At 34.7% G+C, this 144,179-nt stretch overlaps 1 protein-coding gene across 1 annotated transcript; it reads right to left on the reverse strand.

The window, feature by feature from the left end:
- Positions 1 to 60,789: 60,789 nt before the first annotated feature.
- On the reverse strand, positions 60,790 to 101,274 carry LOC145693039 (glucose dehydrogenase [FAD, quinone]). The gene is made up of 2 exons (XM_081768706.1): positions 101,042 to 101,274; positions 60,790 to 64,451 (listed from the first exon to the last, which is right to left on the reverse strand). The coding sequence occupies exon 2, from the start codon at positions 64,290 to 64,292 to the stop codon at positions 62,394 to 62,396; it is 1,899 nt and encodes a 632-aa protein (XP_081624832.1). The 5' UTR covers positions 64,293 to 64,451; positions 101,042 to 101,274; the 3' UTR covers positions 60,790 to 62,393.
- Between the last annotated feature and the right edge of the window lie 42,905 nt (positions 101,275 to 144,179).

Genomic DNA, 144,179 nt, shown 5'->3' on the forward strand with positions numbered 1-144,179 from the left:
TTTTCTTAAAGAAAGCTTTTTATTTCTTCTTTTTCTTCTTTAAATCATATGGGGAGTTTCTTCCTGTATAACTGGTTTGATTCCTATTATCAGATTTTAAGTTTAGCATTTAAATCTTCAGGGGTGTATAATACACTGTACGTGAAAGACTTTCTCCAATAGCTCAAGTGTTTTGTTTATGTAATTACGGACATAAGTGAAGGCCTTGTATGGTATCACGTTTCACCAGTTTACTTGCGAAAGGTCAAGTTCTTCAATATCATGGCAGTTACGTCGTGCGTTTCAGCTGTAGTCAGCATGCATTTCGGTTTACAGAGCTTTCTTTTAGCATATATCCTATAGAAAGTAAAATATCAACTTTTCTGACTGTTCGTGCACTTTTGGATATTTTTATCTTTTTCTGGTACCATCGCGTACATGCTTATAGAACAGCTAATGAGAAGAAATACTCTGACAACACAAAAGTACTGTTCTTATCAGGTAGCCCTCCCCGCTGGGCTTTAGTGCTCGGATTCTTGGATTAGATTCCCGGTGGGAGAGACTTGAAATATAAACACATTACAGTGGTTCGGATTCCACCTTAACGTGTAGCTTCACGTCTCTAGAGCCTCGGTGCTGACAGGGACGCAAAACACTAATCCAGCCAATCAATGATCTTGTGCGAAACAAAATATTTTTACTTTATAGTAAGCCTATATTAACTTTTATTGTTTTAACTGATTGATTATTTGGAATTTTACGTCCCTTCTCAGCACTGAGACTATTTGAGACAGGATCTACTGTTTTAAGAAGGATCCGAACCGTAGTTGGGGCTTATATCTGAGACTCACACCTGGAATCGCACCCAGAACCACGTAAAAGAAGACAATACCCAGTAGATAGTTGCTCACGAAGGGGTATATAGCCAGCAGTAAAACAAACTGAGATACAATTGCCCATTTTCCGTTCGAGCAGTTAAGGACGAAGGGAATTGACAAAATTAGACTGGTCAAAACAAAAGGGGCAAAGGAAATCGTTGTTCAGGGCAATCGGTTCAAAGTCTCTAACTTTGTCATTCTTTACTTGTAGAAATTACCGGAGAAAGTTGCCTGTATTGGAGATGCAACACCAGAAATCAATAGCCAGCTAAAGGAAAACAATATTTCAGGCGTATGGAATGGAATCATTTTGCGAACATGTGCTATTGTAGGCAGGGCCAAAATAAAATCGTGCAAACTCGAGTGATGTTAGTGGTCTACCCTCCAGAGCAAGGGAAACCTATTAATGTTATACAAAATACTGGATCTCTAAAATTTGTAGACATTTTGAAACTTGATACTATCGACGAATTGTCTACTGAAGGCGAAGGCAGCCTAATTCGTTAGAGAATTCTGAAAAGAAAAAAAAAAGTTATCCTGTTAAGATTATCTAGTTGTGCAAGAGGTTAAAGGAAATTCTATAGTTGAACGTGAGAAGGAATTCTCTAGTCTGGAAAGTACAGAAAGAAGTGCAGAGAGATGTTAAAAATGGTCAAAAAGGAATTTGGAGCCAGGTATAAGATTGGGAAATATTGTCAGAGGAGATTATCCAAGTGACAGAGCTCGTGTTAGTTCTTTCGAGAATGAATTAGAATTGCAGAAGAAAGACAATAATATCTACTCTGGAATAGAATCCATGTCTAATTTAAGCTATATTTGATCGTTATTTGGAAAATAGAAGTGTGAAGGGTGCACTGAGAAAATTGTTCGCTTGCTAAGCGAGGGTTAAATGAAAACTCGGTTCGTAGTAGCGGAATATTTGTTAAAACTACAATTTTCGAAGAAATCATTTGGGTTATTAGTAACCGAGCAGTATTCGGTTAGGACAAATTTTGCTCTTTTAACCTATTTCTGGGCTACTATATATATATTAACAAAGTAACTCAGTTACTAGCAACCAAATTTTGGCTAATTAATCCATCTAATTTTCTTAGTGTGCATTTTATTACAATGAAGTATATTCAATATATAGACAATATAACCAATGTTGCAGAAACTAAATAAGGCTTTTAAAATTGAGTCGATTGCTCGATTTGGAGTTTAATGTTTCTTTCAGCACCGAGACTGTGAGAGACATGGAACTACAGATAACCGTAGTAGCAAAACCACATTATCTCTCTCACACCGGTAATTAAACCCTAGTCTACTGTGATGAAGATTCTTGTGCTAACCATATTACTACGACGGAGCTCTTTAAAATTATTTTAATAATATTTAAATAATCATTATAGGAATAATTGATAATTTTCTTCGTATTATTCGGACAATTCTCACAACGCACCTTATATATTTGAAAAAATGATTTTAAAAATCAGAATGTCATCTTAAGGTGTTTATCAAATATTTGTACGAGTATATGAATAAATAACTATAGTATTGAAGAAAAGTTAATATAGTATCCAGACTATCTTGACACTATAAATTATTTCCATTCTGTAGATTTGAAAAGAAGAAAGACAAAAATAAAATAATTTGTCGTGCTCTGTAGTAATTATCTTTATTCGAATAATTATGTGAACAATTTCTCGTATACGTTTATGTTCCAGTCATGTTCAACTGCTCGGTACATTATGAAGGAGCATGCTCTTACAATGTGAGCAATAACAGAGAGAAACAGTAAAACAGAGAAGGAAGGAATAAACAAACGTTGATAGGAGAATGGATATAGGAGAGTGGGAGATAGGAGCAAAGGAGAATGAGAGAAACAGCAGAGCGATGGAAGAAGGAATAAATAAGTGTTGATAAGAGAACAGGAGATAGGAACAAAGAAGAGTGGGAGAATCAGCAGAGCAAAGTAGGAAGGAATAAACAAGCGTTGTTAGGAGAATCGGAGATAAGAGCAAAGGAGAATGGGAGAAACAGTAAAGCAAAGGAGGAAGGAATAAACAAGTATTGATAGGAGAATGAGAGAAACAATAGAGCAAAAGAGGAAGGAATAAACAAGGGTTGATAGAAGAATGAGAGAAACAGTAGAGCTAAGGAGGAATAAGTAAACAAGCATTGATAGGAGAATGGGAGAATAGGATAACGGAATGAAAAGCGATGGATAGTGTATGTATAATTATGGAACCACGAATAATATTCCTGCAAAACTATTACTGTTTGCCTCTCCATGTCGTTTACTTAGAAAGGCAGCAGCAGACTGTGATTCAACAAAGCATTCCCTCTGAAAAGACTGGTCTAATCGTATAGTACTCTATGTAACCCAATAGTTAGTCGCACGTGCTCTTGGTTTAATGTGGTCTTAAAATGATTTTTGTTTCACACATAATTTTTGGCACCATTGTGAGGCAATTCGAAAGCTCCCTGGATTTCGGTCTAGAAAGCTAGAAATGACGACGAAAAACCTGATATACTGACCACACATTATCCATTTAAAAAACCGCCCGACTTCTGATAATCCCTTAATTGGTTGTAAAGACAGCGAGTTTAGATTTTAGTTTTTTAGAGTTCTAATATTCGAACTGGGACTATGCAAATAGTACTAATTTCAATGGCAAATTAACTAATACCTAAAATTTTAAGCAAATTGTATAAGAAATATGAAATGAAAGTATGTAAAATGAAGACACCTAGGACGACAGAAAAAAACTGTAAATTGTAGAATTTGGGTCACGAAAAAGGAGAATACATGACGAGTTTTCAGTTCGTAGAAGTTGTTAGTAGTTACATGAAGTGTAAAATCAAGTAAGAATTGACATGGTAAAAGAAGCATTTAAGGAAGTAGAAAATGATGTTTTCTGTGCTTTTGAATAAAAAAACAAAGAAGAGGAAAAACTATTCAGATTTTCTTGTTGAGTGTTGTGCTGTACAGAGCAGAAACACCAACGCTATACAAATCATTGCAAAAAGATGGAAAAGCTTTCAAGGTCTGGAAAACAATGGATAAAGCATTGAGGTAATATTTAGTAGGATCGAGTAAGGAGGAGAGGGGAGAAGAAATATTGAGAATAATTGAAAAGATGTATTAATAAACTAGTTAGAAAACTGTTTAAAACAGCACTAAATTTTGAAAGATTGATACCAAATGCCGTCCAGAGGGTAGGGTTGACAGAAAAAGATAATGAAATTAGAGATAGATTTTGATTCAAGGAAGGACCGCAGTGGCTCAATGATAGAGCGTTCACCTCTAATACATAGGGTCCTTGGTTCGATCATAGCTTGTACCAAGTGAACTTTGTGGTGGACAAACACCGTGTGCGTGGGCTTTCTCAGGGTTTTCTCGTTTTCTCCCACTTTCTTTCATTTCTCATCATTACCGTCTCCTTTAGCCTAGCCGACATAAACGTGGGACGTAAAACTCAAATATTTTATTTCATTAGTGTTGCCACGAGACAAGACAGAACCCTTTGAGGTGAGACACGAGACGAGACAGACTACTTGTCCGTCTCGTGAAATGTCTCGTCTCGTGTCTCGAAAATGCAAACACAGTTACTGAATTATTTAAAAATTTATTAACTCGGAATAACTTATTTGCCTTCGAAATGTATACTAGCGTTTGTTATTTCAAATGAGGACTGTCCTACAAAGAACAAGGAATACCTAAAGTCATTTTTTTAATGATTCTTACATACAGCTTTCATTTCCATTTTTCAATCGATTCAAGTTTAACTATTTTGTGATAGTGTTCCAGATTCTAGCACAATGTTAAGGCATTCATCAAGATCAGTGTTTCAGATTTCAATCCGGGAGCTGGTGGGGATATATTTATGTAAAAATCCTCTTATAGAAGTACAAGCTCTCTTAATGGCAGGTTTATCAGTAACTAACCATTGTTTCATGGTTTTTCTCGTTCCGAACAAAGTCAGAGACATGACAACCTTTTTCGGTACTGAGTTCTGAAAGGATTCTGGTTCGACAATAAAACTGAGTTTTGTATTGTTTTATTATGTTATTCGAACCCAAACCATTTTTGAAATCGGAAAGTCACATAGGCCTCTTTATTTGTTGAAGTGGCGCCAGAGGTTCTGAAAGGATTTCAGAATGAAATGAAAATGAAATGAAATCTTTAAGTTTAACGTCTGACGGTTATGCCGGTTAGACTAAAGGAGACGGTGATAATGAGAAATGAGTGAAATGGTGGAATGATGAAAGTGGGAGGAAATGGAAGAACCCCGAGAAAACCCACAAGCACGGTGTTTGTCCACCACAAAGTCCACACGGCGCGAGCTGGGATCGAACCAGGGACCCCAAGCATCGGAGGTGAACGCTCTACCACTGAGCCACCGCGCCCCCCGGATTTCAGAATGAGTGGGGAAGACTTGCCTTTCGACTGTACTTACGATAGTGACAAATATTCCTGTCTAATTACTGGTTCAGTCGAAACTAAGCTGTCGTTGTTGGAAGATTGTAGTCGTGTTGTATGTTGTACTCGGTTAACCAAAACAAACTTTGTTAAAAGTTGTAATTTTAACCATGTGGTAAAACAGCTCTTTTATGTAGGCCTCAGCATTCCTCGTGTTGCCACGAAACGATACAGGACCATTCGAGACGAGACAAACACATCTTTTCGAGACGAGACACAAGACGACACATTTTTGCACGAGACGAAGCGAGACAACCTGAAATCTCGTCTCGTCTCGTCACAACACTACCTTTCATTTTGATTCAAGGAACTAAATGGTAGATCGCTTACCTCTAATGCATAGGATCCCTGATTCGATCCCCGGCCAAATAAGCTTGTGGTGGACAACATCGTGTCCATGTTTTTTCTTGGGGGTACTCCCATTTCCTCCCACATTCTCATTCCATAAATTCTTTCCTCATCATTCACTGCCTTAATCGTCTGTCTCCGTTAACCTAAAGGCCGTAATCATGGAACATTAAACTGAAAGATTTAATTTTGTTTCATTTTTTGATTAAAGGGAAAGTAGCTGATGGTCGTAGACCCCGCTGAAATTTCCTGACAAGTATCTTCGGTTGGTAAAAGATTTCCCATACTTTATTTATTATCTTTGATAGTAATGGTCTTTGATAGTAAATCATATAGTATAATCTGTAGTATTCAGCTGCTTTTAAACTATGGAGATATTATTTATAACGATAGATCAAAACATTAAAAGCTGAGACTAAAGGAACAGGATGGCTCAGTGGCAAGAGTGGCTCACCTCTAGAGTGAAGTTTGCCAGGCCATGTGAGTTTGAAGTTAACACCTTGTCCGTGAATTATTTTGATGTTCTATTTTCTCCAACACTGTCATTCCACTATTTTTCACTGTCATTAATTGTCTGTCTTCTTTAGCATAAAGAGCATAACCATGGAACATCAAATCAATTATTTTATCTTAAAAAATGTTAGTGTTGTGATTTAACGATTTCAAATAGATATGTGCGTAGTCGGACTATACAAAATACAGATGAGAATCAGAATTTGTACGTAATATTACGATGTACGCGTTGACCTTGGGCAAGTTAAATTAAAATTATGGTCACAACTTTCTTTCTATAGTGCAATAAATCTAAGCTTTGTCTTACGTAATTTCCATCTAAAGAATCGGTCAAGAGAATTCTTTATACTTAGTAACCTATAAACTGGATGCAAAATTTCTACCTTGTGGTGAGAATATAAGCAATTTTTGAATAATCCAAAGCACATAACACTCATCTTTATGGAACTTGCATAAAAAAAAAAAAGAAAAAATAACTTCAGTAACATTAATTGTATGATGAATAAGCAAAATATAAAAGATGTTGAACATCTGATCATTCTTTATTTTTTTAACCTGTTGATTTATGTAGGAAGTTACTTCTGTGTAATAAACTAAAATTTTAATGGCTGAATGCTGTAATGAGAGTGCCGTTTAATTTTACTGACTTCTTCAAATCTGTTTAAAACCTTACTACCTGAAAATTAATTTCTCTCATAATTACAGTTTAATATTTAGTCAAACTTAATTTATTACATAGGATACAAGTATTATAAATACACTGCAAATTCATTTTTAAAAAACAGGAGGTATTTAACTAGACTTGAATAAATCAATAAAATAATATTGCCTTCCTTACTAACCTAGTAGCTTGTGCGTGCGTTTGATACACGGGATCCTGGGTTTGATTCCCAGTGGCAGAACATTTGTACGCACCGTAGATGGTTTGGATTCCACCTTAAACTGTAATTCCATGTCTCATATAGATTCAGTACAGAATGGGAAGCTAATTTTCAAAAGAAAAACTAACAAATCATCATTAAAAGTCTACAGTTCATTTCAAAGAAAACATAAAAATAATTCTTCATGTAAATTAGTGAGCGAATAAATCTATATAATATATAAAAATGAAAGTAACTATATTTGTGACTTCATAACTCTTGAAGCACCCGACCGATCTCGATAAAATTTTCAACCTAGACGAGGTTCGGGCCTGGAATATTATTATTATTATTATTATTATTATTTCACTTTGATACTGCAACTTAGAGAAAGGGGAAGATTATATATATATATATATATATATATATATATATATATATATATATATATATATATATATATATATATATATATATATATATATATGGTCGAAAATAACCGATATTAGTGTCGAAGCCATACCTTTTGGGGTCGCTGAGATGAATAGTGACACTTCCGATGCCATTTAAGTCAAATTTCAGTCTTGCAACTTGGGGAAGGAGGAGGAAAATATATGAAAAATGATCGAAAATTACCGATATTAGTATCAAATCCATAGTTTCCGCTGTCGCTGAGACGAACAGTGACACTTCCGATGCCGTTTAAATCCAAATTCAACCCCCGTTCCATTTTAGTATTTTCCCCGAGTGAAGAATGGGCATTCTACTAGTAAAGAAATAAATAAAGATGACGTATGTACTCAGCTCCGTCAAACTTACTTTTCTAAGTTGTCAGAGAGCTGCTGAAAAAGAAATAATAATTATAATCAAGAAGTTGTATTTTCCATCGATAAAAATTTGTTTGCTTTTTGTGTAGGAATGTTGATAGAGACAAAAATGACAATTCTGAGAACTGTAACCTTATAACCTAATACATTGTTATGAATTTTATGCCTTTTCGCTGCTCCAAGGTGTCGTAAATTTAGATTGTAAAAGTTTTATCTTCAGCACCGTAATCATTGTCTACAAGAATCTTTCCTCGTAACAGTTTCCTGGTAGGTACATTCCCTTCGTGTCTTTCAACGAAGGCTATCCTTCCTTCTTTTCAGATAAATATAGTTATGATCAAAGCACTGCAGTTGAAAAATAAATAAACATTAAAATAATAATACAATGCTTTGTTCAGAATTCTACAAATAGCATGTATGTCAATATTAGAAGAATAAAAACTTCAGTAGATACAATATGTTACTACATATATGCAAGATGGCGCGTATTGTCAACTTCAAATGATAGCCCAGGAAAGATATGCTTCGATATCGGACTAATTAAATGAAAGCTGAATTTCTCAGTATTGGTATTTCAAACTAAACCTTGAAACATACTAAAAGTCCCCATCGATCCTACGCCGGCTTCACTCTCAAAATGGCGTCTAAAGATGGCGATACAAGAAGTCGTTACTCTCTCTCATTTGTTCCTATATCTTTAACAAATATACACGGATTTTCATCTTCTAAACGCTTTTTCACTTTCATTTTCATTTTCTTAATTTTAAAGTCTACGTTCTAACTATAAATAAAGATCTCACGTCAAGGGAGGATACGATTTATTGAATTTTTCGATTAACCCTTTTGAAACAGGGTAGCCAAAGTGTCACTAACAGGAGTGACACGTATATACTTAATCCTCTCGTGTGAACACCAATTAAGATATCGGGATAGTTTTTTCTATGTCAAATATGATTGAACCATAGTTTGTCCTGATGGTATTTTTTATTTGATTGTCGAATTTCCCTTTCATATTTGAGCCCAAAATAAAAAAAAAATCGAGATTATTCGAGTTTCGCATTTTCCTTTTAGTTTTTTTTTTTTTTCAGTGCAACTTCCTTCGGTTTAGAGAGACTACTTAGGACTTGTCAGGTATATACCTCATATAGGTACCTAATTTTTTGGACCAATGGGACCAACTAGGGAAGTGTTGCAACCTAGGGAAATTAAAATTTTCCTATTTTTCGGTCAAAAATTTCGAAATTTTCGAAATTTATGTTTAGAAATACGTATCTATAAGTACGAACGCAAGTCAACTTACACCAGTTAAACATCAGTTCTTACTAAACAAAAGGAAGTACAGATCGTTACAATTGGGTAATTAGGAGGCGTACGAAAAATTTGAATTTAAGTTCTAAACCTTGATTTTTTACTTTTCTTTTTACCACAATCTATTTTCTTTTTAATTACAAGGTTCGTTCCTTAGATATCGACACGAGACTTGTAGCCTATATAAATGTTGTACCAAAGTTATTTTAAAGATAGTTTGCGTCTGTCTGGTAGCAGTGTTGCCAGCCATAGAAGATTTTAATTCACTATTATAGGAGGAAAATTCGGAAAATATCTTATTTTTCCCTCCATAATTTCACTCTTGTTGGCTACATTGGAACAAACGTGTCAGTATCTAAAAGCCTCGTCTTACGCACCATAGAAGCTTTCAGTTGGATAATTAGGGTGAGTACAGTTGAGGTTTACAGTAGGTCTTGTTCTCTAAGTGGAAAGATAATTGTGATTCTTTTTAGGTAGATTTTTTAATGACATCAAGTTTATTAAATATCATTATGATATTTCTAGGCTATATTAGTAGGGTACCAACGTTTAAGATAGTTTGCGTTTGTCTGGTAGTAGTGTTTCCAGCCACAGAAAATTTTAATTCCCGAATACTTGAGTTTCAGAAAACTTTTATTGCGGGCGAAAAACCGGAGAGAACAGTGATGGACAAAAGGTAATCGAAAGTGTCATTAATCTTGTAGCAGCAAATGCCAAATATAATCGTAACTGTTAATATAGCTTCTTTGTTGGCTAGAAAATCAGCAAAGTTGGGAGACCTGTGGATGAAATTAGACTCCAAGCCTTCAATACACTCATTGAACATATTGATAGTAATGATGGATGTCTGGTTACTCTGACAAGCAGTCGAAGAAAAAGCTTATTCATTACTATGGAGAGGGATTGGTCATAACAGAAGCTCGGACTTCATATGATAAAGAAGTAATATTCACATTTAGAGACTATGCCAGTAAGTTGTTGCTTGTGTAATGATCCACCATTTGGTGTACGCATTACAATTCTGCACCTACATAAATGTGTTAATGTTTTGCTCATTGTTCGTTTATTATATTTGTTATTAGTTCTTTAAGATGACGTTATTCTTAATCTACACCAGGAGACTGTGTAAACATAACTTGGAATTTGGTCCGAATCTCTTGAAACTAAATAAGAAAAAGAAGAAAATAATATACTTAATTACACTGATACAAGACAATAGGCAGGATTTTGTGAAGTTTTAAAAATTAATCTTCTGAATAGCATGAACTTGTAAGTAATACATTTAGGGGCTTTGCCCCTTTTCTTCGAAACTCCAAGGACAAATATCAAATTCAAAATTCATGTAAAGGTAATTGCTTTAATACTACGTTGAAAATCTATAGGATAAAATTCAATTTTCTGAATTGTTCAAACCTGCAACCAAGCAAATCACGATCATAGATTTAGTTGTCATATAGGTTGCATCATTTAATACGTCTGTAGAAATACATATATTAAGGAATGTAAGATTGAACAAATAATCAATGAAACGAATATTATCATGCGCCGTTTATTAACATGATATATAACTATTATACAGAAGCTTTGCACTAAAATACCAGGATACTGGTTGCTAACGTCTCATGCCTGAAAGAAAGAACACTTGATTTTGTAACATAGGTAATAATAATCGCAGTACTACAATGATTATTATGAATATAAAATGATTTAAGAATATAAATGAAATACAAATATGAGTGATGGATGAATTAGAATTAGTGAATTATTACGATAATAATGTTTATTAAAAGAATTTTATGATTTTCTACGAAGTCGATTTAGCTTACCTGTGTTTATTCATGTAGTATATATCAAGGCTAGAAGACAGTTCATTCAACTAAATGTCCATGGTATTCTACTCATGAAGCAAGCTTATATTGATTACTGGTGCAAGACAAACTTTTATTTTCCAGTCTTACTAATTCTACAGATGACCGAACTAACCTAATCTAACCCATGGTTTATTCTTTCTTCATTGCTGCTCATTTGTTAATAAATCTTGTATATAATTACCTGTTCATGCTCTTTATTATCTTTGTATGATTATTGATTTATCACAATTTTGTTTAATACAATCCTACTATATCAGGAATTGATTTATTCGTATTGGAATAATCTTACTCAGAAAATTATATGTTAAATTGAATATTGAAATACATTCACTGATTATATACTCCTTGCTGCTGCTGTTTAACATTTCGCATCAATATATATATCCAAAATTAAACGCAATCTCCATCTATTACGTCACGGTAATATTCAGTTAACCGACCGGACGTTGTGATGATGTGGTTTCCATCATGCCAGCCTATTATTCAAGGACTTGGAATGCGTTATCTGTTTTGAGGACATACCTCAATGGCGACCATGGGCCTACAGTTCCACGACGCCTGCCATGTCGCGGGACTATAAAAAAAGAATTTGTTGCGCAATAAGAAAAATGAAACCTGCAAGAGCAAGGGCTGTTACAAAATGGCGACTTCCAGCGACAGGATTGGAAGTTGAAGTCAGGGAATACAGGTAAATTCTATCTAAAATGAAGTGGATTCAACTTCGGAATTTTAGAGTTGTGTGTGGTGGAAATCTTAATTATTGATTATAGTTGTGCAAGAGAAAACAGCGTTTGTGTGGAAAACAAAAAGAAACTTTAGAAGATATGTCCTGGAGTTAGAGAAGGGAAGGAAGTCCCTAACTGAACATTCGAAAACAAAGTGAAAATGACTGAAAAACGAAGTAATAATATGGACATTACCCATAAGGTGATGAATACAAATAAATATGGCTGCTGTAGCGATGAAATAATCTCCATGCAAAAGTCGAGGAGAATAGTAGCATCTATTATATGTCACAGGTGTAATTTATCGTACCATTGGAAGTGTGTTAATATCAATATGTACGATATTATAAGTATGTCTACTACTGCTTGGTACTGCGTAAAATGTTCAAGGAAACAAAATGGTAAAGGACTAAATGAATTAATTTATAATGATGAAGTGCAAAAGAACGTAAAACAAAATGACGAAGAGTACAATGACAAAAGAGAATCTAAAGAGAATAAAAAATATACTCTAGAAGATAAATTTGACAGAATACTGAGAGAACTTCGTCAAATACGGCATGACGTACAAAGTTCCACACAGGAAAGACAAAAATGTACAGAAGAAATTAAGAAAGAGACTCAAGAGTTCAACAAAGAAATGAGAGAAGAGTTTCAGAAGCTGCTTAAGGTTACAGAGGAAAAGTTAAATGATAATAAGTCTGACACTGGGAAAGGTAATAAAATCGAAATTAACAGAACTGATGAAGCAGCACAGGAATGCCAACTGTTAGAAAATGAGCATCTGTCACGAAAGTTCGAGACATCGAATTTAGATAAAGAACAGCAGCGTAAAGAAAGTACATTTCTTGTGGAAGAAAGTGTGGATGAACCTATGTTTAAAACAGATTTGATTCCGGAAATGGTGTCCATTGGAAATCGTGAAACCAAGAATGGAAAAGTGAAACAAACTTTCAGTCAAACGGGTGTGAATCTAGATTTGGAATCTGGTGAAACAGAGAACGACATGATCGTATGCAAGACCCGAAGTCAGAAGAGCCAGGGAGTTATAGAAGAAATTAATGAGCAATGCAATATCCATTATGAAGAACGTTGCACCAAAGTCGAAGAACGTGAAGTTAAGTTTGGAGAAAAAGGTAACACGAGTAACGAAGTTGAAATTGGTGTTGAAGAAGAGAATCGTAATGTGAAATCGCATTTTGACGAAAGACAAGACCACTTTAGAAAGAAAGAGGATCACATTCGAGTAGAAATGAAAAGAGACGAATTAGAAGAATCGAACTTGAAAGAAACAGATGAATGCAACAAGAATGAAATGGAAAAGGTTGAAATCGTGCAAGATGAGACAGTTAAGTTTGAACCAAGTGTCCGATATTTATCAAACGAAAGAGAAACTAATCGAGGACATAACAAGAATAAAGAAGTGAGATATAGAGTGAAACATCATCGGATAAGACGAAGAAGAGTACATAGAATGAAGAGAATGATGAAAAGGTATCTGAAAGGATATATGTGGATATACCTTTCGAAGAAAAGAAAGAAATGCCATCATGAAAGAAGAGTTATGACTTGGAGAAAGAAAAAGAAGAAAGTGAAAGTGAAGAAAATTTCTAAAGATGGCTACCAAATCATGAAGGGACAGCAATCACGTATTGAGTGCAAGAATGAGAATCTGAACAGTAAAGTGTGGAAAAGGAAAAGGAGGAAAGTAAAATTCAATAAATCGGTAATTGGGGATAACCAGAGGAATAAAAGTAAAATCCACCGAAAACTGACAAGAAAGAGTTTTTATCATTTCATTCGGAAACCCAGAAAAAGAAAACGGAAGAAAAAGAAAGATAGAAAAGAGAAGTCAATGGAAGAACAATACCGACCTGATGAGACAACGAAAGTTGCTTCGAACATAAGTGTGAAAACACACTTGATGCACCGTAAGAGAAGGAGAATGAAAAATATACTTACATTTGGAATGTTTGTAATTAGTACATTTCAACACAACATTCCGAATCCAATAAAAACTTGCATCATCTGGAAGAGAGAAAAAAGGAAACGAATTATATCGGAAAGTTCTAATGTAATGTATATGGAAAATGATACTCTTCTGAAGCGATTTCGGAACATGAAGAAATATGGCGAAATACATACGAAATTGGTATTGATAGACCCTATGAGCAGTGTAACCTTACGGTACTCCGAATGGAAAAAGAGGAAAAAGAATGTGATCGTCATATACAACGTGACATAAGTTCCAAATATAATCATACGGCGGATTGTCTCAGTTGTTTAAGATTCTGTTATGCATGAGTTAATTAATCTTTAAAATTTTATCTAACGTTAAAATTTTATTTGGCGAGGGGGAATATTGTAATGATCCACCATTTGGTGTACGCATTACAATCCTGCACCTACATAAATGTGTTAATGTTTTGCTCATTGTTCGTTTATTATATTTGTTATTAGTTCTTTAAGATGACGTTATTCTTAATCTACACCAGGAGACTGTGTAAACATAACTTGGAATTTGGTCCGAATCTCTTGAAACTAAATAAGAAAAAGAAGAAAATAATATACTTAATTACACTGATACAAGACAATAGGCAGGATTTTGTGAAGTTTTAAAAATTAATCTTCTGAATAGCATTAACTTGTAAGTAATGCATTTAGGGGCTTTGCCCCTTTTCTTCGAAACTCCAAGGACAAATATCAAATTCAAAATTCATGTAAAGGTAATTGCTTTAATACTACGTTGAAAATCTATAGGATAAAATTCAATTTTCTGAATTGTTCAAACCTGCAACCAAGCAAATCACGATCATAGATTTAGTTGTCATATAGGTTGCATCATTTAATACGTCTGTAGAAATACATATATTAAGGAATGTAAGATTGAACAAATAATCAATGAAACGAATATTATCATGCGCCGTTTATTAACATGATATATAACTATTATACAGAAGCTTTGCACTAAAATACCAGGATACTGGTTGCTAACGTCTCATGCCTGAAAGAAAGAACACTTGATTTTGTAACATAGGTAATAATAATCGCAGTACTACAATGATTATTATGAATATAAAATGATTTAAGAATATAAATGAAATACAAATATGAGTGATGGATGAATTAGAATTAGTGAATTATTACGATAATAATGTTTATTAAAAGAATTTTATGATTTTCTACGAAGTCGATTTAGCTTACCTGTGTTTATTCATGTAGTATATATCAAGGCTAGAAGACAGTTCATTCAACTAAATGTCCATGGTATTCTACTCATGAAGCAAGCTTATATTGATTACTGGTGCAAGACAAACTTTTATTTTCCAGTCTTACTAATTCTACAGATGACCGAACTAACCTAATCTAACCCATGGTTTATTCTTTCTTCATTGCTGCTCATTTGTTAATAAATCTTGTATATAATTACCTGTTCATGCTCTTTATTATCTTTGTATGATTATTGATTTATCACAATTTTGTTTAATACAATCCTACTATATCAGGAATTGATTTATTCGTATTGGAATAATCTTACTCAGAAAATTATATGTTAAATTGAATATTGAAATACATTCACTGATTATATACTCCTTGCTGCTGCTGTTTAACATTTCGCATCAATATATATATCCAAAATTAAACGCAATCTCCATCTATTACGTCACGGTAATATTCAGTTAACCGACCGGACGTTGTGATGATGTGGTTTCCATCATGCCAGCCTATTATTCAAGGACTTGGAATGCGTTATCTGTTTTGAGGACATACCTCAATGGCGACCATGGGCCTACAGTTCCACGACGCCTGCCATGTCGCGGGACTATAAAAAAAGAATTTGTTGCGCAATAAGAAAAATGAAACCTGCAAGAGCAAGGGCTGTTACAAAATGGCGACTTCCAGCGACAGGATTGGAAGTTGAAGTCAGGGAATACAGGTAAATTCTATCTAAAATGAAGTGGATTCAACTTCGGAATTTTAGAGTTGTGTGTGGTGGAAATCTTAATTATTGATTATAGTTGTGCAAGAGAAAACAGCGTTTGTGTGGAAAACAAAAAGAAACTTTAGAAGATATGTCCTGGAGTTAGAGAAGGGAAGGAAGTCCCTAACTGAACATTCGAAAACAAAGTGAAAATGACTGAAAAACGAAGTAATAATATGGACATTACCCATAAGGTGATGAATACAAATAAATATGGCTGCTGTAGCGATGAAATAATCTCCATGCAAAAGTCGAGGAGAATAGTAGCATCTATTATATGTCACAGGTGTAATTTATCGTACCATTGGAAGTGTGTTAATATCAATATGTACGATATTATAAGTATGTCTACTACTGCTTGGTACTGCGTAAAATGTTCAAGGAAACAAAATGGTAAAGGACTAAATGAATTAATTTATAATGATGAAGTGCAAAAGAACGTAAAACAAAATGACGAAGAGTACAATGACAAAAGAGAATCTAAAGAGAATAAAAAATATACTCTAGAAGATAAATTTGACAGAATACTGAGAGAACTTCGTCAAATACGGCATGACGTACAAAGTTCCACACAGGAAAGACAAAAATGTACAGAAGAAATTAAGAAAGAGACTCAAGAGTTCAACAAAGAAATGAGAGAAGAGTTTCAGAAGCTGCTTAAGGTTACAGAGGAAAAGTTAAATGATAATAAGTCTGACACTGGGAAAGGTAATAAAATCGAAATTAACAGAACTGATGAAGCAGCACAGGAATGCCAACTGTTAGAAAATGAGCATCTGTCACGAAAGTTCGAGACATCGAATTTAGATAAAGAACAGCAGCGTAAAGAAAGTACATTTCTTGTGGAAGAAAGTGTGGATGAACCTATGTTTAAAACAGATTTGATTCCGGAAATGGTGTCCATTGGAAATCGTGAAACCAAGAATGGAAAAGTGAAACAAACTTTCAGTCAAACGGGTGTGAATCTAGATTTGGAATCTGGTGAAACAGAGAACGACATGATCGTATGCAAGACCCGAAGTCAGAAGAGCCAGGGAGTTATAGAAGAAATTAATGAGCAATGCAATATCCATTATGAAGAACGTTGCACCAAAGTCGAAGAACGTGAAGTTAAGTTTGGAGAAAAAGGTAACACGAGTAACGAAGTTGAAATTGGTGTTGAAGAAGAGAATCGTAATGTGAAATCGCATTTTGACGAAAGACAAGACCACTTTAGAAAGAAAGAGGATCACATTCGAGTAGAAATGAAAAGAGACGAATTAGAAGAATCGAACTTGAAAGAAACAGATGAATGCAACAAGAATGAAATGGAAAAGGTTGAAATCGTGCAAGATGAGACAGTTAAGTTTGAACCAAGTGTCCGATATTTATCAAACGAAAGAGAAACTAATCGAGGACATAACAAGAATAAAGAAGTGAGATATAGAGTGAAACATCATCGGATAAGACGAAGAAGAGTACATAGAATGAAGAGAATGATGAAAAGGTATCTGAAAGGATATATGTGGATATACCTTTCGAAGAAAAGAAAGAAATGCCATCATGAAAGAAGAGTTATGACTTGGAGAAAGAAAAAGAAGAAAGTGAAAGTGAAGAAAATTTCTAAAGATGGCTACCAAATCATGAAGGGACAGCAATCACGTATTGAGTGCAAGAATGAGAATCTGAACAGTAAAGTGTGGAAAAGGAAAAGGAGGAAAGTAAAATTCAATAAATCGGTAATTGGGGATAACCAGAGGAATAAAAGTAAAATCCACCGAAAACTGACAAGAAAGAGTTTTTATCATTTCATTCGGAAACCCAGAAAAAGAAAACGGAAGAAAAAGAAAGATAGAAAAGAGAAGTCAATGGAAGAACAATACCGACCTGATGAGACAACGAAAGTTGCTTCGAACATAAGTGTGAAAACACACTTGATGCACCGTAAGAGAAGGAGAATGAAAAATATACTTACATTTGGAATGTTTGTAATTAGTACATTTCAACACAACATTCCGAATCCAATAAAAACTTGCATCATCTGGAAGAGAGAAAAAAGGAAACGAATTATATCGGAAAGTTCTAATGTAATGTATATGGAAAATGATACTCTTCTGAAGCGATTTCGGAACATGAAGAAATATGGCGAAATACATACGAAATTGGTATTGATAGACCCTATGAGCAGTGTAACCTTACGGTACTCCGAATGGAAAAAGAGGAAAAAGAATGTGATCGTCATATACAACGTGACATAAGTTCCAAATATAATCATACGGCGGATTGTCTCAGTTGTTTAAGATTCTGTTATGCATGAGTTAATTAATCTTTAAAATTTTATCTAACGTTAAAATTTTATTTGGCGAGGGGGAATATTGTAATGATCCACCATTTGGTGTACGCATTACAATCCTGCACCTACATAAATGTGTTAATGTTTTGCTCATTGTTCGTTTATTATATTTGTTATTAGTTCTTTAAGATGACGTTATTCTTAATCTACACCAGGAGACTGTGTAAACATAACTTGGAATTTGGTCCGAATCTCTTGAAACTAAATAAGAAAAAGAAGAAAATAATATACTTAATTACACTGATACAAGACAATAGGCAGGATTTTGTGAAGTTTTAAAAATTAATCTTCTGAATAGCATTAACTTGTAAGTAATGCATTTAGGGGCTTTGCCCCTTTTCTTCGAAACTCCAAGGACAAATATCAAATTCAAAATTCATGTAAAGGTAATTGCTTTAATACTACGTTGAAAATCTATAGGATAAAATTCAATTTTCTGAATTGTTCAAACCTGCAACCAAGCAAATCACGATCATAGATTTAGTTGTCATATAGGTTGCATCATTTAATACGTCTGTAGAAATACATATATTAAGGAATGTAAGATTGAACAAATAATCAATGAAACGAATATTATCATGCGCCGTTTATTAACATGATATATAACTATTATACAGAAGCTTTGCACTAAAATACCAGGATACTGGTTGCTAACGTCTCATGCCTGAAAGAAAGAACACTTGATTTTGTAACATAGGTAATAATAATCGCAGTACTACAATGATTATTATGAATATAAAATGATTTAAGAATATAAATGAAATACAAATATGAGTGATGGATGAATTAGAATTAGTGAATTATTACGATAATAATGTTTATTAAAAGAATTTTATGATTTTCTACGAAGTCGATTTAGCTTACCTGTGTTTATTCATGTAGTATATATCAAGGCTAGAAGACAGTTCATTCAACTAAATGTCCATGGTATTCTACTCATGAAGCAAGCTTATATTGATTACTGGTGCAAGACAAACTTTTATTTTCCAGTCTTACTAATTCTACAGATGACCGAACTAAACTAAATCTAACCCATGGTTTATTCTTTCTTCATTGCTGCTCATTTGTTAATAAATCTTGTATATAATTACCTGTTCATGCTCTTTATTATCTTTGTATGATTATTGATTTATCACAATTTTGTTTAATACAATCCTACTATATCAGGAATTGATTTATTCGTATTGGAATAATCTTACTCAGAAAATTATATGTTAAATTGAATATTGAAATACATTCACTGATTATATACTCCTTGCTGCTGCTGTTTAACATTTCGCATCAATATATATATCCAAAATTAAACGCAATCTCCATCTATTACGTCACGGTAATATTCAGTTAACCGACCGGACGTTGTGATGATGTGGTTTCCATCATGCCAGCCTATTATTCAAGGACTTGGAATGCGTTATCTGTTTTGAGTTAATGTGGGAATCAAGAGTTTGATAATGAAGGATGTATGATCAGGGGCATATGACAAACTTGATGTTAAGAAGCTAGAGTTTCTTGACAATATATGTTTAAGCACTCATTTCTTAATTATCTCCAACCACTCTAGGCAGTGGTTTTATGCACATCTTGACAGCAATTCACTGAATAGGACACGTCTCATTGAAAAAACTTACTTCACTGTTGGTGTCTCAGAACATTAACGTTTTGCTAGCGGAAGGAGATGCTGATGAAATGATCGTGTCGACAGCTATTGATATGTGTGCTACACAGCAGTCAGTACAGATACTGATTTGTTGGCAATTATGATAGGACGCTCAAAACCAGAAATTTGCCTGTACTTCGTAAAACCAAAATATACCACAAGTGAAATTACATGTAAGTGTTACGATTTGGGATGATTAGTAAGAAAATGGAGCCTCTTTCTGCTTTGATACCTGCATTACATGCATTAACAGGCTGTGACACAAGATCAGCTTTTTTCAAGAAGGGCAAAATGTCTGCTTTCAAACAGATAAAGAATTAGCTCAAACTCTAACTCTTTTTAATGGTAAAAGTCAAGACACTGAACTTATAACGGCTATAGGAGAAAAAATCTTGGTGAGACTGTACGGCGGTAATGAAGGTCAGAATCTTGATTCCCTTCGAAACAAATATACCCCCCCCCCCAAAAAAAAAAGAAAAAACTCGGGTGACCGTCGTTGTTATCCACTTTTGATCTTGTGAACCTACCTCCAAAGTCTGCAGCTCGCAGACAACATTCACTAAGACCACACCTTCAAGTCCAGTTTTGGTTTGGAAATAAGCTCGAACCAACAGAATGGGATTGGTACATGAAAAATGGAAAATTGGTTCCGGTACTAACAACTTCTCCACCAGTGCCTGATGAACTCTTGAATCAAATTAGTTGTCAATGTAAAATATCTCTTCGTAGTGAATGTTCCAGAAGATATGAATGTCGAAAAAATGGACTGTCCTGTACTAAATTCTGCAAAAGCTGCAGTGCAATGACCTGCATTAATGCTTAAGAAGTTATTTCTGATAAACCAAATGAAGTTGTCAATGATGTCTTATAAACTACATTTGTAGCTCTTTGCAATTATGAATCATTATCTTAAATAATTTCTAATGCATCCTGCATTATTGTAAATACATCTATTTATAATAACTACATCTACATCAAACTCTCTAAAAATGTGAAAACAAAATGTACTTGAAAGTACAATTTATTATCCACAATTTTGAGATGGCATTTATATTTACAAACAAAAAACGAGGAAAAATAAAAGTTTTTACTCAATACATTTTTTTTTTTTTTTTGAAAATTTACCTTAATTTAATAATTAACATCAAATAACCCATTTTACTTTGCGCAATTAAGAGTTTAGAAGATGAAAATCTATGTATATTTGTTCAAGTTACAGGAACAAATGTGAGAGAGTAACGAATTCTTGTGCCGCCATCTTTAGACGCCATTTTGGAAGTGAAGTCGGGGTGGGATCGATGGGGACTTTTAATATGTTTTAAGGTTTAGTTTGAAATACCAATCAGCTTTCATTTAATTAGTCTGATACGACCCCTGGGTCAATCCATCTTAAGTGGTCCAAAAATGGTGAAAATGGTTGCTCGACTATCTCCGAAAATTATAAAAAATTGAGTGTGACGAACCGTGTATATGAGGTCAATAACATCATTCACGTTTTCGTATGTACAAGTGTTCCTAAATGGCGACCTCTTTGTTGTCGGTGGAGTGCTAATTTTTGCATTTGCAAACGTTTACGAAAACTACAGTTGCTCAGGACGGGCCAATCAGACGAACACCAAACAAAAACGAATGTTTACAGGAGAGACTGTGGTACACGAAGAATATAAACTTTTGCGTCTAAATAAGTATCCAGGGTTGCAAACCAATACATGAAATCACCAGAAAAACTACAGAAGCTTACGCTTTTAAAGGGCTATATTTTGGAATGGCATGGTGGCATACTATGTGTGTGGGGGGGGGGGAGGGGATCGTAAGTTTTGTGCTGAATACTATTGCATGTAAAGAGTCTGCAGAAATATCCACAGCTATGATACTACTGACATCGTAGATTTATGGGGGTCCGAAAGTTGAAGTTTGTGATCTTGATCTCATTTTTGGGGCGTAATATCTCAGGAGGGCAAAGTGCTAAAAATTGCTGCTTAGGTCACAAAGTAATGATGTATATGAATAAAGTATTGCAAAAAAAAAAAAAAAAAAATCATGACTGAAATTACATGGATAAAAAAGTGAGGATGGTAAAAATGATAAGAAAGCGCTTCCGTGTCGATGGTTGTAGCACCGAAAAATGTAAATGATTGGATTATGTTTCAGGCTACATCTCAAAAAGTATGCATGGTGCAGCAATTAGGCCAGCTTGTGTTTGTGTTCAGTTGTGTAAAAGCTTGCGAGTGGTGTTCCATCTTTCTAGCTAAATGATCATTGCGACGTCCATGTGGTAAGGTTAGCTCTCCCTTGCACCCACGACACCCATCGTCGAACTGGAACGCGGTATCAAGGCGCTTAATGTATCAGCAAAATGACATTGAAATGTAGCATGAAACATATCCAAACATTTAATTTTTTCCGGGCTGCAACCATTGTGACGCACTTGATTTCTTCGCGTTTTTACCATGTCTTCACTTTTTTCTGCGTGTAATATAAGTCAGGATTTTTTACAATAGTTTATTCATATGCAGCCTAACTTTGTGGCATAAGCAGCAATTTTTAGCATTTTGCTCTCCTGAGATATTAAGCCCCAAAAACTGGCATCAAAATCACAAACTTTAGCTTTCGGACCCCCATAAATCTATGGTGTCAGTAGTGTTATAGCTGTAGATATTTCTGCAGACTCCTTACATGGAATAGTATTCAAACACAAAACTTATGAACCTCCCACTTTATGCCATTCCAAAATACAGCCCCTTTAAAAGTGTAATTTTCTGTAGTTTTTTCTGGTGATTTCATGTATTGGTTTGCAACCCTGTATATTTATTTAGAGGCAAATACCTTTAACTTGAACCAAAAGTTTATATTCTCCGCGTACCTCAGTCTCTCCTCTAAACATTGGTTTTTGTTTGGTGCTCGTCTAATTCGTACGTCCTAAGCAACTGTAGTTTTCGTAAACGCTTGCAAATGCAAAAATTGGCACCCTACCAACAACAAAGATGACTGCCATTTAGGAACACTTGTACACTCATGTCCAAAATGATTGTCGCATTCTTTAACTGTTTTCTTGTAAGAATATAATTCGATAATGATTTTGCAGGGTACTTTTAATACTGATACTGTGTGCATAATCGGGAAATGTATATTTGTGGTAAATTTCATAGAAAAATAATTATAAATACGAAAATTAGAATGAATAAATCAAAATGTTGCTAAATGAACAAGAAAGTTTTATTATCGTTTTATTGTCCTTATTTACTGCTCTTTTGACATTAAATTTACCATACATGTCTTTGCCGATTATACACATACTAACATTCTGAAGAAATACCGGGCGAATTCGTTATCAAATTATATTCCTACAACAACATATTTATAGACATGCGACAATAATTTTGGACATGAGTGCACATACGACATTGTGAATGATTTTATTGACCTCATACACAAGGTTCATCACACAATTTTATATATATATATATATATATATATATATATATATATATATATATATATATATATTCGGAGATGGTCGAGCAACCACCTCTGAACCACTTCGTATGGATTGACCCCTCTATATTTTGCTTATCTTTCCTGGAGTATGATGACAGAAACATGGTGAATGCAGGTAGTATTTTAATGCACTTATTAAATACAAGTACTTAAACTGCAATTACTACAGTAAGTAACACATGTCGACACACCTCACTACACCTCGAAAATAACTTTTCCAATGTCTCCCACTTGCCTGGATCCACAGCTGAAGGCGACGCGGGAAAGTTCCATAATACATCTTAAAATAACCTGCGGAATGGTGGTTATTTTACGACGTATGGCAGTCTTAAGTTCGTCAATTGCCTGCAAACGTTTGGCAAAAAGTATTTTCGTCACATAGCCTCAGATGAAGTAATCCGAAGCTGTTAATCTAGGGAACGGGATGACCACACGTCAAATCACCAAAGCGAGATATCGCGCGGTTTGGAAACATTTATCTTAGTACAACTATACTTCGGCGTGCTGTGTGTGCCGTTGCACAATCCTGCTGAAAGCAAATGCTATTCATCAACCCTCTTGCCTGCAATTCGGGAATGAGGAAATTCTGCAACATTTTGGAGTAGCAGTCGACATTCACAGTTGGTACACATCCAGCTTCGTCCTTAAAAAAAATAAATAAAATAAAAAATAAAAAAATAAAAAAAATCCCATACATGCCAACTGCTTACCATACCACATCTTTCGGACTCGCCTGGGCTTTTTATGTAAGCGTTTCCTGAGACCAATACCAGAAGTTTTGCTTATTAACTTATCCAATCATGAAAAAAGTTTGCTTCTTTGGACACCAGCAGTTGTTGGAGAAACGGTGGTTCTCGGTTAATTACTTCAAGAATGTCAGTGCAGTTGGCATTTGTTTTACCTGTCGATGTCTCTCAAATCTTGAACCATCTACAGTTTTTACGGATGGAACTTCAAATCATTCAGTTAGCGGCCCAATAAAAGTCGCGACAATTGTAATGTTTGTGCATGTCGCCGTGCTGGACGTCTGGGACTGCGTTTAAGTGATACTCTCACTCGTTCTAGGCTTTCAAACATTTTAACATTTCTTTCCCGGCCTCGTGACTACCAGTTCAAAATACTACCAGTGATCCTCCAGTGTCTGATTCACCTGAGAGTATTGTGCCTCTCGGGTACAGCCGCATGGCGATCATCACTGTTGCGTCGCAATACCCTTTGAGCCTCCATTACAAAACCAGTTCCTCAGGTACGGAGATTAACGAATTTTCAAAATCCAACCTGTATATATGTTGCATATATTTAACAGACAGTACCTTAGGGAAGGAAACTTCAGGTAAATAAATGATATGAACAAAAATGCATGTTTGCAGGTACTAGCAAGGCACACAGCTGATTATCGACTGCAGTCCCATCAAAATATAAACGACGGTTCCAGAAAACAATGGTGCCCTAACGCGATTAATTTAAAAATATGCTCCGAAATCCATTTTTTAAAGGGGTATTTCAGATTTAAAAAAAAAATATCAATCTGTATAAGATACTAAAATAAATTCTTTGATTTTTCGCAAAATTGGAGAAATATTTTAAAAGCTTTAGTTTAATTCTTGTTAAATACCCATCCTGCCATATCAGTGTGTAGTATGATTGCGGAATGTAAAATAACCTAGGTTTCGCAATTAATTTGTGTGCAGCGTGTGGAGAAATAATCGTTGTTGGTATACTATTCGTTTGAAAATAACACGCTGCTGATGTCCCCATTATTCTCCCCAAACAATCACTCAGTTTTGAAAAGAAATAATATCTCAGAGTTAAATCACTTCTCTCTGTAGAAACCTCAGTTTTTGTTTCCATCAGCAACCGGGCCCTAGAGTTGACACATGCTGATTATGTAAATTTAACAGTAGCGGATCGTAGTCTGTACAAGCACCGGTTGCAATGTTGCAATATCAAAGGTATGTAGGTACGCGCAAGTGTTCCCCTCCCCCAGCATTCTTGAGTCCTATCCAAGAAATATTCAGGAAATATGAATAGGAAAGTCTTTTAAGCTCTATTTGTATATTATTGATTAAATTATTTCTCGAATATTAATTTAATATATAAGCTATTTCCTTTTTATCAAACAACCACTATCAATGTACGTTTATACAATATTTATATACAAAACCTCTACACTCATGTTATTGGACACGAGATAAATCGAATATGTAGTATGTGCTGTAAGCCATGAATGATGGCGTTAATCCGAAAAGAAGAAAAAAAGCAAGAAAATTGCATGCACGCAGTTAAACAAAATTAATTATATAAACTATGCATTATTTTAGAATGGAAGGTCTTTATTCGATCTTTCGGGCTTCAAATTTTTCTATGACTTTATTGAAATCTGAAATGCTGCTCGCCAAGTTTCTCTGAATAGAAAGCATCGCTACCGCAAATATTTTCCGCTTTATTTTCTTTGGGGTCCAGAAACACCTCTCTCCTCCGACAATACGCATTTTGTTAGCATTTCTTTGTGTAAATATACGGAACAAAAAGTCCATTTCCAGGAACCACGTATTTTTTTGTCTGTAAAGAAGCATGAAATCTAAGATGTTTTCCTTTGAAAATTAAAAAAAAAAAAAATGTTTAACATTCCAGCAAATTAGGCTAAAGAAGACAGATGAGTATTGGAAGTAAATGATTTGATATTAATTTATGCTCTCCGCCGGAAATCGAACACGGAATCATGTGCACGAAGGACACAGAGCTAGGAATTAGACCCGTAGTAAGACATTTTCTTCTTGGAGACTCGATTGACCCCCCTTCCCCCCCAGAATACGATTTTTTTTTTAAATAAATCTTATACCAAGAATTTTCACCTTTGTATTATAAATGTTAAATAAAATCTATTGACTTCGAACGACCGCCCCCCAAACTTTCAGCCTGGATCCGTCCCTGCTACCACCAGCCTTATATTTGTTCTTTGCGAGTTTATGTTTTGTGAATAACTTCTTTCTTCCACGCGTCTGTATCTTCCTCACCCTATGAACTGAGTCAAGCGCTGCTAAGCGGAGGAATTCGTAACTATTACAGAAGCTGACCAGTTGCGGAAAAAATGCAACCGTAAGGGACCAATACGGGAAGATAGGAGCGCTGCAAGAATAAATCCACTTCCCCATGTTAAGAGATAGGAGCTCGCTGCCATATGCTCAATGTTACTGCTTCCAGTGGCAACGTTCGCTGCCACTGGAAAGGTAAATCTCTCTCTTTCTTTCCGTTTTTTAATTTACTTTTTTCAGAAATGCATCAATACTGTTTTGCGCTCAAGAGCAAAGGTTTATTTTTTTACTGATACACTACTTTAACACTTAAAAATATTTTTAGTATTTAAAAAAATATCCGGTTGCACAACCATGCAACATATAGTACCAGCCGCCACTGAAATTTAATAGGGGATGATAGGAAAACAATAGAAGGAAATACAGAGATCTTGTTAAACGCTTGCAGGGACATGGGTTTAGAAGTAAATGCAGAGAAAACTAAATACATGGAAGTGCGTCGGGACTGTGAGACGGCAAATTATGGATGCGTTAAAATATTAAATAATACTTTTGATAAAGTGGATACTTTCGAATATCGAGGATCAATATTAACAGAGGAAAATCATATTCACGAAGAAATCATTTCTTGCATTGCCGTAATTTTGTTCTGTAAGAATGCTGTCTCTGGAGCTATGTTCATTGCCACTGTAGTTATCTGTTATCTGCTACAAACAACGAATTTTTCAACATTGAAAGAACTGTAAGTTGTAAACCGTTCCAGATATGGACAAACTAATTAGTGTATGAGATTGGGTGGAAAAAATCATTGTTGTTTGATACCTCACATGGCCCTCTTTCTATTTGAAAAAGTTGACGTCGATCCAATATAGCGGATTTCAAGATGGCGGCCATGATCTGGAATGCCATAAAAACATCCCTCCTAACTCGATTTACATAGTTGAAGTCATAACTATTGTTCCTCCATCTATTTCGAAAAAATATCGGTCTTGCAACTATCAAATTATATTGTACTTGGCTTTCCCACATTCGTGTTTCTATTTCGTTTTCCCATATTTCTAGTGCTCATTAGCAGCTAAAATTTTTGTCAATATCTTATATTCAACCCTACTCTAGGACAGTAGTTGTTTCCTTTTGCTAACGCAACGGCGAAATGGTGAGGTCTACTTGTTGTTGTTAGTTCCATCAGAGAAAACACGCGAAGTTTATAAAGATACCGATAGATGGCAGAGCTGTATATGAACGTATATTCCATCCTGCCATCTAGTGGTGACATGTGTAAATTTAATCTAACCAACTGTGAGTTGACGTATTCTTTCGCAGCCGCGTAATTATCTTTTCTGTTTTTAAGAATTGTATTTTAACTGTATTTAACTATATATTGTATTAATTATTGTAGAGGAAACCTTTTCTAAATGCATAGTTGGTGAAGTTCAGTGGCGGTTGATTTCACATTAAAAGTAAGGGGAGGGGGGAAGCAAGACATGATCCGAAAATTTGTATACCAATGTTAACTTTTCCTGATTGTTTCTAACACTTCGTTTGACGGAACTTTGTATAACTAATAGAATACTATCTTTTGCAGTTAAAATGCCGTATATCATACTTCATATTTTACTATGTAAATTGACAAGAGCAACGCAAGTAGATACTAGCCCTTTGTATTCTTAAACAACGAAAGTGTAAGAACAGATTTTGATTCCTTGCTCATGAACATCTTAAAATTCTGTCTGGAAAATTGTGTGATTAAATTATTTAATAACGAATTTGCAAAACAAATAAATAGAAAGGATAATATTAATCACAGTAATGAATAATGAGACGTATTTTTTTTTTAGAAGTTATATTGAAACTGCGGATTAACGAACAATTTAAGTTTTTAATTCCACATATGCCATTAATTGTATGTTATTACTCTTAGAAAATGAAAGACAGTAAATACTACAAGCATATGATACGACATTTAAAGAAATACGCAATTACAATATTAATTGCTTTGAATTGCAATTAAAACATAATTCGTGCAGCCTTCTTAACTCCACAGGAAGACAAATAACCAATACGTACTCACGCAACAGCACATATTATACGGCACCATTTTTTTTTCAATAATCCAATAATACATACAAAAAATTTACATTTCCAAATGAAATTATATACATTAAGGGAGACACTTCAAAAAAGTGGGGGAGGGAAACTGCCTCCTCTTGCCTTCCCCACTAATCACCACTCCTGGTGAAGTTAATACAAATATCACCAAAATACGAGTATGTCTAGTTCATATTAGCTTTGTTTTAGCAATCCAAAATGGAAATTTTTAAAAAAAAAAGCCTCTGACTAGAGCACAGTGTATTCATTATAAATTTTGATGTGTAACTGTTTCTCCAATTGACTAACTTTTGGCTTCAGAAAAACGTTAATAAGATTATGATAAAGCCAAAGGTTTAATTAGTTGCCGAAACTATTTCACATCAATATTTGAATAAAAACATTGTGCATTGATCGGAGGCTTTGTGTTATTCGTATTTTAATTCACTAAAATGTTTCACTTCCGAACACCAGCATGGCATTTTGCGCTGTGGTTGTGTGTGTATGAAATAATAATAATAATAATAATAATAATAATAATAATAATAATAATAATAATAATAATAATAATAATAATAACACCAGAAGACACTTGATATGAAGTCATGAGCGCCTGTGGTGACGTCATCAAAATGACTGCCATGTCGAGAGACATAGTTCCTTTTAATGAACATTTCTCCATTGTAATGTTTCAATACAGAACTATTTGAAAGATCTTGAATTAAGCAAAGAAAAAGTTCCCGCGACTTTTCTTATAACACGAACGGTTAAGAAGTTATAGTAGTGAAAATTTGGAAGTGGATGATATACTGGTAAACATTTCAGAAAAATACTCTCTAAAACTATTTTAACGGCATGATAGTTTGTATCATTTGGGCAATATGTATTTTTTTTAGCGAATCAGACCGTGCTGAACATGAATCTGAATTGTCCAAGTCGAATTTCGCTTCCTCATGTTTAAAATGCAAGATGGTTTCCAAAATTGCTGTTGCATAAATTTGATTTCGAAAATAGCTACAAATAATGCTGTTAAATGTATCATTTCGTAGGTTTTCGGGTCAAGCAGGCCATTTGTGATCTCCAAATTTCCAAAATCTTCCCTTAAGTTTCGGGCAACATATTATGTTTTCATATACCGTTTGAAAGATCTTGAAGTAAGCTTAAAAAAAAAAAAAAATACATTTGACATGTTTTGTCAGACGAACGGCTTAGGAGTTATTACGGCAGCAATTTGAAATGGAGTGAAAAACAAGAAACGTATCTTCCATGGTTGTGTTTTAATCTCTACATTGAACCTTACAGCCACAGAGCAACGTACAGCTTTACTTAGAGTTTACACATCGACAGCAATTGCACCTGTCTTTGGTTTGCGTCATATTAGGTCTTCTAGCTTATCCATAGTGATCTTAGCGTTCACTTATCAGAGTTATATGATCTTATGACCTATTTTGTAGCTTAATTCAAGACTTTTCAAATAGTATATTTATTTATTTAACAATCACCATATACAGCTCAGAGGCCATTTTATACTGGATATCTAACAATAACAACAATGGAAAGGATTTAGGAAGGTATCGGCCACGGCCAGTGCCTATTTAATAGGTACCATCCCGACATTTGCCTGCTAGGACTGAGGGAAACCCTAGAAAACCTCAGTCAGGATGGTCGGTAGCAGGAGTCGAACCCGCAACCTCCCGAATACAAAACTACTTCGCTCATGTTCCCTAGCTAAAGGAAAGATTTTGAGAATTTGGGCTGGGAGAGAATCCACATCTGTGTAAAGAAAGTAGAGACAGGAGAAAATGAACACACGGTCAATGAAATATTCAGGTTATTTTCAAAAGGAAATTGTGCTATTATTGCTTTTGATTGCAAAGTTTTCCATAAATGGAGCCATTTTTTGGGATCCATCTTGAGTTTTTGAGCACTTCTGCTGTTAAAACTAAGGAACAGCAACGAGATATTTGACTCCGAAACATGGAAAACAATATACCCTGCACTCTAATATACAGCACTTTTATTTCTTATCAAATTTGGGCGCTATCTTGACTTTCATGGTTGTTTGAGCCACTTGCGGAGATCGGATTGCAATTCGGAGGTCACAAATGGATTTCTTTGATTTCAGCCGTAAGGAAGCGAAATTCGACTTGGAAACATTCAGATTCATCTTCAACAGGGCCTCGTTATTAAAAAAAAAAAAAAAAAAAAAAAAAAAAAAAAAAAAAAAAAGAAAAGACTCGAAAAGTATCATTAAAATAATTTTAGAGATCATTTTCCTGAAATGTTCATCACACTTCCAAAATTTCGTCACTATAATTTCTTAACCGTTCGTGTTGTTTTCTTTCTTTCTTTCTTTTCTTTCTTTCTTTCTTTCTTTCTTTCTTTCTTTTTTTTAAGTTACTGAACCTTTTCTGTAGTTTAATTCACAGGGCTTGAAAAATCCACTCGCCTGCTCGTCAATGGTGAGTACTTTTATACATTTGGCGAGTATAAACACTGTGACTGCAAAATGGTATGACTAGTAGATTTTTGGGCTGACTAGTACTTGCAAACAAGATTTTCAAGCCCTGCTAATTCAAGAGCTTTTAAATGGTGTATTGAAATACCACAATATTATGATTGATAATGGAGTTGGTAATGATCATTTAAACGGGCCTAAGTCTCTCGGCGGTTTCTTATTCTTTGATATGAACGTAAGCACTGTGGAAAATATCCAATTGCTGTCCGGAAGTGAAATATTTTTACGCTAACTCCATTGATTAACATATAACTTACGACAGTTATTACACATTAACAATTTACATCAATTTAAAACTTATTTTGAGTTAGGAAGTATTATTCTGGTAGTGTGATTTGTAATCGGCCATTCCATCGTAACGGGTGTTACATTCGGACGAATAGAAATTGTTATAGAAATGTCCTTACTGGGTCAAGATATATCAAACTGCCTCGAAACAACACAGTTTGTCTGTGTATTTTAGTAAACTTTTAATTTGTTACATATACATGATACCACAACTCAGTGAGAGTGAAAAATGAGGCGTAACGGGTGTTATAGCAATTGGACATGCACTTTCAGATAGGGTCTACATGCAAAGTTAAGCCAAACTCTGCGAATGTCCAGATCAGAATTTGTTTCCAATTATGTGTGCACTTTTCTGAGAGTATGATGTTGTGAATATTAGAATCAGAAATTCCATAAGTGTAATGGCTTTTATTTTTAAAAATGTTCAATACCGTAACGGGTGTTACACAAATTGTAACGGGTGTTACACAGTGCGAATGAACTTAAACCAATTTCACTTTTAATGAACATATTATGTAAAGAACAAAATATTACAATGTTAATAGATAAAAATACACATGTAGTACAGTGTAGGAAATAAAAACACAAAATAATAAACATATAAATCAGAAGAATGTAGGAAGTTTCAGTATTAAATATGTAGGTCTGTTGATACACTGATCATCAACAAAAGTCTATTTTTCTTATGCTTCAGTGACATTAACTCTGGAACTAAACTGCTACACAACTTTGTTATTCTTTAATTTTCATAATCGGATTTGGCAGTTTACCAATCACGTCATGAAAATGAATTATATTGTACCGTGCTGGGAAAATCAGCGCCCGGGGCGAGAGTATACGATGGCGCGCCCGTACATATTAGTCAGGTTGACAGACCAGCCGCGAAGCGACACTATGGTTGGGGCAAACCATAAGAAACATTTCCAAAATAAACCCTGCTTTTCCTTGATTTCGAGGATTTTTTTCTTACATTTTTCCTTCCATTTTATATATGTGCACATGTATTTTCCTAACATGAGTAACATTATAGGACCAATTCTAAAACAGGAAGAGGATTTAAGTGCATACTAATTTGTACTGATATGTGAAGTATTTTTTCTCTCTTTTTCCTTTCCTTTTCTTTTCCTACCGAATTTTTCGCCCCTTTACTTCGGCGCCCGGGGCCGTCGTCCCGCTAAACCCCCCTTACGGCACGTCACTAGTATACTTTCTAAACTTCGGCGCATGGTGGAAAGACTACAAGGTGGATGCAATGCACTGCTACATTCTTGTCGCTCTGGCGCATGACGTCATTTTGGTCGCAGACGTGGCCAGCGAGAGTCAGATGAACTTTTAACAAGCGCTTGCTCGCTGGTATCTTACACGCAAACTTTTCTTCTATTTATAGTGATGTTCAACGAAGTAAAAATTTTAGTACAAACAATAATTATATAAACGTAATGTAATCAATGCTTAAGCTAAGTGAATTCAAAGGAAGATATTTACAATAGCAAACGAAACAGCAATATCAGTTCATAAATTTATTAAACAACTATGAAGCTTGAACAAGCCAATACTACTCACTACATTTTCTGCTTTTTTCTTTCTTTTCTTTACTTTCTTTTCTTTTTTAAACATCTGAAGTAATACACTCGAGTATGTATAGGACTGAATAATCTATAACATAGTGTGTCGTTAATGCATTTCATTATTATATATTTATGTATGCTCAAGTATATTTTCGTAACACATTGATCGGTTTTGATTTACTATTATTATTATTTTGCTTGAAAGAGAATTCTTTACTGATGACCCCATATAAATTTTGAGAATATCTCAAGGAAGAATTCATGGTTTTCGTAAACAGAAATGCACGTACATATATTTTCGTTATGCTTGGACAGTTTTTTTAAGAGGTTGCTCTCACGTAAGTTTCGTCAGAATCTCAGGGGAGGTTAAAAACTTTATTGAGCAGGGACGTACGTATTTAATATTTTAAACATTGTTTTTATTTTTGATTTATAAAAAAAATCATCTTATTTGAAGTCGCTGATCGCTTATTTATAGAATTTGTATTTAAACAAAAGGTTTGGTGAAACTGATAGTTCTCTGAATATTAGTGTAAAAATTTACGCCATAACAAACTGTATTATTAAACATTTGTACGGAATAAAACGTTACATATACTATTGTGTTATAAAAATATATAGAAATAAATATGTATATACAAAGCACCTCAAACAAAGAAATTGCAACTTGACTATTTCAAGCAAGAAACGAAATACTAGGCGTAGGTGAAGACGATGTAGGGGTGTTACAGCTAGAGTAGAAAACATATAAACCATAAAATTACATAATTTTCTTAATTTTCTTGATAAGTTTTCTCTTTTCTGTCCCGTGGACTAAAGAAGGCAAAAGATAAATGCAAGTGATGATTATGTGGAATTTGGTGGAATGAGAATGCGGGAGTACCCCGAGAAACTCACGGACACGATGTTGTCCATCACAAACTCACTTGACCGAGAAGCGGACCAGTATCCCTTGCACCAGAGGTGAGCCTTCTCCTACTGAGCCACCGTGCTTCCTTAATTAGTTGAGAATCTACCATATTTTTAAATTTACTGCAGTCATTCTTAATTTTGTAATTCTGAAGGGGGCCCCTACATATGTATATGTAATTATCCAAACTTATGATTAAAATGAACAAAAAATTCAAAATCTGAGTGTAAAAATGTCCCAACAATGTCGCCCTGACATGATAGGTGGATACTTTATTCTCTTGATCTAATACATTGTTATACATCTTTGTAACCGTTAATCGTTATTACGAACCTTCCATTTGTTAGTTAAATTGAAGTGCAATGTGCCGTTTTAACACCGAGGCTACAGGGAATGCAGACCTCCAGAATGAAATGGGACCTGAACTACTTTAACGCGTTCAATGCTCTCCATTTGCGTAACTCGAGGAAGGTAAGCCTCCTAGATCGTCGTGCCTCCCTTTTCGAGTTATATGCCTGCCTCTTTGGGGAAAATTTTGTCTCAATATCTTATGTAGAAGGAAATGATGATAGAAATGTTAACCTCTGTCGGTTCCCCTCCCTCATGATTTCGAATCCGGGTTTTACCTCTAAGTTCGTCTTTTTAAATCGTACTATTGGATTTTTGTACGCAGAATCAACACAAGCTACTGTAGCCCTTATATACTATTATTACATACTATTAATACTAAAAAGAAACTACATAATGAAGTCGCTTTTTTATAATTTCATTTAACATTGCATTTATTTATTACTTTTATGTAAAACTTACCATATTTAAGGTTTATTTTGTCCTGTCGCCTGCATGCTAAAACCATTTCTGGAGACATTCCCCCTCTTTTTGAGGAAATCTATAGTACTTTATATTAGTTCTCTTAGTTTTTCTGTAATAATTACTACAGCCGTACACTGCACAGTTAGGCATTCTCGATATCATTTAAAAGAACAAAGTAACAAAGAAGTTTCCATTTGTCACTTAAAGCCGCGCCTTTTCCCGTTGTCTCTTGCAAACCAGATGACGTCACAGCCAGGACAGCGCTCCAGGCGACATGCGCATGCAACCACCTTGTAGTCTTTCCACCATGCTTCGGCGTAGTTCGAATTCCTTTTCGCCACAAGATTTCAAGAACATAACTCTAATATCACAATTTTCGTCCGAAAATCCTTGACGGATTCCAACTTGACTATAATCTTTGTTACTTATTTCATCTTTCATTGCCAGCAAGACAACATTCCAACACAAACATCTTTCCGCAAAGGGCTGATCACAACTTCATTCGGAGTCTGCGTACACACCACTGTAGTGTAGGGTTTTTCTGGTTTCTTAATGAAAATCTGTCGTGCTGCAGCCTCTCATGATTTGCTAAACGAAGACTTCCAAAACAGCGTATTGGGCTTCTGATAAAGAAGTAGACTTCTGGTATGTAATGAGTACTCAATTAAAATACGGCACTTTTATGCTATTTAATCACTACCCTGAGTATGCGACTTAACGGGGGAATGAGAGGGAGTCCCCCATCGTACGATATCTCCTAGATATTATATTCTCTGGAGTGCATTTCATCACCTCCGGCATAATGTCCCTTAATTTCGCCCACTGCTCATCCTTACCATAATTTATGTCTTCAGAAGAGGACCCTCTATAACTTTACTAACTTCAAATTTCCTATTTAGAGCCAGCCTAAGTGCACAAAATATCACTTTTAAACCAAGCTAACAATTCACGTGTAACACCCGTTACATTGGGAATGTAACACCCGTTACGCAGTTTGTGCCTATTAAATTATAAATATAATGATATTCATTTTCTTGTTGTATTGCCCATGTGCTCATTTTTACTTCTGCAAAAGATAGACTACTTCTGACTTTTAGTACAAGTTGTATAGAAAAAAATATGTCTTTTTTGTAACGGGCGTTACATAATTACATTGGTACCAAAAGTAGTCAAATAGTAGACTACTTAATATACTAACAGCTTTAAAACTTCTGAGCTTCAGTTCCTAAGGTGTACGTGCTTGTTTACATCGCAGTGCAACTGAATCAAATGCTTATCATGTGTTGTTCAGAGGTGTCTAATATTGTTGGTAAATTTTCCCTTCGACTGGCTTCGTACAGCATAGAATTTCAATCGCTCAAAAAGACAAAAACTAAAACGTTTTAACAAGAAATCGATCTGCATAGTAAATTTTGAACCTTTCAGGTCATTTTTATATAAATAACGAGCAAAATATATTTAAAACAATTTTCTGACCGTAGGCTCATATTTACGTGGAATGGCCGTAATTCATTGTTCGTTTTCAGGATCTGCTGGTTAAAGTGTGATCCAAACCATCACTCGTATTTGTGTCGAGTTGAAAACCGAACCGGGGAAAGGATCACGGACCACTAAAACGGAAATCACCAACTTAAGCCCTCACTTGGCTATAAAGGGGCGCATCCAATTTAACATTTTTCCTTCTTCTAGAAATGTTATTCTGATGCATTAATCTGAATAATAATAATAATAGTAATAAAAATATTAGAAATCTACCATGATGCATACGAGCACTTCTTTTGTTCAATATAAATAAAACTCGTACTTTGGGTTAAAAGCGATGTGCGAGATAGTTTAACTTCTTACCAGAATTTGTAATTATGTGTGTTATCAAGCCAGACACCTATCAATTACATTTCTTTTTGCAGATACTCTTCAGTTACATTTTAATATTAGTTCCATTGAAAGCTCACCTATATTAACGATTCATTGCATTTTTTTTTTAGTAGTCTAAACAGGTCGTAATACGTCAGTGAGATATATGGATCCAAACAAATTCATCATAAATTTTAAATTTTAATTGTGACCGAATAGCTGCAGCTAAATAAAATAATGTTGTGCTTATCGTACCTTACATCAATAGTTGTCTGCAGTTAATGACACAATTTCCTGGATAGGAGTTACAGAGTAAGTGAATTTTTTGAGCCAAAAATAATTACTGTTTACTCCGTGTCACACTACAATGCAATGTGAGAATTAGTGGCAGGGAATTTCACCTTGACAAAAATTAAGAAAATTTTTATCCCTGTCAGGGATACCCCTTCTAGAAGATATCTGTGCTTTAACTTTTATTGAGTTAAAACAGTTTATGAAACATCCCAATTCCCAGTCTTTATGTATTCGTTGGACTTACAACACGAAGAATTTAGGAAACTAACCAAACTTTACACCCGAACTATAATTATGAGGTTATAGATTGCCAATTTGACGCGAAACGGGAATTAAAAGTTTATATTTCTATAATGCCATAAGACGTACAAGATATCGCAAAAAAACTGGTGCGAGAAATTGTGTATTTTTCGATTATATGCAATTTATCTTCTCTTTGTATGGTATATACCGGACCGAGCATCGTTCGGTAATGTTAAATGAGTTACAAATATTCTGTGTTAGAACATTTCCTATTAAATGAGTTTTACCAAAGTAGGCCTAGCCTTATTGAATATAGAATTCATGTTTGTCGAATTAATTTTCTGAAAATTGAAACATATTCAGAATACTTTATCCTAAACAATTATTTTAAAAACCAAATTTGATTAAAATTCTTAGAATCCCTTTTAGATGTAGTTCATCGACCGTATAGTTTTTCTAGATACGCTACTGAATGAATTTTTAGAAAGTTAAAATCTATCTCAATTGGATACTAAAGCCTGTGACAAACATCTTGGCATCTCAGCTAAACGAATAAAACGCAAGCTCTGGCGCGACATTGCCAAGTGGTAAAAGGGTGTGGCTATAACTAAGTAGACAAACTGCAGCGCGATCAGGTGCAGGAATAGACGTGGATGTGTACAATATAAACGTGGCAATACCGCTGGCCTCTCATTTGCTAGCAGCATTTAAAGGGAACTTGGAGCGCCGCCTTCAAATGCCAAGATGTTTGTCACGCCGTTTAGTACCGGAAAAAGGTTTCCAACGAATCTTATTAAAATTCTTTTAAACGCTTTTAAGATCTAAACAATGCTATCCTGATTTCTTTCTCACTACGCCACTGACTAGGGATGATTCCATACCGGGACCAAGTAAATGGATAAAACCTATATATCGTCTGAAAGCTCTTACCGTAAGAAGTACAAAACCGTTTTCAAATCACGAGGAAACCCACAACCTGACCCTATAAGGGGCTAGTTTGTTGGTATTTGTGACCCTTTGGATGACATACTCGACAGAATTAAAAATGAATATTACGACGCATCACACGTAAGCGCCTGAGGCCATTATCTTCCTTTTTGGCTCGTTGCTAGAACGTGATTCTGGCAAGGGTTTGATAGCACTATGCACCCAGACTACCCATTTGGTCAGTGTTGCCAATGAATTGTAAACACAATGTGGCAGATGGTTTCTCTACCGCTGGACGTATATCCATGTAACATGGCATAAACATCATTCGTCACTAGAGAAAATATACTGTGGACGTATTCCTCTCTCAATGACCCCAGTTTGTACCAACCAATTGTAAAAATGAGAAGGTGTAAAACAGGTTCCGTACGATAAGACATTTATACATCGAGCTTGGCAGAAATATCACACGATACTATAGCAAAACGACGTTGAGTGTGACCGTCTCCCAACCATTCTAGTTCTCAGTGTTGCCAACCAAGTGTAAACATCACAATGTTGCAAATGGCGTACGTGCCATGGAACGAATATAAGAAGTCTACAGCATTGGCGGACATAATTAAACTGTGACCGATGCTAGGTTTTCCATTGTTCAATGCTGCTTATGTCACAATTGTTATATATTGGTTCAATTAAAGGAATGCCATTTCCAACATTGTGATTTGAAATAAATCTTTCATTGATCCTTTTCAACTGATCCAGCAGTTACAAGTAAAATTTGGATCAGAAACTAGTCTGCAGGGTTACGGGGCAGACAAATGATTACAGGTTTTTCTCCAAGAATTTCTTATATCGTCATAATATGGTTAGTTGTGTCTGTATTTTCAGTATTTAATAATAATAATAATATTGCATGTTCTTATTGGGTTACTTTTACTTTCAATACGATCCGGGAGCAAGTTAAGGGAATTTTATTTAAAAAAAAAAAATAGGACTTCTACATGAGAAGAAAAGACGCCCACATAAACACATCTCCCAAGCAGGGCCGGATTTCCCAATAGGCCCGGGCCTATGGGCGCAAGCCCCCAGGGGGCGCACGGCCGAGAGAAAAAAATTAAAAATATCTAGAAATAAAAATAAATAGCCATAACTTAACATTTTTTGAATTGATTTTAAAATATCAGGCTAATAAAGCATTCTGATTTTGAAGTTCATTGGAACAAATAATTGTTGGTAAAGTTAAACTATTTGCATCGTGGAGTGGTGTTTAAGCAATTAACATATAGGCCTGATTTAATTTTTTAATAAAGGTTTTTAGGAAAGTAACTTTAACCAGACTAGGGGCGAAAAAAATTGTTGGGCCTAGGGGCACCAAAATGCTCAATGCGGCCCTGCTCCCAAGGAAACTTTTGTTTCTCCATAGAGGAGAGGGATTTTCGCTCAGTTTTCAGTACTTGAAATACTAAGTAGTGCAATACAGTACAGTAATGTATTTACGGTGTATTCCTTACAGTTAGTACATGAGCTGCGAATAATCTAAATTTGTGAAGCTTCTCTGTAACGGACAACTCTCATTTACAGACAAATAATCATGTTCTATCGGTGTCTGTTAGAAGAGACAGATTGAAGAGGAGAGAGCATGTGTATGTGATGGCTGGGTGTATATATAGGTGAAGTTCATCCCTCCCCCCTAGGAAAAAAGTATTCCGCACAATGTCACACTATCAGACAGTAATTGCAAGCTTTAACTATAAATGTCGTGTAAATCTGATAATTCATAGAACATCCGTAAGATGGAGACATCAACTGGTATTACTCCAGAGGAGCTATTGTCGTGTGACCTCTGGTGGTGAAACTAAAAACTTTCTTCACTAGATTGCCAGCAAGGAACGTCAACTTACGATTAGTGATCCAAGCCGACTTCAATTAAATTTGGCTAGTAAATACTAAATATGAAATAAAAGAATACAACCCTCCGCCCCCAGAAAAATGGTTCTTGGAGTAAAAGCCCCTACCCAGAGATTTAAAAGTGGACGCTAAGAGGGCAGGAAGAAGTAGACCGAAGCGAATATACATGCGCATGGGTATAATAAACGGTGGGGAATACGGTGCTTTAGTGGTAAAGCGCTTACCTCTGGTGCGTGGGGTCCCTGCTTTGATCTCCGGCCAAGTAAATATGTAGTGGACAACATTGTATCCGTGGGTTTTCTCGGGGGTACTCCCTTTTCCTCCCACATTCTTATTTCACGAATTCTTCGAGCATCATTCACTAACTTCAATCATCGTTTCCTTAGTCGAAAGGAGATAGTCGTAGGACGTTGAACTCAAAGATTTCATTCCATTTTTTAAATAGATAACGGTAAATAAGGGAACAAGTATTTGATATTTTCCCTGACAAAACGGACTATAAACTTCTCCAAACTTATAACCACATATTATAAAAATTTCTAATGAAAGTAGTTCATAAGTACCTGAAGTATATGAGGGACTGTAAGAAACTGTGTACAGAGACACTACACATAAAATAAGCAAATACTTGCATTTGATTATTATTTTGTCTGCCGAAAAGCAGTTCTTGGGAGGCATCACTCAAAATTTGAAAGTGGTCGCCAAGAGCGCAGGAAGTAGAACGAAGTGAAATTGCGCGAAGGTGTAATAGACGATAAGTGACAAAATCCGGTATAGGTCCTACTTGTTTTCCTTGACAAAACTCTCAAGGTTGAACCACATGCCTCTCCCAACTTATTACTACGAAATGTCGAAATTTATAATGAAGGTAGTTCATCATCATCATCATAGGTATTCTGCCTTTATTGGCATGTCATTTGCCGCAGCTGAGAAGCTTCCATGCTCCACGGTCTTCCGCTAAGTTCTTCGTCTTCGCGCATGATCTTTCTGTTTTTATATCATCCATTAATTGTAGTCTCCTTCGCCCCCTCCCTCTCTTTCCTGCTACTATACCTTCTAGGACGTCCCTCATGATACAATCTCTTCTTAGGCAATGTCCCAACCAGTTTCTCTTCCTCTTCCTAATAATATCTAAAAATGTTCTTTTCTCACCCACCATTTCTAACACTCTCATTCGTTTTGCGCTATTTTATTTTCAGTTCAGAGGAGGAAGGTAGTTCAGAAGTACCTAAATACATGCAAGATTTGATTTTAGCGTCTCTTTCAGCAGTGAGGCTATATAAGCCGTGGGCCTAGAGCTTAACGTGGAATCCGAAACACGAGCTCCCGCCAAGAATCGAACCCGGGTCTCCCACGTCAAAGGCTCGTACGCTAACCTCTTGGCCACGCTGGAGCTCAGCATTGGAATGAAATTGCGCACAAAGACAGAACGCTTAAAGATAAAACTTTTTTATTATTATTATTATTATTATTATTATTATTATTATTATTATTATTATTATTATTATTATTATTATTATTATTATTATTATTTTCTCCCCAAAAACAACTGGTGAGGGCAAGAGTCCTTTCCAGAAAAATGTAACAGCGAGCGCAAAATTGGAGAAGAGAGTAAGAAGCCAAATTAAATATGAATAGAGATATGAGAGGGAAAAATACTAAGAGCATGGTTTATAGTGACGCATACATGCCTAGGCTCAGACCGCTTTAATTACTTGTTCTCTGTAAAATATTTACGTGCTAATTACTCATTGCCCGCTATCTCTATGTATTCTAGTATCGACATTCCTAGGTCTTACAATGAAAATTAATCTAAACATCCTGCTGTCAGTTGGGAGAACCTTGCTCCAATCAAGCTATGATCCTTCATATTATCGCAGTTTCAGTAAGCGAGTGGTAATACACGAGTAAGTAGCAAACATTTTAAGTTTTTCGTAACTTTAACTGCAATCAGATCCATAAGGGTAGCAAGCACATTTCAATAATTAAGACGATTTAGCTAGCCCAGTTTATTTGCAAAACCAAATTAAAAAGAGTTACAGTTGAAATCCATCAGAGAGTTTAGAATTATAAACACCGAAAAATACTTTGATCAACGGACTTCCCCCTCGTATATAGCACGAAGAATACCCACGAAGTTACATCAGTTTATGGAGACACATTTACATTTATATTAAATGCGAGAAAAACGTAACAAGTTTCTGCAGCTTACGTCAGATTTTATGGCTATTTTGTACTTTGGTCACCAATGATAAGTTTCCATACCTCCTTTTGACACCCGACACTACAGCTTCATGTGCACATAGACTTTAAGGGTTTTTCTTATACATTTTTGTTATATTGAAAAATATTTACACATTAATATTCGGTGCCTATTTCCTCATCACGTGTAAAGCCTGGTGACCATTTCCTAACAAATATCAAAAATTTCTTTCGTATCCCGGTTTGAATTGCCCTTTGATTTTGTCTTACCCGTGTAGTTTATTCTACGATATATAATATTAGGAGTTTTCCGTTGAGTCTATTCTATCATTGAGATTAACAACTATATGTTAAACAGACTAAATAAACAAAAAACATTGGTAACTTCTCAATTAAGAGGGGAGTCCGGCCGTCCCTTTTACATCCCATAACATAATTAAATATGATTAACTAACTACAAGAATCACGTAATATTCAATAAAATAAAATAAAATAAAAGGGAAAATACAACAATAGGACGAACGACTATTACATCTCCCTCCCCCCTCCTTAGTTAAGGAAATATTGAGTTGATTTTAGTTTAGCGTCCCTTTCAGCAGCGAGGCTATATGAGACGTGGACCTACTGATTAACGTGGAATCCGAACCACATGAGCTTCCGCCGGTTGAGGAAATGTGTTATCTACACAAATTTCCGTAGACAATATTGTTTTATTCAAAGTTACCTTCCCTTGCATTTGATAGTTTACTTTTCTGTTTGCAATGGTACAACATTGTTTCAGATACCTGATTCGGAGATCTACTTGAATTTCTTCATATGTACAAGCAGTGGCGTACCGGTATTTATGGTTTTGTTTCGGGGGAGCTTTGCTAACTGTATTCCTGGAAATGTGAAAATCCTGCAAGATATTTCATTTACTTTAAAATAGTAAATCAAGTTTCGGAAGGGGGGCTTAAACCCGGAAGCCCCACTTAAATACGCCACTGCGTACAGGCATGTTTTGTCTCATTCTGTGGACAAATTTACTTTTTATGAAATGTTCCATATATCACTGTAAACAATTACAGTCACATTTACTGACACATTCCCGTCAATTCTGGCTGCTAACCGATTACCCTAAAATGTACGGTAGCCTATTAGTGTTAAAGTTATGGTAATAGGGCGTAAATACGAACTTTTTATGGCATATAACCATAAATTTTACATTAATACTGTAAATTTTAGAGTAATCGGTTGGCTGCCAGAATTGACGGTAATCAGTCAGTAAATGTGACCGTATAATTATTACAGAGTATATTGGTGACAGCAATCGTCCACTTTTCAAACAAGACATCATTGAGGTATAGTGTTTCAATTTTTGGCAATAATATCACACTAAAATAAATCGAGGAATTACTATCCACCACCAGAAGTATTGTAGGTCACCAGAACCTGAATAATTAAGCCTACGTATAATATTTTACACTGCTGATCAGTTTCTTAACTTTTCTATTTATTATATCTTGGTAACTAGTGTGCTTTACGTCTAAAGCCGGATTGCTATATTATGAATATATGTCTCTTTCAGTTACGAGGATGGATCAATATGTCTTCGGCCTGATGCTCTTAGAAATAAGATCTAGCCTCAGAAATTTAATATGTTGTGTTGTAGTCTTAAATAGGCTTACACGTAAAATCTCAAGTATCTAACTGATTTTCTTTTCTAATTACAGGTATGAGAATGAATCGTTTTGTGCCATTTGCTGAAATTGGAGCCTTCTGAGTACCGTGCAATGATAAAGTTCCTATTGAAAAAGTAATTAAACATAAAGCAAATCCATGAAGAATTGGTGAGTATGTTCCATGATTCTTTCCCATCATATTCAACTGTAAAGAAATTGTGTCACGAATTCAAACTTGGCAGAGAGTCATGTATGGACGCACCACGTGCCGCTCGCCCATGCGCAGTGACGAATGAAGAAAACGTAAAGATCCATGACATGGTTATGGATAATCGAAGGGTGACTATACACAAAATCGTAGGGACTAACATATAATATGGTACAGTGCAGTCAATATTGGTCGGTGTTCTACACATGAAAAAAATATCTTCTCAATGGGTGCCAAGAATGTTGTCCATAGATCAGAAGATTCAGCGAGTGGTTTGTTTTCAAGAACTTTCGGTCAGGATAAAGGGTAATCCAGAAAAGTTTTACAAGCAATTTTTAACCGTGGATGAGACTTGGGTCCATCATTTCGATCCGGAGACGAAACAGCCATCTATGGAGTGGAAACACACAATAGTTTCCCATGCACCCGTAAGTTCCGCGACGTACCCAACGCCGGGAAGATAATGGCATCAGTCTTCTGGGATGCTTAAAGAATTTTATTCATTGACTATTTGCCACGTGGACAAACCACCACAGGTGACTATTACGCCAACTTAATCCGAAGCTTGCGCGAAGAAATAGGACTTATTAAGCAATGTGTTCTTCCATCAGGACAATGCTGCGGTCCACAAGTCAACGGTTGCAATGGCAGCCATTCATGATGCTTGTTTGGAATTTATCGAATACCCACCTTATTCACCAGATTTGGCCCCAAGTGATTTTTACCTATTTCCGAATTTTAAGGAGGGTCTGCGGGGAAAGAGATTTTACAGTTATGACGATATCATGTGTGCGGTAGAGGAGTATTTTGATAGTCTCGACGATTTTTTTTTTTTTTTTTTTTTTTTTTTTTGAAAGGTATGGAAATGTTGGAACATCGATCGGCCAAGTATATTGAGGTACTGGGAGACTACGTTGAGAAATAATAATAATAATAATGAAAAACAATGAAGATCGTATCTCTTTTCCTTCTACTTTAGGCCGAAAACTTATTTATCCTTCCTTGTATAATAGTATGGAATATTTTGAAACTTGTAGCACGGTAATCATTTCATAAACTATACAATCCACATCTAATTTCAAAAATCATGTACGAATTACAATTGCGTCGTACAGTTTATAAGCTGTATGAACTAGACTTTTTTTATGACCTTAGAAGTAACATTGTGAAATTGACGAATTCTTTTGTAATCTAGATTCATAATCGGATATAAATGGGTGACTATAAAGAAAGGGTTCAATTTACAGACAAACAAGTTAGAAGGTATGAAAACACATTGCTTAAATTACTTTAATCTAGCTTAGTATAATGTTGCCTGAACTGATTCAAAGCCATGTATGACTTTGAAGATAGAATAAACATAGGTGTGTCCAAGCAATACTTAACTTTATTTATTAACTTACTACAAGTGTACTTAACATCAAAATTCCATAATTATAACTGAAGACAACGACAGTTGGCAACTATAATTCTGTCGTAAGTGTAATGAAATGGAATTATTCTTGAATTGTTTCAATATATCCTCAAAGCCAGTCATATATATTGTTAAATTACTTTTCTTTTACACTTAAAAATGCTTCTAACAAACTTTCGTACCTTAGAGACAATTCTTTCAAATAGATATTGATGAATTAAATATTCGTAATTATAATTTAGTTTCGAAATTCAATAACCGTTTAGTAATCTGATTTAAATTAACGAATTCAACTACCATCTCGAGACTATTTTTTAAAACTTGTTCATTCTGCGCAACTTTTTGCAAATGCTATTTAAGATAAAGAAGATGAATTTCTTACAGCCAGTTGTTCATTACTTAATTTTTAACAGTCAAGCTATTGTGGTCCTAATGCCTATTTTACTATTGTATTATTAAATATCTTTTTTATCTTGGATACCACGACATTTCTCAAAACAAGCTGAACACACCTTTTCTCTTATTATAAGTACCTATCGATATTACTTGAATTGCATTAGTTTTGTAAATTCCATTTTACCTTTGGAATTATTTGTTTGCTAAACCTGTTATTATAATTTGTCTTATTAACAATGCTTACTTTACAGCGTAAACAATTATTTCTACTTGTCCAACTTAACTGATCTGTATTTAAATCTTACTCTTGGATAGGGAAAGAACAATGGAATGTCAGAAAAATATGTAATCATTCATGTGAAACTTTTGCACGCAACAAGAAGCTTAATTTAAGTTTTAAGCAGTATATTGCACCAATTCAAACGTTTGATCGAGGGCAATAAGATTTACACAGGAACATGTTCAATATCTTTCATAGGATCATAATAAGTCTGCGCAACCTTATCATAGTTTTGTAGTTGAATTCCCCTCTTTTGTGGGACACAAAAAATAGCGACTATGCAAAATGAAAGTTAACAACACATAAACAAAAATGATGACTATACGAAATAGAAAGCCAGTTTGCACCTCTTTAAAATACTTACAAGTCTCATTAAAACATAATTATTATTTTCCAACTTTAGTGATATAATTTAAATGTCTTATTTATGCATGTCACTTCCTGTTTTCTCATTGAATTATGCAATTCAATTTCTAATATTGTATACAGACCACGCTAAACGAACCTTTTTTTTAAAAAAAGTACTGCACGTACTATGGTATTATAAGACATTACTGTAAGTTGAAACAGATAAGAATTATGGTAATATTCTTCCCATAGACGGAACGAATTGTTTTCAATCATTAGAGTGTATTTCTTGTATTTGTCACCCTAGAGTCTTGATAAAATCTCTATATATGACATGATCTTCAATGATAATTATTTGCAAAAATATCCTGGATTATTTTCAACTCTTCTAAACAACATTTCAAATATAGTATAGGAAATGGAAAGAAGCACAGTCGTATATATATATATATATATATATATATATATATATATATATATATATATATATATATATATATATATATATATATATATATATGGTGTACTTTACCCACGAATATGCCGACACGTAATGTCAAAAAACGCACTAAAAGGTATAACTGTGCTTTAGAGCGCCATTACTACAAAATATTTTGTTCTATGTCTAGTGATTTATTTGCATTTTAAGGTTATTAATCAAATTTGTATTACAATTAGTAAAGAATTTGTCAAAGATTAGTCTACTATACGATTTTCAAAGGTTAAAAGCGACGGTTTTACCGTGTTGGCTGGACAAAAGAATAAATACTACATGTTCCGACAAATGATTTTGGACTGTGAATAAATGTATTTCTAGTTATTTGATAAAGTCGGGAAGAATTCCCATTATGTTTAAGATACAGTTTTTTTTTTTTTTTTAATGTAGTGGCTGGAGTATCGAACATAATCATTGGCATTTTTACTCTATTTTGAGTGTTTTTATTTCACTGACTAGAATCAGCAGATTTTATTGTGTTTCAATATATTATTTAATTTGCACCAAGGATTAAGGTTATCAAGATGTGTAAATAAACTTTTATATATTTGTTTATCTTATAATTATAATTTTATAATTTGTCTGAACTTAGTGATCATGCAAAAGGTTGATGTGAAGTTCATATAAAATAGCTTGTCACTAATTTACTTGCAATTGGTCACTTTAGTACGTAAGTTTTGGGTTGTATCTTATGTCTTTCTTATTCTCTTTGTACACAGGAAACATTTTGATGTAGAGCATGTTTATTTATGCAATTCTATTATGAAAGAAACAATTCCAATTTTACTAATTTAGAGTGAGGATTTTTAATTCGATATAGTTATGTGAAAAATCTACAAGCCTGTAACCAACTTGAAGGCAGTATCATAATGCAATACATGGCTTAGATATCTTCACTGCAAATAGAACTGAGATTTCTTTCTTTTTTTTTTAACTGTTAGCAGTAGTTTTTTTTTCTTTAATTTACTAGGTTAAGTACTCTGTTAAAGTGATAGATTGCGAAGTATTTTCTTATTCTTTCTTATGATAATATGCTATTTAAGTAGCATCTGTAATAACAAATGTTGTCGCGAAATTTAGATACCGCAAACTGCAACGGCAATACGTACCTTAATAGAAGCGAGTTTTCGTTTTGAGGGAACAAAACTAATTGATGATTATAGTTTATGTAAATTTTACTCTTTTCTCTCTTTCATAAAGTTAGTCAAAGGGTCCGTGATGCTATTGTAATTTTCTATGAAACTACGATAATAATGATGCCACTCTAAATATCGTTGTATATGCCTTTTGTTAGAAAAAGGGTTGTTATATAACGTATGGTGAAAAAATTGCACAAAGACTACAATCCGTTTGCCACTCTGAACATCCACAATTTTATTTTGTTCTTTGATTTTTAAACAAGAATGACATCTGAATTTTAATGTACAAAAACATTTACGCCATGTCCGCTGGCCTTGCGGTTATTGTGGGGAATTATCTGCATACATGACGCAAAACACGATGTATCAATTTCATTCAAGCATCTGCGGATCCGTTGGATAAGACCTGCAACGGATGTTAGCTGATAATTATTGACATACACTTGTCTGTTTAAATTTGCCTAAAAATCCTCAATAGGTCGAAGTTGAGGAACATTAGGAGGATTTTGATCTTTGGGTATGTAGCGTATAACGTAGTGTGCCATGGTTGCAAGACTTGTTATAGCATAGTGGCAGCTGGCTAAATCCGGCTCAAATACCACATTGTCTCCACGATGATACAAACTGTTTAACTTTCGGCAGACAAAACTTCACATATCGTTCAGTGTTTAACGCAAAATCGGTGGTGAAAAACTGCAGTTTAGAGTCTCTTTTAACTCATCGCAAGCCATAGCAAGATCTTTAGCGGATATTTAAATTTCGTATAAAAACGCACTGAATCAGGAACATCACCAGCTCCTAGATCGTAGTACGTTTTAGGCTGCCACTTGTGACCGTCTAATGTGAAATAAGTCGCATTAATCATGATGCACATTACGTCATTTGTGACAGTGAACGTTATGGTGACTAGAGATCTTAAAGTTGTTTCTGAACCACAACTTGTCGTTCCGTAATCTTCAGCATGGTTTTCCGTTTACGTCTGGTAATTTCCCTTTCACGTAAAGCGTCCTTCACTGTATTTTTATCACAGTGAAGTTTCCTACAAAGTTCCAGGTACGATTTTGCCACCTTACGTGCAGTAACTCGTCGAAATTGTCTCAACACTTTGGGATCACTTAATGCCGATTTCCGTACACTGCCGATCTTCCTTTCTGCGTTCATACTCTTCTCTACTTTCGGCACAATATTATACATCACTCGTCTTGAATATCCCACAACATGGAAGTGTTTTACAAGGTCTGACTTTTTAACATTCGGATTGTCTTTCCAATATTGCACGATTATTTTACGACGCTGTTCTTCATTTAACGCCAAATTTCGTTCTGCGTTATTTTTCTCCTGCACTTGCTAATGGACAATAGATACACTACTCTTCCTGGATAGCTCATATCATGTGCCACAGTCCACTGTTGCCAGAGTCTGCATTGCTGCAAACTTTGTGCATTTTTTTTCACCATACGTTACTAAAGGGGCGTTTATTTGTCCCATTTCTGCTGACTTAATTTCTAAGTACAAGGAAATGCAATATTTATTTATTTGGTCTAGGAATTAATTCGTGTGGGTGGACAAGAGATGGCGCAACGAACGGAGCGTCCCACAGTTCCGTGTATCCACACATGTGTTGCAAACCCCTGTCATCGCGTATCGTTCGTAGTATAGGGCAGTGGATTAAAGCGTCAACAACACCAGTTTGTAGTTAAGTGAACATGGCGCAATTTGTGCCTGATAAAGTGTTTTTGCGGGGTGTCCTGCTGCATTACTTTAACATGCAGAAAATGTTGAGTTGAATTTCAGTTTAGCGTCCCTTTCAGCAGCGAGGCTATATGAGACGTGGACCTACTGATTAACGTGGAATCCGAACCACATGAGCTCCCGCCGGGAATCGAACCCGGGTCTCCCGCGCCAAACATGCAGAAAAGTGCGACTGAAAGTCATCGTATTTTGGTGGAAGTGTATGGTGACCATGCTCTAGCTGAGCGAACGTGTCAGAAGTGGTTTGCACGGTTTAGAAGTGGTGATTTCGGCTTGGCAGACCAAGAGCGAGCTGGACAGCCAAAAAAATTTCAAGACGAAGAATTGACAGCATTGCTCGAGCAGGATTCGTGTCAAACGTAGGAACAACTTGCAGCAGCATTAGGCGTTGATCAAACAACAGTCTCCAAACGCTTGAAAGCCATGGGAATGATTCAAAAGATGTCACATTGGGTTCCACATGAATTGAAAGACAGAGACGTTGAAAGACGAAAAACCATTTGCGAATTGCTGCTTCAACGACAGAGCAGAAAGGGGTTGCATCGAATTATTACGGGTGATGAGAAGTGGATCCATTACGAGAACCCTAAACGAAAAAAGGCCTGGGTGAAACCAGGTGAACCAGGTCCATCACAACCAAAACGAGATATTCACTGTGCAAAGGTTATGCTGTACATATGGTGGGATATGAAAGGTGTGGTGTACTATGAGCTGCTGCAACCGGGTGAAACTATGAATGGAGAACGTTATCGACGACAATTAATGCGTTTGAAGCAAGCTCTGGCCAGAACACGACCAGAATGGGAAAACAGACATGATAAACTTATTGTTCAACATGATAACGCTCGCCCACATGTCGCAAAACCGGTCAAAACCTATTTAGAAAATGTCGGATGGGAAGTTTTACCCCACCCACCGTATTCACCAGACGTTGCTCCTTCGGACTACTACTTGTTCGATTGCATGAACAACGATTTGATTGGACAGCGATTTACTTCTTCAGAAGATATCGAAACATGGGTCTCTGACTAGATCGCTTCCAAGGATGAGGACTTCTTTCGCCACGGAATCCGTACATTGCCTGACAGATGGGCGAAAGTGGTGGATAGCGATGGACAATATTTTTCTTAAGGTATTTATGTATTTTGTGTTTGTACTACAGCTTCAATGTGTGCGTACCAACCGCACGAATTAATTCCTAGACCAAATATTTCTAGAGACCCTTTCAGATTGATTAATTGCAATATGGATAACATCTAGCATTGGATTAATACTATTAAAAAAAAAAGTCTTCTTTGTTTTGCTGGAAGATGCCAGAGTTGAAGTTTTCGGTAGCATCTGTCTTGGAAGTTAATTCAAATACTTTTGGTATAAAATATTTTAAGGCAGAGTAACCGGACTCTGTTTATACAATCAGGGTCTTACTCTGTTATCATATAATTTGGAAGTGTAACTTTCTCTGTGCATTAAGTAATTAGTTTTCATTGAATATAAAGGTTACCAATTCTATTTTATTTTGAAGATGCCAGACAAATCAATAATAATAATAATAATAATAATAATAATAATAATAATAATAATAATAATAATAATAATTTATGGAAATAAGAATCTGGTATGGAAAACCAACTCTGCTGGGAACACAACAAATATACATTTTGATATTTGTTACGACTTAATATGCTTATTGTAACTTGAACTGAAATCTTTCATTGGTCGGTCTGAATGTATGATTGAAATCTGAAAGTTGAAGTGCGTGACGTTCAACTTAATGAAGTATTTGAAGTTTCCCAATTGTTTAATTACTTTTGCATGTTTACTAGTGGAAACCGTATAGGAACAAAAGGTTTGGTAAGGTTTGAAATCACAAGACTATACTTTATCGACCTGATTCTCCAGCTTCTCGTCTATAAAGGAAAGAAGATTATTCTATGCACTCACACATGATTCAATTATATCCTTCTTTCTCCAATAATTATTGAACTTGTCTTTAAAATTTTGTTAATGAGAGTGTGACAATCTATGTAAACGGTCTACTATTAGTATCTCTAATTCACATTTGGAATCAATAACGGTTGGTGTTCCGCGCTTGCTGTTAATACAAGTTAACTTATCGCTTAACAGGTAGTGAAACTTTAAGTTCTAATCTAAGTATTAAATCTAATAAGGAAGCTTGTTGAATGGCTACACTGTGGATTGTTAGATTACCTTTGCAAAGCTGCAAAAACATTTTGAAGGCGACATTATTTCAGTCTTCTAAAGACAACAAGGCTAAGAGTTGAAGAATCATACATTATTTAAATGTATATTAAAATTACTAGAACATAGACACTAATAACTGTTTGCTACAGAAGTGACATAATTTGCTAAAATACTCCTTTTTTAAGGTTTCATTTTGTTTCTTTTCTTTTACAAAAAGGAAAAATGGGTTAATGAATTTCCTGTGACCTGACAGGCACTGCTTTCTGAAAACTTGATGTTCCCTTTCCAGAGACATAAGCCACTGCCTACAACACGACTGTGTATGGATAGAAGGATGGAGAAGTATCAAAGAATATCTGTGAACTTCATTGAACTTGTTTCGGGTTTTCCTCCTCTTTTTAAGAGTGAGAAGGGTTACAAACTATGAAGAAGAGGGAGTAAAGGCAAATTTAAGGAAACATTTATGTATTGAAGAAGAAAATGTATCCATAACAAGTTTTAAGTTTTCGAATTTATCTTCGCCTATCGATAGCTTTTCAGCATATCTTGACTCATCTATGTTTAAAATAAGAGCAATCAGACTTCGAATGGACACTACCGTGTTATTATCCATTCTGCTAAATTTAAGAGTTGTTTTTGCACATTTTATTTTTTATTACGTGATAATAGTTAAGACAACCACTAGAGATATCTATACATGTATTTACCTGTATAGAGATAATTATACATGTATCTCCTTCACAAGTAATGAAGTATTTATGCATTTAATAAAATGAAATTCTTTCTATGACAAAACACACTAATGTTTCAAATTCTTTCTTGACAGAAGTAGTTCTCCCTATGCGTCTTCAATCTTTTTCTTGTCGAGGCCGTAACCAGCATTTGAGGTACTGGTCTACTCTTGTAACTGTTTTCCGAATTGTTTAATCATTGTCTATTAATAAATAACTATAGGATACTGCCCTTCCTTATGGGATCTTGCCCTTCCCTATGGGGTCATTATCCCCCGGTGGCTATAGCCTCTCCGCTTCTTTTTCTCTACTTCGTAATGATTCCCCATTTTCAACGTAACTTGTCGCCATTTTGCCATCGAGACTTCTTGCAAACCATACTACAGCACAACACTATATCTTCGTCCCCACAGATTCCGTTTTCTTTGTGAGTCTTCCTCCCGACTCACTACTCTCGAAGACAATATTTTTTGTCCCCTGTTCCCCCAAGTAAGTTTGTGGTGGACAACATCGTGTCTGTGGATACTCTCGTTTCCTCCCGCATTCTCATTCCACTACTCCTATCATCATTCACTTGCATTATTCATCCTTCGCCCTTAGCTTAAAGGGCATACTCGTAGGACGTTAAACTGAAATATTTCATCTCTTAATTTCCTTTTTTTTCTTCTTTAGGTTTACCTATCTCTTAACATACTGAGGATTTCTTGTTCGTTCCTTCTTAGTTATCTCTCGCCAAACAACCGTCGTAATCATTTCCTATCTGGCTACATTTCCTGACGAGATCACCAAAAGGTTCTTCCCTTTAACTTGCGGACCTATTTTTTCACCTAGACACTGAAGTTAAATACAAGAGTTTATGTATTTTGACCTATTTCACCGAGTCAATAGGGGATTCGCCTACACAATACAAAAGTGTAACAAGAAGAAGATACGAGTTACTGCCCTATACTGCAAGTGTCTGCATTCCAAACTCTTCTTCAATTTCTAACAGTTCAGCATCCGATATCTAATCGTAGATTGTTCTTCTTGTCTCAGTGCATGGTAGGTTCTCCGCTCGAATCTCCACAATGTCCTGAACCACGGATTTCTGCACTTACACGACATGACTTCCATCTAGATCTTTTTAGGACCGTCGAACTACTTCACAAGTTGTCCACTAAACTATCACATATGCTACTCCATGCATAGCTCTACAGGTCACCTCACATCTGACCCCATTTTGATCTCTCACAGTTCAGTATGCGAGCGGAAAGTACTTTACAATTTTCAACTTCAGGATTATCAGCACGTGAGCGGTCACTAACTAATAAATAACAAGCATTTTAAGTTTATCTTAACTTTTAACTGCAGTCAGATCCATAAGGGTAGTAAGCACGTTTCAATAATTAAAACGATTTAGCTAGCCCAATTTATTTGTAAATTGAAATGAAAAAGAGGAACAAGTTACATTTGAGGTCTGTCGGTGAGTTTACGTAGAATTCTAAACACCGAAAAAGGGGTTGATCGACGGACTTCCCTCGTATATAGCAAGAAGAATGTCTGCTACGTTACATCAGTTTTTAAAGACACATCAAATGTATATTAAATAAATAAAAACGTAACATGACATGGCCATACCTCGAAACTCCTTAAGAGTAGAGTAGAGACACGTTAATTAAAGATGTGTTTCAACGTTTTTCGATGTTTCTCTTGGAAGGGAAGAAAAAAAAAAAACGAGTGGTGCTTGCAATTGCTGTAATAAAAAAGATTTATCTCTAAATCCCGTTAGATTAGAGATATGCTAAGGACATGAGAAGAGCGAGGCCGTATGTAGGGGTGTAGGGAGCGAGGCCGTATGCCGAGCAAATGTAGGGGTCTAGGTGCGAAGTCCTTAGCTAGCTGAAATATATTGCCGGAACAAATTATGTATTTAAATATTGTATATACAGCAAAATACAATGTGCAGTAACTGATTGTGTGTATTGTTATTTGTCTTCCTAGCGGTAACACACATACTCCTTTACCCACACACTACTTATGAATAGTCTAAAAAAAAAAAAAAAAACTTTCAGAACATTCTTCTAAAAGCTTTATAAGCTTTCGTGTACCGAATGAAAGGATGTAGAATAATCGTTGCAAGATATGTTCAATATAGTGCACGTAAAAGTGAATATTTGGCGTGTGGTTTTGGTAAGTTACCATAATGTCTTCCAGGAATGTCACGAGAATTGCTCATTCGTTTCTTTTCTCTCGCCTGACAGGTATTTTGTAGCGTATAACTTAGGCCTGTCATACTCTGCGTTCAAGATTTACGATCTGATGTTGAGCAGTGGGATAATTGAATGTTTACCGTAGTATAATAGGGCGTTCAGAAGACTGAACAATTTTTAAGTGGACTTGAGCTCTACTTTTCTGAGTACACATGGAAGTCTGTCTACAAAATTTCATTTCTTTTTCTAGCAGAAGAATTACATATAGAAGGATACCATATAGATATAGATAGATAGATAGATAGATAAAGAGGACAGTAGAATTTTGGTTGGCCAAATCTGATTTCAATGTTCAAGTTGCTATTTTAATACATTTCTTTCGACCGGTTTCGAACTGAGTATGCCTTCAGACTACTCGTAGGCGCCTACCGAATTCATTCAGGCCGGGATTATCAGTGCGGTTCTGGTAACATCATTAGCAAGATTATTTTCAGATATTAGGAGTGTGTATTTCCTTTTCTGATTGAAAGTGTGTAAAAATTTACATATCGTTGTACTAAGGAAGTTAAAGGAGAAGACCACTGAACTTGGAAAGCAAGGTACACATACAGGAATGTTGAAAAATTATTCGAATGTTCCAACTCTCTGAAAACTTTTGTTCTCGTATCCTTTAATTTATTTGTTTGCAAAAGAATAGATCTACATAAACTGTGGGGTCTTGTTCTACGTTGCCTCGTATTGACAAAAGACGAAAATACAAATCAGTATCTAATTATAAAATGAATGTATTATGTATGATTGTGAGCTATTTTCCAACTAATATCGCTCCAAAAAAATGCTACAAATTCAGTAAATTTTCAACACAGTCTCACATACGGACCCCACGAAGCATGTAGATGCTATAATCAAGATTCAAAATCTCACACTCAAGACACCGTCAACAAACTCTACTCATGAAACGCAAGAAGGAAGCTTCTTCCTTGGAACTTAACCTTTTTTTTTTTTTTTTTTTTTTTTTTATTCGACGCACTTCGTACATATATTCCACGCTTGAAAAAGAAGAATAAGCTATTCTCCAAATTGGCAATCATCATAGAATTCCTTACTAAAATATGGAATAGCCCAAATGCTTCATCGAAAAAGTTAAGGCATCAACTTCTTGGACACCCTCATCAGTGGCGTATTTAAGGGAGCTTCCAGGCTTAACTTTATTTACTATTTTGAAGTAATTTAAATATATTGCAGAATTTTTGCATTTTCAGGAATAAAATTAACAAAGCCCCCCCCGAAACAAAATTGTAAATATGCCACTGACCCTCATGATAAGTGACGTCCTTAATACAGTAATATATCTGACAGTCAGTGATCGGCTGATGTACCAACGAACCAAACTCTTGGACTCATTCATATATAAGCTACTAACCCTCAGAAAACTCGTCCAACCAGGCGAACATCTTGATGTCCAGCACTTACTCTGATTTTTCCATGATCATTTGCTATACCATATGAGACAGCGACAGTGGCCTTTTATATTTACGTATACCACAAGCTTGTTTAAACCACAGGATGATTTCTATCACAGATTTGAGACAAGAGATAACTTGATCTCGGAGCTCACTAATTGAAGCTCATCCTGTACTGTGTGGGTGGGTGGGTGTTAATTATTAAACTTGTAGCTATATCTTTCAGTTTAACGTCCCACGATTATGCCTTTTAGGCTAAGTGGGGCGACGATTAAGGCAAGTGAATGATGATGGTAAAATTGGTGGAATGAGAATATAGGAAGAATTGGAAGTATTCCGAGAAAACCCACGGACACGATATTGTCCATTACAAACTTCCTTGGGCGAGGTCGAACCAGAAATCCCACACACGAGAGGTAAGCGCTCTACCACTGATACACCGTGCCCGTGAAAATTTAACATTCCACAATTATGCACCGAGGCTAAGGGAGACAGTGATGATAAAGTGAATGATAATGTTGGAATAACGAAAGTGAGAGAACTCGAACTCGATGCTGGAACATGGGATTTATAGCATACAACTTACATTTTTCGTATTATTGTACCTATAATTATGATTTTCGTGTTTAGTTGTTGCGTATTATAATAAAATTGTCTACATGCAATAACGAACATGTGGATAATTCATATAGGGCCATAGAGTGGGTAGAATTGAATGTGATCGTGCATAATGTAATTGATGCTAGGAATAATTTATTGTAAAATATATTCTCTTCCCGACCATTGTATTTAGAACTATGATGTTGGTGTCAAATTAATAGACTTCGTTGGTAACGTGATAAAGTGATAGTAGCCATTTTGGAATATAAAGTCATGGAGAGGGAAAATCCAGTATGGCCGCTGCAATGTCGAATCGCCAGCATATACACAATTATCCCTTCTTGACTATTGCACCTAGATCTATTTATGTAGCTGTGTGTTTAATAATTCCTTATATGATTGATTATATAGTCGAAATGACATATTCCTACACTATGTTTGACTTCCCCTCCTCATATGCTCACATAGCTACCATCGTTTTGGCCTTGTCATCCAAGGCACCGGTAAATTGTCTTCTTTTGCAAGGTCTTAAAAGACTTTCCTGAACGTCACCATCACTTTTGATTACTTTTTCCGTATATAATTCCGTTTCAAAGTTACTCAGAGAAAGATTGAAATACAAATTGAAAATACACATTCCTTTCACTTTAAGGCGCCATATTTAAAGACAGCAATAATATATGACAAGAAGTCGTCATAAATAATAATTTTGAATCTATTCTGAGTGAAATGAAGCAAGAACGAAGCTTCTACGTTGAAATATCGAGAAGATACGACGTTTTAAAATTTAAGGGATAAATTCTGTCGTCGGCCATCTTGATGACGTCATATCTTGGTTTCCCCAAGTGGAATTTTTTGGGACTTTGAGTGTGTTGTTCAGGACAACAATCTGAACATCTCTACCAATTTTCAGCTTGTTATTATAAAATTCCGGTTCAAAACCTAAATGCACTGAACTAAAATACAAATGAAGTCTTTTAGGCAACATACCATCATTATATTTCAACATTTAGATAGCCGGTATGTCGAGTCAAAATCGTAATAAAACATACCGGCACTACTGTCTTTCCACTTCGAACACGGCTGATTGGGCTTTATTATTTTTCGATGATTTTGCTACAAAATATAACAACTTAATAACAAAATCATAACTTGAAGTCCGAAACTTCGAAAGATATTGCTTGTAGTCTAGACGTATCGTGTTATGAAGATTATATTACATCCCCTTCCTTCTACAACTCTAGTTACTTACCCAGGTTGCTCTATCACTTTTTCTTTTTTAACCAACCATTCTAACATGCAAAATGAAACAGTTACCACATTGACAGTGTTGTTTCATCGAATTACACAGGAGAGATTTATAGGTCCAAGAATAATAAGCTTATGGTAGGTAACATTAATATTGTATTCGTAGATTTGCACTGAATTTCCCCATATCTATTCATAGCATTTTTAAAATCTTTCATCATCAATAAATTTGTATTTATTATTTGTCTCCTTCAACGTACCGAATGTAACTCAATGATGTTTAACTAAAAATTTCATTTTATTTTTCCAAATGATAATGATACCAGTTTTGCTTTTTGGTATTTTAAAAATTGTTTTAACAAAGTAAAATCATTTCTTTACTTCTTTTTAAACCTTTGTTGCGACTTCCTGTCATTTCCAGTGCTGAACAATTAAACTTTTTTCTTTGAACCACAGGAGTTCATATTTATTCAGCTAACTAGTGCTCAAAGGGTATTGATTTCTAAAATCTACTTCCCAAGAGTTTGGCGGAGCCGGGGTTTTAATATTGTTGTAGGTTAAAAGCTCATAATCGTGGCGTCATGAATCATACCCACCTTTGATCAATATTATTTTTGCACGAATATCCTCATATTTTTACTTTTTAACTGGCTTAAAAAAAGAGGAAGTCCTAAATTCGACCCGTTTATATATATGTAGTGTCAATGTTCATGCATAACTTCAATTATAGTCTTCAGAACTAGTCTACAAACCTCCTTAATAGCTGATAGTGTTGATACTATAATTGTGTGCATGATCACACATAACTTTGTCATGGTTGCACCGATTCTGAAGATTCTTTTTCGTTTGAAAGAATATGGTTTCGCAGTGGGTCTATATAAACTTCATAAGGATTTGACAATAGTGTTCGGAGCTAGACCATGAAATTCTTCAATGGTTGACAGTGAAGTTATTATCGTAATTAACTAACTTCATTGTTTGCATGTTCACGCATAACTTCAACATGTAGATGTAGTAATTTTGGTGATTCCTTTAACCAGAAAATAATAATAATTAGCGCTTAAAAGCTGAAAATAATTTATTACTATTATCTATAAAAAAAATTGAAGTCTGTGCCAGGTGAAGTAAATTAATGCGTAATATACAGTAGTTTGAATAAAAATGTTAGAAGATATCAATTTGTTTGGCTTGACGCAGACTTCATTTTTTTTTTTTTTTTTAAGATAATGGTAGTGAATTGTTTTCAGCATTCACAAACTGATTGAACAACTTGTTTGTATACTTAGCAATGTCATCTTAGAATTGCTAATACTGACTACTTAAACCTGGCAACTAAACATAGGTAAAATCATTTGTACTATATATAGAGCCCATTTACTCCAATCTTAATAAATGTACACGCAAGGTACAACTTCATATATTATACAATGACTTTTATAACCTCAATTTTCATAATACAATAACCACAACACCTACCTTAACATCATTATTTCTAGCTGTGGTATGTGTTATATTTTTAAAGCACCTTCATTCTTAACGAACTTTCTTCTAACAGGGGCTAAGAACTGTTTCGCTGTCAGCAGTGAAAAAGTTGAGAGATATTCTCCACTCATATTACCATGGAAAGACTGACCGTATAAAACTGACAAAAACTATATAGTTACTGTGTGCTTAGAATATAGTATAATCAGCAGAGGAAAAAAATGCATATACTCATTACATAATCTTTTTACGAAATTTTCGAAGAATTGACGACTTAGAATGCACTCTTCCGTAATGCACAGAAAATTCAGTTCTGTCAAGTTTAAAGAATATTGAACTCATTCCGAAACTACTGACTAAAGAATATATCGTTGTTAACGTTTTTGGTTGGCAATTATGTATATACCCGTTAAATTTCTGATGCTTCTTTATAGAATCTGGAAATTATATAATTTTGTATGGTATATGGTAATTATTTACGTATATAATTAAGACTCAGTCATTGCATTTAAAATACTATTTTACTCGATTTTATTTCGTGGTGTCAGGGCTGTTTCCATTTTTGTCGAAGGATACGGAATATTAAATACGCTTGAAGTCCTAGATTTTAGAAATACTGACTTAAATAATATCCAGTTGTGTGAAAATATAAATTTATTGACATGTTTTAAAGTTCCTTTAGATGCAAAACTCCAGTGAGCAACTTGTGTTCAAAATATTGTATACCCTGTATTAGTTTTCAGCTGATACAACTGAGAAATCTAAGAATTTATCAATATTAATATACATCGCAATGAGGCGTAGTTATCTTGATGAAAATAATATAGAGGAATATTTTTAATATCCTCATATAAGTCCAATATCAATATTCTGGTTTTGTTTTAATGTATAATCCCAATAAAAGGATTCTAGCTTTGATGTAAGAATTGTGAGATAATACATTATGATAAGAAGAAATGATTTCTTCTTATCATTGATAAACAAGGAACTACTTGACTTGAACAGGTAAATTCTAGAGCCAAACTGCAATTCCCATGCTTTTTTAAAAATTACGTGATATAATTTTCATTTTCGCTTACATCAAAAAGAAAATAAACTATTTACCTTATATACACAACACTTAAAACATATACTCGATATACTAATCTTAATTACTATATTCACAAAATAATTCAACAATAATTGTTCATTTCGTTTGAAACGTTTATATATATATATATATATATATATATATATATATATATATATATATATATATATATATATATATATATATATATATATATATATATATATATCATACAACATTAATAACTTGTACTACTGAAAATAGTTTCATATGTAAGTGGAATTAATATTGTAGATTGGACAATGCGAATAGTAGCTAATAAAATTTCACTGAATTCGATTAATTTCAAACCAATTTGTTAAAAACAAAGGGAAAAATCTTGTTCGTCTACCGTTCTCCTACATTAATCATATGAACAATTTATTTTGTTCATAATTTCATTTGACATTAATAATTCAAGTCACATACGCGAATTAGGTAACTAATAACAGACTCAAATTCCAAGCTATAAACCAAGGTACTTTTTCTTATCTGAAGTATCTTTTCATTATAACATTTCTTTTGACAGTATATTTCCTTTTGACAGTATCTAACATTTATTGTAGTCCTGTTTTGCACTTTTACACATTGCAAAAATATTTAACATCAGAAAGTCAACAGTGTTCATAAATTGTGAACAATTATATGGTACATAGTTTTATCAGTAGGCACACTAAATACTTCACAATATAACATTTTTTTTGACAGTATATTTCCTCTGTGTCTATTCATATTTATTGTCATTCGTTTTTTTGCACTTATACACATGGCAAGAATATTTAACATTAAAAAGTCAAGAGTGTGCATAAATCGTGAACAATTATAGGTTTATCAGTAGACATATTAAATATTTTACAATACACATACTTCATAAAATAAATAGTATACTTATGGCAAGATCATAAAAGTTTCACAATAAATTGCTAGTTTATAACTATTTGTTACTATCTTTATTTACTATTAACGAATAACAGTTATGAGGCTGTATTATTAAACGCAAAACACAACACAGTAACAGATTCAACAATATTATATAATATCGTAAAGGCTATTCGGAACATTTATTCTGAAGTTTTGGTAATACCAACAGTACCTGTATGCAATAGGTGTTGAATTTTGTTCAATTTTTGACAGTACAAACATAAGCTAGTATACATACAGTGGTTGTAAAATTTGAAGCTACCTCATAGGAATCACAATATTTTACAACGTCTTTCGGTTTGTATTCTTCCCCATTTGCATTATTTTTCATAATTGTAACTCCCTTTATGTAGAGTATTGTTCAAAAGAAATGCATTTCCATTTATTTTTAGTTAAATACTTATAATATATCTTACGTAAAATTGTCTAATAAAAATTCATTCTTCGTAATATATTTCAATCTTTAGACTTTCATACAACTACCTTCTTGACTTATCGTTGTGTATACAAATCTTTTAGGAGAATGTAGGTGTTTGAATAGACGTCAGCATGTCTCAACATTTCAAGCCTAATCTAAATTATTATACGTACGTTATGTAGATTCTTTCGTGTATGTCGTATTACGGATGACTTGGAAAGTATTTTCATAATCTTGTCGATGTTTTATCACAATCACTGTTCACACAGTGAGAAATGCACGATACTGCATAAAACTTAAAACAGCTTGTTTTTGTTGTTTTTGCTTGTACACATTTCTTGTATGCGGAATACACACACTTCTTTTTCTTTTTATATTTTTAACAGAAATTACGTTGCACTCCATACACACGCACGTAAAAGTATGTTGTTGTTCACTGTTCATCTTCAAGCTCGAGCTCTCCTCTTTTTCTTCTTTTTTGACGTTCGAAGCCAATATTGTTTGATCATATCTGCTCCTTTTTCACCAATCATAATGGTTGGTGCATTTGTATTTCCACTCGTTACATTTGGCATTATAGATGCGTCAATGACTCGTAATCCTTTAATTCCGTGCACTTTTAATTCATGATCGACTACAGCTGTAGGATCCGAAGCAGGGCCCATCTTACAGGTGCCACTTTGATGATAAATTGTCATTGTGTACTGTCGTACGCAGCATTCCCAATATTCGTCTGTTCCAAATGGCAGATGTTTGCAGCCTGGCCACGGTATTCTGTGAGGCCTGGCTCCAAAACGTTTCATTACCGTTGTTTCAGAGAGGGCCATTGCATATTTAATTCCTTCACGCATTACTTTTACATCTTCTGGGTGAGAAAGGTAATTGTGGTAAAGAAGTGGATGCTGCCGTGGATTTCTGCTTCTTAGTCGTATGTAGCCAGCGCTTTTTGGCCTTAGAATCATTGGGAATACTCCATATGTATCTTGGTATTCAATGGATTTAAATACTTCGTCATAAAATTCTTTTGTTATACCGTGCGCTTTTCTAGCTTGATTTCCACCATCTGAATTAACAGACGTTGCTGTAAGCATAAGCTCCATATCTGGCCAATCATCTGACTGGTTTCCATATTTAGTGGTAACAAATCCCACTGCCTCAAGACCAATATTTGATGTCAGTGGTCCGTCACCTCGAACAGCATATCGCAAAGCTGAATTAATGTTCACTACTCTATTCATTATAAACGTAACAGGTGGATCTACTCGAAACGCAATACCACCAGTCGCAATATGATCTTGCAAGTTGTCACCCACTCTGAGATCCTGAAGGACTGGTATTCCAAGTTCTTCAAGGTGTTCTTTAGGTCCTACACCAGAAAGCATTAGTAACTGTGGAGAATTAATTGCTCCTGCAGATAATATAACTTCTCTTCGAGCACGAACTATATGCGTTGCACCATCTCGGAGAAACTCAACCCCATAAGCTCGTTTTGTCTCCGGGTCTATAAGCACTTTGGTAGCCTGAGCCCACAGAGCTGTGTGTAAATTTCGACGCAGCCTAATTGGCCGCAAGAACGCCTTCGCTGTGCTGCATCGATACCCTCTACGCATGGTGTACTGCAAAAGCATAAAACCCGTTTGCTTTTCGCCATTAACGTCTCTATTTTCATAACCCATTTCTTCTCCAGCTTGAACAAATGCTGGTCCTAGTGGTGTGTGCCATGGTGCTTCTTGAACTGTGAGATATCCTCCTGTTGCATGATAAGAATTGTTCATAAGATAAGGGTTCCTCTGATCTTCCGATTTTTTGAAATAAGGTAACACATCCTCATATCCCCAACCAGGATTACCCTGAGCCTCCCAATTGTCGAAATCTCGTCTATTTCCTCTAATATACATCATAGTATTAAGAACACTTGACCCCCCAATTATTTTGCCTCGCGGCCACACACAACGCTTTCCTTCCATTGCTTGACACGCAGCTGAAGATGGCTGGGTTTTATAACCCCAGTCAATCCTGCTTTGGTGAAAGAATATAGACATCACTGGCACATCTGTAATTTCCGTTTCATGACCACCAGCTTCCAGTAGAAGCGTCGTCCATTCTGGAATTTCCGTTAATCTATTCGCAACTACTGCTCCTGCCGACCCACCCCCAACAACGATAAAGTCGTACTCATCATTTACCGATCGTACGTTTATAGGTCTATTTTCTGGGTCAAACAGGTCATAATGGTAATAGGCAAGGGCTATCAGAAATGTTGGGATAAACCATATAGGACTTGTTCCCACTAGGGCTAAAGCTGATTTGATTGCATGGAACACAACTGTAGCCACAATGGCCATAATTATTGACGAAGATTGAAGCTTCTATAACAAAATTAATTCTTGCAGTTACTCGTCAGCTGTGTCGTCTCAGAGATTGTCGGGATCCACTGTACAGTACTCCAAGGATCATTTCTCAAGATATGAAGATCTTCGAACTTGACAAGTTCCAGTTAAAATCTGAAATTAAATAGTAGAAAGAATTAATAAATTTATTTTAAAAAATAAAATGGAAGCATTCAATATACATTTGAAGGATACAAGGGGAAAATACGCTAAGTCCAAATTACATGATTTTGAGATCTTCGTCCTTTCAGGCAGCTAAAGGCGGCATCTTACCAATAATATAACAACACTGCGAAAGTAACAGCTTGATCATATTTTCTAACCGATTTCTTTAATCGTTTAGAAGGAAGAACCCGCTACTCTACATATAAGGAAGAACCCACTTTGTCCATGCTTTAAAACCGCTCTCCTGAAAAATTTACGAAATGTGACTTAGCGTGGTTTTCCCCTATACTCTTCATTTGGAATGAATCCTTGATATTCTGAAACCAGTTTTCTTAAGAATTAACTTGTTTATCATACATATAGTAACAATCATACACTAATTGTTTATTCTCTTTAGAATGATAGATTAAATAAAATATTTTATTAAAATAAACAAGGATTTGATTGCGTATTAAATTTAAATTTCTGTTTTGCTGTGTTATAGTTGAAAAAAACGCAAGGCTTATATCTATTAAAATTACTTATTTACAGACAAAACAGAAAATAATAAATTTTTTAATATAGTGAATGTTTTTAATAATTAATAATAAAAGAATTCTCGTCTTCTTTCTTTTAAACACCATAACTCTAACGCTTGATGCTTCAAAATTAACCTTTCATATTTACTCTGTTTTCGCAATATTGTTAGCATTTCTTGAAAGCCTCTTGTGTATATTTATGTATGAGTGTGTTCTAAAGACAGCTTGACTTGCACAACATTTACTTTACACGTAAAACATATTAAGTTTATCAGTAAAAAAAAAAAAAAAAAAAAAAATCATATCGACAAACTCTTTTTCCCTTATATCTAGTTTAGAAATTGTTTTAATACAATGAGCTATGTGAATTACTCTTTTCCTTATCTGTGAGAATAACTCAGCATTCCTTTATTTATTATTTTCTGAATATCTTCTATCGGTCGACGATCTTTTTGTGTGTCTGTGTATGTAGTTTTGTCATTGACAAGATGCGTATTGCTGTTGAGGTTAACGAAAATCATCCATAACTTATTCATGTTACATCTTCTGTTGAAGTACCGGAGGAAGACGGAAGATATCTCTGGCTAAAGAACTACCGCTCTACAATGGCGTACTCTATGAGAATTCGGGGTTCTAACACTCCGCTTTAGCAAGATATTATACAAAAATAAACATTCACCATATTGAAGATGTGTACTATACAAACATCTGAAATTCTATGAACGTGGGAGCCTATTTCCTCCTTTACGGACTTGTGCGTACGCTCATGGCATTAGTAAAAAGTACTTAAGAGGATAAGTTTCTCATTGCCGTTTTTATGCTAATTTAAAGATGTGGAATCCAACCAAACTCTTATTAAACATATCCATCTATGGTGTTACGATGAAAATGACCTCAAAGTTGGGATATAAATTTTGTTTGTTTCTCAGATATTATAGTTCGGGAATAAAAAACTCTTTGAATATATCATATTACACTACAAATGTTACTTAATCATCTAAAAACACTTTTCTTAATAAACTTCTGGTTCTTTACTAAGATAATAATTTTAAAAAATCATACAAAGTTAATATTAAGTGCGCATAAGGACAAGAAAAAAATATCTATTGTTGCGTACATAAAAATACAAAAAAAAAAATTATAAAATATAAGCCAAATAAAAAACTGTCCATTCATTTGGTTTCATTTTCAGTTAAGCGACCTTTCAGCAGCGAGACTATATGAGACGTGGACGTGCAGCTTAACTTTAAATCTGAACCACATGAACTCCTGCCGAGAATCGAACCCGATCTTTCACGCTGGCGCGTATGCTAACGTCTTAGAAATGTCCGTTTAACCAAGAGAACTACCAGAAAAATCAAGTACCATTCGGTTGATAGCCAGACATACCAGCGTCTTCCTCGTAAACGGGAGTATACAAAAAGTTGCAGCTTAAATCTATCGGAATTAAAAAAAAAAAAAAAGTGATTAAACATAATTATACACATATGAACACATGTATAAAATTATCTGTTTGAATGAAATATAATTGTACTTTCTCATCAACTATTCGTATTTCGTTCTGTTCAGGTTTGAAACAGAACATTGAAATGAGTGAGGGAAAATAAACGTGAATGTAGGAGTAGAAGTGTTTATCCGAAGCAAGAGAGCAGACTTTGGGTAAACGATGCATTTCGTTCATTTTTACTTCAGAAGATCTTTAGATATTGTCTTTTAAGCCGGTTAGGCTAAAGGAGACTGTGATGATGAGAAATTAATGAAATGGTAGAATGAAGAAAGTGGGAGAAAACGGGAGAACCCCTACAAAACCCACGCACACGGTGTTTGTCTACCACAAAGAAAGTTCACTTGGGGCGAGCTGGGATCGAACCAAGGACTCCATGCAGCAGAAGTGAGCGCTTTACCACTGAGCTACCGTGGCCCCTGTGCTTTTCTTGTTCATCATCATCATTTAAGTAACCTTTTTAAAAATAGTAATATATAACTTGGTACATTATTTTTATAATAGGTTGTGTGATTTTATATATATATATATATATATATATATATATATATATATATATATATATATATATATATATAATGTGTGTGTGTGTGTTTGTTTGTTTGTTTGTTTCCAATTAGTAGAAATAAGGTAGATGCAGGTAAATACGCCATGTTAAAGGTGTTGAATTTTTAAGACCTTAATTTTCATGGAACATAACAAAGAACAACACATGTGCGGTGCAGAGTAGCCTTTACTGCTTGTTGAAAACATGTGACAATGATGCCACTCACTTCTATTCTGTACCTAAGGTAAAAGAAAAAAGTGACGTATTTACCAATACTTGCAGGTAATTTCGCCAAATCTAGGATACTACTAGAAACCTGTAATAAATCTTGCAACTGCTTACATCGTCTTTATTATACGGACTCAAATATTACTACACAACATGGCTGAAGCAAATAATAATAATACGGTAACCAAAGTGCAAGATGAAGATAAAAAGATAAAATGTAAAAACGATAATCTCCAACGTTGAAATGAAGTTGCATCTGAAAAGTTTTAGTCCATAAGAAGATAAACAAACAGTATCATTGTACTGTGACTTAAAAAAACAACAACAAAAAAAAATACTACACCGATATTACATGTAACATGTGGGACAAATGAAAACATCTTTATCTTCTGCAGTCAGTCCTGCACAAGTCCTGGCGAATTAGGCTGCACTATACTTGGTATTGATTTAGTAGCCATGGAATCACAAATACTGAAGTTGCACGTACAAAACAAAGTGCTCCTAGACGGACACGAAATAAGGCGTACATTGGTGTAAACAATCGGCAATGTTCTGAGTTAGTACGGTACTAAAACGGATTCTTACATCTATTGAAATAATAATGTCATTCCACGAAACCTTCCCAAAGCAAACAACATTGCATAGCGACGTGGCGGTCTCAGCGCTGTCTCCCGAAATATTCGTCAAATCGGACTTGTCCAAGCCCGTGGCACATATTGAAGGCGCATACTAGAAGATTTCGTCGGAAACGTCCCAGCACGGAACACCTTGCGTATTTAGCTGCACTGACGTTTATACCTGCAGTTACCTTAGTGTATCTCATAATTAGGAATGTGGAGGCTCGAAAATAAACGGCTTTTTTGAAGAAAAAAGAAAGAAATGTTTCTCCCATGGCTTTTTTAACTTGGAATTTTTTTTACTTTTTTCTACATTTCAATTTTAATGAAGAGTTAACAATACGTTTTCCCATTATAACACACATACAACAGTTAATTACTGTAATATGAAGGAAAAAAGTTAAGAAATCAAAGAAAATCGGTCACTAAATAGGAAAGAAAAAAATACAAATCAGTGGACGCAATGGGTTTTCTAATTCCACCAAATTGTTCGTAAAACTTTAAAGAGTAATTTTCAGGGACAAGAGTATTTTAGTAAAATGTTTTGTGATACTATAGCAATAAATGTTCTGAAAATGTACTTGTCAGATTTCGTGTAACAACACTATCGTTCACAATTTATGCATAAACTAATACTTCAGTTGGTAATGTTTTAGGAGCTAAAGACACATTTTATATAGGAGATTACGCAGAACACGTGGGGAAGCAGCAGTTACTGAGGTAAAAATTCAAGATGACGCTTAAAAACGCAATACCCAATATTAATAAAACAAAACTGACGAAAGTACCAAATATATATATTAATCATATTTTAGTAACAGTGACTCATTTTTTTTTTATCACACCCACAACAGCACTGGTGAAGAATGCTGCTATCAGCAGAATGCGAGAAAAGTCAGAATGCACACTTGGCAAAAAGTCCGTAACTATTCATTTCTCTTGCTGCTTGCTGTATCAATGATATTCAATCAGGTTTATTCTTGTTTTAAGTGTCAACTCATGCAGGAGACAGTTGTTTCTCCTGCCCCCAGTCAGTGAACTCTCACTCACTGTAAACACTGACTGGGGAATGTAGATGAAACGAAAGGACAACTGTCTCCTGCATGAGTTGACAATTAAAACAAGAATAATCATGGTTAAATATCATTAATATAGCAAGCAGCAAGAGAAATGAGTACTTACGGACATTTTGCCAAGTGTGCATTTTGACTCTTCTCGCATTCTGCTGATAGCAGCATTCACTACCAGTGCTTTTGTGAGTGTGATAAAAAAAGTGAGTTACAACTAGACGAAAGAAACGAGCTTGAGAGCCCTGACTGGACTAATCATTCATCCTACTTTATTTTACCTCACAACAACGAGTTTCCAGTTGAGTTTGTGAACAAAACACCTCCTAGAGTGTGACGTCATTACTTAATACTTTGACCTCCTTCTGCTCAAAAACACAAAACGCGCTCTTGTGTTTGCTATGGCGTACTAAAGGAGTAACTATTCCCAAAGTTTCAGTTTTTTTTTTTTTTTTTTAATCCAGGCCCATGGGAGATATTGGACAGTGAAATAGGCCGAATTAGCATAATTCTCCTACTGTATGAATTTTTTTTTAGGCTTTTGGGAGCAGCTACAGGTCTGCAAATTTTTGTGTATAAACTTGTGACCCCATACTATATGCACACACAAATTCAGAGATCTACGTCAGCTGTTTCCTCTTCCCAAACATGTCTTCAATGTCCAAAAAATGCTTCTACTGTAGGCCCTGATTTCACCCCTCCAAATGGTTTTAGGCAAAAATGTTGAGAGATCAAAGTTTTAGCTCTGCACAAGTTGGAGACACCCAGCAATTTTCAATTTGCTAGGAGAAATGCATGCTGAGATATTCAAAACAACGTAAACGCCTGAAACCGAGAAAACGTAAAATGACGGCAGCCACTGCGTCGCCATTGGATGTTGTAAAAGTAATTAATTGTAATTTTGAAGTACTCTTATATCGACTCAACATTTCTGAACAAATTAGATTTTTTTTTTTGAAAAGGTCGAGCGACAATTTTTCTTTTTTCTCGATCACATAGAGTGGATTGACCTTGCTGTTAATAGCTTTAATTCTGTAAAGTGAACTTACATTAGGTTCTAATGGAATATCTGACACTCACAATGGTGTTGTTCAAAGGAGGGCAAAATATAAGCTACATTATATATATATATATATATATATATATATATATATATATATATATATATATATATATATATATATATATATATAAGAATAATGTTTTGTGTCTGTTTCTTGGTTTACGATATTTTTTCTTGCTTATTAATTTGAATTTGCAAAATCCGTTAAACATATATGACAAGATTTATAATTTTCAGGCACTTGACGATGTGGTTAGACAACCGAATTGACACTCTTGAAGGGTTGGGTTGCATAACCTACGCTTTGAAATGCCACTTTGAAAGTCAATCAAGATAGCCAGCCCCGGACTGAATTCAGGATTCACAAGTAGTGAATGTTATATAGGCATATTTAAAACTACTAGAATGCATTACAGGCAAACAAAAGCAGAATTTGAATAAGAAAATTACAAAAATAAAACTAAAATTTTCGGTTTTTTTAAAGGGAAAAATAGCCTTTTATGGTAAAGAAACCTCCAGCCCTCCCCCAATAAACAAGTTAGTTTTTTTTTTTTTTTTTGGCATTTCTACTTGTATGAAATAATTGATTGACATATTAACCAAATTGATATCGTGGTTGTCAATAACAGGCTCCTAGTATGCTTCTTTTATTTTTGTGAAAGTAACATATTTTAATATTTTTTATATAAAAAACAATTATGAATTGATACAATATTTTTATACTGTAGTTGTCCTCTGATTTGAGTAATGATTTTCTAGCAACTTGCGTCTCTAATAATTACCTGCCTTTACGTAACTTCAATTTTTACAAATAATAAGTTATGAATAGAGTAACCCACATTTTGCTTTATTTTTTGTTTAATTATGCTTTATTTTTTTTCAAATTATGCTTTATTGTTAATTTCAATAATTGTTTTACATTAATCGTGTATAATATATAATATTTACTATACATTAAATATTCTAAATATTTTGATCTCTGTATTAATATTTTATGCAACCAGTTTCATATTTAATGAACTTTCTACTCAATGGACTGTAAAGAGATGCTTTACTCGACTCAGTTTTTCTTTTTTTTTTATCACTTGTGTGCTCCTTAGAGGTGCATATATATGAGAAAGCGAAACTAAAAGGTGCTACAAAAGTACAGAAATTGTTCAAATTCAAGAGGTACACATAACAACATAGTGTAGAGTTCTTGGGCACTATTCATTGTTGGCGGAAAATCTTTTTCTTAATCCTTTTCTCCACATCAAAGGATTACACCGATTTAAAAATAAGATTTTAATTGTTGTATTGTTACGTTCTCAATGATTTTGCATTGTAAATATTGGTGTTAAAATATATTAATACAGTATGTTAAACAGAAGTCTCCAAAAATTGTTCTAATAGAATTTTCCAAGAATTTTGTTATATATATTTTAAATTATGCTTTATGCCTTATTTTGTAAAATTATGCTTTATTATGCTTTTAAAATTAGTTTCTTCTGGACCCTTAGACAACCACAACCATTTTCAAGGTACTAACTACTGTATATGTGTGAATTCCTGTTATGCTTTTGGATTGCCCTAGTTATGAAAAATTAATTTTAAAATTGAGTAAGAATAACATACTTCAGATTTTTCGGGCTACTGATCGGGAACAATAAAAGAGTTAATGAGAAAACATGTAACCGAGAACTTTCTTTTTCACTAGATTTATGTCTAGGTATACAAACTGACCTTATAATGTACATTTTAAATAACAATAATGAAAGTGACAAAAACGTTCTCGTATATAGTAATAGTGAATAATTATTATAACCCAACTTGCAACACACAACTATAAAGTGTTTTTCACTAGTGGCGTACACAGAATTTCCTCGAGAGTGATTAGCTCCATCTGTGTGTATGTGTGTGTGTGGGGGGGGTAAATAGTACATTTATATTTGTTTTTATATCTTGTTGAAATATGGTTAAAATTGGAACTTCACTTCTGTATGTCACTCGATATCTCACTTAATTAATTTTAAGTGCTTTCTTTAGAGAAAGTTTGTATATTTAATCTATGCTACACAGAAGTATAAAAGATATTGTATAAGGTTGTCTAAAAAGTGTTGAGCCTTTGGAGGTCAAAATTAAGAAGACATTTATTTTCATTTGAAAATAACATTATAAAATCGCATATGCACCACTTTGTTCGATGATTTTTTTTTTTTTTTTTTTGAATACCATAATCCCGTCGCTGTAAAACTTCTGTGGTATCTGGTTACAAAAATGTAATACATGGTTTTCACAGACCTCTTTTAAAAACTAACTTAACTCTATTCAGGAAGTTCTGCAGAGACCGAAACAAATAATAGTCTGACGGTACCAGTAACCGGCTATACTATAGGTACATCCCAGCCAAGTTCTTTCCATTTCTGAAGGGTCATTAAAATATAAATGCAATCTGGCGTTGTCATCGTGGTATACAACCCTCTGCTCACAATTTCGACCATTTCTGTTGAATTGCCTGACTCCACTTTTGCTGTGAATGGTCACCCACTGCGAGGAGCATCTTGGACATAGAAATTTCCGGAACGGAAGCGTCTGAACCATCTTTTGATTGTTGGTTTTGATAACGTATCTTACCGATAAACGACACTTCATAGCCTGCGTAGTATTTTAGTACATCGAAATGAAATCGTAAAATGTAGCGCAGTTTTGCGGAAAGTCCGCTCATCTTTACGGCGGTTTTTTTTTTTTTTTTACGTCTGATTATAAGAATTTGACCACTTTTTGCACATCTACTGGCTTCAACTCTCATCTGTCAACTGACGTTAGATTTGGTTCGCTGCGCCTCATATACCCTCAGATTTGGGATAATAAATCATCTTGTGTGCAACAGGTTTGATCTTTTTAGACTACCTAATAGAACGACTCGAGCCGTCCGTCCGGTATTAGAACAAGAACAGTCGGAAGTGTCGAGAAATGGTGTTTTAACAAGAATTAACGTCCCCAACGTTCTTTTATATATTAGTAGCAAAATTGTCAATTCTTTACATGAGCTGAATAGTATTCAATGCGAGACAGCGTAGAACTATTTAGATTGTCTAATTTGAAGGTCCTTCGTGATGCTTTAAAATTTGAACTTTGAACCCCCTTCCTTCACTATTCTATCTAGCATTTCCGATTTCAATATTTGATTCTATAATTTGGAAGTCTAACATAGTTTTACAATTGTGAGACTAAATTCACTTCTTTATACCCCCCCCCCCAAACTGAAATCATGCATGAATAAATCTTGAAGCGGATAATTCGGACGTGAACAATGGCCATTCCGCTGTATACTCCTTGCCAATAACAAGCTTCAAGTGTATAAATTATTCCTTTTTATAGAATAATAACTATATATTGTGCTACTTTTTAAAATTATTTAAGTAATAATTGACAATATTATCAAAACGAATAACATGTACGATAAAACTGAGGATTTCCCCCCTCAACAAATTCTTCGGACTCAAAAAATCATAGTAAAATTTTATTATACAGAGTGGCCCAAAAGTAGGTATACAGTCCTGCATTGTGATCAAGTTCCACATTTTAGTTTATTAAAATGTTCCAAGTTTGAAGTATGACTGAAAAGAGAGAAAGAACAAATAATAAAGAAACTAAGTCACTACTTGTATGGATAAGAATAAGTAATTTATATAAAATACCATGAGCCACTCAGTACGGAAATGTATACCTACTTTTGAGCCACCCTGTATACTAGCAGAAGTATCCGGCAAAATCTTTTGAAAGTAAAGGAATAAGTGAAATATGTAACGACGAGCAATGCCTTTGTCCCTATCGATCCTCGGGCCAGTTGACATTTCCGTTTTTCACTCAGGAAGAATAAGGTTAATGCGAAAGAATTTAAAAATCTGAAATATATGTAACTTGGGACACTGAAAAAGCAGTTGGGTTCCCTACCCCACAGACAGTATGGTTCACTGTGCACATTATACATATTTTTTCCGTAAAATTTGACCTCATCTTAATCCGTCTCAATCCAAAATATAAAACGGCTTTGTACGCGATTAGATATCGTGAAGATCTTTGTAAAAAAAAAAATGGTGCCTCTAGGTGAATCTTTTCTATGCGAAAATCTGATCATACACATTCACAGATATATGCACATGTTCCTTATATATTAGTAGCAGAATTGTCCATGTTTTACATAAGCTGAACAGTATTCAATGTGGAACAGAGTGGATCCGTTTAGACTGACTAACTAGAAAGGCTTTTGCGATTCTCTAAAATTTGAACACTCTTCCTCCCGTTAAAATATGCATTTTATACATTCTAAATAGCCTACTGTCTCGTCTCTGTGGTTACCTAAAATGTGCGAAGCCAAGGATGTGGATTTACATAAAGGGTAAAGAAACAAATCAACATTCAGCCTTATAAGACTCGGACTACGCATATCTTATGTATCAGCCTTTGCATCAAGAGTGGATTTCATGCATTTGCTCTTTAATTACATTTCCTGAACTTGGCCTTGCTCCGGGTTTCGCCCCCCGACCACCGCGTTTACTCGGCCTACGGCATCGCACTTCTTAAACTGACAATTCTACCAAATTTCAAGTTTCTTTTCCTATTTCAATTATCTAAAACAGCGTTTCCCAATCTTTTTCAACTTGCGGCACACTACGGGTGTAATCTGAATTCTCGCGGCACACTCATAGATATTATTATTATTATTAGTAGTAGTAGTAAATAGAAAATACCGTCGTAATTTTTGTCTGTGATCACTGACCTTCTCATAGAGAAAAAAATCTCGATCACTGGTTTCCCCCCATCGTAAATAATTATACTTATTTTTCATTCTAATTCAAAAATAGAAAACAGTTCCAATGAAATATAGGACTCAGGCTTTTAAAAATACACTTTCTTTTTGAAGACTGTATCCAACCTTTCACTAAGGAAGATCACTAAATAACAAACGAACAAACAAATCTTTTGTACTTTTAAAACAGATGGAGGTAATTTGTATGAGTGTTTGCTTTGTCGAAAGGGTAGAATGATATTTTAAAATTTCAAGTTAGGAAATAATCTGTAACAATAAAGAAGCAATAATGGTCATAACAATGATAAATATTTTTTTTGAACATTAGAAATGTACAGACAAGTAACACAGTGTGAAACTTATAATTTATTAGCATGGTTAATATACGTTACAATTTTTAAATATTAATAAAATTCTGTTTTCGAAATACAATCTGTGTAGTAGTAATGTATGCATATACAATAATATATTACAATTAGGCTACAGTATTTTTTTATTATTATTGTAGAGGTTCATAGTAATGTGAAATACAAATACACATTTTTCTGTCTTGTAATTTGTTGCTATATAATTAATAATTTTGATTTCATTTCCTCGCGGCACACTAGCGGCCCATTCGCGGCACACCAATGTGCCGCGGCACACCGGTTGGGAGACGCTGATCTAAAAGATCAGATTTTGTATACCGAGAAAACACCTATTTAAATAACACGCAAATTTCTTCATCCCTCCTTTAAAAACAAAATAATAATAATAATAATAATAATAATAATAATAATAATAATAATAATAATAATAATAATAATAATAATAATAATTAATAATAATAATAATAATAATAATAATAATAATAATTAATAATTAATAATAATAATAATAATAATAATAATAATAATAATAATAATAATAATAATAATAATAATAATAATTCACTTTCGGCAATTTTCCTGTGGGTTAATCCCGGAATGCTACAATCGTGCAAACTTTCGTGATTCTAATCCTGTCGGAGGTACCTAAACATTTTGGGGTGTAGAAGATGTTCCATATAAATAACATGGGAAAGATTTTTCAGCTCCCCTAAAACCACTCTACAGTTTGATTTTTTTTATTTTTGGCGATTTACTTAGTTAGGCTAATGAAAACGTATAAACATACCGAATTTCAAGTTTTTATTCCAATTCCAAGTACCTAAAACATGAGATTATAGGTAAAAGAAAAGGCCATTTAAATAACATGGAGAATTTCTTTATGTTTCCTTTAGACCCCCCTAAAATTAAAAATATTCATTTTTGACAATTTTTCTGTGGGTTAGTCCCGAAAAACTACAGTCATGCAAAATTTCAATTTTCCACGTCAACCAGAAGTACCCTTATATTTTATATCAGTACTCGTATATTATTAAATAACCCAGTAGCAAGAGAATCAGACAACTGTAGCAAATGGCTGCTTAATTTTCGCGCAATATAGTGAGATCGCCAACAAATTTTAAAACCACTTATCTATTTGATTTCTCTGAACGGATCAATGTAGAGAGAGGAAAGAGGCAGATTATTCACGTTGCTAGGTTGGTGTCTTTGTGAAAGTTAATGGTCTCTGGAAGTGTCCATGGAAAGTAATAGTATTAGTGAAAGCGATCAAGAGTAGCACTTATAATGATGATTTTTGGTGCTCCTTCCGAACAACTTAATCAGACAACTTCATTTCCTGCGACTACAACACGTCTGGTCAGTACGAATGTTATCATGTAATATCAGAATCAATTTGCAGCTTCTACATGGAAAGTTTCCTCTGATAATTGTCTCTTTTTCTTCTTGCAGATATTTGTCTAGGCTCCTTGTGGGAAGTGCACTAGTAGGGATCCCTATGAGACAATAGTTCAGATTGTCTTGTCTTGAAGACATATCGTGAAAGTGATGTGTCGTCTCGGAAATTGTATCTGCTTCTGTTGGAAGATCTCTGTCTTGTCTAGTATCTTCTCACGTAAAAATAATGTTTCCTATCATCTTGTTCGAATCCCTATGCACTGGAATATTGTCTTAAATAATTTTAAAAATAACTCCCACTCATTGAGTAATTCAGTGATGACCAAATCGCAGCTGGTGATCCGGATAGAGCCCGTGAATAAAATTTAAAAAAAAAAAAAATGTTTGATTTGTTCCTTTTTCAACTTCATCATAATACACCTGAAACGAGACCTGACTTTTAATTGTGAAAGTATTTTCAATATTTTCTTTAATCTGTTGGTCACCAAATTCATTCTGCGATGTGAGGCCGTTAATGGTTGATCGTTTTCTTAATTTTTTTTTAAAAATAAAAATTCAGTTTCATAGAGTTCCTCTCAAATGAACGACCCGAAACGGAAGAACCCCGAGAAACCCCACGCATGCGGTGTTCGTCCACCACAAAGCTCAATTTGCACGAGCTGGGATCGAACGCAGGACCCTATGCTCCAAAGGTGAACGCTCTACCATTGAGCCACCACGGCCCCACTTCCTTTCCAATGTTCGTACTTCAGTCCTAGTACTCATATACATGAAACAAGAAAAAGTATACCGAAGGAACACAGATTCAGAAGATTTATGGTTTACATTCAGCGACCCGTCGCATCGCCTCAGACAAGCATGGTAAATAGAAACTGAGTCCCAAGTATGCTTTTTATTTTACCTTGGCCCGCAAACCATTAATTTTACCTAGGTAAATTGACCATCATTGGATTAGATAAGTATCACTTGCTTGGTTTGACCTGCATAATCTCTCGTTAAGTGGGACTCAGAATTTCAGTGCTAAAGTCGTTTGTTCATCGTTTAACGGTCTCTTATCAATTGGAAGTTGAGACGTGGAATGGATCTTTCTTTGGGATCCCAATCAGATCTTCTGTATCAAAGGGGGAATATTTTAGACGCAAGAAAGATGTAAGCATGTATCGTGAAGCTTGATACATCATTATGTTTATGAGAAAACCGAAATCTTCCGTGATTATGCCATTCTGACCAGAATACTGGTTTCTCATTTACTACATCAGATTAATGGCAGGATGGAGCCCTTGAAGGTATTCTACTAGACAGGAAGCTTACATTCAAAAATTGTGCAGATTGAGGCCTTACACAAGAATGATGCAGCATGAAATTAAAATAAAATTGAAAATATTTCTGATATGAAGTAGCTTACAAAGGATCATACCATCTCAAAAGGCTTACTGTGAGAGATCATCACGAAAAATCCAAAATGGAAACGAATTGTTGACTTGAGTTATGTATTAGTCATTTTGATCGCATACTTCTCATAGGCCCAATCATGATGATGTCAATTTCTTAGTTTATTACAAAGTATGCGAGTAGACGAAAAAACAATCCTTAGGAGAGAACTGTAACTGTTCTTTGAAGGTTGGGAAAGTGTTTATCGTATATAGTGGTACTTAAACATTTGTAGATTTTGTGACTGGCTTATATTTTCGGACCCTTGACTTAAAATGTATTTCAGTTCCTTAAGAATCCATGGAAGCTTGGTCAAAACTCGTGTCTAAAAGTTACTATAGTGTGTGATGTTTTTAAATTGAGAAAAATAATCAGGGAGATTTAATGAAAAAAAATATATTAATTTGGATATAAAAATTTTAACAAAATAAAACTCTATATCTGACCCTAAATAACAATTAAATTTCGATGGCAAAAAATTTCAGCGTATCTAATTCAAACTGGAAATGTTTCACTCGATTAACTTTTGTGATTCAAGTATGAATGAAGGTTTTAATATCGAATCTTGAAATTGAAGGACTGTATATATACTGTATCGGACTGGCACAAGAGACCTCCACTTAATTCCCAGTTCAATAATCTGACACGGATTCTATGTTAAACTGTAAGTCTACTCCGAATACACAATCAGTCATGGAAAATGACGTTAAACCACAATCAACCAATCGAATTAATATGACTCACAAGTTGGTGTTTAATTTATTGGCTCTTTATTTTATATTACTCCGTTCATGATGCGCATATTCCATATTTATGATGTTCGTTCCTAATCCTGAAAGATTAGTATTCAAATGAATTGGGGATTCTCCTCTTAACCCGGAAAGAGACAGTGTTCTAATCGTATTAAAAAAAAAAAAAAAAACTTATCTGGATGTAGGCCACTGACAGCGTCTTTTAATTTTTTTTTTTTTTTTTTTTTACACTGTGTAGGAGGACTTTAGGCTATTTATTGGAATATTTTTGTTGAAAGTGAGTGTATTCGTGATCCATGGTGCCCTTGAGTTTTAAGGTTCTGTTGTGGCTGTGGCTGTGGTTGTGTGCCGCTCCGCCCCGCTTCGCATAAACTTACGTCAAATTTCACAACTTTCTTTCAGGAAAGTAGTAGAGACCACTTTCATTCGTAATTTATCGTATATCTTTTTCTCTTTTTCTTTTATAAGTCACTTTCGTTTTTTAAAGAAGTTATGTGTTACTCAATACGTAAATTGTTGTTTGACTGGAATACGCATGGTGGAATCTTTATATATATATATATATATATATATATATATATATATATATATATATATATATATATATATATATATATATATTTAATAAGAGGAAGACACGGAAAACCTGACGAGTAGGCATTGTGTGAAGTAAAAATTATAAGTTTTGTGTATCTTTTAGTAAATTGGTGGATAATAGCATAGATTAAGCTGAAACTTTGAAACGTTAGTTACTTTTGGAAACGAATGAGCATTTGAGAATAATCTTTGGCAAATTTGCGTACATTTTTGTTTATTATTATTATTATTATTATTATTATTATTATTATTATTATTATTATTATTATTATTATTATTATTATTATTATTATTATTATATTAATAGTAGTTTGTAGTAGACAATGTCATGCCTGTAGGTTCTTTTAAGGAATTATTCCCTTTCTTCCCACATTCTCTTTTACAAATCTCATTCATTAACCATTCATTTTATTTAGCCTAAAGGGCATATCCAAGGGGGATAAAACTAGGAACTTGATTTCATTCATTTCACTAGTATATCTAATCTATGTTCCCAATTCTTATGAAACAAAGAACTTTCTCATTTAGCCGATACTAATAATGATAATAATAAACTAACTTAGCCTAAGTGCTGATATTGGTAAATTGAGGGCGGCTCTTGTTCAGGATATGGTACACCAATGATTCTTCCGAGTTACTTTGAGCAGATTTTTAACATCTTAAATAAAATAACAACTTTATGTAGTTTGTGATACTCATGAATTAGTCAGGTCCAGTTTTTTTTATTTTTTTAATTATTATTATTCCTGTTTGATATTTGTAACATGAAATCCCGGAAAAATAGCTGATTTCCTTAAAACCCAGCTCCAAAAGCTTATCTGATCGCAATGAAAGTCCAGTTGAGTATGGTCAGTTTCACACCAAACTTTATTTCACACTTAGCGAATTGTCTATTTTTAAAAAAAATCTCACAGTAGGACAATAATGATTGTGAGAAGAAAGTCGACGAAAGGCTGTATAATTACTGGAGTACAATAAGCTCGTCGCACATTGTGTATTATAAAGGCATAGTTCCGGTTCCCGTACTGCTTGAGAATCGGTCACTATGTAGGAACAGTTGTAATACTTCTCGTACTATATCCCACACTTGTTGGGAATTAATGTTGTGCATTATTTTTTTTTCTGAAAATGTATAAATATGTTTGTTCTTTGTAGTTTGAAATTTCAGATATATATTATTTATGTAGTTTTAAAAAAATAGTATGGCATTACGAAACAGCGTACCAGGAAAAGTCCTCAATGTCTGCAGACTGTGTTTGGTTTGTGGGAATTTTTGCTCGTTAGCAACATATGAAAAACCTTCGGATCTTTTTTTTTTTTTTTTTTTTTTTAATCTAATATGGAACTAGTTTTGCTATTTCAAGTGTGGAAGCTCGTTTCCAGTAGCTTCTTGAATATTTATTTATTTTCGACCTTCTTTTAACAAGAATTCGAAATAATAATACTTGATGTGGAGACCATACTCTATACTACTAAACATTTGAGGTGCATTGAAGTAAAATACGTGTCAAGCAGGAAAGTTAAATTTTTACTGTAACTTTTCAAGTTATTTCTCGGAAAACATATGTGTATTATTCATTTATTTATTTATTTATTTATTACGTAAACTGACGTGTAATAATATTCAAATAGAATGATCTCTAAACAAGTTATAACTTATTTGTATTTTGCATTATTCACTCAACCAATAAAACATTTACAGATCCTCGTAATTTATTTTTAACGTGCAGTTTTCGATTTCCAGAACCTTCGAATCTATTCAAAATTGAACACATGCTTGTAATTTAATTAATGCTAAGCAAATATTTCTCATGAAACACTACATATCTTAGAAAGTTACAAAGAAATGTTTTAAAAATCTGTAAATATTTTGCCCCTTCGTGACTAGCGCCCTTGGTCCCGAGTTCTTTTCCGAGTAGAGGTCCTTGTCTCGGATACATGAAGAATATTGTTTGGACTGTCATTTTAAACAGAAGGTCCCGTCGCATATAGCCATGGTGTTGAAAAGCGATGTTAGATTCTAGTCAATCAACCTCTATAAATCTCATTGTGCTCAACAATCAGAATCGGTGAGACGAGGGATTGTTCGTTACTGTCATCCAAGTTGTTACATTCACTAGATTTCCCCATTTGCTACCTCATATCGTGTCTTTCGTGTAGGTGGAAATACAAGCGCTCACTTCTATAACGAAAAATGAGATAAAGATTCATTGGAAATAATGCAGAACAGGATAGCAAAATATATATTTATTTGTTTATTATTTATTGCCTGCTTAGCTTGCTCATTAATGTTAACCACACTGTTATCGATTTTCAAACAGATAAAGAAAATATATTGTTCTATACATTTTGTAGTTAGTTAAAAAAAAAAAAAAAAGGAAGGTGATATCTGCGTTTGATTTCGTTGTTTCTAATTAGCTTATTCCACCAACAAAATATAATCATTCATTGTGCTAATTCATAACTACAGGGCTAAATAAATGCCATGCAAACAGAGCCATTTTCTGTATCACTTTGAGTTTCCAATCTCCTAGAGTAAGTAAATAAAAGTAGAAGAAATTTTATGAAAGAAACATATATAATACTCGTATAATATGAGACATTATTACGAGAGAAGGGGATCAATACTTTACATGTAGAATCAAAAATTGATAAAAAAAAATATATCAAAATATGTCATATGAAATTCGCCGATTTCGTACTCGTGAAGTTATCATTCTAATATTCGATTTGATGCAGAAATAAAGTCGATTAATTATAAAACATGGAACTAAGTGTCGGATCCTGTAAGAGTTGCACAGTGTAATAGATTTATTTTTGATATAGTTATATTTCGCACAGTTGTTTGTTGTTTCATATCTTGTTTAAGATACTGTATTGTACTACTTTTTTATTTAAAAAAAAAAGACTCAGCATTTAATTTAGCTCGAATATAGGTAGCAGTGTTTCTTCCAGAAAAAAAAATGTGCCGGTGGGGCACACTAGTATTCCGGGAGGGGCGTACTGCTGGTACTATGTTATTTATTATTATATTGTATAGACGTATTATTTTGGTCTCCTCTGGGGGACACTCTCAGAGCTCCGGGCGGCAGTGTCCCCCCAAAAAATGTCTGGAAGAAACATTGATAAGTAGTATTTGAGAATGGTGAAAATGAAACTTTCTATGTATAACATAAATACTTTTAAAAAGTGAAATTTATTAATGATTTGAAACTACTACCATTTAGTCAGTTCAACCAAATATACACGAAGCTAGAATCGATCAGTTCTTGACGTCCTTTAATAAATGTGACATTAGGAATTACAGCATTTGGAAAATCATTAAATTTAAGTACCTTCTTTATTTGCAAAAACCTCAAAAAATACTTATTTGCAAAAACCTAAAGAAAATATTTTATTTTTATTTAAACAGCTGGAAAACTGTCACAGAATTCGTAGCATATTGATGGTGTTATTCAATGGTACACATAACTGTACATAATTATACACTTGTAAGTTTACCTGTGTATCTAGTCCCGAGTTCAGCTTTGATGTTTGAATGTTTTCATTAACTCAAACGAAAGGACACTGGATGTTAAAGTATTGTATTTTCTTTTTTTAAATTAATATCAGCAGTAGGCGTCACGAGACTATTTTAAAATGGAATGTAGAGGTATCTGAAGAGGAGCATTGGAAGGCAAAGGGCGTAGGTTTAGTAATATCAAGACAGAATATTTACATTGCCTATGTAGTTAAAATGTAATCTATTATATAAAAGAGAACGTACAAATCCTTTGTTCCCTCACCACGCTAATACGGCTGAACCAATTTCTTTCATTTTTGGGGGGTTATTAGGATTTGGACCCTAGATGGTTTTTATCATATCACTTTAATTTTTAATTACCAGTGTCTTGAGATAATTGACCATTCAAGTGTGCATAACGTACAAATCCTTTGTTAGTTCATCATAGGTAAAAATAAACGTATTTATATGCAACCCGCATGACCGTGTCACTCGGCGGGTTAACATAAATGACAGGCGATATAATGTTAACATTTACTGCAAGCATATTTCACGGGTATTAAACACATGAGATATGGAGTTGTGCATTTAAATTTTCATTTCAACCCAGCGAAGCGGGTAATATATGCTAGTCTAAAATAAAAGCGTACGACTAGAGGTGATAATGAATAAATTCAAATACTTGGGATCGATAATACAGGAAAATGCAGGAATAGAAGATGTAAACGGCAGAATTAGCAGCGGTTGGACAAAATGGACATAAGGGACAGGCGTGTCTGTAGGGCTCCAATATGCCTTAATGAAAAGTTTACAAAACAGTTGTGAGACCTACCATATTACTATACGGAGCAGAATGTTGGACGACGAAGAAAAGAGAGGAACAGTATTTTCATGTTGCGGAGATGAAGATGCTGCAGTGAATGTGTGAAGTGACGCGGAAGGACAAAATTAAGAATGAAGTGATCCGAGGAACAGTAAAGAGGAGGCTATTAGTCGAAAAATTTCAAGAGAGTAAATTTCGATGGTTTGGACATGTAAGAAAAACACTCTCGGAATACATAGCTCACCGAGTGGATGCTACAGAAATGAATGGAAAATAAGCTCAAGATCGACCAAAGAAGTGGGAAGATTGTATAAAGATTGATATGGTGGAGTGTGGTGTCACGGGGGTTAAGACACAATATAAAAACAAGTGGAGAACATCGGTCTAGAAAGCAGACTTCAACCAACTGGGAATCAGGTTTAGAAGAAGAAGAGAACGTGATGTTATGTTTTTTTGAAATAACTAATACAAGTTGAAAGATTCCATTCTGACAAATATTTGTGAGGATCTTACAAAGATAACATGTAATTTGTAATTCTAATGATGAAAGTAAGTGCTTTAATTTTGCATTAGCCGTCAAGAACAAGAAATATAATATTGATATAATAAGGTAGTAATTACTATATACAAATTACATACTCCACAAGGAAAATTAATGAGTAGTTGATCATTTTAATTACTGTGAAATTATGAAAATAACAAACCAAAGAAAATTATATTTGGGACAGGAAAAATCTCTCAAGATGGACCATGGCTCTATTTTAAAAATGAAATAAATTAATTAAACATCTGCTGTTATTCCACGTCACAAAATTGCACTAAAATCTTCAAGTAGATGAACTAGTAATGAAGATTATTTCTTTATATGCTTCAATGAACAAGAAACAAATATTTTCTTAACTTAAAACTCAAGAAGCACAATTTAAAACATTACTTCTAACAAGAAACCCATGAATTCATTGTTTATTTTATTAGTTCGTAACTCTTAAACAAGAGAACACATCAGACTCGGAAGAGGTTGAACAGTCTTCCTGGATCATCAAGTGTATTTTCTCCTCCTCTCTTTCTCGTTATGTTTATCATGGTCGTGGACCATATAGATTACACAATCTAATGTGCTACTTTCTTTCTCAAGATACTTTTTCCGAAGACGTTTATTCTCCGCACGTAGCAAGCTGTGTTTTTCTTACGTTTCGTTACCAAATCGTACGCCATGAGTGTTGTTGCTATGACAATACTAACTTGTTTAAGAACACATTCTTACGTAAGGTATTGTTAAGTGTAATTTCTTGTTGTACTATAATGAACATAATGTGAATTTCTCAGTTGGTCAACAAATGGACCGGAAGAATGAGGCATGATTTTTATCAAACTTGAACAGTGTAAAAAAAAAAAAAAAAAAAAAGCTTACCATTAAGCTTTACTATAAAGGTTTTTTTTTTCACATCAGGTAGATTATTTGTTGCTTTGGCACGGTGGTTCAGTGGTAGAGCACTTACCTATGCTGCGTGGGGTCCCTGTTTTGATCCACAGCCAAGTAAGTTTGTGGTGGCCAACATCATGTCCGTGGGTATTCTCGGGATACTCCCGTTTCCTCCCACATTCTTATTTCACCAATACTTCCATTATCATTCACTTGCCTTAATCATCCGTCTCCCTTAGCCTAAAGGTTGTAATCGTAGTACGTTAAACTGAAAGATTTAATTTCTTGCTTTTCGTAAATTACATGTCTTCCCGAAAATCTTGTTTCATATTGTCTAATTTCTGACTGACATAATCTAATTTTGTATTTCTTTCTTCAAATCTTTCGTCTAGACTATGTCGGACTACTCTAATTATTTTACAATATCTGCAGTACATTTTAAGTTAAACTCTGAATCTGTACTATATTCTAATGTGGTTGAGAATAAAATAATTTGTCTTAGTTGGCAATACTTCGTTCTAATCAATCAAATTACCTATTGATGTCTGATTTGATTAGTACATATTAATACATGTAGTCTTGGTTTGTAATACGTCTCTATGACAGATGTTCAATAGTTCTAGAAGCTCCAGAAATTGTACTAAATATATAAGTAGACGCTTGACTTCAAACGAACTATTCCGAGTTCCTGGAGAGGGTTGCCACTTTATATGTAACAACGTAAATCGCATCCCAGCTTGTAATAGATGTCGTATAGTTATTCTAAAATCACAGTGCTGCTCGTTCTAGCTTTGAAACTATTAAATCTGTGTAATGTGTAATTTAGATAAATCTGTCCAACATTTATTATGACTAATCTGAATTACAATCTCGACAATATATGGAGCTCCCTCGTGGCTATGTGGATAGCGTACGTGCCTTTGGAGCGGGAAATCTGGGTTCTGTTCCCTGTGGAAGCTTATGTGGTGTGGATTCCATGTTAATCTATAGGTCCACGTATCATATAGCATTGATACTTGCTACTAAATTCAAGTTAAATCAAGTCAAAATCGATAGTATATCATTGTTCTTCATTTTTTGTTTCAACATGCGATAGTAGGTGCAGAAATTTTACTGAGTAATTGAGAATCATTCACAACGAAAGAATTTACTAGTGACGATAATAGTTTATAAATTAATAAATAGATTTTGATTCTTAATTTTTATATAAAAAATATTACATCTCAAATTAAATATTTTTTTCTCTTCATTTTCTAGTGTTACAAATGTAACACTCATTGCTAAACAGAATTGATTGTTCTCAGATTATCATTATACTTTGGAAAGAATGTGAATCTTGAACGTAAATATTTGAATTTTGGGCTCAACTGTAATTTCGGCCTCCAACCAAGCACATAAATATGTGCTGGACCTGATTTTAAATCCAGAAATTGGGTTGGATCGATCGGACTCTGCGTCAGTCACACTTTTTATTTAAAGAACATTATATTCATCTTTAAATTAGGTAAATTAAACAAATTCTTTATCATTGGTTCTTTAGATTCATTCTCTTCCTTTGAAGGTACGGGAAAACTATGCCCAAAATAAAGACCTGAAAATACTATATGCATTACTGCCATGTATTTATACTAGAAAGTTACTGTATACTCTTACGTGAATAATGTGCTTGATTATAAGACATTTACTAGTTTTAATGTGCGTACTTGAAGTGTAATAATTGCTTCATTCTGTAATCATTTATGAATGCTCCAAACAGTAAAGATATGAAAGAATGGGCAATGGGTGTGGATAGTAGATGTAGTAGTAAGAAATATGCTAATAGAAATTTACATGAATAGTCGGTTACTACGCATTGGTTAAGAAAGGCATTCAACCAACCAAGAGTTCATGTACTGTTCTTGACATTGCAGTATGACTAAGCAACAGTCATTCTTGCTGTGGATGTGGTACGTTCTTAATTCCTTTCTTTCATCGGCTGAGCTTTCTCCGACTATTAAAAGAGAGAGAAGCTGTTAGAAATTGCCAGTTGTAAGTTAGTAAGAAAAATACAGGCTATCACTGAATATGCTGTGTTACTTCTTTAAGGCAAGTCAAATAAATTGTGAGTTTACTTCCTGCTAGTTCTTTCCCTTGACATTGTGAATATGATCAGGAAAATTATATGGTTTAGTTGGAACAGATATGGTTTAGTTGGAACATATATATTCTGCTATGAACTTTTGCGAGTTAATTATGACTTTATGAGTCTCAAATGACGCAGACAAATGGTAATCAACCAAGAGCACACATTGCGGGACAAACACCTGTAGATTTATGTGCTCTTTTTTTTCTTATCGCGGATTACTTTATATAAACTACGCCTCGGTTTTTAATCTCACGAATTGTTTGATGTGTTAATATTGAAAGCTATAGCATCGTTTTAAGTGGGAATAGGGGATATCTTTTGAACCCGACGTTTTGCTTTACAAATTTTCAAAATGCTGGAAAATAAAGACCCTATGCTGATGTAGTGTCAGAAATTATTATAAATGTAACGTTGGTCTCGGGGATTAATTTCCTAGCAAACTGATATTTATCAAGTATCAAGTATATAAATTACAATATAATAGAATAATATATATATACTCGTAATAAATATGACAATAACAAAAAATATGATGTGATAATTTCTCGACAACTGTTAATATGGTGAAGGCAGTCTTGCGCTTCGGAGTGGACTGTCGGAAACTTTCGAAGATTATTTTAAAGATGTCTTCGGAAGGCACGCGGCATTAATATCTTGGTGTAAGAAGGCTCACAAGGTTTGTCATCTGCATATAAACGCTTCAGTGCTTACAGAATCCTGATTTGGAATTAAACCAAACGACTGATCACAATGAAAAACATAGGAAATAACTATGCTAGGCTGCACAGATGACCACGAAACATTTCTTTCACGCACCTTTCTCACAGCAAGACACATCAGTCGGGATAATGTTGTTTTGGAGATCAAGCAAACCGATTGCAGTGATCTTCTGCACAACAAAATTGTCGGATCATTGTACTTCGCAGAAAACACCATTATCGGTATAGTGTACTTACACTTTTAGCTCTTTCGCTGGCACCTTGATTTCAGTACCCCAACCCAATGTGCTACCTACACTTTTGCAATATTCAGCCTTTTACAACAAACTAGCTACATTCAGCAGAAAGCAAGCACACTACAGAAAATGACAGACCAACACTGTATGCCACCAGAGTAGAGATCTGCACGGGCCGGAATTTTTAGCCCGGGCCCGGCCCGGCCCATTAATTTATAATGTGAGGCCCGCCCGAGTCTGAAATACGCTTTATCCTTTAAGCCCGAGCCCGGCCTGAGCTCGTGTGATATCAAATGATCCTGCAATAAGCCCGAATTACAGAAATCTAATAATTAACGCAAAATTATATTTTTATTTACAATTAGAGGTTTAATTTTGTAGTTTAAAAGCTTACATGATTCAGAGAGAATAACGAAATAAAGCTTATCATTTGCACGTACTAACTATATGGATTCTCTAAAGAAGGTGGTCATTTAAATAAATTCCGTCTCTCTTAGCATCGGTGTATAAACGTGGGACGTCAAACTAAATATTTCGTTTCATTTATATAAATTCTAATGAAATGTCCAACTTGAAATGAATACTTCAAATATCTAAAACAAAGTGTCAATGTGTGCAAATTCTTATGCAAATGGATGTGTGCTGAATTTCGCTCATTATCATCATCATTGTCTTCCTTAATCTCAGTGCGTAATCATGGGGTGTTAAGGAAAATAGGGTTACAAAGTTTGGTGGAAAAGTGTTTCTAGAGTACAGGAAGAGCTAGGGTTGAATACCACTAGTGAAATGCTCCTAGTTGAGCGGAATTCTTTGCACACATCCTTACTCATTTTAAAATTTCCAGATTAGCAATATTCATAAACTTCGGTATTGAATAGAGATACTTTTGAAAGAAAGTCATTATTATTATTATTATTATTATTATTATTATTATTATTATTATTATTATTATTATTATTATTATTATTTATTTTATTTATTTATTTATTTATTTATTTATTTATTTTTGCAAAGTGATATATCATGTAAGGCATTTTCAAGAAATTCAAGTTCAATATGTCGATAGTGATGTAATGAAGAACGTAGGAGGAAACATGAGAACCATGCACACAGTGTTTGTCTACCATAATACCTTCTGGCCAGGAACTGAGATCGAACCTGAAACCCTCACACCAAAGGTGAGCGCTCTACCAGTGAGCCACCGCAGCCCCTTTAAGTCGTTTGTGTACAGACTGTTTAAGAAGACATTCATAATGTAAGTTCACCTGAAAAATGCTTAAGATATGACAAATTATTATTATTATTTGAAGAGAGTTTGTTCTTTTGGTATTGCTTTTGACATACTGATACACCTGCATTGCCTATGCAATTCAGAGAGAAGTGGATTCTGCCTTTCAGATGTAAATACATTAATAATCATTTATGTTCCTTTGTCTTTTATGAGAGAGAAAGCTCACCAAGTTAAGACTAAATGTGTTAGATAACATAATGATTTTGGAAATATTTAGGCTTAATCCCGTTCTCGGTTTGTAACTTTTTTTATTCGTCATCTGATTTAAGGTGTAATACTAATATAATTGAACTGAATATTTGCTGGAATTGAGAAGAAAATTTCAATTCGGATAACTAGCACCAGATTTCTAGTCACACATGTAATCAGTTTTTTAAAAACCTGTAAGCAACGTTAAACAGTACACACACTTTTAAAAAATTTAAAAATATGTGCTTTCTTTAGTCATTTAAAATAATGTATTTATGAAATTTATTATTATTATTATTATTATTATTATTATTATTATTACTATTATTATTATTATTATTATTATTATTATTATTATTATTATTATTATTATTATTATTATTATTATTATTATTATTATTATTATTATTAAATTTAAACCGATTTGAAGACAGGAACAAGGACATAGAGCAATGACTTGCAGCACCTGCTAATTTCTTTCATTTGTTTGGATTCTGATGCTTGCCTTCACAGCTACTAAACTGCCACTTAAATGAAAGAGAAGTAGTTCGTGAGCTTCATGTAGACCTCTATCTTCAGGAAAATAATGTTCTCTGACATACTATTTTCTCTACAGAACACTTTGCCCACAATTGCAAATTATTTTACAACAAATGTGAAAGAGGGTTCTCTTAGATGAACCGTATTGTAACTTCATCTAGATTATCCCGGCTTATATGGACAAAGAACTAACGATCATGCTACTAGTAAAAAGTACCCTTTTAATACCAATCTGAGGATACTGAATGCAATTGAACTATTTTATAAACATATGCATCCATGGAGTACCGTGAATAGTGACTTCAAATTTGGGATATAAATAAATATCTCAACTTGGAGGTATTTTTTTCTCCTGACTCCAAGACGGATATGAGTTAGGATAATTTCATTGGATTCAGGATCCTCAAATTAGTATTAAAAACACAATTAGAAATTTATCCAAGCGTTGGTATTTTTATAGTGGCATGATCGTTAGTTCTTTGCAGTGAATGGTTTTACGCTATCAAATATGTGGAGTCACGGCTACTGTGATATCATTTTGTTGTTAATACCAGAAACAAGAAGTGATCTAGAGATGACGAGGGTATGTAGGACGATATGCTACAAGTGTGAAAGTTGCTGTAATAACATGCGTGATGAGTAATGGCTCATTTTCTTCCTTCTTTTTTAAAAAAATGGACACAGCATATGTAACAGTTTTTGTTTGATTATATACAGTGCCCAACCTCAACCTCAGATGCCTGTATTTTTAAATGAAATGTCAAATAGTAAATCAAGAATATTTTATATTCTTCCTAGTGTTTTAAGACTTATTTTTTGGCATAATTTATAACAATTTAACCACGAAAGTAATATAATCTTATTTCCTTGATAAGTGTTTCGATTATTTTAATTCAACAAGAGAAGCTTTCATTTTGTATTTCTTTTTCACTCCTTTTTTTCTTTCTTTTTTTTTCTTTTTAAAGAAACTATTTCCATTGTGTCTTGCCGGAAATTTACCGGAATTTTTCCAAGATTATTCGCGCATATGTATTACTAATAATAAAAATGCATTGTATTTTCATGAGCTGTTCTCTCATAGTGACATGGATCTGCAGAAATATGACAACGTTTTAAATTCATGTTTCTAAAATAATATGGAGAAAAATCAACGAGTGTTCTATGTGCATATAAAACCATGAAACTGAATTCATTTAATTCATAAGACTGTGAACTGATACACAGCAAGTTAAAATAGTAAGATATTTTTTCGTTTGTTTCCCATGAGCATTCGGAGTTCTTGTGTTTTCATATATACAGTAGTAGGTGGTTATCGCTTGTGCCTTTGAAACATGTATTTCCAAGGGGACATCAAATAGTTGATGTTGATCCAAGACCGTGAGCCAATAAAGAAGCTCCTTGAATACACTTAAGTAAATTTATTTTGGAGCACTACAAAAGTTCAAAATTTTGTGCCACTGTATTCAAAACTTTCAAGAGAGGCAAATATTTTAATGCAGGAAACTCGATACTTAGAAATATTTAATTAACAATCTTCCATCCTACAAAAGGCATCTCCGGTGACTCTCTACTTTCTTGACCGGTGAGTACCAGGGTCGATATGGGTATGTAGAGAAGCGGAAGGCTCTATTGATCACGAATATGTTGGTTTTGATGTCGCAAACTGAGGTGTGTTCGAACAGAAGTCGAAAAACCGATTGACGGTTCCGACAGTGTTGTAGTCACTACAACACCGACATCATGCGCCACTGGAGAGGCTTCCGCTGGAAATCTTTGGGTCTATCCTCATCTCCTGACTCTGCTGCGTGATTGTATGCCGCACACTACCCATGAAACCACAGGTGTCCAGCAGGATCCTCACAAGAAGTCCCGAGAACCGGCACAATAGCATGGAGTGTTTACTTGTGGGAGCGCGTATCTCCAGTGACTGACGGGCCCCTCGGGCATTGCGGGCATGGGAACAACGGAAAGACACACTAGTTTCCGAATACGCAAACCCCGATGTCGCATTTGAAGTTGTTCCAGTGCCAGGGTTCAAGACAGCTAGACTGCTGATCGCTCTTGGCTATTTCGACCCATGCTTCAGCGGAACTTGGTTTGTGTGTATGTATGTGTCAGGGAAGAAACTGAACTCTCTCTCCTCCATAACACACTCTTAGCTATGAGCCTGCTGGATATCACAACTAAGCCCAACAATGGGTTCCAAACCAAGCTCAGCTGACACATGGGTCGAAATAACCGAGAGCGATCAGTAGTGTCTGGCCGTTTTGAGCTCTGACACTGGAACAACTTCAAATGTGACACCGGGGTTTGCATATTCAGAAACTAGTGTGTCTTCCCGTTATCCCCATTCCCACAATGCCCGAGGGGCCCGTCGGTCACCGGAGATACGCGCTCCCACAAGTAAACATTCCGTGCTCTTGAGCCGGTTCTCGGGACTTCTTGTGAGAATCCTGCTGGATCTCTGAGGTTTCATGGGTAGTGTGCGGCATAGAATTACGCAACAGAGGGTAGACCCAAAGATTTCCACCAGAAGCTTTTCCAGAGGCACACGATGACCCGAGAAGTGACTAAAACACTGTAGGAACAGTCTATCGGTTTTCCGATTCCTGTTCGAACACACCTCACTTTGCGACATCGAAACTAACGTATTCGAGTTCTACAGAGCCTATTGGTTTTCTACATACCCATATCGACCCTGGTTCTCATCGGTCGAGAAAGTAGGAAGTCAACAATGCATTCGGTAGAGATGCCCTTTAATTTACACTGGAATCACCAACAAATAGCAACAATAATAATGTCAAAGAAAGTGGAAGGAACTCGACCAACATTTATATTCGAAAGTAACATTCTAGTATCGAATTTACTTATAGAACCTAAAGAAAATCCTGGAGGAAATTCCAGATTGTGTAACCGGTCACCGGCTTCAAACCCAGGATCTTCTGATTACGAAGGAAGGACGCTACGTTTTGTGTGTACTGCTCAATTTGTAATTTGATATGGTTCCTTATTTCAGTAATGATTTTCGAGATCTTTCTTCAATACCAGCGACAAGTCCCTGGCAGCTTTACGGGGCACGACCCTTGAAGTCAAGAGTTGTCACTTAGGACGGCTTGCATTAGTAACTACCAATTTTCTTCTAACGAATACTAAACTACAAAATTTCGCAATCTAAAGGCCTTCACTACGGCGAAATTAAACTACCGCTAATTTTAGAGTTTTTCTGTACTATCTTCAAAACAAATAAAAAATATTCAAAAAGCAGAAACGTAATGAACTAGACAATACGATTTTGCATGTGATACCGTTATGACAACTCATCTATCTGCTTTCGATTTGCAACTGTAGGTAGATTTAGCATTTTTGCGGGTTCTGTAAATAGTGGTATACCAAAAGCGGATAGATGAATTGTGGTAAAGGTATCACATGCAAAATCATATTGTCTAGTTCACTACGTTTCTGCTTTTCGAATATTTTTATTTATTTTGAAGATATTACAGATAAACTCTGAAATTAGCGGTAGTTTAATTTCGCTGTAGTGAAGACCCTTAGGAATTTCTGAGTTAAATGTATTCGAAACTAATATGTTGGCCATTTTCTTTCAATGCAACAATTACAAAATTTGATAAATAATCTTTCATTCGCTGTTAATCAACGGCAACGATACAATGCGTTGCTCTGAACTACTATGCTGCTGTTTCGCAAGTAAATAGTATATCAATATATAATGGTGAGAATGTGCTACCACTTGTGCCATCGCAGCAAAGTAAGAACTTGGTGATTTCTCATGGATTTGGCGGTAACATCGCCACTGCACATCTGATTCCATAAGAAATTATGTCAAAGCACTTTCTTTCGAATTTCTTTCGCCGTATAAAATAGTCATCATCGTAGGTATTCTGTCATTATTGGCAGGTTACTAGCTCCAGGTTACTGCTCCACGGTCTTCTGCTAAGCTCTTCGTCTTCACGTATGATTTTTCTGTAGTAATTTCCTTTTCCCTCTCCCTCTCTTCCCTGGCACCATATACTCTAGCACATCCCTCATGATTCAATTCCTTTTAGCTAATGTTCCAACCAGTTTCTCTTCCTCTTTTTTATTAATATCTAAAATTATTTTCTCCGCCACAATTTCTAACACTCTCATATTCGTTTTTTGCTCGACTCAGCTAATTATCTCCATTCTTCTTCACACCCAGATTTCGAAAGCTTCCATTCGCTTTTCATCATTTTTGCGTAATGTCCATGTTTCTTCCCCATACAATACAGTAAACTAGAGTACGCAAAGCATTTTATGAGTCTTTTTGTCAACTCTTTATTCAATGTCCCACAAAATGGTACTTTCTTCCTTCTAAGGGCTTCTTTCGCCATTCGTGTGCTTGCTTTTATTTCACGTTCACATTTCATATCGTCCCCAAGATTTCTAGCCAGGTATCGAAAACCAGACACCTGTTCTATTTTCTACACTCTTACTTCTATATATGGCACCGACCGCTTCGTTACAATTATTATGGCTTTTGTTTTTCTAACAGTAAGGGGGATCTCCAAGATATCTTATGTGGTGAAAGAAGATAGTACGCACGAAAATCATCAATAGATTAAAAGGAGATACTAAATAAGTTACATTATGTTTTAGAAAGATTTTGGAATAGTTAAAAAGAAAAAAAATCTCTAATTATAATTATCTATTCACGGATCGATATTTTCTATGTATATAAATAGTGTGCTGTCGTGGTTGGAAGTACAGAAGGTGTCCAGCTGGAAAATAAAAAGTGTACCAGAAGTAAAGTATGTAACATGAAGTTAAGATAATGAAAAGTTCGAATAAAGAATTGATAAGCCCATACAAATAAATTCGAAAGAAAGTATGTGAAGCCGGACTAAATAGCCTTAAATAGTAACGTGTGTTGAGGAGTATTAAAACGATGTAACGGTACATCAGACTGAAGGTAAAGTATTATACTATCACAAACTCAATTAACAGTAAGGAAGATGTTTGACAAAATAAGAGGAGGGTCTGGAAACAGAATAATATCAAGAAGAGTAAAAACATATTCAGGAAGATCAATCAGATAAAGCAAAAGGAGAATTGTACCAAAGAAATTTTAAAAAGTATTTTCACTATTTTCTGTTTTTTAGTACTTTTTTTAAAAGTCGGATCTACTTTTTCGTTACTCTTAATCAGCATTTTTTGTACTTATTTTACCTGGTTTTATGTATCTAGTAATATATCACTATTATCGAAATAAAGGTGTTAAAGTTGGCGCAAATTAATTTATTTATGCTGAATATGAAATTCTAATCTACATCATTGAGCCCACACAATACTTTCCCCGCAAATCAACTGCGCGCCACTGACTACAACATTTAAAATAAATGTTTCATTTTTACATGTAAGTACAGACTTACGTATTGGAGAATGTTTCTGTTCTATTTATATATTAGTGCATTTATATTCGGTAAATATTTATTTTACAGTGAGCACATCTTATATTGTTGCTTATTATATTATATGATATTATAGGATTTCTTGGTTTACATAAAGATATGTACATTGTGAGTGCCAACTTTAACACAGATCACTGGCGCAAATCCCGGGGGAGATGAGGAGGACATGTTCCCCAATCTTGGAACTGGGGAGACTGTTCCCCCAATAATCCGATTTGAAATGTGATTTTTATTTTCATTGTAGATGAAAGTGTTCACGGCACTGATTTGTAATACTGATATATACCACTACATCTACATCGCCTGATATATAATATACAAGTTCACCTCAGAAATCAGATTCATCTACCACAGTGGTTCTCAACCTAATTTCTATCACAGCCCCCATTTTATCACATCCTCTTGCCAGTGACCCCCTTATAATTTCTGGTTTGTAATAAACTTGTGCGGGACTTTTAATATACCTATTACGGAGATATGATATCCATCTATTTCTACAATAGTAGAATCTGTTTCTTGTATATAGTGGATACAATAACTTCCCTAAAAGCGAATGGATTAAAACCAAATTTGGTCAGTTCATTCATATTAAAAATATCAAATCCGACCCGTCATACTGTTTCAAAATGAATACCATTGGCCGGAATGTTTTATTTTCCATGGTAAGCATTAAAACAAAGACAAGAAATCGCTTATCAATTGCAAATTACTTGATAATGTGCGTCACGAAGATTGAAGAGGCCATTGCCGCACTAGTGAAATTACACGATGCTTAGGTATGCCATTAGGTTTTAATTGTAATTGTATTTCAATATGCAGGATTTGTTGCATTTGTATATTTCTGGTATTTCAATATGCAGTTCTCATTAGTTTCATATCGTACCTCTTTAATTTAAACTGATTCTTAAACAACTCTGCACCGGTTGAATATGTTTAATAGACCTAATTTTTGGTGTCCTTAATAGTGTGTATTAAATAGACTATAGCTCTACCTATCACAACAAAATTCAAAATAATAACTAAAAATATTTTCCGATATTAGATTCTAATTATATTCCTCTCTTCCGCTTATCTTTGCGACTCCCAGGTTGAGAAACCCTGATCTACCGTAATATAAGTCTCATCTCCCCCCGTTCAGAAAAAGCCTCAAATCTGCTCGCCTCCCAATTCTGAAGACAACTCTACCCCACTCATCCTCTACAGCATTTTTTTTCAACGTCATAAATATTTTAAACATCGCTTAAAAAAAAATAATGGGAACGGTCTTATCCGTCCTCCCTTCCCCCAACGTTGATGACAGATTTGCGTCGGTGACACAGATAGCAAGTATACTTCTGCAATTAACACACGAGATAAATTCTAACAATAGTCATTCCAATTTCCACTACAGTTTTATTATTAATAGAAAAGAAAGTCCATGCACATGGATGGCCGCAGGCTATCCATTGGCATGCACAATATAGGATAATTGCAGATGAATTATGTATCGATGTGGTTTTAACAATTGCATGTTCAGTATAGTAAATATTTCATATAATTATGATAGTTTTTTTAATTGTACCACGTTACATAATCCATAAAGTAATTGTAGCGTTTGAATGTTTAGGAAAAAGTACCATTAAAGCTTCCCCCTCCCCCCCCAAAAAGGATTAAAATTCTCCTTTTTCACAGTAATGATAAACTAGTTCAAATTGGCTGATTACTGAATGAAACGAAATTAAATTTCAAGACACGTCCCATGTTTACTTCCTATAGGGTAAAAAAGACGGATAATTAATGAAAGTGAGCGATTGTAAAATATTTGGTGAAATGGTCATGTGGGGGGGGGGGGGAATATCAGAACCACGAGAAAACTCAGGGACACGATTTTGCCCATTGTAAACTTACATGGCCTGAGGTCGTACCAGGGACTCCTCGTACCAGAGGAATGCAGCACTAGTCCACTGTGTCCCCCGATTACTGAATGAGTACGAACTCTTGTGATGTCATGACGAGTAATACACAATATTCTGTTTCAGTGAGTGAAAAAATAAAAGAGTAATCATTTCACACTAACGAAACTTAAAAGGTTTTAATTCTTCAGGTATTCGCTTTTCTCATTTCTTTCCCCCTTGTAAACATCAGAAAACGTACTAAACGCAATATTTCCATGATCTAATCTTTGTAAGTATACCACCATATTCCAAACATTACTTACTACCAGAGCTGATGAGAGAAAAATTAAAAACATATGTTCATATGCTTAGAACACTATTTCATGTGAGGTTGTTGAAAAAAAAAAGGTTGAGATATCAAAGTAATTACAAATGTAATATATAATGAATTTCTGCTAATATGACTCCGGTTCAGGCTTGAAAAATCCCGAGCGCAAGGTAGCTATGGTGATTAGAAATATGAATCTAGTGTCTAGATAATTTAAATGCAAAATATGTAGGACCAAGTATCAAATTGTTTTTGTATTATTATAGTACCTAGTTTTGAGAACTTGCGCCTAGATCAGAAGAAAAAAATTTCAAGCGCTGCTTTTATTCATGAGTTCTTTCGGCACCCTAACCATCTACTTGCTTAATTTCTCTTGTAGAAATATAGTAAAACACTAAAGACGCTATATAATACGCTTCTTATAGTATTACGATAAGATGTAAGGTGACAAATTGCTAATATTCACAGTAAATGGTAGAAATAATGTAAAGAATACAGCGATATATGATTTTTTTTTTAAGTAATGAGCTTTTTGGTAAGAAAGTGCTATATTTGTAGCCATAGTATAATAACGTAGGTAATTCAGCCTACAGATATTCCATGTGTACGATTAAGAATCGGAAAAATGTATAGGTGCCAATAGAACATGAACTTTTAAAGCATTGGAGCCAAGTTCTGAAAATAAAGAAAACCTGTATTTTTATTTGTAACTATATATGGTGCCCTGAAAATTATCAATTTGCACATGATTTATTTTTAATTTGAATTGATGTATTAGTGAACCCCCAATGTAAACATGTTTCTCGTCCAACATAATACCAGTAATAAAACAATCGTGCTGATATATAATATTTGTAATGATAGAACATTACAGATGACTTTAGTTAGTGTAATTTATACTAGGAGAATAGGTCTTAACACGTTGTTTTTATGTAAAGGAAGTATTTTATTTATTTTTGCCACTCTCCCTTTACTATTCCACTAAATTTATTTGTAGTTTACAGTAAGAACGAACCTCCCCCTTGAAGCTTTCAATGCGGCTCAAAGAGAGACCCGATATGTGACGTAACGCCAAACTGATTGTTTCTGTTGCTGTGACGTTAGCAGTGCATTTTGTTTGAAAGTTTGTATCTCTGTAACTAAAAAACAATTTTCTGAGGTTTTTAGTATGTGGTATATTGAAGACTAGTTCTACTTGACGGAATCATTAAATTAAAAGTTCTAATCAGAAAGGAAATGTCCATTATCTATGAATGTTAAAAGGACCGCAACAGATTTACAAATTTCTGCTGAAAACAGGTTCTTTTACGTACGCATTTCGCTGTAAATCAAAAGACTGTGTTGCAAAGTGTACCTAATGTATGCATGAGTGCTTATTGTTGTTGTGTAAGCTCCGGCCACATCTGGAGATCAAGTTTCAGAGAGAGAGTGAGTGAATAAAATAATCTGTTAATCTGTTTAATGTATTTACTAGGTCAATACTTAATGTGACTTCAATGGAAATATTAGATAATTTTCAGGATAATAAGCATCCTAAAATTCTATTACCCAACTCAGATTTTTATATTTTTGACCATATATAAGCAATTTTAATCGTTGGACATAGTGACGGTACTAGGTCATATTAGTTGCATATATTGTGATTCTCATATTTTTTTCTTCTTATAGAGGCAGAACATGCGAATTTAAGTTGAAATATTTCCTTGTAAACATCCTAGAATGAAATTGAATTTGAGGCCATATCATTATGGATATACGACGAATGTTTGCTTTCTAGATTAAATTCGGAAAATCAGTAGATATTATAGTGGTTCGAATGGCATTTCGATTAATTGTGTTCATATCTCGTGTAATCTTTTATGTTGTGTGTGTTTTGTATAATAATTTTGCACCGTATTTTGATCATACAAGAAGCCTTTTTATTCCTTGACAAAACACGAATACCTTGCATAAACCATTAAGAAATGTACACACGGTTCAAAACCGATTTTATTGAGGTTATTTACAGTGAGTTTAAATTGGATAAAAAAGTAAGTTTAAGAATTATATAGCATTCACCTCTAGTGCGTGGTGTCCCTAGTTCGATCCCAGCTCGCTCCAAGTTGGCTTTGTGGTGGACAAACACCGTGTTCGTGGTTCTCCCGTTTCCTCCCACTTTATTCATTCCACCATTTCATTCTTCTCTTATTATCATCGTCTTCTTTTGCCTAACCGGCATAATAGTGGTACATAAAACTGAAAGATTTCATTTCATTTATATATATATATATATATATATATATATATATATATATATATATATATATATATATATATATATATATATATATATAAACGAAATAATAAAAACCCATTTAAACATACGTAAGTTGCCAAAAACCATTGTAAACAAAAAGAAAACATTTTAGCTTTACGTCTCACGATTATGCCATGTAGGCTAAAAGAGACGGATTAGTGCTGTCAAAATTATTCGAATATTCGGTACTCGAATGATTAGACTATTTATCTTCTGTTATTCAAATATTTGATCTCAGTATTATAATAATTAGTCGTTAATCGAACTGTTGTTCAAATAATTATTCGTTTTCCAAATTACTGCTCAAGTAATGACTTGTTATCCGAGTAATTGTTCAATGATTTTTTTTATCTGAATAATTGTTTAAATAATTATTTATCTAAATAATTCTTCAAATAATTATTTGTTATCTGAATTATTGTTCGAATAATTATTTGTTATGCAAACAATTATTGTTTGTTTAACCACGCTTTTATGACCTGGGATCGAATCAGAAGCTCCTCGCACAAGATGTGGTTGTTCTTACCACTGAGCCACTGTGGCCTTGTTCTTCAGTTGTAGTTAATATCGTCATATTACCAGCCAATACTCGTCTTGACTTGTATACAGTATTTCGGTCTATAACATACATATGTGATATTTCTTCTTTAATATGATTCGAATTCGAATTCTATCATTTGAATTGGTAAATTATTGTCAATTCGTGAATATGTGTAAAATAATAAAAACCGCTATGGAATAATGCACGTGCTATTAAAGCTGTGTTTCCGAGTTACTCAAAACTGCAAAATAATCCGTTCCCTTACCTGTAAATTCCCCTCATTAAATAATAATAATAAAAAAAATAATAACTAACGAAATAGTTACCTCCGTTTAAACTGCAGATCAATCCCTTTTTCCTAATTGTAATTCCTTGTGGTTCCTATCCGTCAAATTAGTTATCTTGTCCACATGTGATCACAACATTCTCGATATATTGTCACTGCACAACGCCACTGAAAGGTTTCCGACTGTTTGACTGTCAAGGCTTTTACTTTCCTTCTGCCGTTGAACTACGGAAACTCTTTTGAGAGTACACGAGTTACCTAATCATGCCAAGAGTGAAAGTACATTCTCCGTGTATAAGACTATTTTTTCCTCCTTCCCCTACATATCCATATCCCAAACTGAAAAGGCAGGCAGAGAGTCTTTTTACTCTATATAAAAGAAATGAATTATTAACTGAAAAAAAAAAGAAAAAAAGAAAGAAAATAATTCAGAGGAGAGGGAGCATTGCGGCCAAGGGCGGATATAGTTCGCAGAAGTTGTTACTTTTTTGTCAAGAAAAATGGAATAATTTTCACGTTCCAGCAAATTTGTTAACTGGCAGTGTCAAGATTATTTTCTCCATTGAAAACCAACACTTCTTTCAAACGTCACACTTTGTAAGTACTGTCAGAGATGCTACTAATCGGAGTCGAATTGGAAACGATTAGACAAATATACAGTACATTCGATCAATTTCTCGCACAAGACTATGGCAAATTTAGCCCATGAAGAGGGAACAGGAGCAAATTCAGTTAAATGGTCCATAAACACTTCTTCATATAATTTATATATATAAAATCATTTTTTAAGTGACACAGTAGTTTGGATGCGTTAATGTAGCAGTGCCTATGAACGCTTTATAATATATAAAGTTCAATTTATTGTACAGCGGGGGACACTTCTAAATGGTACACCTTAGCCGTAAATCTCCATATGGCTGTACAGCGGGGGACACTTCTAAATGGTACACCTTAGCCGTAAATCTCCATATGGCTGTACCATTTAGAAGTGTCCCCCGCTGTACCATTTAGAAGTGTCCCCCGCTGTACCATTAATCGGCTTCCTTGCATATTTTTCAATTATTAGTATAATGACTTATTATAACATAATATAATAATGGGCCCTGATGTGGAGGCTATGTGACGGTGGGACTGGAGCGGTTTGCGAACATACTACATTAACCTTTGAACGGGTGGTTGACAGACATCTACTTCTTGGTTCAGCAGAAACGCCTCCACGTCCATTACAAAGTTGGACAGACCATCCAAACACATGCCTAGGAGCAAAGACATTCTCGCAACAAACTAGTTTGTCATCTCTTGAATTGTGTTGCTGATTTCCCTAACTTATAGCAAAACCTAATGGTCGTCCTTTGTTCCATGTATGAACACAATGGGAAGTAGAGTGTATTCGATGACCAATGTTTAGAAGTGCTCTCTTGACCAAATAAATCTTCAAATGTTCTGCAAAAGAAGAATAACATAGAATTGATCTTACGTGATGGACAGTTTTAGTCACCAGCAGTTGCAGAGTACCATCATCAGTACTGGAACTTGTCAAACCTTATAGTACATTTATTCCTTTCAAGACAATACTGACTGAAATATTAAAACATTTTTATGAAAATTCTTTTCAGATTTATTTAAGAAAGTAAATCATTATCGTACAAACCAAAACAGGCCTGTTGCTTCTAGTTTAAACCAGTGTGCAAAATCCTGGAGGGGATGGGAGATTCTTATTTAATAGTTTTGACAGAAAATTTCCCCTCACTAAAACTTACTGGCGGGAGTAAATAAAATAATACATTATCAGAAGCTTGCAAATTATTTAGAGTAATTCATACATATGGCTAATTAACATATATTTGACATATAAACCTAATTAATGACTGAGCTAGTGTTTAACAGTATCCCTAATCTTACATACTTTAGTAATTATGAATGTTCAAATGTGTGAATTCTCCATATCCAAACATTCCAGTGTGAAGATATATATATATCTATATATAATATGTTTTCCCACCACTTCGGTTGTTATCATTTCGCATCAGAGCCGTCATTTGTGGAGGGCAGGGGGAGTTCCCCGCGAGTTCCAGAAACACATTTTTTATAATCAACTTTATAGAACTACTGAGTTACTTCGCGCCTTTTCCGTGGGAGACCCGGGTTCGATTCCCGACGAGAGCTTATGTGGTTTGGATTCCACGTTAATTAGTAGGTCCACGTCTCATATAGCATCGTTACTGAACGGAACGTTAAGCTCAAAATCAAATAAAATCACAACCTATACTACTAATATACTCATAAAAAGTGAAATTATTATGTCGACATATCGTTCCCTCCCAAGCAAAATCCGAAATGATGCTACTGTTTCGTATCCTAGTTTAAAGTAGAACTCCACTTAAAGCAGAGCACGTTTACAGGTAAATTTGGGGGGGCTCAGTTCGCGACTTTTCCCAGCGGAGGGCATTGTTTCTGTGGTATCCAATTAGAGAGCCACACTCTTACTCAAAAGTTTTTTTTTTCTTAGCTTGGAACACCTCAATTCGCCCACTATATTTCTAATGATGTCATTGATAGACATGTCATGAAGTTGAAAATGGTGGGATAATGAAAGATAGTGCCTCCGAATGTCTGTGTTCTTCGATGGCCCTTTTAGTTCCTGAGAGAATCGCGAAGGCTCTCCGACAATACATTCATGTCGATACCACTCTCAGATAGGTCATACCATCGAAAATAGCCAGGTAGATGGATGTTCTCATTTCGAATCTGAAAATCGTGTGACAACCGTTCTTACCGTTCTCGAGCTAGAAGACTTTACAAGTTATTATGACGAGCAGATTTTAAAGCGAATAAAATCAACTATTTTGTTACATAAGAAGAAAAAAATCCTGTCTACTTAGTCATGGGCGTAGCGTCTATTGGAAGCTGTATCACTTCTGAGTAAATAATAATAATTGGTTCGACCCCAGGTCGTGAGTTCATGGTGGACAAGAGCTCCTTCGTGACTAAGCGGTTAGCGTACGCACCTTTGGCGTGGGAGACCCGGGTTCGATTCCTGGTGGGAGCTCATGTGGTTAATCATGAAATTCCGCGTTAATCAGTATATCCCGTCTCATATAGCCTCGCTGCTGAAAGGGGCGTTAAACTCAAAATCACCTCACGTCACCTTCATGGTGAAGAACATCGTGATCGTGAGGTTTCTCGGAATTCTCTCGTTTTCTCCCGCATACTAATTCCATCAATTCTTTCATAATCATTCTCCTTCATTATTCATCCATATATAACTTAAAGGGCATAACCAGATTTCATTTTATTCTATAGTATACATAAATATGGAAAGTATTACAGTATGGCGTTCTCCATTCGTCTGTCGACAGATATCAGACAGCAGTACTGCGGTTAGAGAAAGCTTTTTTTTTTCTTTTGTATGTATGTGTTCAGGGTTACAAGAATAAATACCACTTTTAGTTCCTTTCAAACTAGAAATAGTACAAATGTCCAATTTTTGGATTCAACATTATCGTTATAAAGCAAAAACGATAATAGCGATTTTTCTTTTCATTTTATATAATTTCATAATACCAGAAATAGGATTCATCTCTGTGTTCCTGTTCTACTGGAACCAGAAGCAATAGATCCACTACTTTCGGTTTCATAATTGTTTCCCATAGAGCAAATACGGTGATAGATAGCAAAAGGTGTTTTTCTTTTTATATGGTTTTAGCGTACTAGGAATATGATCTATCTCTGTCTTCCGGCTCTATTGGAACCAGAAGTAATAGTTCCACTACTTCCGGTTTAAAATTGATTTCCATAAGCAAAAACCGTAATAAATAGCGAAGGATGTTTTTCTTTTTATATTTTTTAGCGTACCAGAAACAATTTCACTTCTACCTTCCAGCTCTACTAGAACCAGAAGTGATAGAACTACTACTTCCGGTTTCAAAATTGATTCCCATCGAGCAAATACGGCAGTAGATAGCAGTTTTTCCTTTTTTCCAACGTACAATGAATAAGTTCCATCTCTGCCTTTCGGCTCTACTTGAACCAGAAGAGAAAGATCCATTGCTTCTGGTTTCAAAATTGATTTCCATTGGGCAGAAACGATCATAGATAGCGAAGTTTATTTTTTGAAATTATATATCATACGTTCAACGTAAAAGAAATAGATCCCATCTCTGCATTCCGACTCTACTGTAACCATAGGCGATAAGTGTACTACTTCTGGTTTCAAAATTGATTCCCATTGAGCAAATACGGTGATAGATAGCAAAAGGTGTTTTTTATATGGCTTCAGCGTGCTACGAATAGGTTTCATTTCTATCTTGTGGCTCTATTGGAACCAGAAGTAATAGATCCATTACTTCCCGTTTCAAAATTGATTTCCATAGAGCAAAAACGGTAATAAATAGCGAAATATATATATTTTTTATTTTATATAGTTTCAGCTCACTAGAAATATTCCGACCCTGCTGGAACCAGAGGTGATATATCTACTACTTCCGGTTTCAGAATTGATTCATATCGAGCAAATACGGTTATAGATAGCAGAATGTGTTTTTATATAGTTTCAGCGTACTAGGAATATGTGTCATTTCTATTTTCTGGCTTTATTGGAACTAGAAGCAATAGATCCACTACTTCCGGTTTTAAAATTTGATTTCCATAGGGCAAAAACTGTAATACACTGCAAAAGATTTTTTCTTTTTGTATGATTTCACCGTGCCGAACAAATTTCACTTCTACCTTCATGCTCTAGTAAAAACCAAAAGTTATAGATCTACTGCTTCCGGATTCAAAATGATTTCCTGTTGGGTAAAAGTGTAAGAGACAGTCACGTCTTTGATGTGGATTCAGCGTCTCAAGAATAGGTTTTCTGTTTGACCTTGTCCATTAAAACCATTAAACCAATCTACCACGTTTGGTTTCTAAATTGAATCTCCATAGTCCAGAAGTCTACTGTGGGTCCACAATGTAAAACGAAATGTTAATTTCTTATGTTTTAATTTGTAATATTTGTAGTGTGTTTGGGTAAAAGTTCACTTTAAAAAAATCTTGGAAGTGTAAGATATTTCGAGCCATCCCAACGATTCGCTCTTTGCGTTTTTTGCTGCACTATTGTCACCGAAGAACGTGCAAAGTTTAGGAAAAGTTCTCGTAAGACGTAAGCGCTGACATGAGATGGCTATATTTTCTTATTGTTTGTGCTGTATAATTTTCTCATTAGTCATGTATGCTTTCACGTTTATCATTATATTGTCCACACATGATGTTCATTTTTGTTAAATAAGTATAGTCGTAATGTAGTGACAGATGGTTCTATTGGTTTTCCCTACTTGTTACAAGCGTTACATCAGTAGATGAAAATCATTCCTTATTATTTGCTTTTCGTTTCTTTTTTTTTTTTTCCTTTTCGAGAAAAACCTATAAACTTCATGGATTAGTTAATTTATCACTTCTTGATTACTGTGGACTATCTGATGGCACAGGCTAGGAAACTATATACTTTCACTTATGTGTAATGTTTGTGCCATTTGGAAAGGTATTGATGTTAATGCGTTGTGTCTACTCATCTAAACTGCAGGATCTTTACAAATTAAAACGTATATTTCGTAAGATTTCATCCGGAACTTTATCTCGAGTAAATAGATACGAAGGAAAAGCTTGTGGTTCATGAAAAGAAAAAAGAAAGAAAGGGAAGATAGTTTGCAGACGTAAAATAGTAGTATATCCTATTAAAAGCCTGGAATATTCACGAACTCATTCAACATTTTCGTAATTGATCGTACCTCCCTGTGCTTTCTTGAGCGCTACATTCGTTTGTGCTAAGCAGCAAAGTATACCAGAGGCTATCTTCGCATCAAATTCTCAGTAAATGGCGCTGTGAGTAATTTTCAAGCCCCTTTTTAATAATAGTGTTCTTGTTTCTTAGAGAAAATACCCTCCCTTCTCTGAATTACTTTCTCAGTACGACCTAAGGTTGCTACCTTTCCAAAGCAAAATGTCGGGACGCTTCTTGCGGGTTCTCACTTTTCGAAACAAACTTTAGAGACACTTCAAGCAGCTATTCAAGGGGAAGAACGTTCCTAGCGTTTCTTTGTCGGTAATAAGTCTCACGGTCGGCGGATTGGTCGATAGTTTCAAACTATTTTTTTTAACACTTAATAAGAAGGAAATACATTGAGTATCCTTACAGCCCCATCTAACTTATCAGTGAATGATCGCAAATGCAGACCGACGCAGAAATATTTGAAACGATACTTTCTTTAAAACGTATGATTCGCTTCCTCCGTCTACTTGCCAGGCACATTGCTACCTACCTGCCGTTGTTGTGATGTTCCGCTTTATTTTGAATGCTCTGTATAATTATGTGGAAGCTAAATTCCAATAATAATAATAATAATAATAATAATAATAATAATAATAATAATAATAATAATAATAATAATAATAATAATAATAATAATAATAATAACCAATTTCATTAATAGATGTGTAAAAATCGGGACATTTTAAAGTCCCGACAGACTCACGTCGGGACGCGGACATTTTCTGCAAAATCGGGATTGTCCCGAGACAATCATAACTCCGTATCTCATGTGTTTAGTACCCGTGAAACATGCTGTTTTCGTTTTTAATGGCATCGATTTAAACAGCATCGGAAAGATCATTGATCATCTCGGCGACCCCGAAAACCATGGATTAGACACTAATATTGGTCTTTTCCGATTATTTTATTATTTCGGGGGTGAATTTGGTTTTAAGTAATAAAAACGATTCCATGCATGGACCTCATCTACGTTGAAAATTTGATCAAGATCGGTCGAGGGTTTCAGGAGTTATTAAGTGTTATTTATTTTTATACCCCCTCCCCCACTCCTCAGTTTTACCATCAAAGTGAATAGCCTAAAATCAGCGCAGCCTCAAATTTCATCCATGTTACAAATTTGATCGAGATCAGTCCAGCGGTTCAGGGAATTTAGAGTCACAAACGTAGTGATTTTCAATTTTATATGTATATACTAGCTGAACATGCGCTCTCTACACAGCGCATCATTCGCATATGAGCATAAATCTCCTTCTCATTCCTAACAACATATTTACATGTCCCTTTACAGACGCAAGTGAAAGACGTCTTGATTTTTAAAAAAAATCGGCAAGGGGTATCTTAAAGGGGAGATTTTTTCGATTATTTTTTCTCAATATCTCGCACCGTTTGCAAGATTTGAGCCTACTTCCGGTTGGAGTTTCTAATTCATGTATGACCAGTGTTTTCTTTCCTCTTGCATGCAGTATGTAATAATTACATATGCAATTAATTATAATGTCAGTTATATATGATGTTCATTGGGCAAAACACACAAAAAATAAAGATTTATCTTAAGACTCGAGAAATGATTACACTGGTCTACATATGAAAACTTTTTTTCTGCTGATTGAGATATTTGACTTGTCTTTTAAAAAATAGAGGTCGCTGATTCCAGTGGTGTAGTTAGTTTTTGCCTATCACGTCAGAATTTTACACAATCGGATCATACTTACCCTGACAGAAGTTCCTTACTTTTTCCATATATCTTAGTAAGAAACTTACATTAAATATTGTACTATTGGCTTAATACGGAACAAATTACGATAAAGTTACTGACACCCACCCACCCATATTATATATATATATATATATATATATATATATATATATATATATATATATATATATATATATATATATATATATAAAATTTGATGTTTATGGTTCCAGAATATTACGTATGGAATAGTTTTACGAACCTATTTGTCATTATGAATTTAGACTTGATGGAAAGTTAAGCAAATCCAACTCATTTACCACCTCGAACTGATAAATACACACAACAAAATAACACAACGTGCTTACCTACTCAGGCAAAAATCTTCGTTTCTTTGATTTTCTGGAGTAAGTGGCCTCCGGAACGTCACGCTGCAAGCACCAGCGATAGTCCGCCATCGTGTTTTCGTTCCACCTTCTCTGGTACCGGTTCTCTATGGTTTTGATATCCTGGTGAAATCGTTCACCCTGTTCTTCATTAAGGGCACCAAGATTGGAAGGAAAATAGTCTAGATGGCTGTGTAAAAAGTGAAGCTTCACACTCATGTTTACTCCTAACTTCTGAAATGTGGCCAACAAATTGTCAACAAGTTCCTCGTAGTCGTCCGCTTGAAAATTTCCAAGAAGATTTGTAACAACGGCACAAAAAGCATCCCATGCATCTCTTTTTGTGAGGTTGATGGTTTGTAAAAACTCTATCTTTCATTAGCAACCTTATCTGGGTGCCGTCAAAAATACTAGCTTTCATTTTCTCCTGTGTCAATGCAGGAAATTTCGAGCAAATGTATTTGAAGCAAGCACCATTCTGATTCAAAGCTTTTACATACTGTTTCATAAATCTCAACTTTATATGTACTGGAGGGAGTAACACTTCCTTAGAGTCAACAAGCGGTTCGTTCCGGATATTTTTTCTCTCCCACTTCAAAGTCTACTCTGGCAGGCCACAATCTTCGTACCCAGTGTTCATCCTTGCACGGCTGTCCCATAAACAAATAAAGCAAGGATATTTCGTAAAACCTGCTTGTTGGCCCAGTACAATTGAAATTATCTTGAGGTCCCCCCACACAAGCTATCTACCATTCTCATAATTTATCTTCTCAAGGAGCATTTTCAATGTTTGGTAGCTTTCCTTCAAATGTGTGAAGTGGCCAACAGGAATGGATGCCAACTTATTGCCATTATGCAGCAATACACACTTTAAACTCTTCTTCGAAGAGTCAATAAAGAGCCTCCATTCTTTCGCATCATAATCACATCCCATAGCTTCAATTAGTCTTTCTACATCTGTACAATACACAAGTTCTTCATCTTTTTGAAAATATTGTAATAGATGCTTCTCTCTGTCCCGATATACGATAGTTGTTCCTGGTGCAACATATTTCTTTCTTTCAGTCTTGAACCCAGCAATTCTCCTGATGCTTTTGGTAGAGCAAGCTTGCGAATTAAATCATTTAATTTTGATTGAGTGAAGGGTTTGCATGAATTGCATTCATCAGATACCACAAAATCCTCGTCACTACGTTCTGTATTTGTGTTGACAGAGCAATCGTCATCATCACTGGAAGTTGTAAACGTGCTGCATGTAGGGATAGGAATTTCATTACTCTGAGGAACAGGTCTTCTAGCAGAGTAAAGATTAGGATACTGAATGGTATGCTTAGATTTCCTGTTCATACCAGACACATTTACCATACAGAAATAGCAGTCATTTACATGATTTTGGTGCTCTCGCCACACCATTGGGATTCCAAAACTAAGGCTTGTTCTTCGAACCTTGCTCCAGTGTCTCAGATTTTCTACACAGGTCCTGCATACTTTATGTGGTGCCCATGGTTTATCTTGGTCACCCAATTTAATTACGAAATATGCATGATACACTTTTCGTATAAATTCCGAAATATTTGTTCGTTGTTTCGGGGTTGTGAAAGAACCATAAATATAGCAAAATATATCCGGATCGTTCTTACCCTTTCTACGAATAGACGTCATGTTATTTAAACTCGTTACAGCTGACAACTTGATCAGAATGTGTGTAGTCTACACTATAGTAGTTGTAATCCTGTAGATATCACTACACCAATACAGTGCACCAATACTAGAAATAACCAGATCAGTAAACGTTCGCAAAACTTCCACAAAATTCTAGCACACCTTTCGCAATCTATTAACTCGCCGTGTTTTCCATAAACAAAGAGTACAGCATAATTCGTCACCCTCCATAAAAATTCAGCTGCGAGTGCTGCCTTATTTCAACCCTTTACATACGTAATATCCTCTTCAATTGTAATTAAACATGATTTTGAATTACCTATACTTTATTTAATATATTATTTAATTCTTACGTAATAACTCGTAAAAATAAAATTAAACGTATCAGTGTATGTGCTGCCATCTTGTGACATCTTGTAGAACTATGTTACGATTAATGGTCCTAAAGCATACATGAAATGTTAGATAAAACTTCATTTTGTGAAAATACCTGACGTGATAAAGAAAAACGGATTTCATTTTTGGATTTAGCACACTCGAATTATTAAAGAACAGCTGGTAGCCTCCAGTCAGCAAAGTTGATGTAGACCAGTGTTATCCTTCCTTTTTCACTATTATTTGGCCATGGAACAAACGCCTGAGACATATACAACCCCAATATACAACATTGTGGTGTTGGAATGTATAACGCATAGGATATAATCCTTTTTTTTTTTAATTTCAACGCTTCCAGTGTACCCTAAAAAATGTAATAAAGAAATAATGGCCATGTTTCTTTTAAATATACAATTTGAACTGGACAATCTACGCAAAATTTCCAATCGATCAGTGGAAACGTCATCTTTCTAGAGCCTGTAGTTTCCGAGATCTCATTGTCGAAAGGAAGTTCACAAACATATAAACATAGTTTAAAAGAACTCGGAAGATGGAAGCACAACTCACATGCATTGATTTTAGAGAAGGCTTATTAAAATACAAAGGCTTTGAACAATAATTTTATATCATAAACTTTATGAAAAAGATATAGTTAATTAATTTAGACTATTTAAAGTACAAATACTTAAAATGTTTGTCTCTGTTAAACGTGAAATCACACATAACTGTAAATGAAAGATTTGAAAGCTAAAGTTATAGGTTGGAGCTCAGGCGCTTTTAATTGCTCTTCTAGCATTTTAATAGATAGATAGATAGATTCATTAATTTTATAAATCAGGTTTGTATCATTATTTCAGTAACAAAAGTTTGTAATTAACAATTGGTGTTGTTATTATACTACACCTTAAAGGACAGTAACAGTAACATAGAATGAGAATAAAAGTAGGATACAAACCTGGGGATGTTCAACTGTCACCATCTTGGGATCCTACTGAAAGAGGATAGGCTTGTCGCACGTATCAGCTTGGTGACTTAATTTGTACCATTGGGTCCGAAAATGAGACGTAAAGTTGAGATAGGCAGTCTTTCCAGAAATGGGTTAAACTCTGCCGGGTTGTTGTCATACCGTGGGGCCCAGCACCTTGAAGTGCTTGCACTAAAAAGGGGAAGTGAGTTTGCCTTAGCGCTTCGGTATCGACGCTGAAGATGCCTGTAGATTCTTCCCTCCATCGCTAGAGGAGTTCCCTCCATCAGTACATGTAGCTGGGAGGTGAACTTCAGTCCACCATTGTTGATCTGATTAAAAAGAAACATCCTCTTCTACGTGAGGGAAGGAAAGTCCGCTCAACTTTGAAGGCCGATGTCAAATTGAGAGTATAGGATGTAAATCCACCCAACATTTTTATAATCCAGTGTGGGAGCACTGTGACTCAGTTGTAGAGCTCTTACCTCTGGTGTGTGGGGTCCCTGATTCGATCCTCGCCTAAATAAGTTTATGGTGGATAACATCGTGTACGTGGGATTTCTCGAGGTATTTTACTCTCGTTTCTTCCCACTTTTATTCCACCAATTTTTCCATTATCATTCGCTTGCTTTAATCATCGTCTCAGCCTAAAGGGGTAGTCCAGCGTATAGCTACTCACTTTAAATTGAATCAGTGTGTAAGTATACGCTGAATATTGAATATATTCTCTCATTTGTTTTGTGATCAATGTTGCTTTTCTGAAACTAAATTCTTAATAAAACCACTGCTTGCAAGTACTAATTTATCAAAGAGTTCAAATTAACGAAGTAAATTTTACGTATAGGCCTGTGAAATTTTTAACTTTGTAAATTCAATGTGGGAATATTCTAGTTTCCAACAATTCTCGAATGAAAATATGTTCCCTCTTTTAACTTACGGCACAATCGTGAGCTCCGGACTTCAAGATTTTATTTGAATTCAGTGACAGAATCCTAAACACTGACATTTCTGCATGGGTCACGCCTATTCCGTTCTTACAAATTATAGTATACTTGCATTTATAGGCTGGGGTCTCTATATTCAGGAATTATAATGTAGTACGTAAACCACGAAAGGCGATGTTTCCGACATAAATTTATCGTGTATAAAATTATACACCATTAAGCAAAGGAGAGTGTTCGTCAACCCACCAGATCACGACACGGACAATGATGATTGAAGAGGGGCAAACTGGCACTAACACACACACACACACACATATATATATATACACCCTCCATTCCAAAAGAAACCGAACGTTTTAAAAAAACAAAAAAAGCAATGTACATTTTGGAACAAATCATTTTTATTAATCAATGTATTCCCCTTCTGCATCGATACACATATTTGCACGCTCCAACAAGTTGTCAAACGACTTCTCCATGTCCTTTATTGGAATGGTCTTTAGGACGGCGGTCGTCGCCTTCTCAATGGCATCAATCGATGCGTGCCACTTTCCTTTCATCGCCAAATGCAGTTTCGGGAACAGATAGAAATCGCACGGAGCGAGATCTGGTGAATAAGGCGGATGATGCAACCGAATAATGTGATTTTTGACCAAAAATTCAGTTATAAGTCGCAAACGATGTGATGGTGCATTATCGTCCAAAAGAGTCCAACTGCCGATTTCGCGATATTCGGGCCGAATACGACGAGTTCTTGCCAGCAAACGCTTCATGACGCCCAAGTAAAACTCTCCAGTGACTGTCTGGCCGGGCTGAACAAATTCTTTGTGGATAATTCCTTTTGAATCGTAAAAACAAATCAGCATCACCTTAACTTTTGACTTCACCAAGCGACTTTTTTTGGGTTTTCCTTCATCCGACGCTCTCCATTCAGCACTTTGCAGCTTTGTTTTGGGCTCATATTCAAAACACTACGTCTCGTCACCAGTTACAATCGATTTCAAGAAGTTTCGATCTTGCCGAGCACTTTTAACGATGTCTTTGCAATGCGCAATTCGATCAACTTTTTGGTCTTCGGTGAGTTTGTGTGGTACAAACCGCGAATTAACCTTCTTAAGGCCCAAAACTTTGGTCAAAATGCGGTATGCGGTTGTTTGAAGAATGCCTAATTCCATTTCAATAACTTTCACCGACGATCTTTTGTTATGTTTGATGAATTCACGCACTTTTTCGATGTTTTCTTCCGATAATCCGGTTCTGGGACGGCCTGATCTTTCGTCATCATCCAGCGTCTCTCTACCCGATTTGAATCGCCTGAACCATTCGTAAACTTGCGTACGGGATAGACACTCATCACCATATGCATTTTGTAGCATTTGGTGCGTTTCACTAAAAGTTTTACCCAGTTTAACACAAAACTCAATTGCAGCTCGTTGTTTGAAACTCATTTTCCAACCGATGTACACAACACACTTGACAGTTGAAACGCAATAACTTTGTTGCCGTGCATCCAAATGTCATGACATTTATACCAGTTGTCAATGAGGGACTACGCCATCTACCGGTAAAATATTACAACAGATGGCACTAGTGGTACTATTTGTTTTCAAAAGTTCGGTTTCTTTTGGAATGGAGGGTGTATATATATATATATATATATATATATATATATATATATATATATATAGTATTTTCTTCAGAGGAGGGTATACACTGATTTTTGTACACGGTCGAGAGAAGGTTATAGGCCTATCTACTAAAATTTTGACAGTTATATCAGTTCTTGATTGTGGCGCAAGGGTACTTACTGATTTAATCGAAGTTAAAGATTCAGTTTAGGGACGCGAAACATACAAAACATGAAGAAGTATTAAGATTTTTTACTAAACATGAACATTTTCTCAAAATATTATGAAAATACACGAATTGACTCGACATATGAAACATTCAGGTCCTTGTTCTCGTTGTGCTACGAGGCATGGTTTAAATATGAAATTTCGTATTTTGCCTCTCGAATTATGACAAAAAAAAAAAAAAAAAAAGTTTCTAAGATAGGACATAAAAGTCAATAAATCTCAATAAGCTGAACAAAATGGCATACGTGAATCTAAAACCTCATGTTTAGTTTTCAAGAAATGAATTTTTGATAAAACTAAAAATTGGTGCTGTACGAAAACTGCGCTGCCTATTAAGGTTCAACTGGTACTGGACGCTATTCGTACTGATGACGGTATAGCGTCATCAATTTCTTCGTTATGACAGTACATAGTATGGTTGATGAGATATACTAAAATGAACATTAAATCTCACAGTTCAATCTCAAAGTAGTTAAATCGTGAACAATTAAATTCATGTTTTATGTATTCAAGCGGTTTTTTTTCAACTTTTGAATTGCCATACTCAGAAGTTATATACCTAATCTTGTGAGAGAAACAAGCTATAGTATTTCCTTCCTTTCTTCTACGCTGAAATCTGGGACATTTAAGCGTCCCGAGAAATATTTTTGGGATGCCGGGATGCAGATCGCGATCCCGGATTTTTCGGAACAAATGACAACTTCATAATAGAAGCCTTGCATAGCATAGTTGCTAATGCTCTCGCGTTTGGTGCGAACAGTCCAGAATTTGATTCCTTATGAAAACACTCGGTCGAAAAGGTATAACAGCTTTTGCAGGTCAGCCATCCTGAGTGAGGTGTTCTTCATTCACATCAGGGAAATGTCGGGGTGGTTCCTTCCTTACCATATTCCCCGGATAGTGTACATCATCCCACATACGTTAAGGACTTATGGCCATAGTTGCTGGTAATTCACAGAAATGTGTATAAATAAATAAATAAATTTATAATGCATGTGAAAGGGTAAAACAACAAAGTGTAAATTAATCTGTATTACTTGTAATACTATCTGGATTAGTTATTTTCTTGTCAATACATAGCTACCTCATGGAAAACTTTCAATCATCCTTTTTTGCTACCAGACCTTCTATAAGTTTTTTAACAATACAGTTTTTCTCAAACAGCATAATAAGCAGTTCTTTCCTTCTTTTGTTACTTTGTAGTACTGATCTTGTTAATTTGCTTCCATCGATTTCACTTATATAATTTTCGTTATACATACATTTTAAAAACTTCTAGTAAATTTTAATCTCTCTTTCGCAGTGTTCCTGTTTTGGCTCTGTATATTACAATACTTCCGCATCCTACATTATACATTAGAAAGTCTTTATTTTTAACTCTTAGTTTAATAGGCTTTCTTGTTTTTATCTCTTGTTAGCAATTCATATCTTAACTACTAAGAATTCGTTAGGTATCTATATTTAAAACTAGTTTGTTGCCCTTTTCTTCTTCCTCCTTTTTATAGTTGATGGCATAGACACCAACTACATGGCTGTTCCAAAGCTCAAGCACCCATTGGAAATTTTAAATTATTTTTGCGTTGGAATTAATTTCAAAATTACGTTGTCATATCGTGAAGAAAAATTAGCAATCTATATACGAGTTCAACGTGAAATTGGCATATTTAATTGCAAGTGCAATATTTAGAATTTTAATAAAATCAATCGAGCAAATTCTTTTTCAACTCTTTGGGTTTTATTGTTTTATTTTAATATTTTACACGCTGATCATTACGAGGGTGGATCAATATGTCTTCGGCCTGATGCCCTTAGAAATAAGATCCAGCCTCAGAAATTTAATATGTTGTGTTGTAGTCTTTAGTAGGTTTACACGTAAAATCTCAAGTATCTAACTGATTTTCTTTTCTAATTACAGGTATGTGAATGAATCGTTTTGTGCCATTTGCTGAAATTGGAGCCTTCTGAGTATCGTGCAGTGATAAAGTTCCTATTGAAAAAGCAATTAAACATAAAGCAAATCCATGAAGAATTGGTGAGTATGTTCCATGATTCTTTCCCATCATATTCAACTGTAATGAGATGGTGTCACGAATTCAAACTTGGCAGAGAGTCATGTATGGACGCACCACGTGCTGGTCGCCCATGCGCAGTGACGAATGAAGAAAATGTAAACAAGATTCATGATATCGTTATGACTTACTAAGTGGTTAGCGTACGCACCTTCGGCGTGGGAGACCCTGGTTCGATTCCCGGCGGGAACTCTTGTGGTTCGGATTCCACGTTAATTATTAGGTCCCATCTCATATAGCCTCTCTGCTGAAAGGGACGTTAAACTCAAAATCAACTCAACTCGGCCTATAAATGTATATTAACAGATAATAGAGAAATTCTGGCATTAGTAAAGCTTGAAAAGCTCGTAGTAGTGTGCTGTGGAAATTCATTCTGCGAGTTGCAAACACTGTAAAGAAATCAATCTAAATAAATAAGATATTTTTAAATACATATTACTTTATTTAGACCTTTATGTTTTATTCTTTTTTGTAAGTGCATACAAGATTGGACCCTAAATGTGGCCTATTTCATTTTATGCTTTTCTACTTGTAAAATTACTGTAGGTGAATAATATAGGACTTATGAGAAAAATGAATTATTATAGTAGAACTACCTTTTAGGTCGGAAGTAGTAGGAATAATAGAAGCACCCAGAGTGTAGTGTAAGCAAAATTGTGCTGTACTGGAAGATATGAGCCAAAAATTCTGTTGTCATTTTCAGTTATCATGTTAATCAACCGGCCGCTTGGTTTCTCACATGGTTGTGCCATTTTTCTAGTACCAAAGAGAGGAAGCAATCAAGCACAGAAAATATTTATCATTGTCTTAAAGAAGTGTCTTCCTCTGTATTGTTCATCAGATAATGGTTAATTAACTTCCCATATTATGCAATTTTTACTTACACAAGTACAAGTGTTAAGATATTTTAAATGATACTGCAATTTTGCAGTGATTAAATGAAATTCATTATAAAAACAATACTGTATTATGTAACACATTATTCGATGAGATCATTGTCCATTACACCGTTATACGCGTAAATAGCTTTGTTTACAAAAATACAGTGTAAAATAAAACACTTTTCCAAATATATCCTGAAAAAGCATTTTAGTGATTTAATGGAAAACTGTATTAAAAATGAATAAGTAATGCGTAATAAATAAATAAATAAATATTTAAAGAGTGAAATGAGATGTTACTAATAAACCGTGAATTTATGTCAGATTCTGTAAGGCTGAATAATTTACTTTCATAAAAACATTTATTAATAAAATAAAATAAAATAATAAAACTTATTTTTTCAGACATATTATTCATAGGTTACACAGCAACTAACGTGTCAACTTCTTACTCTAATCTCCCTGTATTTTTATACACTTTTGCCAGCGGTGTATTAGCTTCACAAGAGCATCCTGGAACCAATTGTATGGAGTCATGCGCACTCATGTTCGGACAGCTTGATCAAGTTCATGAGCATTTGCAATCCGACGACCATGCAGAGGTTTTTTCATTGCCCTGAACAAGTGGTAATCTCTGGGAGTCAAGTCTGGAAAGTAGGGAGGTCTGGCAGCACTGTAAACCCTAGGTAATCAATGACAGCAGTGGTTTCCCGGCTGGTGTAAGAGTGTGGTGCATTATCATGTTGCAGAAGCACTCCTGTTGCCAATTTTCCTGCCCGCTTCCTTTGAATGGTACGACGTAAGCGTCTGAGGATCTCCGTATAAGCTGTTCTGTTAATCGTGGCCCTACTTTCCAGCTAGTCGATTAGGATAATGCCTGTTGTGTACCAGAACACTGTAGCATACGCTTCCCAGCTGAAGGTGTTGTTGAAATATCTTTGGCGGTGGACTGTCATGATGTTTCCACTGCATTGCTTGCTGCTTCGTCTGGATCCAGGTCTCATCACCAGTCACAAAGCCTTGACATGAAATTTCCGGATCATGATCATAGCGTCTCAAAAGTTCACTGCAAACGTCCACATTGTTTTTGCCATGCATACAAGAATTTTGGAACCCATCTTGCATTGACCTTCCCCCAGCTATAAACGGTTGTGCACGATGCACTGTAAGGTGTTCATGGTTAATCCTGTGGCAGCCTTCATTTCAGAGAATGTGATGTATTTATTATCTTGAATGGTCCTCACTGCCACGTCAATGATGGCTGGTATTGTCACTGTTATTTTCCAACCTTCTATCCATTTGTACACTGCATACTCCGACGGTGCATGTTCTCTACATACTTTCACAAATCGCGTATGGATTTTAGCAGTGGCCCCAACCTCTTTCAATAGGAACCACGACGACGTCCAGCGCTGTCCTCAATAATCACTTTCCATGTTGTCCGTTAGTAACACTCACAGAAGTTCAAGAAAAGGGATGCACAGGGCATTGCTGTTGTTTCCGTTGTCAATGACGCTCCCCATTGATAAATGAAGTTCCCAATTTCAGCAGTCCATTGCATCTAGAACAAGAAAAAAGTGTAAATCATTCTAGTACAATATATATATATATATATATATATATATATATACACAACGATATTGTATATCTGATATCTGTGAATTATTTCCATTTTTTTAATTGTAGCTATTTTGGGCAACGGCGCTTAAAAGTGCACAATCTGTTAGGAAGAAGAAAAAGAAAAAATGTAGAATATATGTTGAGATAGATATATTAGTCATGTAATGATATTTTTGTTTTCGTGTTGCTATGAAAACTAAAAAAAAAAAAAAAAGATATCCATGTAGATTTGAGAATAAAAGGTAGTTGTGATGTGTTCGCTAATTCTTGTAATTATGTGTATAAATTAAGGTGCTTGATTGTGGTGACTTATTTTATTATTCGAAGTGTGGGCAATAAATGTAACAGAAAGAAATTACGGTAAACTAACATTACCGTAATTAGTGAACGTTACATTATCAGATAGTGTTTCCGCCCGGGAAATACCTAGAGATTTGTTTGAAGTAAAGTAAGCAATCTCATAAATAACCGTCAACACGGAGTATACTTTATTAAGAAGTTAAAGGAAAATTTATCGGAACCTTAAAATGGATATACCCAGGGTCGAAAGTATTAATGATGAAGTTGGTGATATTAAAACACAAGGATCTGATACAACAACGAATGTGGTTGACCTTATAAAACAGTTAGGTCAATCCTTGTCACAACAAATGAATAATAAATTTGAGCAACTGACACAACAAACACAGCAAATGGATACCAAATTTGAACAAATTACACAGCAAATGGATAATAAATTGGAGCAAATAACGCAGCAAATAAACACTAAACTAGAACGAACAGACTGCAGGATGGAACAAATTATGCACAGATTTACAATCGTACAATCGTAGAAGTGGTAGAAACTCAAATTAATGAGCATAGCAATCAGATTAGAGAATTACAGGAAGAAATAAATACTGTCAAGGAAAAGATTACCACTGTAAATGATAATCTTGATCCGATCATCAACATAGACCATGTGACAAATGATCCCAGACTGGCTATAGAAGAAAGTGATACACTTGAAAGCCATTCTGAGAGGGATGATACTGCCTCTAGTATCGGGAAAGAAGAGAGAAGACAGCATTCACCACATCGTAGAAAAAACAAATACGTAAAGTCTAAACATTTAAAACAGTCTAATAATAGTCATCATTTTAGATTTAGCGAAATAAGATCTTTAACCAAATTTAGTGGAAGGTCGGCATACCAGCAAGCACATTTTTGGAGAAATTCGAAGAAGAATGCGACTTAATTAGTGTAGACAAATCCAAATTTCTCAAAATTTTGCCACATGTTTTACTACCACCTTGCTCTGTTTGGTTCAAAGCGATCAGGGTGAGTTTACGTAATTATTTAGATTTCAAGAACGCCCTGCTTTCAAATTTTGAAAATGATTTTATGTTGGCAAACCGAGACGCTTTGGTTCGAAACAGACGGTATGATCCAAAAATTGATAAGAGTCTTACTGATTTTGTGATTTTCGTCTACAATGAGTTGAAAATAATTAATCCATACCAACAGGAATCACGAGTTATAGCATCGATCCGGATATTGTTACCTTTTAGGTTGCAGCAAATACTGATTTCTGCACAATGTATTAATTTCAATCATCTAATTATGATAGTGCAAGATTTTGAAAATCAATCATTGATGCAAGGTAATACTAATCGAAACCAAGCTAATAACCGAAACCAAACCAATCATATTCCGATCCGAAATATCAATGTGGGGGAAGAGTGTAATCCTACTGTTAGAAGTAATAATAGATTTAATTATACCGGTAATAGAACCGAACCCAATTTCAGAAGAAACAGAAATAGTAATCGTACAACATTTAGAAATCAGGCAAACAGAATATTTAATTTTTCTCGAACTGGATTTCTTAGTAATTTCATAGGTGGCAGAAAATATCAAAACAGAATTCAAAGAACTAGAGACATAAATAACATACAGGACGGTACTCCTCAAGATTGTGCTATTCAATGCAACCTAATTGAATCTTTTCGTAATGTAACTTGAGTTGAAATTAATGCGTCTGATAAAATATTTTCAATTAGTTATTATTTTGTTTCACTTTGAGTATTGTTATGATTTCTTTGTAATTCGCTTCATTTATCAATATTGTGCTTCCAAAGTCTTTTATAAACATCTTAATTATGCCCAAATAAAAGAAATAAGTTATGTAGTATTTCAAAATACTTTAATTTAATTTGTCAATGAACTTGAATGATATTGAGTTAAAGAATCTATTTTAGGACCTAAATAATAATTAGCAAAAGAGTCGCATTTTGAATAAGTCCTATTCGTCAATAATTTTATAGAATTAAAATGGAATTGATTATTAAATGAATGTAATAAGACAAAATGAAATTAATGTATATATGTATTATAACATATATATGAGAGCTATTCGGAAAGTAAGGTAACTAAGTATGTAAGATATGTGACGGTCCAGGATTCTTTCTTCAATTGTAACCAATTTAAGAAGTCCTAGTCGGAAGCCATATATACAGCGATATTGTATATCTGATATCTGTGAATTATTTCCATTTTTAATTGTGGTTATTTTGGGCAACGGCGCTTAAAAGTGCACAATCTTTTAGGAAGAAGAAGAAAAAATGTAGAATATATGTTGAGATAGATATATAGTCATGTAATGATAGTTTTGTTTTCGTGTTGCTATGACAACTAAAAAAGAGGGATAGAGGGATTCCATGTAGATTTGAGAATAAAAGGTAGTTGTGATGTGTTCGTTAATTCTTGTAATTATAAATTAAGGTGCTTGATTGTGGTGACTTATTTTATTATTCGAAGTGTGGGCAATAAATGTAACAGAAAGAAATTATGGTAAACTAAAATAGTGAACGTTATATATATATATATATATATATATATATATATATATGTATATATATATATATATATATATATATATATATATATATATATATATATATATATATATATATACACAGGGTTTTCATAAAGTCTGGACGGATTTAATTTCCTTATAATTTTCATAAAAATGCTCATAATGAAATCAAATAAAGTGCAAACGGTAGCGGAAGGATTGAATTTTTAGGTGGCAACACTGTTAGATAAGCGGCAACTCTGAACACGTTGAGAGAGGGAGAGGGAGGGCAAGGGTCAGTTTCTTACTAAATTCCATCCATTGTTGTTTCAATGTTGACTGTTAAAAGTAAGTTGTAAGCTGTATTTGTGTGTGTGTTTTTTAAAGAAATAAATAAATGAAAAACTCCTCTGAGAAGACTATTTTTTTACCGTATCAAAGATGGCGTCGGTGAAAGAGAAAGCGCAATGTGTTCTGTGGTACGCAGAGCTAAAATCACCAATTCTGGTGTGTCGAAAGTTCACCAAAGAGTTCAAAAAGCCGGCCCGACTGAGAGTGCAATCCGAAAGTGGTTTGAAGAACTTAAAGGACAAAATCAGGGCGTCTGTGGCTGGCATTTCGGATTAAACACGGCGGAACGCTGTGAGTGGATTCCAGCGCCGCCTACGCGAATGTGTGGACGTAAATGGCGCCCAGTTGGAGGTGTGGCGGTGAATGAAGTGAGCTGGTGCAGATTACAGGTAAAAATTTAATCCTTCCGCTACCGTTTGCACTTTATTTGATTTCATTATGAGCATTTTTATGAAAATTATAAGCAAATTAAATCCGTCCAGACTTTATGAAAACCCTGTATATATATATATATATATATATATATATATATATATATATATATATATATATATATATATATATATATATATATATATGATTAGCAGTGCCTTGTTTAAAGGTAATTGTCTACCTTTTAACTTTTCAGTCATTTCAATTTACATGTTCTTTACAAGTAGTGTGCGTGTCACTGTTGGGAGTATTATCTTGCTATTAGAAGAAGACAAAAAGCAATAGATCGAATCTGCTAGTTAATAGTGTGTGTGCGTTTTTTACGTGTACAGTACAAACTATTCGAGAAGACCAAACACTACCAATTAGCAATTACGACTAATATTTCTTCCCGATTTTCTCGAAAACTGCGCATGAGAATTTAGTGTACTATATGAAGAACGGTGCACTATTTCTTTGTAGACTATGCACGGTTTGTATACCTTAATTCCCTAACGATTTAAGCTGCTGAACTAAATTTTTCGAAAATTTCTGTGTTTGTATAGCTTAAAGAGATTGGTTTCTACTGAAGAAAGTGTTTTCCTCATATAAACCCTAAGCATTCGTACAATAGCGAAAATACAGAAGGTTGTTCGGAATGAACTGGGAATGCCACTTCCATATGGGTACTGAGACTAGAATGACACGTCTGTTGTAAGTAGTAGTAGTAATAGTTTTTTTTTGGGGGGGGTTGGTTGTTTTTTAAAGTTCAAGTGGAATGACGAAAGTGAAAGAAAACGGGATAATTCCAAGAAAATTCAGGCACGTGGTGTTTCTCCACGACAAAATCTACTTGACGGGATCTGGGATCGATCCTACGCCTCACAGGTAAGCGTTTTGCCTCTGATTCACTGCGATCCGTGTGATCAATAGCGTGTTTAATGCTGTAGGTGGGCAAATGTTACGCGTGTCGTCAAATGGCACTTAAATTAGACCGTTACTGAGAAATATCGTGGGCCACTTCCGTTTTCGTTTTGGTTACATTCGCAAAAGTGAAACAGTATCGGGAAAAAGGTTTACGCTTGGAGTGACTCTTGCGAAAGCAGTTGTGGCCTGTCACACAAACCAGTGGCTAAATTATTGCCCCACAAAAAGCTCCAGCTTCCTCGAAGTAAAGTGACACCCGCAGTGCTACAGAGGATTCGCCCATTGGTGTGTCAGGAAAAATCCACGACCCAATGTCAATGGGCTAGCAATTGCGTAAGCGTCTTCGGCTGAGATGCGTCTGTAAAGACCCATGTATCACCTGTCCCCACGCCACATTACAGAACGGAGGAAAAGAACTAGAGGAAATTGCATGAAAAGCATCTGGCGTAATCCAATTGGCAAGTAGTCGTCGTCACACTGGATGAAACATCCTTCCATCTCATTGATGTTAGTCACCTTCGGGTGCTGATATACCGTGATAACGATGGCAAGGACCGCTACAACTCTATTCGCTTTTGCCGGACCTTGAAAATCTTTTCAGTATAAACTGAACAACCTTCTGTATAATACAGCTGGCGACAGGATTGAATGAATATAGTTCCATGCAGTTTGAATGGAGTGTTGAGAGTAGCCAAGTAGGATAAACCAAGAGAAATGTTTTCGTTTACTTTTATGTAATAAAAACTCGTCATCACTGAACAAGAGAATTGGTATCTCTTTTCCGTTCTGTTTTCTGTTGAGGCAGAATCTTTTATATGGACTTTCTCTTCACCATGTTCAAGCAAGAACTTGTGCTTCAGTTTACCGCAGGCGCGGGGGAAATGTGACAAAGGTGAACGCACTTCCTTAAAATGTTATTTAACAGTATTAAGTTTCTCTAACAAAACGCATGTTGTTCATCACGTTAGCAGTCGCAGTATTATAATATAAATAATCAAAAAATATTTTTGTTAAATATGAATTTAAATGCAGAGAGCGAAAGATTAAGTGTAATGTTTTCTTTGCCGATTTAAAATATGACAATGCTGAGTATAAAAAAGAAAAATTCTAGTGAAGGATAAAATTGAAATACAATGAAAAATAAAAGTAATTATACTTTGAATTTTGTTGAAATGTTCTGAAATAAAGAGGATAAATGCAGCTTTTTATAAGAATATCATTCATGATTTTCAGATCATAAAACTATTTATATTTAAGGTTATTTTCTGTCAACTTAAAACTTTAGATTATATTATGCGATTTTGAGATACTTGAATTGTATAAGAAATCAGTAAGTGTTAGTTAGAAATGGTGGGAGAGAAAATAACAATTTTTAGACATTATTAACAATAGTAAGATGAACTGATTTAGACTTTGCCTAAGAAAGAACTGTATCATGAGGGGCGTGCTAGAAGGTATGGCAGCAGGAAAAAGAGGGAGAGGGCGAAGGAGACTACAATTAATGGACGATATCAAAACAGATAAATCGTACATGAAGACGAAGAGGAAGACCTAGGCGCAGATGGGAGGACAATATTAAGATGAATCTCGTAGGAATGGAAAATACAAAGTAGAAACTAGATCTAGTTGGCTGAAGATTGAAGTCAATGGAGAGCTTTTGTGAACATGGCATTGAACCTTCGGGTTCGATAGGCCATAGAGTTACTTACTTATAAAAATTAAAATTGAAATGAACTTAAATAAATAAAAAAATGTTATTTTGAAAAGCTAGAAACTTCTTCCCGTCTTACATGAAAAATGACAACAATGACTAGCAGTAGCGTAGAGTGCTATGAGACATTGAGACACTGTCTACCCTTTCAAATTAAAAGAACATAGCTTTAGAATTTCCTTCTTAATAAGGAATAATGTACATTTCATGTTGAAGAAAAATACATAAATACTAGGGCCATCGATAGCTTGGTTAATAAGAATAGTAGTGGAGTCAAATTTCTAAATAATTTTACTTTTAAAAACTCGGGGGAAAAAGTTCTATCTCCGTCAAACAGGCTGCAGAGAGAAAACCAGGAGACAACCAGAAGTATGTCTCAACGCGGCTGAAACAAATACACTTGAGAAAGCGGCGCGCGCATGTGGCTTCTCACTCGCTGAAACAACTAGCAAAGAGACATCGAGCAAAATGTCTCAGTAGCAGTGATGCCATACTTAGCGAAATGATACTATTTCAAATCCAGTATTCTTTTCATTCTTCCTTTTATATATTTCAAGGAAAATTATTAAGAAATAGAAGGAAATAAAAAAAAAAAAACTAAATTAATAACTACCTTAAGAAGGTTTTATGGATACAGTAATTCACATAAATCTTTCACGATCTAGGTTCAGCTTCTGTTTAATCGCAATACTAGAGTGTATCAACACTGGAAAAGGCAAAAGCAAGGGCTGGAGGTTTTGTAGTCTGCTATTTTGTTGTTCCTTTTAAAATCGTTAGGTAAATTTGTGTCTGAGTCTGTCTGAGTTATTTATTATGTGCAAATCTAATTATTGGAAATGGATTTTCTGCACCAGTTGTTATTAAATGGCATGTCTAAGCTCTAGCATAAAAATTAGTATTAACTTTAAAAATAGCCAATTTATGAGTTTACTTTTTGAATCAGGAATTCTGCAAAACTAATAGGAAGATTATACATAAAAGTAAATTATTAATTCAATTTAATATATTTAGTGTATGTATAGAGATTTGTCAGAATAAATTTATATCGATATACTGGCTTAATTTAATCGTTCATGTATGTGTTTATCAAAATTAGTTTTCTGTACATTATATATAGTAGTGCAACCTCGCGAAAATAAGTTTCTAACAAAATTTTGTTAGGAGTTTCAAATATATATATATATATATATATATATATATATATATATATGAAAATGTGAAAATTGTTACACTAAAAATGTTCCTTTCGGAAATTATTATTAAAACAGAGTTCCTATAATTTTACTTATTCAGAGGTTTTCTTCAGGAAGTAAAAACCTTAAACTCATAATTTTATTAGAATCTGGATATCGATGCGATCTTTTGCACTATGTGACTGCTCTTTCTAATAATAGACTAAAAATGAAATGAAATCTTTGAGTTTTACGTCCCATGGTTATGTAGGCTGGGCCAAAGTAGACGGTGATGATGAGAAATGAATGAAATGGTGGAATGAAGAAAGTGAGAGGAAACGGCAGAACCCCAAGAAAACCCAACACACGGTATTTTTCACCATAAAATTCACTTGGCGCGAACTGGGATCGAACCAAAAACCCCATGCACCACTGAGCCCCACCGGCCCCAAATAATTGATAATTTTCATGTATTTGGATATATGTGGAGTATAAACATGTGGATTTTAGGTTACAAGAGACGTCAATCTATCTCAATATTGATATGAGGTTTTAAACTGCAAATAACTCCAAAATAAATAAAGAAAATGATAAAATCGAAAAGTCTAAAGCTATTGTTATTATGGAATAATATAAATGGAAAAATTTTGTAACAAGTGTTTAAAGAGAAGCCTCGGTAGCTCGATTGCAGAGCAGTGAACTCTGACGCGTACGGTCCCTGGTTAGATTCCAAATCTCACCAAGTTGGTTTTATACGGGACATACACTGTGTGGGTAGATTTTCTCGAGAGTCTCTCCCGTTCTCTCTCACTTTCGTCACTCCACCACTATCATCCAACTCATCACCATTTGCCTTGGTCCCAGAGCATAATCGTGTAGCACTGAACTCTCTGTATATATATCCTGTCTACCCATTGCAAAACTTAACGCTACGCTACTGATGACTAGGTCTGTATCTAAGTAGGTTGTCAAATTATCCTAGCTTCCCAAGTGTTCTGGTTTTGTTATTTTCTAAATTTGGTCCCCGTAAGGTTAGCTAATTCTTACTAATTAAATAATTCAGTTTTACTACAAATAGGAGAATCATGTTATAGATTTAATAGAACTACGTTACATAATATAAGTATGCTATGTTAGGCTCTACATTTCCCCCCCCCCGCCCTAAGAAGCTGTCGCGTACCCCAATTTGATTACCACAAATCTAGAGCTGCCATCTGTAAGGATCTAGATGAGGAAGAAAGGAGATATTCTCAACTGTGTTTAATACATAATAAACCTCCAAATAATGATCAAAATCAACTGATACAGCCCAATTCTTATTGCCTCATATAGGATCCTGTGGACTAAGTGTTCTTTTTAATCCTAAAATTAAATTTCCGAATCACAGCTATAAATACAACCTTCGAAAAATGTACACTAAAAATGTCAGTATACATGTATGACCCATATTTCTTTGAAATTTGATTATGGACCTGATGTTTTAATGCTGTCATAGGTAATATCACATTCACTGTATAGTCTTCCTATTAAAGTCTGTATAATTAAACTTCAATAGACCAATATTCTGTCTTAGCCGTGAAGAAAGTTCTGCATGTAAAAGTATTACTTTGAAAACTATAGGAAGTCGTCGCATGTTTCTACTACATTTCTTTCTGTAATTATGATTTTTTTGCTTTGTTACCGTTTTTATTATTAGGACACGCTTTCACTTCAGTTTCAAAATCAATATGATACATTTACGATCTCTATTTTAATTTTCCTAGTGGCGACTGGCCTATAGTAGACGTAACAAAATCACAAGTAGTATTTGTTTATAGAATAATTGATGGAATAATTGATAATCTTTGTGTCCTTTCTGCAGGTAGGTTTTAGCCCATTTACGTAACGTTACCAGCTGAAATCACTAAATCAGTAGAGCTGGATATTTCTCTATTATTCTGAAGGATATACGGAAAACTAGTCTAAACGGATAGACTAACAGTGAGAATTTGGAATATGACTAGGGTTGCCATATTTCTCCTTTGTAAATACAGGACGTCTAGGATAGGACAATTCTGCGTAACATGAAAGGAAAATAAATTGTAAACTACAGGACAATCCTAATATTCTCTATTATATTAAGAGCAAAGCAACCTGATAAGTTTCACGAAGTATACTTTCGCTCTTTCAAACACTATCTGATGAAGCCAGAGTGGTTAGTAGTCGAAACTTATACGATATTAGTTTTATAAAAGTCGGGCTCAGCGATTAGTTTATTATCTAATCGTAGGAAAATCCTGTATATACAGGGCGAATGGCAACCCTAGATCCGTGTATACAAGAAATACATATTTGTAGCTTATCTGGAAACTAGCTATCTGGTTATATCTGGAAACTAATTAGTCCACCCCGCTGGTCTAGTGGCTAGTGCGTGTGCCTTTGGTGCACATGGTCCTGTATTCGATTCTTTGCGGGAGAGCACAAAAACTTGATTTCACAATCTTTCACGTTCGTCAGTCATTCGTGTGCTTTGTCTTAAAGACCATAAACGTAGGACGTTAAACAAAATAATAATAATAATAATTTTCATTTTTGGAAATATTTAATTAAATAAATAACTAGCTGAACCTGCACTGTCTAATCAGCGCATCGTCCTGTCATGACCATGAATCTCCTTCCCACTGTCCGTGTCTCCTTAATCACACAAATAAAGAATAGGAGAGTCACAAAGGAAGTGAATTGCTATGTATAGATGTTGGAGTGAGTTTGTAGCAAATTTCTGAAAGTAGCACGATATCAAGTGGAAATAGTTTTTATTCTAATAAATCTATATTCGTCCAAGTACGCCTCATTGCATCTCTTGAGGCCTTTGAAGTTGCCTGCATGCAATAAGTTCTGCCATTCAGATTTAAGCAAATCGCCTGCAATGTCCGTCAACCCGTCATACGTAACTTATCTACTGGTTGCCTAACACCGTAGTTACGGCCTGCAACAATGTTAATCTTATGGGCTCAGAACAGCCCCTAAAATGTTGAATGGAACAATAACGACACGGTTTTAGAACATTTGAATGAGAACTGGACAATCTACACGAAATTTGGAATCAACCAGTAAAAATGGCACGTTTCTAGCACTTGTGATTTTTGAGATCTCATTGTCAAAAGGATTGCGGACAAACATATAAAACTAGCATTTTAATATATAGACTAGCTAAACCTGCGCTCTCTACACAGCACATCATTCACATATGAGCATGAATCTCCTTGTCATTCCTCACAATATCTGTACCTGTCCCTTTACAGACACACGTGAAAGACGTCTTGATTAAAAAATATCGGCACGGGGTATCATAAAAGGGAGATTTTTTCTCAATATCTCGCACTGTTTGCAAGATTTGAGTCTACTTCCGGTTAGAGTTTCTAATTCGTGTATGACCAGTGTTTTCTTTCTTCTGGCATCAGTATGTAATAAGCAAATACATTACATACACACTTAATTATAATGTCAGTGATATAATGTGTTTATTGGGCAAAATACTCCAAAAATATTCATATGGAGAAATGGTTATCCTTCCTTTTCATTATTATTTGGCCATGAAACAAACACCTGAGACATATGCAACCACTATATACAACAATGTGGTGCTGGAATGTATAATGAGTAAGATATGATGCTTTTTTTTTTTAAAAAAAATCAACACTTCCAGTGTACCCTTAAAAATGTAATAAAGAAATAATGGCCATGTTTTTTTTTTTTAATATTCAATTAGAACTGGACAATCTATGCAAAATTTGCAATCGATCAGTGAAAACTTCATCTTTCTAGAGCCTGTAGTTTTCGAGATCTCATCGTCGTAAAGATTGGCCAGAAACATATAAACGTCCACACACATATAGTTTAAAAGAACTCCGAAGATGGTAGCACAATTCACTTGCATTGTTTTTGGAGAAGGCTTATTAAAATACAAAGACTTTGAACAATAATTTTAAAAACTAAACTTTATGAAAAAGGTCTGCTTGTATTTGTCTTTGTTAAAACGTGAAATCACAAATAACCGTTAATCAAAGGTTTGAAATCAAAAGTTAGAGGTTGGAGCTCAGCCGTTTTTAATGCTGTTGTAGTATTTTAATAGATAGATGCTATGCTGTGGATAGAGATAGACACACCATCATTCAAACAGACTTCCTATCCGACTTTTACAACGCAATGCCGATTTCCGAATCTCTTTCAGTTGTGCGACTTCTATTCTGTGATTTGTCTCTACAAGTGATAGTGTTTATACACAAGAAAAAGAAAGGAAAGCGAAACACTATTGGATTGTACTGTAGGTGTAGTGATTATGATAAATATTTCCATCAACTAAACTAAACTAAACTAAACTAAGTAAATTGACTGTAACTTAAAATTTCCATTTTCTGCTCTTCATTATATGTAGTTAAAAATAAACACCTTCCTTGCGGTAAATGGATAGAAATAATCAACATAGTTTCTTAATCTGTTTTAAGCAGAAATAAATTTGTCTTAAGGGAAATCAATTTATATATGAATTCATGTTGAAGTTTATTAAAAAATTAAAATTGGTTTTCTTTAGTTGGTGACGAAGAGCAATAATGTACTTTCTCCTTGTAACTATTACAATGGAATTATTACAACTTGGAATTATTATAATGTGAAAAACTTGCCAGAGGGATACACTCTCTACTGAGCCAAAATACTTTATATAAGCTTTACATATAGAACATTTCCTCGAGGGTACAGATTATGAATGGTCTTACAAGTAAGTAATTATGCCCAAATAATAAAAAAAAAACTAGACAAAAAAGAATAGTTTAATTTTATGTAACGTTGTTTGAATTCCAATCTGAATAGAAATTAAGAAAAATAAGTAATTAAGCTAAAAGAATTGCCAGTGCCCTTCCCTCCCCTCCTCCCAAATGGGGTTCGTCTGTAACATGTTAATTAAACATATTTAGTACTTACAACAAATGAGGAATGTTTATAATAGAAGGTGAAAAAATCTTTAAAAAATAATATACCAAGTCAATATATTAAAATAATTAAAACAACTGGAAAGTCACTTTGTACTTTCTATGCCGTACTGAAGACACAGTTGCAAACCTATTATTATTGCATAATAGTCCCTGAGTTTGATCGTACTCTTTTTATATAGTACCTACACACATGCAGTATAAATGCAGTCAAACAAGATTGACTTCAAAAAACAATTTTTATCTATTATTGCAGCAACCAGTAATTTAATTTCGGTTGATTTCACGCACTATCAAGACCCATGTTTCAAAACGGTAACTTACTTGATATATATATATATATATATATATATATATATATATATATATATATATATATATATTCAAGCTGAGGTGACATGCTATTGTCTTAGACTTGTAATCTGCTCTATCCAAAAATGCATGATTCTGAATCTTTCAGTGGCGGTGCAAGGGAGTCACCCACTTGAAGTGGGGGTCCCGGATATTCCGTTAGGACCATGGCTTCAATTCATGACAAATACAACAACGTACCACCAAGTAACAAAAAGTCGTTGAGAGACCATCAACACTTTGAACAAAATCGAGATGACGAAGGATTTTTTATGTGTTGAGTGTGGTTGCATAACTACACTTGGGGCTATTGGAAAATTATTGTAGTTTCAGAGTGTGAGACGAAATTAGGTTGTTTGTTATAAGAAAAAAGCATGATTTTTCGTAGTTCTTGATATGATACTGATTTAGTCAACTTGAGCAGAGGACCGAAAATATATAGTTCATAGTTATGAGAAATAGACCTTTAAATATCAAGATTATGTTCTTCAACATAGTTCCTCTTTCCAACAAGCCAAAAGCTCCATCTCCACCTGGATGAAAATATCTTAATTCAACTCTGGATACAGTGTCCGAATTATTGGATGGATGAAGGGGATATCCTCTTTCGCAACAAAGGATGATTTTCGTCTGAAACATTTCTGTAGATAGATATAAATTAAATGTTTCGAACTCGGAGCGCTAACAAACAAAAGGCTTGTGGTCTGTATTTCTCAAGTTACGCATGTTGTCTTATTAGTTATACATGAAAATAATGTTACCTTCAAGTACCAGTGTAAAAAATGGAAATAGTGCAAGATCTAATATAAATAAAATAAAGTGTTTGTGTGTCTGTGTGCGGCCTGGGGACCAGACGAGTGGACCGAAAGTTACCACATTTTGGTCATGGGTGCCTTGGTCTAGGTCCCAGACTAAGACGAAGCGTTTTTCCAAAATTCGAACCAGGGGAGTTTCAGTGGGACGATTACCGGGACATGTGAAAGTAGTAGAAAATGACCGATATTAGTGTCAAATTCATAGTTTTCTCGGTCGCGCAGATCAATGCTGAAACTCCAATCGCATTAACTTCCAATTTCACCCCATTCGACTGCGGGCCGGGAGTCACCGGGGAGGATACTGAGATATGTAAAAAATAATGTAAAATGACCGATATTACTGTCAAATCCATAGTTTTCGCGGTCGCTGAGATCAATGGTGACAATTCCATTAACGACGACTTTCAAATTCAGCTACTATTGTATGCGGGCTGAGGGTCATCTAGGGGGGGGGTATCGAAACGTAATATTTTTATAAATTTATTCTGCCCGATCAACGCCGAGCATTTCAGCTAGTTCTTATTAAAATAAATGCTTTAATTAAAAATGTTTTGTGTAAAGAGGATATTATGCTTTATATAGCATTTTATTATTGAAACAATTAACCGTCATTGATATAAGCATTCCTTGATTTGAATAAATTGATCAAATACATATCCGATTGATTCATTGTTCTGGTTTAATAGGGACGTCAGCAGCGAGGCTATTTGTCCCCGTCATGACCCAAATAATATTTGAGCAACGATCTTGTTCAAACATTAGAATAACGAATCTTCGAACAGCGGTAGGTAAGTGGTTAGCGTATTGAACTTCTGTTCGGCGGGCATGGGTTCGAATCCCGGCTAGGTTGAAACCTTTTCAAATGTTTCAATTTCAATACATACTCCGTGTGACAAGAAAGATCTTCTCTCCTCCAGAAAGAAAAAAAAATGTTGGAATGAGGAGAATTGGAGAAGGTCTCTCAATGAAGGCAACCATTTACTAACTTATTTCCAGAAGTTGTTCTAGATTCGATATTTTCAGCTACTTTCAAGCATTTTCTGATTCATGCGTGGTCAGTATTTTTATTTCTCTAAACATACAGTATATAAAGAAATAATACATTACATACACAGCAATATTAAGATAAATGTATGATGTTCTTTGGAAAACACGATCCGAACCATAGAGTTTCATCTTAGAATGGAGAACTGTTTCCTTAGTCACCTACTTTACAATTTAACCTGGATAAACACCTGGATCAGGGCTACCAACTGCTGTCAGTGCCGAGAAATGTTACGTGTAAGTTGGGTTAAGTCTGTCGTACGTGGTAAGTCTGTCGAGGCGTTCTCACAACTACAAATTACCTGGACCCCAAATAATGGAATTAGAGCACTTAGGGGGAAGATACTTTTGTCGTTGAGTGTACAGCAGTCTTACGTGTTTTATTGAGTTTTCAGTATTTTAAAAAGGTTACTTCAATAAAGTGAAGAATTACAGATAGCATTTTAGGTGCATGACATCATCAACATCATAGGTGTTCTGCTATTATTGGCAGGTCAGTTGCTACAACTGAGAAACTTCCATGCTCAATGGTCTTCCGCTAACATCTTTCTCTTCACGTACGATTTTTCTGTTTTGATATCGTCCATCAATTGCAGTCTCCTTCGCCCCTCCCTCTGTCAAAGATGTGTGACAGTTGTAGAAAAGAATAATCATCTTTTTATTAGGGTGCGCCTACGATTCTGTCCCTTGATTTTAGTTCATTTTGTCAGAATTTTCAAGGTCTTGTTCTCTTGGATTTTGTCCTGCTTTCGTAATAATCCGTTTAGTAATTCTAACAAAGTCTGTAAGAAGAATAACCATATCTTCAAGTTTCATCATAAATTTTAGATGTTATTCTACTTATTCTTTTCGAAAAAAATGACTAGGATAGTTACGACATTAGCAGTGTTATTGTTATAGTCATTAGTCATTAGTGTCATTAGTCATCAATGTCATTAGTCCAGATCTGTTTATATGCACATCTTTCACCAACCGAAAGATAGGCTGTTACGTTTGTTTATATGTCACGCCGGTCTCTAAAAGGTTAAGTGAGTACTTCATATAAACTTATCAAATTTCATGTCGCTGCCCTTCGAAGATTCGGAGATATAGACATTTTACTGTAATAATTGCTACTCTCAAATAACCCTTTTCCCATTGAGTGTTGAAATACCCTTCCTTAGTGGTACCTTACGTCAGAAATCGTATATTTCTTATATCCCTATTATATCTCTACTCTTAAGGGATTACGAAATATGACCATTTTATAACAATTGCCATCCCCTTTCTTTTTCTTCCCGCCTTTTTCCCCTTTCTAAGGGAAACATCAGAAAACTTAAAACACATCTTTAATTAATATGTATGTACTCTTAAGGGATTTCGAAATATGACCATGTTATTTTAACAGTTTCAATTCCCACCCCTTTTCTTCTCACCTTTTGCTTTCCTTCTAAAGGAAACATTAAAAAAAAAAAATCAGAAACACGACTTTAATTATTTTAAATTAAAAGCCTAAACAGCAATTTTCGTGAACCTAACCTTAAAGGATTTCGAGATATGGCCAAATTACCTGTATTTTAACAATTGAAACTCCCACTCTTTTATACCCGCTTTTTGTTCCATTCTAAGGCAAATATTAACAAACAAACAAACAAACAAAAAACACCCGTATAATTATTTTAATCCAAATACCGAATTTCATATGCGTAATCATAAGAGACAGCGAGATATGGACATATTATAATTGTAATTCCCGCCCCTTTTTCCTTCTCATCCTCCTTTTCTTCTCTTCCAGATTAAATATAAAAAATCACTGAAAGACATTTCTAATTATCTTAAATGAGAAATCTGTGTAACAAATTTCAAGTCTCTAATATTCATAGATTCTTGGACATGAACATTTTAAGATAATAATTGCCGCATATTCTTTATATATATATATATATATATATATATATATATATATATATATATATATATAGGAAGGGAGGTTATCACCGTGATACACAGATTAATTATTAATTAGCTAGAAGTAAACTTTTATGTGAATATATTTTTGCGCTTAATGTTTAGCATTCATTATAATAATAGTATTGTTAGCTTACGTGCTATTTATGCAGATTATGTAATCGCGTGTATTTTTCTTAAGAAGACTTCTTAAGCATATATGTGTCCTGAAAGTTTATTGTTCCTAATATTACGCAAATGAGTTTTTAATTTTTTTTTAATCTTTGTGTTTCTAATTAAAGGTTAAAGATCACATTCGATTTGTTGACAGATAAATCGAAAAGACAATATTCTGACTTGTCTTCTATAAAAGAGACTGATGTGTTGACAGTTAATAATAGATTGGTTATGATAATGGTCTTTCTATCTGTGTGTAATACTTTGAGTCTGTGAGATAGCAAGAAATTGCTTGCTTCGTAAATAACACGGATTGTTGCCAATTTTGTGAAATAATTTAAATTTAATTCGTTATAGTGCTGTGGTGGCATTTTGCGTATGGGGGGGATACAAAATATATTTTCATTATTTATTTACGGGTAATTAAATTAGAAAACTTGAAAAAAATCCTAATTTGAATATTATGCAATGAAAATTATTGTCCAAGAGGACTACTTCGTGATGTAGGCGTTGTTTTCCTGCTACGTACTTTAGAGATCTTCCGCGATTAAATTACAAGGAATGAGATACTGTATTTGCTGAGCTGGAGAATTACGTGATTAGACACTCTTGGAATTTAATTTTCCCTTAAAATAGCTATGGGTGCTTCCATAATTATTGAAAAGATACTTTTGGGTATGTATTGAAACAGACCCTATGGAGTTGATTTAATCTCTCATGATTCAAAGGAACTTGCAGGTGTACGAATTACTAGCCCATGCCAATAATGTTTCGCAACAGCAAACATTAGTGAAAATGAAATTTTTAAGTTTTTAGATTTCCAACCCATGAAACTGAAACAAGGAACTAGAAAAATATACTACGTCTAAATAATGTTGCATCTTTGTTTTTGTTTATAGTCAAAACAGTTTTTGCTTCAAATGTTTGTATTAAAAAAAAAAAAGACATGGCGATTACCGTGGTAACGGGAGGGAAATGACCTTATTATGTCAGTCTTAATCCACAAACATAAGAGAACTTAAGCTGTGCTTCCCGTTTGCCTACAACGAGTGGTGGCCCTAAAAACAAGAAAATAGGGCGGCAACAGAAATGTCTCTCAAATTTATGATGTATCGGGTACATACAGTATTAATACAAGTTCACCAAATTTTTCTGACATACTCTAGCATAGAGGATACATTGAATTTATAGTGAATTTGGAAATATTTGAGAAAAAATGAAAATTTGCAGATTACACACACACACACACACATATAATATCGTGAAAGAATGATCATATAAGGAGATCTGGCAATTACTCGGAACAGCTTAGAAGATTCCAGGATTTTGTAGAATTCCTGAAAGATCCGTCAGAAAATGTGATCTCATAGTAAGTGAATTTCCCGTAAGGATTTTCTCTAAGTTCACCTCCACTTTTTTGAATTGTATTAAATAACTTAAAGGTAACAAACAGTATTTACAAAAAAATAAAATAGAAAAGAAAGCCAGACAGCTTGTACAAAATCCTGTTTTAAACAAATAACTGTTTCCGAACGTTTTCTGATAGACCAAAAATTTGATAGTACATTTATTACATGATAATTTTTGGCCTTGCAAATTTATACACTATACGAAATGTCTCGACAGCAATTATTATGTATAGTGCATGTAATAAAATTTTGCAGATATCTGGTTTACTTAAAAAAAAAAAAAAAAAAAAAAAAGGCATGCTGAGAGAAATTCACTGAATTTAATCTTCACATAAATCTTTTAGAGATTTCCTGAAAAGTCCTTTTCTTACCAGTATCAAACAATTTCAAGAACCTCTTTTATGGTCCATTTCTTTCGCTGTTTTTTTTTTTTTAATTGTATATTTTCAGTCCATCCATTTGCCAAATTTCTTAAATATGTATCATATGTATGGGGAATTCTTGATATGTTTTATTTGTATCCGATACTTCATAAAGCCCACGAAGTCATTCCTGTTGATATCCGATTTTGTTTTCCGGTGCCGGCGGTCTTTGTAATCAGAAAGAGAGTACAATTTAACTTCTCGTTACATTGGGGATTGGTATGTTTCATAACATCCGGAGAGCTTGACTACACCTTCTCTTCGGAGTTGCTTCACTTCTAATAGTACTGCTTTTTACATACACATTTGTGTTCATAAATATTTACCTTTCTGCTTATACATTTCTTCGTCGTTTGTATATTTTCTTATTGGAACTGATTTCCTGGTCTCTTTGGTCAGTTAGTATATAATTGATTGAGAGTATAGCGTGTTGGAAGGCTGTAACGCTTCCTCGAAAACAAGTCTCGTCCTTGTCAGTCACTAAAAACAATGAAGGAAAACCAACTCAAGAGTTTTTTGTTTGCTTTTAAGAACCTTTTCATTAGCCTACTTTTACTATAGAAAGTTAGTTCTCTTATTATCACTGTTTGAAAGAATATGTATATATATCGCAGCCAGGGTCATAGGTCACTCTAAATTTTCCCTTGTTTTATATAATACTGATTTTTCGAATGAAGGATAAAAAAAATGTCATTGTCTTTGCTTCGCAATCTTTAAGTTTCGGCTTCGCATCCCATAGTCGGACATCTGGAGTGAGATTTTCAGATGTTTTCCCTCAGTTTTGCCAAATCGAATAACGGGATGGTTTCTTCAAACATGTAATACTACTAGCCGACTTGCTTCTACGTAAAAAGAATAGTGTATAGCTTCTGTTGTTAGTTCCCTGTGTGAAATTTCTGTACTACACTGAGAAAAATTCGTTCTACGGACAACGGTATATTGTACAAATATATGGAATCCTGATTGCTTACTACAGAAATCAGTACAGATCATACGTTATCTGTATGCTACATAGGCACTGCCCTTAGGTGTTACACCATGCCGTTGCAGGATGTCTGATATCTAACAGTCTTTCTTATATTACATACATATATGTATGTTACCTTCGTCAGCTATATGTTATATACGTCCATTTGTATGTGAGATCCTGTCCGCCTATATTGTTTCATACGGAAAGTACGTACAGATGGAACACTTATACAGAAAATATTATAAAAGATGCGCTTTCAGTTATACGTTTGCTGTACGTTAAGTCCAAAAACTACAGGATTTACAAATGTAACATACGATTTTACATACCCCATAGAATTTTGTCAACTCAATGAATCCTGCAAAACCATCAAAAACCAATAGTATTGGACCAGAGAGAATAGCTTGGCGCCTGTGAACTCTGACATGAATGAACGAAGATGTTTTCGCTTCGCAATTTGGAGGTCTCGCATTTGCACCCAATGGCTGATTTTATTTCCAGAAGTTTTCTAGGAATTATTTTAAGTCTGGGTAGTCAATTGTTAGGATAGTGCTTTCAACTGTAGACTCTTCTGCAAAATTTCTATATATACAATAATAGAATAATCATATAATTAATTGGAATCTGTTAATAAATAACGAATATGTCATCCTTCCCTCGTACTCGAGTGGCGTTCGAAATCCTGGTTCAGTTCCCGACTGGAGCTCATGTTGATCAGATCCCGCTACAGAACAGGATGCTTAACCTGACTAACCTTCTAGTCTAAGGGGCAGAAACGCAGACATTAAGCATAAGGGACTTAAAAAGCGTAGAGGTTTTCAAAATGTGAGTGTATAAAAGAATCAAGAGAATGACTGAGTCCAAATGGATGAAATACTGTTAGATGGAAAGAAGAAGAGGGAGGAGCTAAAGAGACTGTAGTTGATCGTGAAGATGACGAGGTTAGTTTGCGGAAAGTGACAGGCCAATAATAGCAGAGTACATATATATATATATATATATATATATATATATATATATATATATATATATATATATATATATATATATATATATATATATATATATATATATATATATATATATATATATATATATATATATATATATATATATTTAATGATTATTAAAGAATTTTTGTTGAACTACAGGGAGAACAGAACACTAAATTCATCAAGCGAAAATATGAGATGCTGATCATTTGATATACTTCGCTGTGTGAACTGGGTCTTACCATTTCCCCTCTTCTGCCTCCATCAGGAGTGTTTCTTCAGAGTGGCCCGGGAATTACCCTCCAAGGCTTCGAGATTTATCCCTACAGAAAATTATTAAATCTTAGGATAAAAATATATATACCTTCCAAAACAACAGTGAATAATTTGCATGTAAATTATTATAAAACCTATAAACACATCAGTACCTCATTACTTACTTTCGCATTCTTGCGTTCGTTCGTCATAACTAATTAACTCTATATCGTATGGTAGTGGTTCTCAACCGATGTGTTGGGTGTCACACAGTCCCCTAAGGTGCGAAATTTTAGAATTTAAAAATCATGAAGAATTTAAAAATCATGAAGAATTTAATAATAATTAGTTAAAATTGAGACAGATTGTACCAGTCAACACCTCCAGCGATACCAATAATGCTCAGTGCTATATAGTCATTATAAAAAATTATAGATTTCACTATTATAATAGACGTTATTATTAATATTAGAGTCTATTGTTTATAACAAAAATATCAAATAAATGTGTCGCGATGTTCTAACGTTCAGTTAAGCGTGTTGTCAGTCAAAAAAGGTTGAGAAACACTGGCCTATTGAACCTGGAGCTTCAATGGTACTTTCACAAAAGCTCTCCACTGACTTCTGTGCTTAGCCAACTACATCCAGTTTCTAAGAGCCCAGTTTCAGCCAACTAGTATTCCTATTTCTGCGAGATCCACCTTAATATTTTCCTCCCATCTGCGTCTAGGTCTACCTAATGGACGTTTCCCGATTGGATTTCCAGTTAAAACTTTCAAAGCATTCCTACTTTCTTTCATTCTGTTTACATGGCCTGCCTACTTGAGCATCCTAGAAACTTGATGACTCTAACAATGTTTGGTAAGCGGTATAAGCTATGCAGTTCTTCGTTATGAAGTTTCCGCCATTCTCCATACCCGTCCCTCTTGGGTCCAAATATTCATCTCAGGATTTTATTCTCAAATACTTAAGTGTGCGTTTTTCCCTCTGAGTAAGCGACCAAGTTTCTCAACCATACAGAACAACAGGCATAATTATCGTTTTATATACGAGGCGTGTTTTTTTAAGTAAGGTCCGTTTGAACATAAGTACACAAGAAAGGTTATTTCGCGAACTCATGTGCGAAACTCATGTTTCGTCTCCAGTTACGATCTGACTCAAGAAGCCGTCACCTACTTCGTGATAACGAGTCAAGAACTTCATCGCACACTCAAATCTTTGTTTTTTGTGGTCCTCTGTTAGGAGTTTCGGGACCCAACGGGAGCACAATTTTTCTAAACTTTAGGTGTTCAGAAACAATTTTGTAAAGCACTGATCTTGACAGGTCAGGAAATTCGATTGAGAGACTTGTTATTGTGAAGCGCCTGTTCTCACGAACCCTCGCTTAAACTGAAGCCACCAAATCGTCTGTAATCGAAGAAGGGCGACCGGAGCGATCCTCATCATAGACGCAGTCACGGCCATTTTGGAATTCTCGTACCCACTTACGCACTTTGCTTGCACTCATAACAGTAACACCGTACACTTCGCAAATCTTTGGTTGAATTTCTGCAGCAGACAGGTTTCTTGCTGACAAAAACCGTATCACTGAGCGAACCTCACAGGCGGCGGGCGACTTGATAGTCTTAAACATTGTGAAAGCACAGAAGAAAACCGTACAGGTCAGCTACAGAGCTGAAACTGAGCACAGTTGTTCCCGAGCTATGCCGGTATACGACGCACACGCTCGTTGCGGTATGCACGCGAACTACTAGTGTCTACAACAAAACGGACCTCACTTAAAGAACACGCCTCGTATTTTAAGTTTCAAATTCCTCGACAGAATTCGCGACGACAAAAGATTTTGAACTGGATATTAACACTAATTCCCTGCTTTCAGTCGACATTTAGTTTCTTCGTGAATATGATTTTGGCCTGTTAATATTGATCCTAGATATTTGAAAGCATCCATTTTGTTGAAAGTATTATTTGATATTTTCATACATCCTTAATTTTGCGGTATTACGATCCCGGCGAATTTCCATGTATTTAGTTTCCTTTCCATTTACTTCTAAACCTGTGTCGCTGCAACCGTTTGATAAGGCTTCTGCTTTCTTTCTATTGTTCTCCTATCATTCCCTATCAGATTTACATAATCAGCATACGTCATAACCTGGTGAATACCTGGCTCTAGGCCCTGGTTGCTATCTTTTGATTTTCCTTATAGCGTATTCCAGAACAAAGTTGAATAATAATGGCAACCACGCATCTCCTTGTTTCAGGCCATTCTCGACGTGGAAGCTCATGGACAAGAATTTTCCTACTCATACTTTACTTGGAGATTCATTTAAACATATCTTAATTAACCAGATAGCTTTCTTGGTATTCCAAATTCTGTAAGAACGTTGTACAGTGTTTCCATCCTAATCAAGTCGTAATCCTTTCTAAAAGTCAATAAATAATTGATGTACCGGGATATTGTATTCGTATTTCTTTTCGAGTATTTCAGTTTTTTTTAACAAATGAAATTTTGATTTTTTCTTTTCTAGGTAAGCTGTTACATATTTCTTCGCTGTTGTTTCTTATTTGCCCTACTTCGTATGGTAAGTGTATTTTACTATAGTATATTATTAAAGAACATCTTTGAATTACGGATTTACGTATGAAAGATCACTGAAGTTCGAGCTTCTCTTCCCGGATCTAAAAAGTGATCGGTGTGATCTTCCCGAAAATATACTCCCATGAATATTTTCATTATTACATTAAAAAAGAAAGAAAAGAAAAAAGTATTTGATAACACAAAATTCAATTTTAAATGTGAAATGCTACAACGCACAACGTTTGTTATATAGTGATAATATGATTAGAGATAAAATGAAATTAATTGGGAGGGAGCTTGATATATATATTGTTACCCTGTCGTACCCTTCTCTATTCTTATATTCTATAGCCGAACAGTTTGATATTTTCGTTGGCTTGTTTATACAGTTTTCAGATGATAATCTTCGACAGGAGTTGATTTAACACCGTTGATAATGCCGAGGTCTTCACCGAATCGAACTCTCCCTTATTTTCTCATAGTGAAAGAACACAGTACACATGGGTAATTCATACTTGATTGGACTCTCTATCAATTTCCGTATTGTTTCAATTTGATTCACTGTGCGACAAAACACCTCCTAAATCCAGCCTATTCTCCTGGCTACGCGAAGTCTGAGTGTTATTCTTGGTTCTTTCCGTGGACTGCTCTCCTCATTAAAGCCTCAAAAGATGGAACAAAAGATATGAAAGAAAATGAAAGTGTGACATTCATTGATATTAACATATTTTTGCTTTGGAAGTTATTCCAATCTTAGATTGTGTTGTAGCAACGATTTATTGATGACGGTAAAGGGGAGCAGTAGGAATGACTCTGAAGTTACCGATATTTGAGGAGAGGTTCGGTGGATAACAAAGATAGTTAAGCAGTATTTTCTACAATTATTTAGTTTCATACGAGTAACATTAAGCTTGTCTCCTATTTATACCTTTGTCGCTGTTCCAGTTTTACGCAAGCTCTTCCTCAAGTGTTTTTCAAAGATTGACACAAGAGGGAGAAGAATCAGTGGAACCTAATAACGAGTGTGACTACTGCTGCCACCTGGTGCTTCCACATGATATTATATGTTGCATTCATTCTGCTCCCGAGAAAAATTGTATATGACGAAATAAAGAACGGCAACTTGTCTTTCTCGTTAAGCTTGCAAAGTTCTTCGTGATTTTATTTATATTTGCTCGCAAATATCCAACTAAACTAATTTTTAAAAAAGTTTAGTAACAAATAGTAGAATTACTGAATATTTAGGTTGCACTTTTCTGTACTTCTACGTCTACGTTCTCTACGGAAGTTGGATATTGGGTCCACCCTGCTTCTTCTGATGATCCTGGTAAATCGGGCACTTACAAATCCGTGCCTGAAGAGAGGGCATATCCTTTAAAGAAAATTTTCATCGTGTTTCTTTATTTTTGGCCTAATATAGCAAGGACTGTGTGACAGGAATGTTTGAAGTAAAATCCAGACCACTAGTTGGGTTGTATCCGAGTATATCCCACCGGGATCAGAGCCGGGACCACGAGCATTACGCTCAAAAAAGCACCCAAGAAATACCGTGACAACTAGCAGAGCTGGCCAAATAGTCGATCGCCCCTGAGTATCAGGT

The sequence above is a fragment of the Thermobia domestica genome, chromosome 8 (genome assembly GCF_964235325.1).
Source record: "Thermobia domestica chromosome 8, izTheDome1.hap1.1, whole genome shotgun sequence".
NCBI lineage: Eukaryota > Metazoa > Arthropoda > Insecta > Zygentoma > Lepismatidae > Thermobia > Thermobia domestica.

Coding starts and splice junctions, on each gene's coding strand:
- LOC145693039 (XM_081768706.1), bottom strand. CDS start 64,292: ATGGCCATTGTGGCTACAGTTGTGTTCCATGCAATCAAATCAGCTTTA.